The 144,179-nt window shown below is 39.6% G+C and overlaps 2 protein-coding genes and 3 long non-coding RNA genes across 6 annotated transcripts; 1 reads left to right on the plus strand and 4 right to left on the minus strand.

The window, feature by feature from the left end:
- Positions 1–736: 736 nt before the first annotated feature.
- Positions 737–65,002, minus strand: kcnk17 (potassium channel, subfamily K, member 17). Its single transcript, XM_073869145.1, has 5 exons — positions 64,681–65,002; positions 63,665–63,779; positions 63,399–63,565; positions 63,062–63,230; positions 737–1,155 (listed from the first exon to the last, which is right to left on the minus strand). The coding sequence occupies exons 1-5, from the start codon at positions 64,912–64,914 to the stop codon at positions 929–931; spliced, it is 912 nt and encodes a 303-aa protein (XP_073725246.1). The 5' UTR covers positions 64,915–65,002; the 3' UTR covers positions 737–928.
- Positions 65,003–99,050: 34,048 nt separating this feature from the next.
- On the minus strand, positions 99,051–110,275 carry LOC129435180 (uncharacterized). The gene is made up of 4 exons (XM_073869436.1): positions 109,778–110,275; positions 106,542–107,489; positions 104,877–105,036; positions 99,051–100,108 (listed from the first exon to the last, which is right to left on the minus strand). Exons 2-4 carry the CDS (start codon positions 106,686–106,688, stop codon positions 99,894–99,896), a joined length of 522 nt encoding a protein of 173 aa, XP_073725537.1. The 5' UTR covers positions 106,689–107,489; positions 109,778–110,275; the 3' UTR covers positions 99,051–99,893.
- Positions 110,276–128,025: 17,750 nt separating this feature from the next.
- On the plus strand, positions 128,026–130,179 carry LOC129418275 (uncharacterized). 2 transcript variants are annotated; one of them, XR_008636066.2, is made up of 4 exons: positions 128,026–128,623; positions 129,155–129,237; positions 129,335–129,656; positions 129,767–130,179. It is a non-coding gene; the product is annotated as an uncharacterized lncRNA (long non-coding RNA). The 2 variants fall into 2 exon arrangements; XR_012370481.1 differs by having other exon boundaries at positions 128,034–128,623; positions 129,335–130,179.
- On the minus strand, positions 129,824–130,972 carry LOC129418276 (uncharacterized). The gene is made up of 3 exons (XR_008636067.2): positions 130,844–130,972; positions 130,275–130,411; positions 129,824–129,952 (listed from the first exon to the last, which is right to left on the minus strand). It is a non-coding gene; the product is annotated as an uncharacterized lncRNA (long non-coding RNA).
- A 3,759-nt stretch (positions 130,973–134,731) lies between these two features.
- Positions 134,732–136,873, minus strand: LOC129418278 (uncharacterized). The gene is made up of 4 exons (XR_012370482.1): positions 136,440–136,873; positions 136,186–136,343; positions 135,852–135,901; positions 134,732–135,738 (listed from the first exon to the last, which is right to left on the minus strand). It is a non-coding gene; the product is annotated as an uncharacterized lncRNA (long non-coding RNA).
- Between the last annotated feature and the right edge of the window lie 7,306 nt (positions 136,874–144,179).

The raw sequence follows: 144,179 nt of genomic DNA on the forward strand, positions 1-144,179 counted from the left end.
AATAATACACAATAATATATAAAAACTAATATTTTGTTTGTCTAACTGTGTAAAAGTTCTTGCTACTGTGAAATTCCTACACTGACCATAGTTTCTATAAAGGCAAATGTGTTGGACAAACTGAATGGGGGTTTTCACACTGCGCTTAACCCTGGGTTATCTTCATTCTAAACCCCACTTTTAACCCTGGGTTAAGGAGCGTTTCACACCTGTAATTTGAAAGCGGTGTTAGCACCGCTTTTTACCCAGGGTTATGAAACCCTGCTCTGGAGCAGGGTTAGCACCGCATTTGTGGTGTTAACCCTGCATTGTGGTGCCAAACGCATGCAGTGTGAAACGAAGCAGGGTTAGAATGTTATGACCCTAATTAAACACAGCTGAAGTAGCTAATCAAGGCTTGATAATTACAGACAGGTGTGTTGAAACTGGGTTGGAGACTCCTGACCCAGGGTTTAGGAATGCACAGTGTGAAACGTGCAAATAATGAATACCCAGGGTTATCTCTTAACCCCTGGTTAAGTTTGAACAGTGTGAAACATGAAAAAAATAACCCAGGATTCCGTTAACCCTGGGTTTAGAATAACCCAGGGTTAACAATTTCAGGTGTGAAAAGCCCTATTGTGTACCCCAGAAAGTTAAATTTATTGGTTTGTGGTGTGACAACAGTTTAATGTCTGTGAAGTCCAATATCAAGAGGAACAAAAGTTTTTTATAAAACAGTGTTAGACAAACAGGAAATGGTCAAATTATCTTTTATTTAAACATTTTGGATCAAGAAATGTGCTGTTGGCTGACTAAAACATTAAGCTCAATAGTTGACACGGTAATTTTTGTAAAACATTAAACAGAAATTAATTTATTAATGAATTATATATTGTATTATTATAAGTATATATGAGTTTGTACAGTAGATACAGAAACTCAATGCTCATGTTGCTTCTACCGCTGCTTGTTTTTTAGTCTGTTCTGTAATGTCCTCCACTTGTGTTTGTTCATGTTCTTCTTTACTATGCTTGCTTCTAAAATGAGCATTAAAACTCTCGAGTAAATCAATGCCATGATTGATTAGAAGAGCAAGCCAGGCCAAGCCAAAGAATATCCAGGCTGCAATCAGACCACCGTACCACTCTGGATAGTTTATCGCTGGGTTGTAATCTGGCAGGAAAAAACAAACATGCAACGATCATTACTGTGATTAGGTTTCAGAAACATTAATAAATAATAAACTGACTCTCTTTAAATTAATCTGGCCATGCCCCACATGATGTTGAATTAGAATTGGCATGACAGAATAATTATTTTTGGGGTGGTTTCCCAGACAGGGATAATCTTAAACCAGGACTAGACCTTAGTTTAATTAGAAAATATAACTAGTTTTAACTGTCAAAGAAACTGTCAAGGAAACTGCCACTTGATATTATAAATGAAAAATGAAAGAAATTCCCTAATAGTGCCACGTTAGAGAATTGACAGTGAAAGACAAAACTTGAATTGTGATATGAATATGCATTACAAAATTATTACTTTTGACAAATACTTTTCATTCCCTAATAAAATCAATAAAATAAAAACAATTAACACAACCATTATATAGAGCCAGTACCCCACTATTTTTATTTCTTTTGACTACTCATTCCCCGCTACCCTTTTTTTTGTGATTTTCACAAAAGTTTCACAAAATACCTTCCAGGAAAATGTTCTTCTAAAAATACAGTCAGGTCCATAAATATTGGGACAGGGGCAGATTTTGTGTTATTTTAGCTGTTTACCAAAATGTATTCCAGTTACAGTCATATTATGAATATTGGCTTACAGTGCACAGTCTCATCTTTATTTTGAAGGTATTCACATCCAAATTGGCTAAAGGGTTTAGGAATTACAGCCGTTTAAGATGTAGCTCCCCCTTTTTAAAGGGGTCAAAAGTAATGAGACAGTTGACTTAAAAGCTGTTCCCTTTCAGTCGGTCACTACGACGTCACGTTGTGACCGACGAATTGGGAACTCGCTCAGAGAGACCAATCTGCTTTGTTTACTACTAAAATGCCAATGAACTTGGCATTGAGGTATTTGCGTAATGTAATTGGTAAATGGGGCCACCCCGCCAGGTGCGTATATAAGCCGCAGGTGCAAATAGGGAAATTAGCTTTTTCGCTTCGAAAGCCGGCAAGATCTGCTACTGAGAAGCTACTCTCTGCTCTTCTGGGAACGGTTGCTGAAGTTGGTTTGACAAGCAGTATTACTGTCAAAGAAACTGTCAAGGAAACTGCCACTTGATACTGTAAATGAAAAATGAAAGAAATTCCCTAATAGTGCCACGTTAGAGAATTGACAGTGAAAGACAAAACTTGAATTGTGATATGAATATGCATTACAAAATTATTACTTTTGACAAATACTTTTCATTCCCTAATAAAATCAATAAAATAAAAACAATTAACACAACCATTATATAGAGCCAGTACCCCACTATTTTTATTTCTTTTGACTACTCATTCCCCGCTACCCTTTTTTTTTGTGATTTTCACAAAAGTTTCACAAAATACCTTCCAGGAAAATGTTCTTCTAAAAATACAGTCAGGTCCATAAATATTGGGACAGGGGCAGATTTTGTGTTATTTTAGCTGTTTACCAAAATGTATTCCAGTTACAGTCATATTATGAATATTGGCTTACAGTGCACAGTCTCATCTTTATTTTGAAGGTATTCACATCCAAATTGGCTAAAGGATTTAGGAATTACAGCCGTTTAAGATGTAGCTCCCCCTTTTTAAAGGGGTCAAAAGTAATGAGACAGTTGACTTAAAAGCTGTTCCCTTTCAGTCGGTCACTACGACGTCACGTTGTGACCGACGAATTGGGAACTCGCTCAGAGAGACCAATCTGCTTCGTTTACTACTAAAATGCCAATGAACTTGGCATTGAGGTATTTGCGTAATGTAATTGGTAAATGGGGCCACCCCGCCAGGTGCGTATATAAGCCGCAGGTGCAAATAGGGAAATTAGCTTTTTCGCTTCGAAAGCCGGCAAGATCTGCTACTGAGAAGCTACTCTCTGCTCTTCTGGGAACGGTTGCTGAAGTTGGTTTGACAAGCAGTATTACCACAGCGGACGCCGCAGCTCCACTGTTCTTCTTTATTATTTTGAGTTTCAGTGTGTGCGTTGCCTCTCCCTGTGCGCATCACCAGCTGAGCACCTATAGAGTGATTTCCCTGAAAGAGTGATACGTGAGAGCTCTGTGTATTTTTAACCCCCCAGGGTTTTGATGTGTTTTCTCCTTATCATAGCAGAACCAACTTAAAATACTCCATCATTAATAATTATACACTTACGTGTTTGACATCATTTTAAACTGTGAAGGGTCCTCTTTAATTTATGTACATTCACAATAACAAGAGATCTTTGTGTTTTTGTTAAATAAAGAAAATAAACAGGGTGTGCATTCTGACATTTCTGTCTCCGCCAGCTGTGTCTTAAAACACGTTACAAAGATCAGTTGAAACTCTGTGAATACTCGTCACACAAACATGATACACATATCCAAAGAAAGCCTGAAATGTCTACTTTTAAACAAGCTAATTATAATCGAAAACAAATATTGCCTGTTTATATAATTTGCATTGAAGTAAAGAGAGCATGTCGGTTACGTATGTAACCCACATTCCCTGAAGGAAGGGAAGGGAACGGAGACGTCACGTCGTGACCGACGAATTGGGAACTCGCTTAGAGAGACCAATCTACTTCGAGTAACTACTAAAACGCCAATGAACTTGGCATTGTGGTATTTGCATAATACCGGCGCCGCCCCGCAAGGTGCATATATAAGCAGCAGGTGCAAATATGGAAATTAGCTTCTTTTCGCTGAGAAAGCCGGGAGAGTGTGACTGGCCGATAAACAGCAGGGAGCAGCCCTGTGGCGACAGGACGTGACGTCTCCGTTCCCTTGCTTCAGGGAACGTGGGTTACATACGTAACCGAAACGTTCCCTTTCAGTTGGTCACTACGACGTCACATCATGACAGACGAATTGGGAATCCCTACCAAAACGCCACTGAGGGCTGACCTCTTCCAGTGTCTGCATAAAGCCCTCCGGTTCCACTTAAGGAGAAGGAGAATTAGGTTTTAAGGCAGAAGGCCGGGCACTAGATGTTCCTTTAACTCCACAGTAGTGCCATCGACTGGGAAGCGCGCTATCTGAGCGGGAGAGGAATGCTGCGGAAGCCACCGCCCCGTTAAGGGCTAATGGTGGGCAAAAGTCAACCGTAGTTGAGGTGTAAAGACAGCTGTGGCTGTGTAAGCAAAGCAGTGCTCTGCTGAGGGAAACGTGGGCTAGTAGGATTAACCCCACGGAAAAATATTCACAAAGGAACCCGGTGGGACGCAATGTGGATGCCCGAGCCAAACACATAGGTTTGCGAGGATGCAGCTAGTGAGAGGCTGGCATCAGGCTGCCAAGGCAGCGGAGGAAGACAAATCAAACCATTACGCATTTTTGTCTTAATGGCCTTCCATACTGATAGTCAATTTGGAGCACCAGTCAAACTTCAGACTCACAGACTGCAAAGGCTCGAACGGGGGTCCCTGCAGGGCTTTCAGCACCATGGACAGGTCGCAAGGAGGAATAGAGGGAGGGCGCGAAGGATGTAGCCTTCGTGCACCTCTTAGAAATCTAATAATTAAATCATGCTGTCCAACTGATCTGCCGTTTATTAAAGAGTAATGTGCAGATATAGCGGCAACGTCAACTTTAATGGTGGAGGGTGACAGCCTACCATCTAATCTGTGTTGGAGGTATGTAAGCACGATATTAATGGGGCATTCTCGGGGGTCCTCGCGTTGCGAAGAGCACCAATCAACGAAAATTTTCCATTTAAGCGCGTAAGTCCGTCTTGTGGATGGCGCTCGAGCCGCGGCGATGGTGTTAGATACCGCTTGCGATAAATCACCTAAACCTTGTGTGCGCTCAACGACCATACGTGGAGATCCCACAGGTCGGGGCGTGGGTGCCATAATGTGCCCCCTCCTTGAGAAAGAAAGGTCCTTCCTCAGGGGAATCCACCAGGGTTCACTGTCGCGAGGAGCATCAGTTCTGGAAACCAATTCCTGGTCATCCAGTAAGGCTCGACCAGTAGAAGGCTCTCCTCGTCCTGCCTGACCTTGCACAGTGTCTGTGCGATTAAGCTCAATGGTGGAAATGCGTATTTGCGCATCCCCCGCGGCCAGCTGTGTGCAAACGCATCCACGCCGAGGCTGCCCTCGGTTAGTGAATAAAATAGGCGACAATGGGTCTCGTCCGGTGACACAAACAGATCTATCTGCGCACGACCGAACTTCTTCCAAATTAGCTGAACCGTCTGGGGGTGGAGTCGCCATTTGCCAGGGCGCGCAGCTCGGGAAAGCGCATCTGCCGCTGTATTGAGCGAACCCGGGATGTAAATGGCACGAAGGGACCTCAGATGCTTCTGACTTCAAAGGAGGAGATGACGAGGGAGATGCGACAGGTGACGAGAGCGCAAAAACCGCCTTGACGTTTGATAACGCAACAGTCGCAATATTGTCGGTGCCAACTAATACATCCTTCCCTCGCATCTCCGTAGCGGAGTGTACGAGTCCCAGATATACAGCCCATCGCTCGCGGCAGTTGGGGTGCTATGCACACCCCTGAGACTGCAAGCCCGTCCTACGTGACTGCTCACCCCGTGCTGGGGGCATCGTATGTGTAACAGAATGCCAGGAGACCTGTCTCAGGGGCATATCTTGCCCTCAGAAATACTGGGTCTGACCACGGGGTGAAAATGAAACGACACGCAGGTGTAATGGTTACATGGTGTATGCCGGTGCGCCACACTCTCCTTGGGACTCGATCGTAAAGCCACTGCTGAAGCGGTCTTATATGGAGCAGCCCGAGTGGTGTCACAGCTGCGGCTGCTGCCATATATCCCAGGAGCTTCTGAAATTGTTTCAGAGGGACCGCGTTCTTCCCTCGAAATGAACCGAGGCAAGTCAGAATCGACTGGACACGCACTTCTGTTAAACGCGCCAATAAATTGATTGAGTCCAGTTCCATGCCAAGAAAAGAGATCCTCTGCGTGGGGCAGAGTTTGCTCTTTTCCCAGTTGACTCGAAGACCCAGACGGGTGAGATGCCGAAGCGTTAAGTCTCTGTGCTCGCAAAGCGTCCGCCGAGAATGCACTATTATAAGCCAATCATCGAGGTAATCCAATATGCCAACACCGCTCTCTCTCAGGTGCTTTAACACCACTTCCACTACTTTCGTGAATAGAGAGAGAGACAGCCTGAATGGTAGTACTTTGTATTGGTATGCCCGCCCCTCGAACGCAAAGCGAAGAAACGGTCTGTGGCGAGGGAGAATGGACACATGAAAGTACACGTCTTTCAGATCTATTGCTGCAAACCAATCTTGGGGGCGTATTGACTGAAATATCAGTGTCGGCGTTAACATTCTGAAGGATCGTTTTTGGAGAGTCTGGTTCAGAACACGCAAATCCAAGATCGGTCGTAACCCACCGCCCTTCTTTGGAACTATGAAATACGGGCTGTAAAAGCCTGAGCTCATCTCGGCTGGAGGGACTGGCTCGATCGCGTCCTCCGCCAGGAGGACATCAAGTTCTGCATGCAGTACATGTGCATCGGACGCTTTCACCAGACATGGGGACTTGTGACTTGGTGACTTGGACTCGAGTCGACTTGAGTCGCTATTTTTGTGACTTGCGACTTGACTTGACAAAAAATAAAATACTTGAGACCTGACTCGGACTTGGAAGTTAAAGACTCGGGACTTGACTTGACTTGAGACACGATGACTTGAATGACTTGAGTGTTAATCACATTCACATCATGTTTTCAGTTAAAATATATAAACGATTTAAAAAAAATAAAGTTGACCCAGCTGGAGCGCAGGCTGAGAATGGCATTGTCATGACTGAATCACGACACTATCATCAGTCATGCCCTCTCGTACCTTACGCACACCACACCCACTTAGAACAGATATCAACATGTCAGCCGGAGGGGTAGCGAGGATCATCGCTTTTGGCTTCAACAAGATGTCAAAAGACGAACAGTGCGTTGCAAGACATGCAACATTAAAATCACGGTCAGCCACAACCTCCAATTGCGTCCGTCATTTGAAGAGCCATTCTGCCCAGTAAATGCTTGTCAATTTGTTAATATCTGGTTAGTTGGTAGTTAGCTAATGTAATAATAGCTAAAGTAGCCATTAACCATCATCATACCGTGTTGGGGACAAATGTGGGCAAAATATATATATTTTTTTGATCTGAGCGGTACGAGACTTGGCTACTTTTTCTACGTTTGCCACCTGAACACACACACACGCACACACAGAAAAAATACTGGATTCTACAATGTTAAGAGCGGTTCACATATTGCGTCTTTTGCGCCCTCAGGTTCGTTATTTCAAATATAAGCGCGCGAACGGAAGAGATTACAACTTTCTTTGATTCCATGATGTATTTTACTGAAAATTAGTATTTCTTTATATCTTTATATTCTATATATCTTTATTAAGATAAGATTCTGCAGGTAAAATTACAATAATAAGGTGACTTGACTTGGACTTGACTTGACCTACTACAGGACTTGACTTGACATAGCCTGTGACTCGACTTGACTTGACTTGCCCAAGAAATAAATACTTGGGACTTACTTGAGACTTGAAAGTTCAGACTTGAGACTTACTTGAGACTTGCACATGTGTCCCATCTCTGGCTTTCACTGTAGTGAAACGAATGCACGAGAATTTGGGTGTGTGCCGGTTGAATTGAATTTCGTAGCCGAGGCGGATCGTACATAATAACCAATGGGATGGGCTGGTAAGCTGAAGCCAAGCTTCTAGAGACCGTGCGAGGGGAATTAACGGCACTACCGGAGAGCTTGGGATGGAGCAGACGAGCGGAACAGGTGAGACTGACCGATTCCAGGTCGCCCGTCTCAGGACCGCTTGGACCTTTCTTACCTCCATAGGTGGCGGGCTGAGCAGGCAGGGCGGGCTTGTCACAGCGGGTTCCTCTGCGCTGCCTAGAGGACGATAATAGCCGTGACATGCGCCCTCGGCGAGGAGCAGGCTGAGGTGGCGGCGTAGATGGACCAGAAGGGGGCACCTGGCTTCCAACGCAGCATGATGGACTCAGTCTGCTGGAGTCGATTACTGCTGTAAAGCACTCTACCACATCGCCGAAAAGGCCAGTCTGGACATTCAGGAGACGATTCTTATCGACCTCACTCATGTCTGCGAGGCACAGCCTGAGATGGTGTTCCTGGACCAGTAATGTAGACATCGCACAACCAACAGCCTGGCGGTGACCTGGACGCACTGATGGCTGAGTCGTGACCTCCCTCGTGTAGATCTGTCAGAGCCTTAACCTGACATACCTGCAGCAACGCCGTGTAGTGCAGGGGCCGCCTCTTCGCGAACCTGATTTGCAGACGCCGTTCGTGCGGACAACTGCTACCGGTCGGTGAGGAAAGGACAGGCTGTCCCCTTCAGAGTCGGGACATCACCATACCTTTAGCGGCCCGTGAATCGAGAGAGGTGAGGGCTGAGGGCTGAAGGGGTCAACAGATACCGGCGGTCTCGTAGAACACGAGCCAACCATTCTCGATGACCCAGCCAACTCATCATGCGCCTCGGGGAAGGAAGGTGTCACGACTGGGATGCAGGAGTGAGGAAGTTAGAACGCATGTGCAAAGTTCAGATGAATAAATAACATTTATTAACCAACAGAAACAAAACACGAGGAGTAAAACAACGGGCAGGTAGGTAACACAGGAAGACTCAAACAGAGAACAACAGGAACAGACATGAAACAGCGACAATGATCCGGCAATGACTGTGACACAAACACTGGTATAAATACACAAAGACTAATGACACACAGGTGGAATGAATGATGTGATAATTAACAAGTGTCCAGGTGATGACAATATAGAACAGACACAAAACATGACACAGATCACCGTGACATAACCCCTCCCTCTACGAGTGGCTACCAGACACTCACAGAAACACAAAACAAAAACAAAGTCTGGTAGCGAGAGTCCAAGGGAGGGGTGGAGGGCTTGGGGACCCTGGCGAAGCCGGCAGCCGCCGGGATGAGACCAACAGGACGGTTGGCCGGACTGCGCCAGGAGAACCGGAGCGATCGCTCCGAGAACCGAGGCAGACGAATTACCCCCCTCCTGGGAATCGTCGACGTTCAGATGCCCCCGGAAATCAATCTCCCATCCCCTCGCGGAAACAGAGACCCTCGCTCGGTAGCCACCCCGGGGAAATGATCGGGCGTGGTCCGTTCCGGATCCCCCTGCGAGCAGGATGGTGGTCCTCCGAGGGACCGTCGACGACGACTCAACCGTTTGGGGACCGCCTGGGCCGATCCTCCTCCCGCAGGAGCGAGCGATCGCTCACGGTGGTCCCCAAGAGACATCGGGGCCGATGGGGAACGAACCCCGATGTCACTACTCCCCCTCGACGAAACTCCTGGGGGAGCCACCCTCCGTGAACCTGCTGTGTCCAATATGACCGGATCATTATGTCACGACTGGGATGCAGGAGTGAGGAAGTTAGGACGCATGTGCAAAGTTCAGATGAATAAATAACATTTATTAACCAACAGAAACAAAACACGAGGAGTAAAACAACGTGCAGGTAGGTAACACAGGAAGACTCAGAGAACAACAGGAGCAGACGTGGAACAGCGACAATGATCCGGCAATGACTGTGACACAAACACTGGTATAAATACACAAAGACTAATGACACACAGGTGGAATGAATGATGTGATAATTAACAAGTGTCCAGGTGATGACAATATAGAACAGACACAAAACATGACACGGATCACCGTGACAGAAGGTACTAGAGGTGAGTGTTAAGACGCATGAGCAGCTCCGTGTACCAACCGTAAAGGGCAGGACAGATCGGGTGGGGTAGATTTGGTCTACTCCACGCTACTGTCACCCCCACCCGAGGGAGCATGGCCGTCATCTCAGGATCAAACTCGGGGTGTGCAACCCGGCCCAAAGGGGGAAGTGGATCCGAGTCAGCCTCAGAGACAGACGGCCCACCTCCAATGCAGCAACATGTATGGGGGGACCAACATATACCGACAGTCTCGTAGAACACGAGCCAACCGTTCTCCATTGGAACCGCTGCTGCGGGTCAGCACTGAGAGCCAGAGGACATACCTGCTGACCGATTCAGTACTGTGATGCAGAAAAAAAATTTCCAATGGCATCTTTAACCGAGCTCCGCAACCGAAGGGGCGGGGCGCTCCCGAAGGAACGTAACACGTCTCCGCATATCCGTGAGGGCATGCTCTCGCAGTGAAAACATGAACCCTCCACAAACGCCATCTCAGCGTGCTGAATGCCCAACACGAGAGACGGAGATTGTGACCATCTTTGAACCCATACATTTGCCGCATCCAGAACTGCACGAACAAAATGACGTCTTTAGAAAGAAGCACCCCGCCTTGACACGAGAGATTGGCTGTCTTTAAAAAGACACAAATTCCACCAGTGCTGCTCTTTGAAAGGAAAAACACTCTTAGCTGTGCTGAGTTGATGAAGCGCGCAGGGAGAGGCAACGCACACACTCAGACTCAAGTTCAAACTGAGGTGAAGATCCGCAAGCTTCCACTCCAAAGGCTGGAATCTTCAATCAACTACGAGCCAGCAGCGTCTTCCCGAGCAGGTAAGAGAGCTTCTCGATAGCAGTAGATCTGCCAGCTTTCAAAGCGAAAATAGCTAATTTCCATATTTGCACCTACTGCTTATATACGCACCTGGCGGGGCGGCGTCAGCATTATGCAAATACCTCAATGCCAAGTTCATTGGTGTTTTAGTAGTACTCGAAGTAGATTGGTCTCTCTAAGCGAGTTCCCAATGACGAAGCACGCTCACAACGTATGCTGTACTGAACTGAGCTAAAGCCAGCAGCCTCTTTGTCTTCTCTCGACGAAGTGCGTGAAGGCGGGGGTTAATCTGACAAGACACACAGCAATATACAGCACCACGTCAAAAATAAAGGTGTCCACAGCACAAAGACTCACCCACCACTCCAAGTGTACGAAAAAGACGCCCGTCTTCCTTCACTTCGCTTAGTTCAGATCTGGCGATGGAAATATGCGGCCCAGCTAGTGATGTCGTTGTTGTGTCTGCTTCGGTAAGTATTTCCTCGGCTCACCCACCACACTCTGTTAGGGGTAGGGCCGTCCTCCTTCTCCTGGAGGGAGTTAACATAAGCCAGGTTAATACACAAGATACTTTCAGCTAGATCTAGGTACTCACAGCGATGCCGTTTTAATTCCCCTTTTTCACTTCGTCTCAATCCGTCATGTGTTCGTTCTCCTCACAACCTTTAAGGTTCGCGATGACTTCACGATCAACAGTTCCAGCCCAAAAGGTCTACGGATCAACGTTTCAAAAAAACCTCCGGTGCAGTGCTCCTTTAACTCACAGCCCCGTCCTTTTCGCCTCTCCTGGCTGCCGCACTCTTTCCTCTCGCTATAAGCGCTCTTGTGGATCAACGGCACCCTCCGGCTCTTCCAAGGACGGGGCGTGTGGTTCAGTCTGCCCTAGGCAATAAAAAGGAGCTCGTGCCCAAAACAACTCTTCTCCTGTGTGCTGCTACAGCTCCATTTATGTGGCCCGTCCTCATTCCTCCTCTAATCAGAGCTGCTACATAAATTGGCTGCACCTGTGGCTCGTTTCTTCCTGATTTGTGTTGCCAGGGAGACTGGGAAGTGAAAGGTGCTTTTAAAAATTCTGTCCGGGCGGAACCTCTCCTCTCCCTTTTTGGTTCCGCCCTAAGTCACCCTGTGACATACTGTTTTTCCTGGCTGACATCATTATACAGCGGTACCGCTGTTGACATGGTAATGAAGACACGAGCTGTTCAAACCATAATAAGCAAAGCGTAAAGTTTTATCAGATTTAAAGACTTTACTGCATGTTTGGATGATAAACTTTACACACACGTGAGGAATATCTTCATTTATGTCTGGACATTGAGGAAGAGAAGCATTTATCTTTAACGTTACCTAAGAAGAAAGAACAATGGAAGACGCAATGGAGGACGCAATGGAGGAGGATATATTCCTGAAGAAACTGTAAGTCATTTATCTTCATTTATATTTGCTATTATGGCTTGTGCAGTTCAGCCTACACAAGTGACCTCAGCAGACTGCACGCTTGTGATTAAAAACTTTCACATTGTTTACAAACGAGGACGCGTGATCTTCACGTAATGGCGGATCTACATGCTGTGTTAGACACAGTCAAGGCCGCCTTAATGCACGGGCTTACCTGGGCTGAAGCCCAGGGGCCTCCCAAGTTCAAGGGCCTCCCAAGTTTGCGTTCATGACGAGCTGAAAATGTCATATTGGTTTGTAACTTGTTGGGTTTTCTGTCAATCACTCTAAGGCACGTTACATGGCTGCTGATTGGTCCGTTGTAACTTAACATGAATTAAAATGTCAGACGTAACATATTTTTTATTCCGCGTAATGTTATTAAGTGCGCGTTGTCAACTTGACATTCCTGCACGTTAGACTGAGTGTGACAGAGAAACGGGAAATAATCCACCAACAAATGAAAGAGTAATTTCTGAAATTTCATAATAAGCGCCAGTGAGGTGCAGGTCTCTCTCTCTTTCGTGCGTGCGCTCGCTCGTTCGCTCTCTCTGTGCTCGTTCAGCTGTCTGAGTCTCTGGCATGCAGAAGTCTCTCCAAACGTGCACAAGAAACTGTGCCGCTAAATTAAGAAAGGAGTTCCCGCACATAATGCTGTTAGTTGTTATAAAGTTTAAGTTTACTCGCGTTTTTATCAGTGATGCGTGCGCAGCTGGAGCGATGTAGTTTGACGCGACGTCAGCTCACAGTACACACATCTGTTTGTAGAAAGACGAGAAAGAGACGCAACGGTAAAGGTGCAAGTCTAAGTAAAGAGCGACAAAACCATCTCAAATGATCATCCCCTGATAGCACCATTATAATCTCATTATCTAAAGATCTTATATACAGGTATGTTCCCTGTCTGTCTTGTGCATATTCATACTTGGTCGTTTTACATGCTTATGTATGCATAAATACTAAATACAATGCATACTATATCTTCAGTAGCCTACAAAATAAATAACTGATTAAAAAACAAGATTCTGTCTATAAAGACTTATCTTTTGTTATCATTTATGCATTTAACAAGATTCTGTCTATAAAGTCTTATCTTTTGTTATCATTAATGCATTTTCACTTTAAAACTAACTTTATTATATTTTTAAAACTGTGGTGAGCATTTAGTTAGTGAGTGGCAATTTTCTGCAAATTATATTCCAAAAACTATATAAACATAAAGCTTATAAACATATAAACTTTCACACATTTTGGTTTTATTATCACCACAAGTTGCTGTGTATGGTTGTTAAATAAAGTGTCTTGTGTTTATGCTCAAGTGGACTCAGTGATATGTTAATAACAATATTATGGTGTTTTCTGGCTCAAAGAGGAAAAACTCACTGTTGTATGTCTCGAAAGAAACTAATGCATTTTGTGATGTAGATTACCTAGATATTACACTTAAAAAAGAGACTATAAATCGAGGGGAAGGGGGGCCTACAAAACCTCTCAGCCCCGGGGCCTCACATTAGGTTAAGGCAGCCCTGGACACAGTTATTCACTTTTGTTCTCTTCATGGTAACTTTGAGTAAGGCTGCACTGCAAGATATTTTAAGTGTGTTCTGTAATATCATATATTGTTTACAATTCCATCCATTACGCTTTACACGCGACACCGTTTTCATGACGCCGCGTTGTTTAGGCGGAGACGTGAGCTTGCGCACATGGACGCCATATGCGATGTGTTTTTAAAGTTCATACACACTGACAGAAACACGTTATAAACAGAAGCTAGACAATCGATGGGCACCCCAAAAAACAGTCATCTGAAAACAGCTTTTTATAAAACTGATCACTGCAGATGTTTATCTGAGATGTTCTGAATTTAGTCTAAGTGTACATGATAATTTATCTGAATGTAGTGCTATCAGTGAAATTTACCCATCAGTTATGTATGTAAGGATATTTCTGTGGACAATTTATGCTAACAGCTGTTTATAACTCTCTTACAGGTCTGCATCCCTCTCATCAGTACAAAACTATGAAGTGGAAAACATTCACACTTTTTGGACATAAAGTTATATGTGAAATATAACCCGCTCAGCCCGCTACCCGTGGCAAAAGGAGGTTCAAGCGGCCCCGAGTCGGGCGACCCGGAGTTGGAGGGGATCACTCTTCGGGAGACACCGCTCCCTCCCCTGGAAGAGGACCAGGTGGAAAATCCTTGGTTTCATTTTGCTGTTCCGCCGGCTGTCCAGCCGGCAGAGGTGTAAAGTAGCTACTCAAGTAAATGTACTTCGTTACTGTACTTAAGTATTTTTTGGGCTACTTTGTACTTGTACTGAGTATCAAAAATATAAGCAACTTTCCCAGCTAGCAAAAAGTCGTCTATTGGACGTTGAGTAGACGTAAACCTTCAACGTCTAATTTTGGTCCATTGAAGGTTGAAAATGAAAATTGAAAAGACGTCATATTCGTCCATCTTTTCAACGTTCAAATCAGGTCGATCTTCAACGTCTAATTTTGGTCCATATTCATCCATCTTTTCAATGTTGAAAACAGGACCACATTAACATACCAAATAACATTTTATAAAATGAAACAAAGCTTTAAAGGGTTATAAGAACTTTAATAAAACAGCACATTTTAAATAGTGCAAACAGTCAAGTAACCAACAGATTTCACAGTCTGCAATAAACAGGTCGGTCCAGTAACCAACACAGAGTGCAATAAACATATACCAACACAGATTTCAGAGCGCAGTAAACATAGGTCAGTCCAATGCAATGAGCCAGAGGTTTTCGAAGCTGTCCTGGAGGACTACTAGTACTGCACAATTTGCATGTCTCCCTTATTAGACACACCTGGTTTAAATTTTCAGCTCATTAGTAAAGACTGCAAGACTTGAACTGGGTGTGTAAGGTAACTGAATGAGGTGTGTCACAAAAGGGAAACATGCAAAATGTGCAGTACTAGTGGTCCTCCAGGACAGCTTTGAAAATCCCTGCTATGAGCAGTCCAGAGCTTTCTGTAATCTGGCGGTTGGTTGGGCTTCTCTCTGTGATGATGGGTGAAAGATTCGCGTCACATTCACCTGCCTCTTCGCTTCTTCTTCTTTAAGTTTTATGGCGGTTGGCAACTACCTTTAATGGTGCATTACCGCCACCTGGTGGGGTGGGGTAATTATATCATGAATCCTCATTGCACCTCAATCGCAGTTTCAAATTTTTTATAACTTTGACGAAATATGTAAAACTCTTTACATTTACTTAAGATAATTGTAGAAATGAGTGAAGAGTCCATGATAAATCCAAACCAGCCGTATTTATTACATAAACATCTGTAGTGTATATTCAATTTACAGCTTACACAGCCACAGGCAACAAACCGAAACTAAACATTTCAACCCGGCAGGGGAATATAAAACAGCGCCAACAGGACTCATGCGCACTTCCACTAGTACGGTGTCTCTCAGTGTCCATAGAGTACGCAAGCGCAATCATTAACAAGAATGATCTACAATAATAATAAACATGGTTTGGTAATTTGTATTCTCCATTGTTTTAGCATGTATAACAGATTATCTAGCTGTCTTAGATTATGAGTTGAAAACGTGGTCAGTTGAAAACACGTAGTCAAACAGTCCAGCCAAAACTACTTAGTTGAAATCACGTCGTAAACCAGTCCAAGGCGGACCAACTTATTTTCAACCATATTTCAACGTTGAAAGACCGTAATTGTTTGCTGGTAGATTATGAGTTGAAAACATGGTCAGTTGAAAACACGTAGTCAAACAGTCCAGCCAAAACTACTTAGTTGAAATCACGTCGTAAACCAGTCCAAGGCGGACTGACTTATTTTCAACCATATTTCAACGTTGAAAGACCGTAATTGTTTACTGGTAGATTATGAGTTGAAAACATGGTCAGTTGAAAATACGTAGTCAAACAGTCCAGCCAAAACTACTTAGTTGAAATCACTTCGTAAGCCAGTCCAAGGCGGACCGACTTATTTTCAACCATATTTCATCGTTGAAAGACCGTAATTGTTTACTGGGTTTACTCTCTACTCAATTACATTTTTGATTGGGTATTTGTACTCTTTACTCCACTACATTTGAAATGACACTTAACGTTACTCGCTACATTGTTTATTCTTCAAATAAAAACGAGACGAAAGTGTCAGAGGGTGATGATGGATAGAGTCTGTGGTCGCGAGGTTAGAGGCACACACACAACTGAGGAACCTCATGTGGCGCCACGCAGGGCAATCGTATGAAATCAAAGTACTGCGAGAGCGAATCAAATGCATATGAAGAAGTCTGGTCTCGCGGTACTTTGATGTCAAACGCTGAATGGCTTGCGTTGAGCCACCGTAGCGGGACATCTGCGTGCTGCGTATGTCATAAACTGTAGAGAAAAGTTAGCGTCTTATCTGAGAGAAGAGATAAAGCGCAAACATATGGATGCATATCACATTTGCTTCTGTCAAGGGACCCTTTGTTAAACATGTGATGCTGCAATCAAAACAAAAGTGAAGCGCGATTGCAGGAGGGTCATCCCGCAACTCAAAGGCAAGCACAAATGTTTTATATACTCTGATGCTACTTTATCAGCTAACCTGAGGTGGTTGATATAACTTACTATATAAGCCAAAATAAACCAGCAATGTCCTGTACTGATTGCCTAAGATTGATAATAAGTGTACAATTTCACTGTCCTCAAGTATGCTGCAATGTATTTACTGTAAAGAGGGATGCATGACTGAAGAAATGTAGTGCACTTAATGTGAGAGTGCTGTTACGTCTACTACATGTGTTTTCAATTAATCTTTCAAATGAACAACTTCACGTTTTTAATATGCACGTTTCTGTTACTGTATATTAACTGTAACAACCTACTGGACTCTAATACTGGAATTTTTGATATATTTAGATTATAACTTTTTTAGGATTGGCCTATAAGAATATTTGGTAACACTTTACAATAAGGTTGATTAGTTAACATTAGCTAATGTATTAACTAACTTGAACAAACCATGAGCAATACATTTGTTACAGTATTTATTCATCTTTGTTAATGTTACTTAATAAAAATGTAAGCTTTAATTGTTTGTTCATGTTAGTTCAGAGTGCATTAACTAATGTTAACAAGATTTTAATAAAGTGTTAGTAATTGTTGAAGTTAACATTAACAAAGATCAATAAATGCTGTATAAGTGCAGTTCTTTATTAGTTCATGTTAACTCATGTAGCTAACTAATGTTAACTAATGAACCTTATTGTAAAGTGTTACCATATTTATATAACAACAGTTAGGCTATATATTTGTCAGCATGGCACATTCAAGTCCACAATGACACTAGACTTAAATTATATGGGTTTAAATTAAATTTAATGTAGACTAAAATCTCATGGCATTTAGTTGAATAAAATTAGACTAAAACTTAATGAATTCAGATGACAAAATAACTAAAACTAAATTAAATTTTAGTCAAAAGACTATGACTATGTTTAATCTGTGTTTGTTCTGCCAGGTCAAAATTTTGAGGTGTTAGATTTCTTTTCTATATTAGGAAGTAAAACCTCATAAATAAGCTTTCTTGGTTTTCACTGCCCAGATCTACAATGTCTCTTTGTGTTGAGGACTAGTGCATCTTTGAGCCAACATTCAGTACGAGTAAAAATACTTAAGTACTTTTAAATTGGGTTACTTTAATACTTTTACTCAAGTTGTATTTAAATTGGTGACTTGTAACTTGTAGTGGAGTAATTTTTACAGTAAGGAATCTGTACTTTTACTCAAGTATGACTTTCAGCTACTCTTTACACCTCTGCCAGCCGGTACCCACATAACCACACTTAGAGTGCATTCCTCTTCCCTCTCCAGGTCTCCTGAGGATCAAGAGAGCCGTGAGCGGGCACACACCAGCTCACCCTTCCTCTCCTCTATCGCCAGCGGGTGTTTTCCAGAGTCTGCCCACTCCGTCTTGGAGACCAGACAAACATCACACCTTTCAGCGATCTCAGGTTAGTGTCACATCACACGCTGTAACTGTTTGTGCTCCACGGCACACACACCGGCTTGTGCTGAATGCAGTGTTATGAGACTTTTGCCATTTATATGTTTTTAAGCAACTGAAAAAAGCACAAATGTCAGTGGATGTCAAAACATCCCCAGGGCCCTAAAACCCCTTAGACCCCAGAGGGTTAACGCGGAAACCAATATTTCAATGTATTTGCCCCCAGATCGGTTTGCAGCCTTAGAACTGTAAGACGCATACTTTTATGTGTCCATCCTCCCTCGCCACAGGCCGCTTCTCCGCTTTGCGTCCGAGGGGAGGGCATATCAGTACAAAGTAGCACCATTCGAGCTTTCTCTCTCTCCCTGTGTCTCAACGAAGGTGTTAGAGACAGAGTTAAAACCCCCGAGAGAGAGAGCGGTGTTCGCATTCTGCTTATATCTACGTCGGCTTATAATAGCTCATTCTCTGCAGACGCTGCACGAACACAGATACTTTGAGTCTTCGGGTCAAATGGGAAAAGAGCAAACTGTGCCCCGTGCAGAGGATCTCTTTTCTATGTATGGAACAGTACTAAATCGTTTCATCAGCACGTTTAACAAAAGCGCGTGTCCAGCAAATCCTGACTTGCCTGAATACATTTCGGGCAAGAGCGCGGTCCCGCTGTAACAATTTCAGAAGTTCCCGGACTCAACCCATTGGCGCCTGTTTTATTAACTAACCGAGGGCAGCCCAGGCGTGGATATGCTGGCATACAGCTGGCCACAGGGGATGCGCAAATATGCGTTCCTCCACTGAGCGTAATCACACAGACTCTGTGCAAAGTCAGGCAGAATGAGGAGAGCCTTCTACTGGTCGCGCCGTACTGGACAAAGGAGTTGGTTCCCAGAACTGACGCTCCCCCCGACAGCCCCTCCCTGGCGGATTTCCCCGAGGAAGGACACTCCCTCCCGAGGAGGGGGCACGTTGGCACCCGCGCCCGACCCGTGGCATCTACATGTGGTATCTACATCTACATGCAACACGAAGACCCCCGAGAATGGCCATTAATGTCGTGCTTCATACCTTCAACACGGATGGATGGTAGGCTGTCACCCTCCACCATTAAAGTTGACATTGCCGCGATATCTGCTCATCACTCTTTAACACTCTGGGGTCGGCTGCGGCGCGGGCGCCGCAAGGTCTTTATTTTTCATTCACTCCGCAAAGAGACTTAAATAACTCTGCTGATTTTTGACATACAGATATGATTTATACATCATTTTAATCGTTAAAGTGTCTAGTTTTTTTCTGTCCACTCCCAATAAAACTGTAACTTAACGAATACTTTTCACAGAAACAAAAGATAAATGTCTACATAATGCTTGGAATGTCTACTTTTAAATGATGTAAGTGAGATCGAAAACATATATTGTCATTCGGTGTAAACTGTATGAGAAGGAGGACAAGTACCGTTTTTCTCTTGTTACCTGATTATCTTTAATGAGAACAGATCGCCACACCCCCGCGCCATTGAAGTGAACGAGCAGAAACATCCATATGCATAACTCGTGCTTCCTGCAGTCAATGGATACGCAATTCACAATCCAGTCTCTCTATTCCTTGTTGTTTCATCCGAATGCACCAAACACGACATCTATCCTTATTTACTTGCGTATGTGTGTCAGTATCTCCAGACGCGAGTGTTTTCTTTGTTCTTCCGTCAAACATTTCACGCGAGGGGAACACGCATAAACAAACTCAAGAGTCAGGAAACTCGACGCGGTTTTTGGTATTCTTATAAAATACGCGACTGCAAACAGTACAATCCTTACTTAGTTGCGTATGTGTGTCAATATCTCCAGACGTGAGTGTTTCTTTGTTCTTCCATCAAACATTTCACGCGAGGGGAACACGCATAAACAAACACACAAGTCAGAAAACTCGACGCGGTTTTTGGTATTCTTATAAAATACGCGACTGCAAACAGTACAATCCTTATTTAGTTGCGTCTAAGCGCATATCTCCGCACAGCAAGTTTATTAAACACAGAATCACGCGCCTGTGCACACATTCACTGCTTTCATGATCAACACGTGAGGTAATAGCGGCAGCTGTAAACAAACATTGATAAGTTTTTACACGCCTGCCCTTGTTGTGTTTCTACTATAATGATTACAAAAACACAAATAATAGTCCAGACAACGATATGCAGTTTTTATTTTGAGCTGTTTACTACACAAAAGTAAAACTCTCGCTGGCCAACCAAACACTATTCCTGGGTTCATTTTTACGATGGCCAAAACAGTACCTTTACTATGATTACTATGGTTGTTAAAGGTATACTTGTGAAATCAATAGAAGAAAAAAAAATATATATATACATATATATATATATATATATATATATATATATATATATATATATATATATATATATATATATATATATACAGTCTTGTTCAAAATAATAGCAGTACAATGTGACTAACCAGAATAATCAAGGTTTTTAATATATTTTTCATTGCTACGTGGCAAACAAGTTACCAGTAGGTTCAGTAGATTCTCAGAAAACAAACAAGACCCAGCATTCATGATATGCATGCTCTTAAGGCTGTGCAATTGGCCAACCAGCCGAAAGGGGCGTGTTCAAAAAAACAGCAGTGTGGCATTCAATCACTGAGGTCATCAATTTTGTGAAGAAACAGGTGTGAATCAGGATGCCCCTATTTAAGGATGAAGCCAACACTTGTTGAACATGCATTTGAAAGCTGAGAAAATGGGTCGTTCAAGACATTGTTTAGAAGAACAGCGTACTTTGATTAAAAAGTTGATTGGAGAGGGGAAAACCTATAAAGAGGTGCAAAAAATGATAGACTGTTCCGCTAAAATGATCTCCAATGCCTTAAAATGGAGAGCAAAACCAGAGAGACGTGGAAGAAAACGGAAGACAACCATCAAAATGGATAGAAGAATAACCAGAATGGCAAAGGCTCAGCCAATGATCACCTCCAGGATGATCAAAGACAGGCTGGAGTTACCTGTAGGTACTGTGACAGATAGAAGACGTCTGTGTGAAGCTAATCTATTTTCAAGAATCCCCCGCAAAGTCCCTCTGTTAAAAAAAAGGCATGTGCAGAAGAGGTTACAATTTGCCAAAGAACACATCAACTGGCCTAAAGAGAAATGGAGGAACATTTTGTGGACTGATGAGAGTAAAATTGTTCTTTTTGGGTCCAAGGGCCACAGGCAGTTTGTGAGACGACCCCCAAACTCTGAATTCAAGCCACAGTACACAGTGAAGACAGTGAAGCATGGAGGTGCAAGCATCATGATATGGGCATGTTTCTCCTACTATGGTGTTGGGCCTATTTATCGCATACCAGGGATCATGGATCAGTTTGCATATGTTAAAATACTTGAAGAGGTCATGTTGCCCTATGCTGAAGAGGACATGCCCTTGAAATGGTTGTTTCAACAAGACAATGACCCAAAACACACTAGTAAACAGGCAAAGTCTTGGTTCCAAACCAACAAAATTAATGTTATGGAGTGGCCAGCCCAATCTCCAGACCTTAATCCAATTGAGAACTTGTGGGGTGATATCAAAAATGCTGTTTCTGAAGCAAAACCAAGAAATGTCAATGAATTGTGGAATGTTGTTAAAGAATCATGGAGTGGAATAACAGCTGAGAGGTGCCACAAGTTGGTTGACTCCATGCCACACAGATGTCAAGCAGATTTAAAAAACTGTGGTCATACAACTAAATATTAGTTTAGTGATTCACAGGATTGCTAAATCCCAGAAAAAAAAATGTTTGTACAAAATAGTTTTGAGTTTGTACAGTCAAAGGTAGACACTGCTATTTTTTTGAACACACCCCTTTCAACTAATTGCCCAATTGCACAGCCTTAAGAGCGTGCATATCATGAATGCTGGGTCTTGTTTGTTTTCTGAGAATCTACTGAACCTACTGGTAACTTGTTTGCCACGTAGCAATAAAAAATATACTAAAAACCTTGATTATTCTGGTTAGTCACATTGTACTGCTATTATTTTGAACAAGACTGTATATGAAGAGTTTGGTTCCAAAACGCAATAAACGCCATTTTTGAAAAAAATGAGTTACTGCCAAAATCAGTATTATATCATGTCAGTAGTTAAAAGTAAATAATTAATTTTACGCAAAATCCAATACCCGCCGTGATATTCTGTCATCTTTTCTCCCTTTTTTCACAAAATGCGACAAACGACCCAGCTCCTTTTTTACAGAATGCAATAAATCCATTTCTGATATTACAGCGGACCATTCACGCAATGTAAACAAACATGGCGGCGCGCTGAGTACACGGAGTCCTTGTTTTCCTCATCTACTTTGTACTTCGTGATCAACAAACAAAACAAAATAATACTTTAATAGCATTGCCAAACCTGTGATGGTTTTCTGTGACGGGAAAGAAACGTAAGCCATCAACAGCTAATAATTTCCGCGAGAGGCACTCGGTTGATTGTTCTCCCGACAGCATCAAGCTTCTCATGCTAAAACATTGTGTTCTTAATATAACAAAGTAAGTGTTTTGGTTAATGCCATTAATGTTTATTTTTTAATCATTGTATACCACTAGTCAACTAAATAAATATAAAATGGTAAAGATGAATGCACATTTATACATTGATTTAATAGATTTATAGCATTTTGAAATAAAAAACTGTCATGGATTTATTGCATTTTGTTGAAAAAAGAATTAGTTTTTATAATAAATCTTTGAAAATCAAGTTATGGATTTGAATTTTTTATGTTTTTATAACCTAAAGATGCTATGTGAAAGTTTATAACAGAAAATACTGGTTTTCATCTTGTCACTTTCTTGGTATAGAAAACACGTTTTTACCGAAATTTGTCAAAATGGATTTATTGCGTTTTGGAACCAAACTCTTCATATATATATATATATATATATATATATATATATATATATATATACACCAAATATATATATATATATATATATATATATATATATATATATATATATATAATGTTTTGTTATAAATTCCCAAGTAGCCTAAACCTTATCATGGTTTTTCTACAGAGAAAGTTACATTCCTGTTGAACATTCCTACAAGGCTCATTATGTGGCTCATTATGCAACTCTTTTGTTCCTCAGCTGTCAATCACTCATTATTCAGGAGCTATCCCACCTCCACGCATACAGCCTTTCCTAGGAAAAAATGTCTTAGAAATTGTAAATCAATACATTGCTTTTTGTGAATGAGTGGGCCGAATGATTTTCACATCATTTTGAAGAAAAAACTCTAGACTACTAGATCCTGTTTTGAAAAGTCTTGGGAAAACATGTTTAGAATGAGTTTTGTGGACTTGTATCAGTGACTTAAAAATGTAGCTTTTTCAAAAACCACCCATAAACATTTTTGTCTCAAAAATACACACATGTACATACATGTTGATAATAAAATATTGTAGCCCAGTTCGTGCTGAACGCAGTGTTATGAGAATTTAAGCAACTGAAAAAAGCACAAATGTCAATGCATGTCAAAACTTCCCCCGTGTCGTGACTTTGGTTTTTGATACTGCTGTATTTTTGTTTCTCTGTTCATGTTTCTGTGTTGACTGTTTTCACACATGCGCGGCTCTGTCACGGGTGTCATTAGTGTCATTTCTTGCACCTGCGTCTCTCACCTGATATTCATTTGATGCCCAATCGGTTTAGTATTTAATCCCTGTGTGTGTGTTTGCTCCTTGCAAGTTCGTCTGTATATGTTCTCGCCATTACTAGCATTGCTAGTTTCCAGTCTTGTCTTGTGTCGATTTCTTGTTTGGATTTATTCATGTCATTTGTGCTATCTGCTGTCCAGGATTTATCGCTGGGATTCTGTTTATACCCTCGGCTCTCTGGACTGTTTCTCTGCTGCCTGTTACAGACTGTCTTCAACCTCAGTTGGATTTACAGACTGGTCTATTACTTAACTGCAGAAGCTCATCGCGGCAGTGTCGCTGTCCACCGGAGAGGTCCTTCATCACTGGAGCTGTCCAGCTGCTCTCTTCTGTTTCTCTAACGCTCGCTCTCTCTCCCTCGGCCCGCCGCAGGATTTACCCCCTGTCCCAGTGGCTTCCGTGACGCGGCGCTCACGGAAGCGGTCTACGCACCATACCCCGTATCGGGGTCTTCATACTCTCTCCCACCATTCGTCTGTCTGGCCGGAGCCCGAACGTGTGTGGTTCATCGGTCCGGTGCCAGTGTGTGATCTCCACCCCAGCCGTCTGCCTTGGTGTGGCTTTGAGCCCAGACGTGCTTTTGACATTTTCCTCTCATTATCATTTAAATAAAGTCTTCTGTTATCCGCACTGGGATCTTCTGTTTTCATTGTCTGACAGAACGAACTTGCCATCATGGATCCCGCAGATGCAGATTCCGTTCGTTCAGCGATCGCTCAGCAAGGGGCTTGGCTGGGTAGACACACCGATCAGCTCTCTACTACAGCTCGGGAGATGGAGGATTTGTCCGCTCGTTTTAATGAGCTTTCGTCACGTTTTGATCGGACTCATCATTCCCGAGATTCGGAGCCCCATGTCGCCAACCCTCCACCTTACGATGGTGACCCCTCCTCCTGTCGGGCTTTCCTGTCCCAGTGTTCACTGGTATTTGCCCTCCAGCCTCGCCGCTATGCGACTGAGCGCACTCCGATTGCTTATGTTATCACTCTGTTGGTTGGGAGAGCACGCCAGTGGGGCACCGCTGTTTGGGACGCCCAGGATCCTTGCTGCCATTCTTTCGAGGAGTTCCGTGAGGAGATGGTGAAACTTTTTGACCGTTCGGCTCGTGGAGATGTCGCTGCTGCCCGGTTGGTCCGTCTCACGCAGGGAGCCAGCTCCGTCACTGACTATTCCATCCAGTTTAAGACCTTGGCAGCAGCCTGCAGCTGGAACGAGTCGGCACTCCGGGCACGATTTCTTGAGGGTCTCAGCGACAACATTCAGGATGAGATTGCAACTCACGAATTGCCCCACACTCTGGATGGTATCATCGAGTTAGCACTGAGGGTGGAGGCTCGGATGCTGTTTCGTGATCAACGTCGCACTCTGCGTCATCGTGTCCATCAGAGTGAGATCTCTCAGTCCAGTCAGAGCAGTGTTCCTTTAACTACGGAGACTGAGCCCATGCAGTTGGGTAGAATGCGTCTTTCGCAGAGAGAGAGAGAGCGTCGCCTTCAGAAGTCTCTGTGTCTTTATTGTGTCAAGCCAGGACACTTTGCCAAGGACTGTCTGGTAAAAGGGGACCGCCCATCAGTGAACCGGGGAGTTCTGGTGGGCGCCACTTCTAGGAAATCCTCCCCGACTTCATGCACTCAGCTTCCTGTCACCCTGTCGTATGCTGGCCTCGATCATTCTACTACTGTGTTGCTCGACTCGGGCACTGAGGGCAACTTTATTAGTGAGGATTTGGCTCATGAGTGCGGCATTCCTGCTGTCCCTTTAGAGGTTCCACTGGATGTCTGGTCCATTAAGGGTCAGCAGATGGCACAAATCACGCACTGCACTCCTTCTGTAAGTCTTTTTATTTCTGGCAATCATCGTGAGGAGATTGTGTTGTACATCCTTCATGCCTCGCTCTCACCCATTATTTTAGGGCATGCATGGTTGGCACAACACAATCCCCACGTTGATTGGCAACTCAATGTCATTTTAGCTTGGTCTCAGTCTTGTCATGTGTCTTGTCTTGGTTCTGCTGTTTCGGGTTCTGTTTCTTCTCTCCCTCAGGTTTCGGCGGTTGATTTGACCGGGGTTCCGGCGGAATATGCCGATATCGGTCAGGTTTTCAGTAAAGCCCGGGCCACCTCCCTTCCTCCCCACCGGCCATACGACTGTTCTATTGAACTTCTCCCAGACACTTCTCCGCCTAAAGGTAGACTTTATTCTTTGTCTGGTCCGGAGAGAGAGGCTATGGACCGTTATATTAGTGATGCCCTTCGTGCAGGTCTCATTCGTCCCTCCACCTCTCCCGCAGGGGCGGGGTTTTTCTTTGTTAAAAAGAAGGACAGCTCCCTACGTCCCTGTATTGATTATAGGGGTTTGAATGACATTACTGTTAAGAATAGGTACCCTCTTCCTTTAATGTCTTCTGCTTTTGAGCTTTTGCAGGGAGCGCGGTTCTTCACTAAGCTAGATTTGCGCAACGCTTATCATCTATTGCGCATAAGAGAGGGCGATGAGTGGAAGACAGCATTTAATACCCCTACTGGTCACTTTGAGTACTGCGTTCTTCCTTTCGGGCTTTGTAACGCTCCGTCTGTCTTCCAGACTTTGGTTAATGATGTGCTGAGAGACATGATTAACACATTTGTCTTTGTGTACATTGATGATATTCTCATCTTTTCTTCCTCCATGCAGGAACACACTCAGCATGTCCGCCGAGTCTTACGCCGTTTGCTTGAGAACAAGTTATATGTGAAGGCGGAGAAGTGCGAGTTTCATAAGAGGTCAGTTTCGTTTCTGGGTTTTGTGATAGCCGAGGGTGAGATACGTCCCGATCCAGATAAGGTCAGAGCGGTGGCTAAGTGGCCTGTCCCCGACTCTCGTAAGGCATTACTGCGTTTCTTAGGGTTCGCCAATTTTTACCAGCGATTCATTAGAAACTTTGGTCGGATTGCTCAACCCCTTACGGCTCTCACCTCCACTAAGGAGAGGTTTGTCTGGGGAAAGGAGGCTCAGGAAGCCTTTGATAATTTAAAGTACCGGTTTATCACTGCTCCTGTTCTTTCTATTCCAGATCCTACCTCCCAGTTCATTGTTGAGGTGGATGCTTCTGATGTCGGGGTTGGTGCCGTTCTGTCTCAGCGATCTCGTAAGGATGGCAAGGTGCATCCTTGCGCCTTTTTCTCACACCGGCTTAACCCTGCGGAACGGAACTATGACATAGGTAATCGGGAGCTGCTGGCCGTCAGATTGGCTTTGGGTGAGTGGCGTCACTGGTTGGAGGGGACCTCGGAACCCTTTCTGGTCTGGACGGATCATAAAAATTTAGAGTATATCCGTTCAGCCAGAAGGTTAACGTCTCGCCAGGCTCGCTGGGCACTTTTCTTTGACCGGTTTAACTTCGTCCTCTCGTACCGGCCTGGTTCAAAGAACACTAAAAGGTATGGCTTTCTTCCAAGGATCTGTCTCTCCGAGGGCCATCTCGTAAGCTGGCACCTCGATTCCTTGGGCCATACACTATTGAAAAGGTTATTAACCCGGTGACGGTTAAGCTCAGATTGCCTCCTGCTCTCGGTCGAGTTCACCCAGTTTTTCATGTGTCTAAACTGAAGCCTGTTTTCTTTTCTCCCCTTAACCCTGTCCCTTCTGCTCCCACCCCTCCCACCCCGCAGCTTCTGGACGGTGCCCCAGTTTATACTGTTAAATCCCTTTTAGATGTGCATCTCACACATGCGCGGCTCTGTCACGGGTGTCATTAGTGTCATTTCTTGCACCTGCGTCTCTCACCTGATATTCATTTGATGCCCAATCGGTTTAGTATTTAATCCCTGTGTGTGTGTTTGCTCCTTGCAAGTTCGTCTGTATATGTTCTCGCCATTACTAGCATTGCTAGTTTCCAGTCTTGTCTTGTGTCGATTTCTTGTTTGGATTTATTCATGTCATTTGTGCTATCTGCTGTCCAGGATTTATCGCTGGGATTCTGTTTATACCCTCGGCTCTCTGGACTGTTTCTCTGCTGCCTGTTACAGACTGTCTTCAACCTCAGTTGGATTTACAGACTGGTCTATTACTTAACTGCAGAAGCTCATCGCGGCATTGTCGCTGTCCACCGGAGAGGTCCTTCATCACTGGAGCTGTCCAGCTGCTCTCATCTGTTTCTCTAATGCTCTCTCTCTCTCCCTCTGCCCGCCGCAGGATTTACCCCCTGTCCCAGTGGCTTCCGTGACGCGGCGCTCACGGAAGCGGTCTACGCACCATACCTCGTATCGGGGTCTTCATACTCTCTCCCACCGTTCGTCTGTCTGGCCGGAGCCCGAACGTGTGTGGTTCATCGGTTCGGTGCCAGTGTGTGATCTCCACCCCAGCCGTCTGCCTTGGTGTGGCTTTGAGCCCAGATGTGCTTTTGACATTTTCCTCTCATTATCATTTAAATAAAGTCTTCTGTTATCCGCACTGGGATCTTCTGTTTTCATTGTCTGACACCCCGGGCCCTAAAAACCCCTTAGACCCCAGAGGGTTAATAAACGACCGATCAGTCGGCCAGCACGACCTAGTTATTAGGTTTTCAAGAGGAGCTCGAAGGCTGAACCCTTCGCGCCCTCCCTCTATTCCTCCTTGGGACCTGTCCATGGTGCTGAAAGCCCTGCAGGAACCTCCATTTGAGCCTCTGCAGTCGGTGAGTCTGAAGTTTTTATCAATGAAAGCTCTGACCCTTCTCGCACTGGCCTCTGTTAGGGGGTAGGGGACCTACATGCATTCTCCATCGACGATTCGTGCCTTCAGTTTGGTCCTGCGCTCTCGAGTGTAACGCTCAGACCCAGACCAGGCTACGTGCCCAAAGTTCCCACCACTCCTTTCAGAGTTGCCCCCAGAGGAGGCAGACCCAACCATGGCTTTATTATGACCCGTACGCGTGCTGCACCTCTATGTGGATCGCACACAAAGCCTCAGGACCTCAGACCAGCTCTTTGTCTCTTATGGTGGTCAGCAGAGAGGGAAAGCTGTCACTAAGCAGAGGATGTCTCATTGGATTGTAGACACTATTGTCCTTGCTTATAATCTGCAGGGCACCCCATGTCCATTTAAATTGAGAGCTCACTCCACTAGAAGTGTTGCCTCATCTTGGGCACTTGCTCGTGGTTCCTCACTAACAGACATCTGCAGAGCTGCTGGTTGGGTGACACCTAACACGTTCATTAGGTTTTACAGTGTTCGTGTCGAGCCGGTCTCCTCTCATGTTCTCTTCTCATCTGGGAGATCACTCGCATGTCAGCTTGCAGCCTTGCAGCTACACAATAACTGTCAGTATGGAAGGCCATCCAGTCAAAATGCGTAATGGTTTGATTGACTCTCCTCCGCTGCCCTGGCAGCCTGATGTTGCGGAGCATCCACTGTCAGCCTCTTACTAGCTGCATCCTCGCGAACCTATGTGTTTGGCTCGGGCATCCACATTGCGTCCCACCCAGTTCCTTTGTGAGTATTTTTCCGTGGGGTTAATCCTACTAGCCCACGTTTCCCTCAGCAGAGCCCTGCTTTGCTTACACAGCCACGGCTGTCTATTCCTCAACTACGGTTGACTTTTGCCCGCCATTAACCCCTAACGGGGCAGTGGCTTCCGCACCATTCCTATCCCGCTCAGATAGGGCTCTTCCCAGTCGCTGGCACTACTGTGGGGTTAAAGGAACATCTAGTGCCCGGCCTTCTGCCTTAAATCCTATTCTCCATCTCCTTAAGTGGAACCGGAGGACTTTATGCAGACACTGGAAGAGGTCAGCCCCAGTGGCGTTTTGGTAGGGATTCCCAATTCGTCGGTCACGACGTGACGTCGTAGTGACCGACTGGAAGGGAACGTCTCGGTTACGGATGTAACCCTTGTTCCCTGAAGCAAGGGAACTGAGACGTCATGTCCCGTCGCCACAGGGCTGCTCCCTGATGTTTACGGCCGGTCACACTTTCCAGCTTTCTCAGCGAAATGAAGCTAATTTCCCTATTTGCACCTGCGGCTTATATACGCCCTGGCGGGGCGACGCCGGCGGCATTATGCAAATACCTCAATGCCAAGCTCATTGGCGTTTTAGTACTAAACCAAGCAGATTGGTCTCTCTAAGCGAGTTCCCAATTCGTCGGTCACAACGTGACGTCCCCGTTCCCTCCCTTTAGGGAACGAGGGTTACATACATAACCGAGACGTTTTATGGACATGTATTGTCTATTTTTTTATAATTTCCTAACATCTGTCATTCGTGAGGAAATTATTTAACAAATAGTCAATACATGTTATATTAAACAAAACTTTTTGTGAAGGAATTTTGTTAGAGATCAGATTCAGAACGATTATCAAAACATACACGGAGTGTAAAATTAATAACTAATTTTTGCTTCAGTTTTTTTATAAAGCCATCTAGTGGATAATCGCAATATTACAGATAACCACAAAAAAATCAGGAACACGTTTTTTTCATGCAAATGTTTTCTCTTTTTTGACAAGATAACTCATTAATGGCAGGGAAATAGTTAAAAATATTGCCATTAAAACATGACTGTAATATTTACAATTACATGATTTTACAAAATAATGTTTAGCATTTAGAAAACTGGAGCACATTTCTTAAAGTATTTTACTAGTCAAAAAAAATGTCTTTATTCATAAATATGTCCTCATTGGTGTCAAATGACCTCTGCCAATGACTTTTCTTTCTTTATAAGTTTAGAATTTCTTCTTTTTATTTACATTGGGTGGGTAAGTCCAAGGAGGCTTCCATGTCATTCCGCCATATTGAAAAACTATAATAGCAGACAGGACAAAGGACAAAAAAGGACAAAAAGCACTAGCCTACCACAACACGTTTCCACAACACGTTTTCGTTTAGAACACGTGAACTAGCTGAATCGGACAAGGAGATCAGTGAGGACATAACGGCTACCATAGTTGCAACACGCATTTGGAAAAACGAGGCCCTGGAGAGCACTTTTCGCTTAAATGCAAAATACAATTCCTACTTACTTTCCCTTTAAGGAAAGCTTATCCACAAGAGTTTAAAAATTAAAAACTAATCAATTAAATAAATCTAAAGAAATGTATGTAAATATGTACATTTTATGATGAAAATGAAATGTATTATTAAAAATTCATACATTTTCAACGCATTTGAATACATTCAGGGGTGCATTTCCCAAAAGCATTGTTAGCCAAATAACATCCCAACTTCTGTCATTACTAACATAGTTCAACGTTTTGGTATTTCCCGAAACCATAGTTCAAATGAACATTCACAAACTGCATCGCAAACTTGTGTGGTTGGAACTACAGCTCTCCACCTATGGTTAGAAGTATAGTTTCTAGTTAATATGACATGAAGACTTAATCTTGTCTATGTAGACTTAATACACTTAATAGTGCTTTTGAACAAAATAAGCAAGCAACATGCAATGCATTCTATATCCATCATTCTAAATATATACAAATTCCATTTTATCTTTCAGAATGTCCTGTACCATAGGTGCGAAGCCCTATTGTTTTCCTTAGAATTTATTATTAGGACCCGAGCACAGAGGAGCAGACCAGAATGGCCTGCACCGAAGGTTGGAAGCCCTATTGTTTTCTTTAGAATTTATTAGGGCCTAAGCACAGAGGTGCACGCCAGAATGGCCTGCACGGAAAGGTACCGTAGGTGCGAATCCCTATTGTTTTCCTTAGAATTTATTATTATTAGGGCCTGAGCTCCGAGGAGCAGACCAGAATGGCCTGCACCAAAAGGTGCAAAGCCCTGCTGTTTTCCTTAGAATTTATTAGGGCCCAAGCACCGTAGGTGCGAAGCCCTATTGTTTGCCTGAACTTTTAAATACTCCTCCGAGGGGATTCATGTGATTGACACCAAACCTAGTCAACATGATGTCAAGATATTGGAGATGCTAAACTGGAACAGATTTTTGATATCTCGAATTCTGTTTCCATGGCAACACGTCAAACTTTACTTTTGACACAAAAGTCACAGAGTCACAAAGGTTGATTTTTTGACAGTTGCTTTTTAATACTCCTCCTAGGTGTAACAGATGGCTAGGAGTCAGATCAAGGCCATTTGGCATCTGGATCGTAACAGCCCTAAAATTGTGATAATTAGATAACCCTGTCTCCTTTCAGAGACAATCGGCCGAGATCTCTATCACCTATCAGGGTTGTAAAATGGGAGACAATTAAAACAAATGCAGTCATCAAAGGAGGTTCAAAGGAATTCCACCAGAAAAACCCGAGAGCCGATCGAACGACAATCTCCAGAGAGACAGCATGGGTTACAGACTATGTCTCTGCTTTTTAATTGTTCAGAAATCTCGTTTTTTGGCAACTGCAGTTGGTTTGTTTTGATTCAAACCTTCATAACTTAAAAAATACAGCTAAGTAGCACCATAAAACAAAATAATAACATGATAACATAATAATAAACATGTTTTGACAAAAATGTTAAAAAATTGATTTATCTCGTTTTGCACCGAAACTCTTCATGTATATTTATTTTATATCCCTTTACTGCATGATCGTGTATATGTGATGTAACTGTGTGTTAACACTTTAGTTAAGTTTTGTTCACTGTAACATGGTTCATATCTTAGGTATGAAATTATTATTCAATGCGATCTTAAACCCATGTATTGTCTAGTATCAAATTAATCTACTTTTTATTTCCTAATCATTGCTATGTATCATATTACCATAAGCAGCTTCAATTTCATTTAACTCATTCACCGCTAGCCTTTTTGAGAAAAGTTGCCCACCTGCATTTTTGTGATTTTAACAAAATTTTCACAAAATTCCTTGCAGGAAAAATTATTTTCTATAAATATATAAACATACAAATTATATCAAATTAAAGAACACACCCTCTGCTTTCAAACAAACAATAAACAAACAAACAAAATGGGGAAAAACGTTTCATTATATATTTACTTTTTCCACTTAATTTAACCACTGAAATATGGATATTTCTCTTCAAAAATACAACATTTTGAGCAAAAAGCTTAAAAAATTGCATTTTTTTTAAAGGAATTTATGTTAGAGATCAGACTCAGAATGACTATCAAACATAAAGGCATTTAAAATAAATCTTAAAATCGTTTTAACATCCGTTTTTGATAAATTCGTTTTGGCGCCATCTGGTGGATAAAAGCGGTACACTTTCACTTTGAAATTCGTCCAGAAAGGCATTTTTATTAGTTAAATATGAACTCATAAATGACGAGATAACTCGTCAATGGCGGTGAATGAGTTAATATTGATTTGAAAGTAATGGAAACAAACTTTTATCATTATGCAATTACGCAAATGTGATGTCTGAAAGAACAAAGGCTTGTTTCCCACGCGATCAAACACTTCGCACATTGGTCATTCACCTAAAATGGGCTGGGTGTGTGAAAGGTCAAAACGGCCTATCGCCCAATCCATCATTGCTCAGTAGCGCTCAGTTACTCAGGTTGCCCGTCAGCACAGTTTGGAAACTCGCTGAGACTCACCCAGAGGATTTTCACCTGGATTCTCTCTCTCCCTCCCTGCTCGCACCCGCGCCCATCAGAAACTTTGCACCGCATCACAAAGAGCCAAATGCAAGTATACGCTTGTTTTACCCGCTAATGTTTAAGCTTTACCCCTTATTAGATTAAGGCGATCCTTAGAGATTTTCCGATGGTTTGTGCAGATGTTAAGCAATAGTGCTATTGCCATTCTTTTACTCTCTCTCTAGCTATTTTCAATCTTTTCTTTCTCATCTATGTTTTATATTATTGAATGTGTGTATGTTTAGTTAGTCGTTGTGTGTACTTCGTTTTGTAGTTAATAAACCGGTTTTGCCTTTTCACAATTGAATTGTTTCTGTGTTCAATGCTCATGAAATTAAAGTTACTATTTCTGCCTCTGATCCAGCTACAAGCTGTGAGTAGTACTGTATATCAGTGAGAAAGTTAATTTTAAAGGCCATGAAATTAAATTTCTTAGACGTTAATGTACGGTTATGGGTATGTATTCGGTGGACGAACATATTAAATAATTGTTATTAATAATTCTGCTACCCCAGGTATAACCCGATAAATTTGTATAGTTAATTACAGTTAATTATACATAGTATTCCCTTTTGAGCTAAAATCTAAGATTCCCTTGGGACTCCCCGTAGTGTTTTGGTCAGAGGTTCATAGTGTTTTAAATAACTTTATTCCCCTCCTCCCTCTGAATCGCTACATAGGGTATTCCTGCGATTGACACCAAAAGTGGTGAACATGATGTCGAGACATTGTAGATGCTAAATTGTAAAGGGATCTTTGATATCTCAAACGTTGTTCCCATGGCAACACGTCAAACTTTACTTTCATTTTTCAGCATATTTAGGGCCTGAGCACCGAGGAGGTGTGAAGCCCTATTGTTTTTCCTCAAATTTATTAGGGCCCGAGCACAGAGAAGCAGGCCAGAATGCCCTATTGTTTTTGCTTAGTTTAGATTTTTTCCCCTGAAATGAATCACATTTTTCAACCCAGTCTCACCCCATGTCGTCAATATTTGACGACACTTGACCATTCGTCAATATGTGACGCGGAGGGTATACCTTTCGCGTCATTTTTTGACGAACTGGGGACTTTAATATTATTACGTCCGTTGCATTCTCTTCTCCTATTTTTTTACCATTTTTGCGTCGGTTTAGGGTTAGATTTACATAATGACATCCCTACCCAAACCTAACTCTAACCCCAACGCCAGGTGACAACTGTTTCTAACCCCAACGCCAGGTGACAACTGTTTAATTTCGCGTACACTGTTTAATTTTGCTTACACTGTTTAATTTTGCGTAATCTAACCCTAAACCGACGCGAAAATGGTAAGAAAATAGGAGAAGAGAATGCAACGGACGTAATAGTATTGAAGTCCCCAGTTCGTCAAAAAATGACGCGAAAGGTATACCCTCCGCGTCACATATTGACGAATGGTCAAGTGTCGTCAAATATTGACGACATGGGGTGAGACTGTGTTACATTTTTCATGGCCTAAATATGCTGAAAAACTCATGAAAATTTGCACACGCATCAGAAGTAGCAAAAAGTTACATGTGGTATAGGTTGCACAATTAGGCGTGTAGGAATGGCTCAATATATTTAAATATATCAACACCATATTTGGTCAGTTTAATCTTAAGGCTTTTTGTAATGATAAATGGTGACAACCTTGACTTTTCATTAAAGGGTGTGTCTGTGGTGGCCTGGCAAAATATGGCTAAATGAATCACATTTTTGAAGGCCTAAACAAGCTCAAAAATCTATTAAATGTTGCACACACGTCAAATCTGGCATACATTTTAATCTGGATAGGCTTCAGAATTCGGGGTTTAAAAATGGCTCGATAGCGCCACCTACAAAAATTCAAGAGGGCAGCCCTCTGCTACGTTAAACGTACAGGTACGAATTGTGGTAGAATCATAACTCACTTCAAGACCTACAAAAAAGTATCTGGGAGCCAAGCTCTAAATGCCACAGGAAGCCATTTTGAATTTTCTCTGTAATTTGGGTGCAAATTTAGCCATTTCCAGGATTCGTACTTTAACAAACTCGTCCTAGACATTTAATCAGATCATAACCATAATTTGTCAGTCTCATCTAATGGCCTTTGCGGAGATCTTGACTTTTCGTTGGAGGGTGTGTCCGTGGCGGCCTGCCATTTTTCAGAGTTTTGCCAATAAGTTGTTCTAACTTAGGCTTTAAATGTCCAATCTGTCAAAGGATTCACATGGTTGATAAGTGTCCTGGCCTTAACACATCAACATAGCATTATTCTGAGAGAATCATAGCGCCACCTGGTTATACACATGTTATACACTGTGATTTACTGCTCATAGAAATTGTATCAAATCATCATCATATTTGGTCAGACTGATCTTAAAGACTTTGCAATAGTAAATTACAGAGATATTGAATTTTCGTGAAAGGCGTGTCCGTGGCAGCCTGGCACAGTTTGATGTTTCTGTCAGAATCCTGCCGGATCCTGTTGGTATTTAGATCTAGTTTTGCATGGCAGGGTTCTGACAGTCTACATATGTTCTATGTGGGAAATGTGTGGTTGTAGTATTGGTTTATTCTGACCACGCATTTCCTGGGTCTCGTCACTTTTTCCCCGATCCCTTACTTGTGATTATTTTCCAGGTGTTTGTAATTTACTTTCTCCCTATTTAAGAGTCCTTGTGTGTGTTGTTCAGTACTGGTTCGTCTGTTGTTCTTTGTGATTCATGCCAGTCGTTGTCTTCAGTTTGTTCCAGTTACCAGTTCCTGTTTAAGTTAAGTGTAGTGTGTTTTGGTTGATGTTTAGTGTTTTGTTTACTTGTTATGTTAGTGTAGTTCTGAGTTTTAGTGTTTGATCTGTTTGTTTGCCCCCTCGTGGGTTTTTGTGTTCTGATTTTTGTTATCAATAAATTATTATCATTTTCCTATATCCGTGTCTGCATTTGGGTTCATCCTCTGTTCCAAATCCTGACAGTACGAACCCGCACTGAACAACACACACAAGGACCCCCAAACAGGGAGAAAGCAAACCACAAACACCCGGAAAACAATCACAAGCAAGGGATCGGGGAAAAAGCGACGAGACCCAGGAAATGCGTGGTCAGAATAAACCAATACTACAACCACACATTTCCCACATAGAACATATGTACTGTCAGAACCCTGCCATGCAAAACTAGATCTAAATACCAACAGGATCCGCCAGGATTCTGACAGTTTCAGCATGAAAAGCTGTTGTAACTCAGGCATACAATGTCCAATCTATCCCAGACTTCACACGTTTGATAAGGGTCCTGGCCTGAAAACATCAATATAACAATAATCAGTTACTGTCATAGCGCCACCTGCAGTACACAGGAGGTGTGGCACATCAAAATTCCTTTTAATAGCCACCTATATTTACCCACTTAAATTAAATTCCCCTGGTTCACTGCTTTACTAGGTTCATAGGGTGGCGGTACCCATGCTGCAAGGGCACTACTATTGCTGCCTGCAGCTTTAATTAGGGCCTGAACACAGAGGAGCAGGCCAAAATGGCCTGCACTGAAAGGTGCGAAGCGCTATTGTTTTTGCTCGAATTTATCAGTGGTGTCAAAAGTATTCATATTCATTACTCAAGTAGAAGTATAGATACTAGGTTTTAAAAACACTTTTGTAGAAGTTGAAGTATCAACTCAAGCTTTTTACTCAAGTAAAAGTGAAAAAGTACTGGTTTCAAAACTACTTGAAGTATAAAAGTAAAAGTAATGTAAGGAAAAAAATGTCATTACGGAAAAAAGCCTAGGCCGCACCACAGGGGCCTATTGTGCACTGCCCTATCTCCTCCAAAAACGTTTCTAAAGGCCATAATAACTATAGTGTTATATTAAAAATGTTAATGTAAAAAAATTGGGATGCACTAGGGCCAGGGGTAGGCAACATCAGTCCTGGAGTGCCGATTTCCTGCAGATTTTAGCTCCAACCCTTATAAAACCTGGGCTGTCTGTAGTTTCAGGTGACTTTATAGACCTTTATTAGTTTGTTCAGGTCTGCTTGATTAGACCTGGAGCTAAACACTGCAGGACATCAGCACTCCATGTTGCCTACCCCTGCACTAGGCTATCTGTTTCAACCACATACGGTATATGCCCATTAAAAATGAACGCTTTTTAATACAATGCAAACAAATACATTAAAGCAGTGGTTCTCAAACTGGGGTTCGTGAGATGGTGCCAGGGGCCCCAGTTTTATAATATTTTATGAAATACATTACTTTATTATAAATTCTGTGTAACTAAACCTTAGAAAAATAAGGCTACTAAACAAAAGCAATACATTGTATAATTTAATATGTTTTGTTTAATTTAAATTTTAAGTTTTAGAATGTTTGTCATACATTTTCTTTGGGGGGCCGCGAAGGAATCCACTGTACACAAGGGAGGCCGCAAAAAAAAAGGTTTGATAACAACTGCATTAAAGAACCATATATGTGTACTGCTGAGCATTAACATGTGTTCTATAGAGAGGAAGATATGATGACTAGTTGCCTATAAATATTGTAATGGTGCAAAAAGTCAAACTTCAGAGCAGTGCCGCTGGTGGCCAAACTTTTACAGTGGTGCCCTCTTTAGTTAAAAAACAACAAAATCACACACAACTATAGTATGTGTGAGAATAGAAATATGCTATTGTTATCATTTATAATTGTATTTTGACAGCAACACAAACAACAATTATACAAATATGCAATTATATATTATAGCATATATGTCTGCATCTGTACTTGTGTAGCTAATGGACTTTAGTACACTTTACTTTAGTCAGTATAAATCCAAGCAATTTTGGAAGATTACTAAATGTATTTCTTGTAAGTAGAAACAGGTTTAAGGACACAGCTGATGTCTATTAACAAAAGCAAAAGTTTGTATGTATGATTATGTGTTTGATTGATTTAACACTCAAGCATTCAGCTAAGTAGGTTAAGTAGGTTTTGTTAATGCAAATAAAATTTAGGGTAGTTATTAGCATATACAAAACAACAGATGCCTTTAGCATAGATATCTTTGCCATGCTTCAAAACGCAACGCAGCACAATGTCATTTAAGTTGAACAACTGAAGTTACATGATATAAATTGGTATTGTTATACTATTTAAATCACACAGATGGATTGGTGTCAGCAGCCAGCTATACATTTACACAGGCTTGTGAATGTGAACTGACCTGAAAGTGATGCGCGAGTTTTATTTCCTACTTTTCCATTTGAAGACAGAATGCCGCGTTCTGTTACTGTACAAACGGATGGCGGATGATATCAAAGCATCGCGAGAGCAAACTGCTCTGCATGCTTTCTAATCGCTCTCGCGGTTCTTTTATGTTTATCTTTGCAGCGCTATCGAACAAACTTTTGATCATCTGCAGTCCGCTGGGGGGGCGGGGATTGCATACAAACCAATAGGGTGTCGGAATGGTGTATGTTTATACTTCTCATCCAACCACAATCGCATTCATCTGGATGACGCAATTTATCAAGATAGGTTTTTTTAACGATGTCAAGCCGGAGTGTAAAAAAAAGAAAACAAGCCGAAATTAAAAGAAGTAACGAGGCGATTTTTAAAATGTAAGGAGTAGAAAGTACAGATAATTGCGTGAAAATGTAAGGAGTAGAAGTAAAAAGTCGTCTGAAAAATAATTACTCCAGTAAAGTTTAGATACCCCAAATTTCTACTTAAGTAAGGTAACAAAGTATTTGTACCTCGTTACTTGACACCTCTGGAATTTATTATTTTTTATTATTTATTTTTTTAAACACTTTTGGGCATTTTGGGTGCCTTAACATACTCAAAAACTCTTGAAATTTGGCACAGACGTCAGAGTCGTCCATCATTGCAACCGGGCAAAGGCTTGGATTGTTTAAAAAATGCATGTGATAAACTTTGGTGGTGGTGAACATGATGTCGAGGCATTGGACTTGCTAAATTGGAGAGATTTTTGATATCTCGAACGGTGCTGCCATGCAGAGGCGACAAATTTGTGGCGAAATCAGAGAAACAGGAAGTGTCTAATATCTAAGGCAAAAAATCTCTTATTGTGATGACACGCGGGGTGTTTGTGTTTGTCAGAAGATTCCGATCGCATGACAGTTGCATGCAATGATCTTTTAAATACTCCTTCTAAATGAATCATGCGATGGACAGGACATGTGGTAAACATTATGTCGAGATATTGTAGATACTAAATTGCAAAGGGATTTCTGATATCTCACGCTGCTGCCATGGCAATGTGTCAAACTTTACATTCATTTTTGAGGCATATTTAAGCCTTACAGTTGCATGCAGTGAACTTTTAAATACTCCTCCTAGGGAATTAATGCGATTGACACCAGAAGTGGTCAACATGATGCTGACACATTGTAGATGCTAAATTGCAAAGGGATTTGCTGTTCCCATGGCAACGTGTCAAACTTTACTTTTTTCCGGTATTTTTAAAGCTGACAAATTTAATATAATGGCATTGGCTCTGATATGCATCGTAGGACATAGGTCATTTGTTAGACTTGATAATGTTGGTAAACAGTTAATAGTTATGTTTGTCAACTTATTGTTTATTCATTATTACAGGGAATTGCACTTGAAGCTACATGACATTGCAGTGTGTAAACCAGTGGCAAGGAGTCAGGAGTGTTGTCAGAACGGTTTCCTACACACTGTTATTTACATAAAAATGTAAATCTGGATCCTGAAATGGCAGTTAATTTATAGTTGAGAAAATACAAATAAAGTGAGGAATAAATAACTGGATCATTTCTATCATAACATTTACATAACATACTACCTCTTAACTTGTAAAACTTGAGGCAGAATTTAAAACATGTAAATAGTTTTTTGTGGAAGGTCAACATTTGACAACATGCATTGTAAATGTATTCTTTACTTACAGTGAAACATTGGTAATTGTACACTGGTATGAGATTCAGGTGTAAGTATAGTTATTTTGTTTGTCATGCTCCATGTTAAATATTAAATGTGGGTTTGCAAACAACTGATTCCAACCTTGTTTGTTAAATCATGGAAGCTTTTATTAGTATTATTATGCATTGTATTACCAAATATGTAAATAACAGCTACAAGTTTTATAAATGTTTTTGTAATGGAAAATGTGTACATACTTTGTCCTGGGTTAAATGTTAAATAACATTAATAGCATAAAATGTAACTACCTTGCTGTCATTACAAATTTGTCGTTGATTTGTCGTTGTGTTTTCTGACCTGCAATTTGGTTTTTAAATTTGCTTTTGTGGTTTTAATTTGTTGTTTTGATTTTAGATCTGTTGTTTAGTTTTGCACTTCTCGGCCACCGTACTGTGGCTATACTGCACTGAAGCGGCATTTTTAAATATAAATCCAGAATTCAGTGAACTTCAAGAATAAGAAAACGGAAACAAAAATTAGACAGAGACGCAGGATTTACATAACGTTACACAGACCATGTTTAAATTTTGATGTTTCTTGCCAGAAATACCAACTTGTTCACTTTGTCTGGTATTAATAAGCTGTACATTGAAGTGCTGCTGGCTGCTCTCCGCGGTGCTGAAGACCAAGACCCACTTGGACGGAGTACTGGTTTCACAGCACAGATATTTACAGTGGTGGACGAATTACACAAATCATGTACTTGAGTAAAAGTAAAGATACCCAGGGTAAAATATTACTCAAGTAAAAGTAGAAGTACTTGCTTAAAATTTTTACTTGAGTAAAAGTACAAAAGTATCTGCCTCAAAATGTACTTAAGTACAAAAGTACTGTGATTTATTGTGGCCGTATCATTTTTGTCACAAAACTCAAATTAAAATGAATAAACTCTTGGCTCACCAATCTATTAATAGAAGGACATTAATTAATCAGACACTGATGTCTATTAAAATTATCATAAGCCTAAAACCAAAAAAATTCCTTTAGCACCAAATGAAATTACAGGATTTAAGAGCAGCAAGTCTCATTTCAAGATTTATTTGTTAAAAAATTTAACAGTTTAAGTGTAGTAAAAACTTGAATTAAGCACAGGTTCACGTGAGTTTTCTTTTACTATCTGGTTGATGGAGCCTCCTCACTTTCCAGGTTTCTTTTCCTTGATGATGTTACAGCAACATACCTTTTAATGTTGGCTACCATGCTTTCTCTGCAAAAGAAAAGATTCAAAATATCATATGTATATTGTAATACATAAATAAATGTATTAATATATTTTGGAAGCAAAACTTTTGAAAATAACAATCTCAGTTAATAGGGAGCACTCCAATCCACCTGCCTGTTTAAGCATCATACACTGCATGGCTAGTCAAAATGTAATTTATATTTTACAATAGTGTTGATAGTGATTAATTGTCATTTCACAATAACAGAGCACTGAGCTTCAAATACAATTCACAACTTAAGTGAAACAGCTAACTACACAGCTAACTATATGGCTAAAAATAGCTCCAGCCTGCATAGCTAACTTGCCTAAAGTTCATTCATGATACCGTTGTATATATTTTAACTACACAATGAAACAGTTTTCTGCAAGCTACTTTTAAGATTGCTCATTTAAAAATATAAACAGAATTAAAATGGCTTACCTCTACGCATTTCCTTACATTTGAAGGAGTGTTCTTGTAAAAAGAAATAGCACAGTTTCAAGGCAGGCAGAGAAAACACGAGGAACTCGTTCTTTTATTCAAGGACTTAAAAAACTCGCGTAAATAAGGCCATTGTTGTTGTGGTGGGTCAAGTTATTTCCTCCGTTGTTTTTGAATGCAGTTTCATTCTCCAAATGATACAATGGCTGGCTGCTGCACTCGCTTACATAAACTAGCGCAGCAGCCAAAACAAGTTCAAATCGAAGCGCATGCTGTACCCTGATTGGTGGTTTGATACATCACGTGTGCATCTTAGTTTTTTTGTGCAGCTTTAGTTTGTCCAGTTACGTTTTTTTATCCACTGATAAATAAAAAGGAACGACAGATTTTTCAAAATGTAGTAGAGTAAAAATTAAGATGTTTGACTTTAAATTGTAGTAAAGTAAAAGTAAAAGTCTCTTGAGTAAAGTACAGATGCGCGAAAAAACTACTTAAGTAACGAATTACATTTACTTCGTTACTGTCCACCACTGGATATTTACGTGCAAACTATTGGAAAGCACGGATAAGTCATTAGTTGGGTTAGTAAAATAACAAAATTATAGCTTTTAAATAGAATAATAAAGTATTTATGTAAAGATATATTTAAAAAAAAGTGTTTAAAAGTGCACAACTCTTCTCAAGTGGAAGAAAGATATACTTTTTCCCCTTACGTGCAACCTATTAAAAAGAGCAGATGAGTCATTAGTTGGGTTAGTAAAATAACGAAATTATAGCTTTAAGTACAAAATAGTATTTATATAAAGAGATATATTAAAATAAAGTCGGGGTTTCCCAGACAGGGATTAGTTTAAGCCAGGATTAGGCCTTAGTTTAAAATAGGAAATAAAACTAGTTTTAACAAACATGCCTTACTAAAAACATTACTTGTGTGCATTTTGAGGCAAAACAAAGGGCACTGATGTATTTTAAGATATTTCAGTGCAAGTTGTTTTCTGTTTGGACAGATTTTACATTCATTTTAGTCTAGGACTAGTCTAATCCCTGTCTGGGAAACCGCACCCAAAAAGTGCAGAACTCTTCTTAAGTGGAAGTAATAAAGTAATATAATGAATAATAAAGAAAAACTAGATAGTAAAGTTTGAAGATAGATTTAGTATGAAGCAAACATAAGCTAGCCATGGTTTAGCATGATAATTTAACATCAAGCTAGCATGATTTAGCATAAAGCTAGCACAATTTAGCTAACATGATTTAACATGAAGCTAACAAGATGTAACATGAAGTTAGAATGATGTTAGCATGGTTAGCATGAAGCGAGCATGATGTTAACATGATGTTAACATGAATTAGCATGAAGCTAACATGATGCTAACATGAATAAACATGAAGCTAGCATGATGGTAACATGAATTAGCATGAAGCTAGCATGATGCTAACATGAATTAGAATGATGCTAGCATGATGCTAACATGAATTAGCATGAAGCTAGCATGATGCTAACATGAATTAGCATGAAGCTAGCATGATGCTAGTACGAATTAGCATGAAGCTAGCATGATGTTAACATGATGCTAACATGAATTAGCATGAAGCTAGCATGATGCTAACATGAATTAGCATGAAGCTAGCATGATGCTAACATGAATTAGCATGAAGCTAGCATGATGCTAACATGAATTAGCATGAAGCTAGCATGATGCTAACATGAATTAGCATGAAGCTAGCATGATGCTAATATGAATTAGCATGAAGCTAGCATGATGCTAACATGAATAAGCATGAAGCTAGCATGATGGTAACATGAATTAATATGAAGCTAGCATGTTGCTAACATGAATTAGCATGAAGCTAGCATGATGCTAAAATGAATTAGCATGATGCTAACATGAATTAGCATGAAGCTAGCATGATGCTAACATGAATTAGCATAAAGCTAGCATGATGCTAACATGAATTAGCATGAATTAACATGAAGCTAGCATGATGCTAACATGAATTAGCATAAAGTTAGCATGATGCTAACATGAATTAGCATTAAGCTAGCATGATGCTAACATAATTTAGCATGAAGCTAGCATGATGCTAACATGAATTAGCATGATGCTAACATGAATTAGCATGAAGCTAGCATAATGTTAACATGGATTAGCATGAAGCTAGCATGATGCTAACATAATTTAACATAAAGCTAGCATGATGCTAACATGAATTAGCATAAGGCTAGCATGATGCTAACATGAATTAGCATGAAGCTACCACGATGCTAACATAAAGTTACCAAGATTTATTATGAAATTAGCATAAAGTTAGCATGAAGCAAGTATGACTTAGCATGAAGCTAGCATGAAGCTAACATGACCCAAAAACCCAACCCCCATGTCTTTATGATGTTCAGATCCAGAGATATAAGGCTTTGTTTATTATGTTGCTAGGGTGCTCATATTTGGTTGCTAGGGGCGTGGCTTAATACCTCAATAAGAATCGTAAGAGACTGATTGGGTGCCTGAGTTAAATGAGCCAACCCCTATGTCTCTATGACACTCTGGTGCAAAGATATCCATCTTGGATTTTTATAATGGTAGTCTATGGTAGATGTTGCTAGGGTACCCAAAATTGTTGCTAGGGGCGTGGCTTAATAACTCTGGGACAATCCTGAGAGACTGATTGGATGACTGAGTAAAATGAGCCCACCCCCATGTCTCTACGACACTCTAAAGTGAAGATATTCCATCTGGGACGCCTTTATTCCCTTATATGGGCATGTTTCCTGCCCCATTATAAGTCAATGGGAGATTTTGGGGGCCTCTTACACCCCAGGGGTACAGCTTACACCCCATTGTGATGTATGTTCTTACACAGCCTGTCAGACTCCTTAGATGTGGTAAGTCACAAGTTTCTACAAGTTTCTCACTCGCAGCTATGACCCGTCAAAGTTTGTCTCAATGTTAAAGGGGACATTCCAGAAGACGTTTTTAAGATATTAAATAAATCTTTGATGTCCCTAGAGTACATATGTGAAGTTTTAGCTCAAAATACCATATAGGTAATTTATTGTGGCATGTTAAAATAGGCAATTTATGGGGCTGAGCAAAAATGCACCGTTTTTGTGTGTATCCCTTTAAATCCAAACGAGCTGCTCAGGTGGGCGGAGTCTCAAGCGCTGGCACTGCAGACAGAGCATCGAGGGAGATTCTCTCACGAAAGAAGTTAGTGAGCGATGTTAAGCATTATATATTTGAACATGTTTAAAAAGTCAATTATCTGTTTTATGCATACTAAATACATGTTTATCAGTAGATGGGGAACATTGTGGAATAAAAATAAAGACTTAAGGTCTCATGTTGCCCTTGTTTTAAACAGGCATAATGAGTTTCAGCATGTTACAATAAAATACACATCCACAAACACTCAGAAGTTTACTTTTTGACCAAACCACACGAGCACATTTAAATGATCTGTAATAAAACAACACGTTCAATGCTTAAACTTTAGAGAAACAGATCAAATGACATGTTTAAGTTTATTGTGTACACATATTGAACACATTCGCGTTTCTGTCAGTCTCTCATCTATTTTGTAACTCCTCATTCATTTGAAACTTCAGAGAAACATTAAACAACATATTTAATTATTGGGTATGATAGTGAATACGCGTTGTTCACTCACTCTGTCTCGTGCAGTGCATTAATCCTCGTGTTCATTCATATAAACTTCAGAGAAACATAGTAAACAACATAACTTACTTGAAAGCGAACCGTCGCGTTGCTCTCTCTCTCGTTCGTTCGCTCACTCGCTCTCTCTCTCTTGCACTAAGGTAAGGTTAATCCTTTAGAACGTTAATTCAATCTTTAGAAAGATTATAAAAACTACAAGTTATAAGATTGTAGGCTCCTGTTTGTGTTTGATGGAATACAAACGCGTCGTGCTGTCAATCATTCTTTCTCTCTCTGTCTATCGCACTCGAGGTAGCATCATGGTTGGATAGCGCAGTTGAAGGGGCGGTATCATTATAATTGGAGCCCTTACCTACGTCATGGGGGGAGCGAAATCCACATGACCTATTTATTCACATGCTTGCAGAGAGAGCCTTACCAAAACAAAGTTACAGGGTTGCTATTTTTCATGTTTTCTGGGTTGGTAGAAGCACTTGGGACCCGATTATAGCACTTAAACATGGAAAAAGTCTGATTTTCATGGAATGTCCCCTTTAAGTCAATGGGAATTTTGGGGTCTTTGAGCGCCCCGTTTAGGAATTCGGAAGGTCCCATCAGTTAGAAAAGATATAGCAACTCGAGTCAGATCAGACTGAAGGTCTGACCTGAGTTTGGAGTATGTAGAGTTAAAGCTCTAGGAGGAGTTAGAATTGGAAAATTTTGGATCAGAAGAATAATAATAATAACTAGATAGGTACATTTCCTGAAGAAAATGTGAGTGGTGCTTGCCGTGGCAAAATTCTGGGGACCATATATGATTATACTCCAAGCCAAAAGTAAAACGGTCCAACCCCCGTGTCTTTACGATGTTCTGATGCGGAGATATAAGGCTTTGTTTACTCTGTTGCTAGGGTGCTCAAATTTGGTTGCTAGGGGCGTGGCTTGGGAGTGGCCAATGGTGTGCCCAATTGTTACACGCCTAGTCACAAGTAAAATGGTCCAACCCCCGTGTCTCTACGATGTTTTGATGCCGAGATATAACTGTTTGAATTTTATGTTGCTAGGGTAATCAAAAGTGGTTGCTAGGGGCGTGGCTTGGGAGTGGCCAATGGTGTACCCAATTGTTACACGGCAAGTCACAAGTCAAACGGTCCAACCCCCGTGTCTCTATGATGTTCTGATGCGGAGATATAAGGCTTTGTTTACTCTGTTGCTAGGGTCCTGTATTTGGTTGCTAGGGAAAAAATGGCATCCACTAGTGATTACCCTCCGAGTCACGAGTCAAACGGTCCAACCCCCGTGTCTCTACGATGTTCTGATGCGGAGATATAAGGCTTTGTTTACTCTGTTGCTAGGGTACTGTATTTGGTTGCTAGGGAAAAAATTGGCATCCACTGGTGATTACACTCCAAGTCACAAGTCAAACAGTCCAACCCCCGTGTCTCTACGATGTTCTGATGCCAAGATATTACTGTTTGAATTTTATGTTGCTAGGGTGCTCATATTTGGTTGTTAGGGGCGTGGCTTGGGAGTGACCAATGATGTGGCCACTGATTACACTCCGAGTCACAAGTAAAACGGTCCAACCCCCGTGTCTCTACGATGTTCTGATGCTGAGATATAAGACTTTGTTTATTCTGTTGCTAGGGTGCTCATTTTGGTTGCTAGGGGCGGGGCTTAGAAGTGACCAATGATGTGGCCACTGATTACACTCCGAGTCACAAGTAAAACGGTCCAACCCCCGTGTCTCTACGATGTTCTGATGCGGAGATATAAGGCTTTGTTTATTATGTTGCTAGGGTGCTCATTTTGGTTGCTAGGGGCGTGGCTTGGGAGTGACCAATGATGTGGCCACTGATTACACACCGAGTCACAAGTAAAACGGTCCAACCCCCGTGTCTCTACGATGTTCTGATGCTGAGATATAAGGCTTTGTTTATTCTGTTGCTAGGGTGCTCATTTTGGTTGCTAGGGGCGGGGCTTAGAAGTGACCAATGATGTGGCCACTGATTACACCCCGAATCACAAGTAAAACGGTCCAACCCCCGTGTCTCTACGATGTTCTGATGCGGAGATATAAGGCTTTGTTTATTATGTTGCTAGGGTGCTCATTTTGGTTGCTAGGGGCGTGGCTTGGGAGTGACCAATGATGTGGCCACTGATTACACTCTGAGTCACAAGTAAAACGGTCCAACCCCCGTGTCTCTACGATGTTCTGATGCGGAGATATAAGGCTTTGTTTATTATGTTGCTAGGGTGCTCATTTTGGTTGGTAGGGGCGTGGCTTGGTAGTGACCAATGATGTGGCCACTGATTACACTCTGAGTCACAAGAAAAACGGTCCAACCCCCGTGTCTCTACGATGTTCTGATGCCGAGATATAACTGTTTGAATTTTATGTTCCTAGGGTGCTCAAAAGTGGTTGCTAGGGGCGTGGCTTAATAGCTCTGATACTATCCTGAGAGACTGATTGGATGTCTGAGTAAAATGAGCCCACCCCCATGTCTCTATGACACTGTGCTGCAAAGATATCCATCTGGGCATTTTATAATGGCAGTCTATGGGAGATGTTGCTAGGGTGCCCAAAATTGTTGTTAGGGGCGTGGCTTAATAGCTCTGGGATGATCCTGAGAGACTGATTAGATTCCCGAGTAAAATGAGCCCACCCACTTATCTCTACGACACTGTAAAGCAAAGATATCCCATCTGGAACTGTTTTATTCCCTTATATGGGCATGTTTCCTGCCCCATTATAAGTCAATGGGAATTTTCGGGTGCCTCTTACACCCCAGGGGTACAACTTACACCCCATTGTGATCTATGTTCTTACAGAGCCTACCACCCTCTTCAAATGTTGTAACCCACATGTTTCTACAAAATCCTCGAGCGGAGCTATGACCCGCCAAAGTTGGGCGCAATGTTAAGTCAATGGGATTTTTCGGGTGGTTTTTCGCCCCCCTTTCAGAAATCCTGCACCCGATCCCTTATAAAAGTCATAGCACACCTCTCCTCAATAATCCGGTCGATTTGAGCCCTCTTTTGTGGGACTACGTTAAACCGTGCGGGACGAGTTACGCGCCGAAAAAGTGTCCAGAAAAAGAAGAATAATAACTAGATAGGTACATTTCCTGAAGAAAATGTGAAGTGGTGCTTGCCGTGGCAAAATTCGGCTGACAATATATGATTATACACCAAACCACAAGTAAAACGGTTTAACCCCCGTGTCTCTACGATGTTCTGATGCGGAGATATAAGGCCTTGTTTACTCTGTTGCTAGGGTACTGTATTTGGTTGCTATGGAAAAAATTGCCATCCACTAGTCATTACACTCTGACTCCCGAGTAAAACTGTCCAACCCCCGTCTCTCTACGATGTTCTGATGTGGAGATATAAGGCTTTGTTTACTCTGTTGCTAGGGTACTGTATTTGGTTGCTAGGGAAAAAATGGCATCCCATAATGATTACACTCCGAGTCACGAGTCAAACGGTCCAACCCCCGTGTCTCTACGATGTTCTGACGCGGATATATAAGGCTTTGTTTACTCTGTTGCTAGGGTACTGTATTTGGTTGCTAGGGAAAAAATTGGCATCCCATAATGATTACACTCCGAGTCACGAGTCAAACGGTCCAACCCCCGTGTCTCTACGATGTTCTGATGCGGAGATATAAGGCTTTGTTTACTCTGTTGCTAGGGTACTGTATTTGGTTGCTAGGGAAAAAAATGGCAACCCATAATGATTACACTCTGAGTCACGAGTCAAACGTTCCAACCCCCGTGTCTCTACGATGTTCAGATGCGGAGATATAAGGCTTTGTTTACTCTGTTGCTAGGGTACTGTATTTGGTTGCTAGGGAAAAAATTGGCATCCCATAGTGATTACACGCCGAGTCATGAGTCAAACGGTCCAACCCCCGTGTCTCTACGATGTTCTGATGCCGAGATATAAGGCTTTGTTTACTCTGTTGCTAGGGTACTGTATTTGGTTGCTAGGGAAAAAATTGGCATCCCATAGTGATTACACTCTGAGTCACGAGTCAAATGGTCCAACACCCGTGTTTCTACGATGTTCTGATGCGGAGATATAAGGCTTTGTTTACTCTGTTGCTAGGGTACTGTATTTGGTTGCTAAGGAAAAAATTGGCATCCACTAGTGATTACATGCCGAGTCACAAGTAAAACGGTCCAACCCCCGTGTCTCTACGATGTTCTGCTGCGGAGATATAAGGCTTTGTTTACTCTGTTGCTAGGGTACTGTATTTGGTTGCTAGGGAAAAAATTGGTATCCCATAATGATTACACTCTGAGTCACGAGTGAAACGGTCCAACCCCGTGTCTCTACGATGTTCTGATGCAGAGATATAAGGCTTTGTTTACTCTGTTGCTAGGGTACTGTATTTGGTTGCTAGGGAAAAAATTGGCATCCCATAATGATTACACTCCGAGTCACGAGTCAAACGGTCCAACCCCCGTGTCTCTACGATGTTCTGATGCGGAGATATAAGGCTTTGTTTACTCTGTTGCTAGGGTACTGTATTTGGTTGCTAGGGAAAAAATTGGCAACCCATAATGATTACACTCCGAGTCACGAGTCAAACGGTCCAACCCCCGTGTCTCTACGATGTTCAGATGCGGAGATATAAGGCTTTGTTTACTCTGTTGCTAGGGTACTGTATTTGGTTGCTAGGGAAAAAATTGGCATCCCATAATGATTACACTCTGAGTCATGAGTCAAACGGTCCAACCCCCGTGTCTCTACGATGTTCAGATGCCGAGATATAACTGTTTGAATTTTGTGTTGCTAGGGTGCTCAAAAGTGGTTGCTAGGGGCGTGGCTTATACCTATGTAAGTATCCTGAGAGACTGATTGGATGCCTGAGTAAAATGAGTCCACCCCCATGTCTCTATGACACTGTGGTGCAAAGATATCTATCTGGGCATTTTATAATGGCAGTCTATGGGAGATAATAATAATAATAATAATACATAAATCTTATATAGCGCTTTTCAAAGGACGCAAAGACGCTTTACAAAATGAAACAGACAAACAAAAAATGAGAGTACTAATTAAGGTTGTATGCCATATGAAACAGGTGGGCTTTTAACAGTTTTTTGTAGGTGGTCAGTGAGTCCGAGTTTCTGATGTGGATAGGGAGTGAGTTCCAAAGGGTAGGGGCAGCAATGGCGAAGGCTCTGTCCCCCAAAGTTCTGTGTTTTGATTTGATGATGGGTCTGAGAAGGTTTAAATCGGCAGAGCGGAGACTTCGGATAGGTCGGTGATGCTGTAAGAGGTCTTTGAGGTATGGAGGGGCTAAGTTATTGAGGGCTTTGTAGGTGATGAGTAGAACTTTGTAATGAATGCGCTGTTGTACAGGGAGCCAATGAAGCTTTTGGAGGACAGGGGTGATGTGGTCTCTGGAGCAGGTGTGGGTGAGGAGACGGGCAGCAGAGTTTTGAACATATTGCAGCTTGTGTAAAGCGGTGGAAGGGAGACCATATAGGAGGCTATTGCAATAGTCGAGTCTTGATGTAATAAATGCATGGATGAGGGTTTCAGCAGCAGATGTGGAGAGAGTGGGCCGTAGACGAGCAATGTTTCGCAGGTGGAAAAAGGCAGTTTTGGTGATGTGACGGATATGAGGCTTAAATGTGAGTGTGGGGTCAAAAATGAAGCCAAGATTTCCGGTCTGGAGAGAAGTGGTAACTGTATGGCCATCGACAGATATAGTGAAATCTTGGGAGGAGGGAAGGAGTGATTTGGGACCAATGATTATGATTTCTGATTTTTTGCAGTTGAGTTTAAGGAAGTTGGCATTCATCCAGGATTTTATTGCAGACAGGCAGTTTGTGATGGTTGATACTGTGGCAGGCGTGATGGATCTGGTGCTTAGGTATAATTGTATGTCGTCAGCGTAACTGTGGAATTTTAGTCCATAATTATGAATGATGGATCCAAGGGGAAGCATATACAGAATAAACAAAAGGGGACCTAACACAGAGCCTTGAGGGACTCCATGATTGACAGATATAGTGTGAGACATACAGTTATTGATGGATATGAATTGAAATCTGTCGGTGAGGTAGGAGGTGAACCAGGAGAGGGCCGTGCCAGAGATGCCGAGATGTTGTAGGCGTTGTAGTAGAATGGAGTGGTTAATGGTATCGAAGGCGGCAGAGAGGTCGAGTAGAAGGAGAATGGAGAGGGAGCCAGAGTCGGAGGCGAGCAGGAGGTCATTTGTTACTTTGAGTAGTGCAGTTTCAGTAGAGTGATTAGTGCGAAATCCAGACTGAAATGTTTCGTAGAGCTGATTGGAGAGGAGGTGATGCTTTAGTTGATCGGCGACCGTGCGTTCCAAGATTTTAGACAGGAAAGGTAGATTGGAGATGGGGCGGAAGTTGTTGGGGTTTTCAGGATCCAGGCCAGGTTTTTTAAGTATTGGTGTGATAGCTGCAACTTTGAAGGCAGAGGGAACTGTTCCAGAGGTGAGAGAGGAATTTATGATGGCTGTAATGAGTGGACTGAGGCAGGTGAGACAGTGCTTGACCAGTGCGGATGGGATAGGATCCAATAGGCAGGTTGTGAGGTGGATTTTATTGAAGTGTTTAGTGATATCCATTTCTGTGATGACTGATAGGGAGGGGAGAGTGATTTGAAATGGAATAGATGAGTCAGATTGAGGGTCTGTGCTGGGGGAAGTGTTCACAGAGAGTTCTTGGTGGATGCTGTCAATTTTATATTTAAAGAAATCAATGAAGTTATTACATTTGTCTATAGTGAATGAGTGAGTGATATTATCGATGGGTTTGAGTAGTTTGTTAACTGTGGCAAACAGAGTCCGGGGGTTTGAGGATCCAGAGTTAATGATACCGGAATAAAAAGCAGTACGGGCTGATGTAAGGGCTGATCTGTAATGATGGCTATGATCTTTGTAGGCTTGTAGGTGTACAGTGAGTCCAGTTTTCTTATATAGGCGTTCCAGTTGTCTGCGTTCTTTTTTGAGTCTATGAAGTTCTGTGGTGAACCAGGGTGCAGAGCGGGAGAATGTAACTGTTGATGTTTTGACTGGTGCGAGAGTGTTTAAGCTTGAGATGTTGCTAGGGTGCCCAAAATTGTTGCTAGGGGCGTGGCTTAATAGCTCTGGGATGATCCTGAGAGACTGATTGGATGCCCGAGTAAAATGAGCCCACCCACTTATCTCTAGACACTGTAAAGCAAAGATATCCCATCTGGAACTGTTTTATTCCCTTATATGGGCATGTTTCCTGCCCCGTTATAAGTCAATGGGAATTTTCGGGTGCCTCTTACACCCCAGGGGTACAACTTACACCCCATTGTGATCTATGTTCTTACAGAGTCTACCCCCCTCTTCAAATGTTATAACCCACATGTTTCTACAAAATCCTCGAGCGGAGCTATGACCCGTCAAATTTGGGCGCAATGTTAAGTCAATGGGATTTTTCGGGTGGTTTTTCGCCCCCCTTTCGGAAATCCTGCACCCGATCGCTTATAAAAGTCATAGCAGACGTGTCCTCAACAAGCCGGTCGTTTTGAGCCCTGTTTCATTGGTCTACGACAAACCGTGCGGGACGAGTTACGCGCTGAAAAAGTGTCCAGATATAAGAATAAATAAATAAATAATAATAAGTATGAGCAATAGTAATCTGCTATCTAATCTGCTGCCTGTGACTTGTCAAACTAAGATCTCTGTTAGGGAAAAAAATTGTACTATTAAGTTAGCACTTTTAAATATCTGTTCACTTAAAAACAAATCACTTCTAGTCAGCGACTTAATAGCCACAAACAACCGGGATTTTATGTTTCTAAATGAAACTTGGCTAGACGAAAGCTACAGTGCAACAGTCCTTCATGAAACAGCCCCTCCTAACTTGACCTATGTGAGTTTTTGCAGAGCTGCTAGGAGGGGTGGAGGTCTTGCTGCTCTTTTTAAAGATGTCTATCAATGTAAGCAAGTGTCATTTGGGAATTACCCATCTTTTGAACATCTAGGTATTGTGTTGAAAGGTACCCCACGCATTCTACTGATCATTATTTACAGGCCCCCAAAATACTCTCCAGCATTTGTTGAGGACTTTACAGAACTGTTATCAACGATTTCCTCAGAGTTTGACTGTTTTGCTATTGCTGGAGATTTTAACATTCACATAGATAAGCCAGAAAGCATTATGACAAAAGATGTCACAGCTGTTTTAAATACTTTTGATCTGACTCAACATGTACATGGACCCACACACAATCGTGGACACACTCTAGATTTAATTATCAGTAAGGGTGTAAACATTTCATCAGTTGTTATTAAGGATGTAGCACTGTCTGATCATTTCTGTATTTTCTTTGATATATTAATCTCTCCTACTATTGAAACTAGATCTGTGTCTGTCAAAAAGAGATCCTTAAATGAGAACACCAGTGTGCTATTTATGAAGGCTATATCTTTAACATCAAGCATATCTGCAGACTCTGTTGATTTTCTCCTTGATTCCTTTAATTCGAAAGTTAAGAGTGTAATTGATGATATTGCTCCTGTAAAAGTCAGGAAGAAGAATGGCAGGCAAAAATCACCTTGGAGAAACTCAACAGAGGTGCAGAATATGAAGAGACAATGCAGAAAAGCTGAGCGCATGTGGCGGAAGACAAAACTTGTAGTCCATTATAATATCTATAAAGACAACCTTCGTGCTTTCAGTGTGGAACTAGGCAAAGCTAGACAGACTTTCTTTTCAAATATTATAAACAAAAACATAAATAACACACGCACTCTTTTTGCTACTATAGAGAGACTAACAACCCCCCCAAGTCACATTCCAAGTGAAATGCTCTCAGACAGCAAATGTAGTGAGTTTGCTAACTTCTTCTCTGAGAAAATCAATAATATCAGAAAGGTGATCAGCACATCCTTGAGCTGCGCCGGGGTCAGACAAATCAGACCACAACATCAGAAAGTAGTTACGATGTCTGATTTCGAAGCAGTTGATGGTAAAATTTTGGAAGAAACAGTACAGCATCTTAAAACATCAACCTGTGCCCTTGACACACTCCCAACATCTTTTTTCAAAAGTGTCTTTAACTGTTTAGAAGCAGATCTCCTAAAAGTGGTAAATTCATCACTTCACTCTGGGACTTTTCCAAAGTCCCTTAAAACTGCAGTTGTTAAGCCCCTCCTGAAAAAGAGCAACCTAGATAACACTGTATTGAGCAACTACAGACCAATCTCAAATCTTCCTTTCATAGCCAAGATCATTGAAAAAGTTGTTTTCAATCAGCTGAACAAATTCTTAATTTCTAATGGTTACTTTGACATTTTTCAATCTGGTTTCAGACCACACCACAGTACAGAGACAGCGCTCATAAAGATAATAATTGATATTCGCCTCAACACAGACACAGGCAAACTATCAGTGCTGGTGCTACTCGACCTCAGTGCTGCTTTTGACACTGTCGATCACAACATACTTCTTTACAGGCTGGAAAACTGGGTCGGACTTTCTGGGGTGGTCCTGAAATGGTTCAAGTTATACTTAGAAGGGAGAGGTTATTATGTAAGTATAGGTGGCCATAAATCTGAGTGGACATCCATGACATGCGGAGTCCCGCAAGGCTCAATTCTTGCGCCACTCCTGTTCAACCTGTATATGCTCCCACTAAGCCAAATAATGAGAGAGAACAAAATTGCCTATCACAGTTATGCAGACGACACCCAGATCTACTTAGCTCTATCCCCTAATGACTATAGCCCCATTGACTCCCTGTGCAAATGCATTGATGAAGTTAACAGTTGGATGTGCCAAAACTTTCTTCAGTTAAACAAAGAGAAAACTGAAGTCATTGCGTTTGGAAACAAAGATGAAGTTCTCAAGGTGAATGCATACCTTGACGCTAGGGGTCAAACAACTAAAAATCAAGTCAGGAATCTTGGTGTGATTCTGGAGTCTGACCTTAGTTTCAGCAGTCATGTCAAAGCAATAACTAAATCAGCATACTATCATCTCAAAAATATCGCAAGAATCAGATGCTTTGTTTCCAGACAAGACTTAGAGAAACTTGTGCATGCTTTCATCACCAGCAGGGTGGATTATTGTAATGGCCTCCTCACTGGCCTTCCCAAAAAGACCATTAGACAGCTCCAGCTCATTCAGAACGCTGCTGCCAGGATTCTGAGCAGAACCAGAAAATATGAACACATCACACCAGTCCTCAGGTCGCTACACTGGCTACCAGTTACATTTAGGATTGATTTTAAAGTATTATTAATGGTATATAAATCACTCATTGGACTAGGACCTCAATACATTGCTGATATGCTCATTGAATACAAACCTATCAGATCACTCAGATCATTAGGATCACATCAGCTAGAAATACCAAGGGTTCACTCAAAGCAAGGAGAGTCAGCTTTTAGCTATTATGCCAGTCGCAGCTGGAACCAGCTTCCAGAAGAGATCAGATGTGCTCCAACAGTAGCCACATTCAAATCCAGACTCAAAACACATCTGTTTAGCTATGCATTTACTGAATGAGCACTATGCTGCGTCCGAACTGATTGCACTATATTATATATGCACTATTTTAATTATTTTCTATTTCTCTTGTTTTTATTCTTATTTTTAACTGTTTTATACTTTTATTCCTGTTTTATTCTTTTTCACACATTTAAACAGTTTTTATTAAAATCACATTTATTTTCTTTTAATTGATATTTCAAATTCATGTATCTTTGATTTTTGTTTTCTCATTTCTATGTAAAGCACTTTGAATGACCTTTGTGTATGAAATGTGCTATACAAATAAACTTTGCCTTGCCTTGCCTTGCCTTGCCTAATAGTGATGCTTTGCATAAATGCAAGCACCACTAAAAATATAATAAGTATGAGCAATAGTAATAGTGATGCCTTGCATAAATGCAAGCACCACTAATAATAATAAATATGAGCAATAGTAATAGTGATGCCTTGCATAAATGCAAGCACCACTAATAATAAGTTTAAATAGCATTTCAATAAGTTGGCTTTCACAAGCCAACTTAATAATAAGTATGAGCAATAGTAATAGTGATGCCTTGCATAAATGCAAGCACCACTAATAATAATAAGTATGAGCAATAATAATAGTGATGCCTTGCATAAATGCAAGCACCACTAATAAGTATGAGCAATAATAATAGTGATGCCTTGCATAAATGCAAGCACCACTAATAATAATTGTTACAATAGTAATAGTGATGCCTTGCATAAATGCAAGCACCACTAATAATAAGTATGAGCAATAGTAATAGTGATGCTTTGCATAAATGCAAGCACCACTAATAACCGAAAGCAATAATAATAGTGATGCCTTGCATAAATGCAAGCACCACTAATAATAATAATATCCCTGAGGAATAGTAATAGTGATGCCTTGCATAAATGCAAGCACCACTAATAAGTATGCAAGATAATAATAGTGATGCCTTGCATAAATGCAAGCACCACTAATAATAATAAGTATGAGCAATAGTAATAGTGATGCTTTGCATAAATGCAAGCACCACTAATAATAACCGAAAGCAATAATAATAGTGATGCCTTGCCTAAATGCAAGCACCACTAATAAGTTTAAATAGCATTTCAGTAAGTTGGCTTTCACAAGCCAACTTAATTAAAATACATGGTCTGTGTAACGTTATGTAAATCCAGCGTCTCGGTCTGATTGTTGTTTCCATTTTCTTGTTCTTGACGTTTGCTGAATTCTGGGTTTATATTTTAAAGGGATAGTTCACTTTAAAATGAAAATTTTGTCATCATTTACTCATCCTCATGTTGTTCTAAACCTGTATGAATTTCTTTTTTCTGATGAACAGAAAAAAGATATTTTGAGAAATGATGGTAAACACACAGCAGTAAGTGACCATTGACTTCCATAGTAGGAAAAATATTTTGAAGTATTGTGATAAATGACTAGGAAAATATTCTGATAAATGATGGTAAGCACACAGTTGACGGTACCCATTAAATTCCATCATATTTTTCTATTCCTACTATGGAGGTCTATGGTAACCAAATTAGCACATTAAAAGCGACAGACATTAAACCAGGGATAAGATCATATTTCTACTGGTTTTTTTTATTCGTTTTTATTTCTGTGCTTTTCTCAGTTACTGCATTTCTCAGTATTACGTGGCACTCAACCAGGTCATCTACTGTAAACATTTATCTAACATATTAGGTAAGGCATGATGTCATGTAGACAGATTGCTATCTGAAAATTGTCTTCTGGTATGTTCTGTGGTAATTTCTGTATTTATTGTTGTGAATATTATATGATATGATGAATTTTCATTTTAAAGTGAACTATCCCTTTAAACTGCCGCATCAGTGCAGTATAGCCACAGAGCTATTTAACTAATGTGTATGATTGCCCGAGACACTACAATATGCTACTAATAATTTATTAATAAGGGCTGTTTTCTTGTACAAAAGTAAATATTTTAAGTTGAATGTATTTATACATAAATTTTAATAAAAATAATAATTTGGGTGCATGGGCGCCCCAAGGGGTGGGCGATGCCCTTAGTATTTGTCTATTCCGCCTATGCCCAGGGCCGGCCCTGATTGACCTGAACAACTTTTGTAGACAAACCTATTATCTCCGCCTAACAGGAAGTCAGCCATTTTGGATTGTTTCAAAAATGCATGTGATGAACTTTAAAATACTCCTCCTAGGGAATTCATACGATTGACACCAAACACTGAAAAAAATGATTCATTGAATTTAATCAATTTTTTTAAGGTAAGCGGTTGCAATCAATTTATTTAAGCTACATTTAAACAAAAGTTTTATATTTAATTTTATGTTACTAATCTTTTTTGTTTAAATGTAGCTTAAATAAATTGATTGCAACCGCTTACCTTAAAAAAATTGATTAAATTCAATGAATCATTTTTTTTCAGTGAATGTGGTGAACATGATGCCGAGACATTGGAGTTGCTAAATTGCGAAGAAATTTTTGATATCTCAAACGGTGCTGCCATGGCAAGGTGATAAATTTATGGCGAAATCAGAGAAACATGAAGTGTCTAATACCTAAGGTAAAAATTGTCTTATTGTGATGACACACGAGATGTCTGTTCGGCCAAAGATTCCGATCGCATCAATGTGCCTATTGTGAGTCTTGGGCACAGTGGCACCAACAGGCGCCAGGAAGTGTGTCAGTCACAAAAGTGGACAATCACATGCGGTAATCTTTTAAATACTTCTCCTAGGGGATTCATGCGATTGAGACCAGACTTGGCCAACATGATGGCAAGACATTGGAGATGCTAAATTGAAAACAGATTTTTGATATCTCAAAAGCTGTTTCCATGGCAATGCGTCAAAATTTACTTTTGTTTTCTGGCATATTAAAGCCTTATAGTTGCATGCTGTGAACTTTTAAATACTCCTCCTAGGTGATTCATGCTATTGACAGCAAAAGTGGTGAAATTGATGTCAAGAGTCATTGAACTTGCTTAATTGTGAACAGATGTTTGATATCTCAAACGCTGTTACCATGGCATCGAGTCAAAGTTTACTTTTATATCAGGCATATTTAAGGCTCTTGGCATGCTTAGATTAAATAAAAATTTGGCACACACATCACAGTTGTCGGCTGTTAAATGTGGACAAAAAGGTCAGACAAAGGTTAGTTTTGTGGTTCCCTAGCGCACTGTGTCACGCCAATGTTCCAGCCTTTGCCAGGTCCGAATGACGGACGAATCTGAAGTCTGTGTCAAATTCAAGAGTTTTCGAGCATGTTAAGGGACCCAAAGTGCCCAAAATAAATAAAATTATAATCCTATAATGCCCTGCTCCTCGGTGCTTGGGCCCTAATAATAATCCTAAAAAAAACAACAGGGCTGCCACATGACAGTTTAATGTAATGTTAACCCATAAAGCTAGGTAGTTTCTTAAGTTTGATAATTAATCTGTTATGTCATGTTTATGACAGATTTATGACAAGTTCTGTTGTCTTGTTAATGTCAAGTTGTCATGACAAGTTATGATGTATTGGTTCATGTCAAGTTGTCATAACAAAGACATCTCAAACAATGTCATCTTCACATTAAAAATTACATAATTGAGCGAATGACAACTAAATGACAGTTGTCATTCGTTTAATGTGGACATTGATTTTTTAAACGAAAAGGAGTAATGAACATGGCCTGTTAAGCTCTACAAGAACACCACTAAAGGGCATCTATTATTCCTATTTTTACAGGATGTAAAAAGTCTCATGAGTGCCCAGAATGTGTCTGTGAAGTTTCAATTGAAAATAACCCACAGATAATTTATTATAGCATGTCCAAAATGTCCCTATTTTAGTGGGAGCAAAATAGCGCTGTTTCATGTCTACACATTTAAATGCAAATGAGCTACTGTTCCTCACAACCTTAGCAAAAGAGAAAGTGAGTGCATACAGTCTGAGACAGTAGTATCTCACTATTGCGATATGGCGGACAGAGTACATCTCACTGAAGGCGAATACAGTAATGTGACGTCACATACTTTCACACATACACTGTTTACGTCTGCCCAAATAACGTGCCGGTCCGAGTACGGTTTATTTGGGTCAGTTTGAACACAACAGCCACACTCTGGTGTGCACTAAACGGTCGCTCTGAGACCGCTCTAAATAGGTGGTCTTGGAGCTGCTGTCGCCAAACTCTGGTGCGACCCATCTGTGGTGTGAACACTGCTCGACCTTGGGCCGAACCAAATACTGGAAGTTTTTGACATGTTTGAGCCACTGGGCTTCCGTCATGACATGAGCCTGGTGTTATATTGTGCGTTAACAACAAACAAGGCAATCTTGGCCCGTTGCAGAGAATCGCTGTCTTCTGGACATTTGAGCTGATGATTTTATAAATGCATAGATGTCCTCCAAACAGAAAAATAATGATGGCTCTGTAAGAAGGGCTTAATAGAACAGTTGTGCAATTTCACTTTAAAGCAAAGAAACTTTGCAAAGATGTGCATTGTTTATCTCCATATCTTGCTAGCTTCGCTCGTCAGGCTGGTTGTCATGGAAACATAGGGGGTAGTCATGAGATGGTAAGAGCTGTCAGAGACCAATGACATCGCTGACCGTTGTCACATGGTGTACGGTGCAGCGTTTTGAGTAAAGTAAAATGACATATGTGAACACGGACCACACTAACTGAAAAATTATACAATGTAAGTTCGTGCCCTCCAAGGCCGCACAACGGTGCGCACCAACATGTGTGAAAACACCCTAACAACAGAATCAAAACAACACGTCCAGTATGATGGGTGGTTGTGTTCACTTACTGCAAACACACATTTATGTCCAAACATCTTGTAAAAGTGGAAATTGCATAATAGGTGCCTTTAAAGTACCAAAAAGTTGTCCATAAGATCACTTGTGTGCTATATATCTAGTCGTTTGAACTGTACAATACTTTGTGTCACAAACAGTTTGGAATTTAAGCAGTGCTCGAATTGAATCAAGTCTTATGGGGGGTCCCCACCATGACATAGCAGCAAACCCAAAATGACAACACACTACTACCTTTGAACGCAAATCTATGATTTATGTAACATCGATACAAGGAAAAGCAATCCAAAATTTACAGACCTAAACTAGATCAGAATGTACCTTCATAACAAAAATATAATGTCAGCATTATCTTTACTATAAAAATATCTGAGGGGACCCCCCTAAGTGTAATTTTGACTTCTTTTAGGGGGTCCCGGATCCCCCCAGCCCCCCCTCAATTCGAGCACTGAATTTAAGTCAAAGAAAGATTTTTAGTGAATAGTTTATACAAAACTCTGCTACAACTTCAAAAGACATATAGCATATGTTAGGTCCATAAATATTGGAACAGAGGCACATTTTGTGTTATTTTAGCTGTTCACCAAAAATTTTTCCAGTTACAGTCATATAATGAATATTGGCTTAAAGTGAACACTCTAAGCTTTATTTAGAGGATAGGCTATTCACATTCAAATTGGCTGAAGGATTTAAGAATTACAGCTGTTTAATATGTAGCTACCCCTTTTTAAAGGGGCCAAAAGTAATGAGACAGTTGACTTAAAAGCTGTTTTATGGACATCTATTGTCTATTTTTTAAAGGATTTTCTCATAAATGAAGCATGTTAAAGTTCTGAAGTTGATTGAAGTGTGGCATTTGCAATTGGAAGCTGTGGCTGTGAACCCAAATCATGTGGTAAAGGGAGATCTCCATACAAGTGATACAGACCATAGGTTTCAAAAACACCACAAATCCTTTAGAGAGATAGCAGGAACAGGTTGATATTAGTTTAATCTCTCCAAATAAAGCTTTTTGAGAGCTTGTCTGACTTTTTTGAAGTGTAATCTTCCCTTCCTATTCTTGTGGCTTTTGTATCTTGTGGTGAACCCTCTGTAGGCTATTTCTCCTTGTAATATCTTCTCTTTATTGTTTTGATTGACAATGACATTTTTACCTCCTGTAGAGTGTTCTTCATTTTTCTGGACATTGTAAAGGGAGTTTTCTTTATCATGGAGAGGATAGTACGATCATCCACCACTGACATTACCAGTTAACCAGTGTGTTGTTGTTTTTTTAGTCAGGATGCACCAAATTTTTGATCTGACCACTCTTAATGTTCCTGCTCTCTGATGGGTTTGTTGTATTTTTAAATCCTAAATATGGTCTGTATCACTTGCATTGAGATGTCCCCGAACCAAATGATTTGGGTTCACAGCCACAGCTTTTAAATGCAATTGCCATATAAAATTAACTCCAGACCTTTAACATCTGTCGTTGGTGAGGAAATTATTTAACAAATGGACAAAACCTGTCCATAAAACAGCTTTTAAGTCAACTGTCCCATTGCTTTTGACCCCTTTAAACAGGGGGAGCTACATATTAAACGGCTGTAATTCCTAAATCATTCAGCCAATTTGGATGTAAATACCCTCAAAATAAAGCTGAGAGTGTAAGTTATATTCAATATTCATAATATGACTGTAACTGGAATACATTTTGCTAAACAGCTAAAATAACACAAAATGTGCCTCTGTCCCAATATTTATGGGCCTAACTGCACTGTAAACCCCAAAAGTTAACTCAACTCAAACCATTTAAGGAAACCAGTTGCATTAAACCATTTTAAGTTTTAAAACACATACATCTGAGTACTGTGAACTTAAACAAATTGAGTCAAAGTTCACACTACTTAAATATAAGTGCATAATTGCACATGACTCAAGTTCACAGTAATTGTATACTACTGAATACTTTTATATTGTTTTTGTGTCATTTTCATTTTTGGGAAAATTTGGAGATACATTACAAGCTATTGAAAATGTATAATATAGGATGCTGCAAGTATGAATGTTATGTGGTCATTAGTGGTATATTAACTGTCTCTTACCTGCAACATAATCCCCAAATCCAATGGTGCTGAGTGTTATGAAGCAGTAGTAAATAGCTGCAGAATATGACCATCCCTCATATTCTTTAAAGAGTATCATAGGCATCACAAAGTACATGAATGCTGACAACACGAAGCATATACTGTGGATGAATATCCGCACACATTTCTGTGGGAAAGAGCAATGTCATAGTACGTACTGTATGTGTGCACAAAAATGACAAGCATTTTCATTTCTAATTTCAGGGCTTAAAACAAATATTCCATGTTCTTTATTCAACTTTACAACTGACCTTATCTTTCATACTGACTGGTAAAGAATGAGTTAAATTCTTACCGCTCTTTCAAATTTTTTCGCAATAAAGTTGCAAAATTTTTTCTCAATGGCCAACATGTACTTTCCAACTCTGTTTAAGATCACTACGTTGAGGGGAATGCCAAAAAGAGCGAACATCACACAAAATATTTGACCAGCTGCTGTGAGTGGAATTATATTCCCATAGCCTGCAGAAAGAGGAAGACTTTGTGTAATCTTTATCCAGTTTAGTGGATGCCACATGGTGAAACAGATAAACTTAAAATATTTAGCTGTTTATGTCTCACCAATAGTTGTGACCACAGTAGCTGCAAACACAGATGAGCTGGTATATTTCCAAAAACCGTCTGTGATGTTGTTGCTATCTGGACTCAACCCAACAATGGAAGCAGCCTTAATCATCTGGAGACAGTGGTGGCAAGCAAAGTGGACTTAGTTGTGATACATAAGATGTCAAGTTAATAATAGTTAAATATCTATAAATAATTAATACCAAGAGTGTGTTTATGCACATATAATGCATGACTCCAAGCATGATTCTGTCCAGATATTGTAAAAATGAAAATAAATAAATGTAATAATAATATGGTAACAATTTACAAAGAGGTTCTATTTGTTAACATTAGTAAATGCAACAAGATAAGAAGCATTTATCAATCTAAGTTAATGTCAGTTTATACAAAATATTTTTTTTGTATGTTAGTTCATTTTGCATCAATTAATGTTAACAGATAAAAAGTAAATTCAAAACAAACTTATATAGTCTTATATAAGTCTTATATAATAAATTGTAAAAGGTGGTAGCCCCGCCTTTTATGCAAATCTAAATTCAAATGAAATTTCATTTCAAAGAGTATTTCACAATAGGTTTTGCACTGAATCATTTGATTTCTGTCTACAACTTTCCAACACAATATCACATTCACATATAGTATAGGATCTTTTCTTTGTGTTTTAAAACTATTGCTAAGACTATTGTCCAAACAATTGTACACTTTATTGTGTTTTCATTATCCATTTCTGTGGTTTGGTAAGTTTACCTCAAGACCAGTTTAACATGTTTGGATCACTATAGACAAGCACTGATACTATCAATTGCTTCAATAAGTGATAACTGGAATTTTAAATTAGCTCTGCTTCAACATGTTTAATTACCAAAAAGGTACCCAAGTGACCAGTAAAGTACTTAAGGATGTCTTTTTCATGAACATTTCAGTCACCATTTACAGATTTGCATTTTAAGTCATTGTTGTTAAAGAAAAAACAAGCACAGTGGTATAGTTATAGCAAAACCCAGTCATACCTGTGCTAGCTCTCGGAGGCCACTCTGACCCACACAAGGATATTTCACAAGCAGTTTTGTTCTTTCATCCTTCAGAGTCTCAATCTGTTTCAACACATACCAACCTTCCAGTTTCCAAAAAACTAGCCCTCCAAGAAGGACATATGATAAATAAATAACTCCAAGAAACAAAATAGAAGGAAACCGAGCTTTACTGAGAAACTGGCATAATTTCTCCGAACATATAGGCAGCATGGTGCCTTTGGTTGCCTGGCTCGTCTGCCTGTCCCTCGAGCTGCAAGATGGTGCTACTGGGTGTGGATTTACCCTGTGTATGTGGCAGGCAAATCAACCCATTGTGTAATGTACGCCGGTATCGGACCTTATGACCGGGTATGCAAATGCTCATTGAAGGGGAGCAGAAGACAATGAGAAGTGACAGTACACTCAGTACTCTTTCTATTTTTATTTTAGCATGTGGTTTGCTATTTCATAGAAACATTTTCTATGAGGGCCACAGAGTTTCTTCACCCAAATAAATAAATTTTGTTTTAGTTCTCCATCTTGGTTTTTATGATCAATTATCATTCCACATATTTTTTACATTTGAAGTTCAAAGTGACTAGGCACACATGCAGAACTTAAAAAAAGACATCTACATCTCCAATATGCCTTACCACAAATTCATCATAGTAATACATTTACTTTAGCCCTAATTGCAAACCCAAGAACACACACACACACACACACACACACACACACACACACACACACACACACACGAGATGTTGAATTTACAAACCTCAGTATTTGCTATTTTCAAATCTCTGAACCACATCATCTAAGTCAGTTATGTAGGTAATACTAAATAGAGAAATCGATATAGTTTGAGTTCTAGTCATTTGAATGTGTATTTGAATATGGTTTGTGGTAAAAAAAAAACATTTACTTACAGGATTAGTGTAGGATATGCAAGCTATTTTGTTTTATTGCACCCAGAACCTTTTTATCCATCCACTGTCCACACACTGGAAACCCTAGATTCCTGTGCAGGAAATACACAGCAATACCAGTACTTAGTGGTTGGCTTACAGCAGCTCTTTTTCCTCACTCACACAGTGGCAGCTGATGAATAGTGGCAGCTGATGAATATTATCTTCTGCGTGGCTGAAGTAACCCCAAATCTCACAGTTATGGGGTATTATCTGGAACTCAAAGGTCAATCGTAGGGAAAGACACGTCTCTTTTAAAGCTTTTTATTTTCCAACGCTCAAAGTTAACTCTGTAAGACCCAAATATAGAAAAAAAACTTTGAAAAAATGTTTTACCTTTTATATGTTGTTGTAAGAGTCATCTAGTGCAGAAATAAATGGGGTTTGACATTTTTACATTTTAGTAAGTTTTTATGGAAATGTAATATTACAACATTGGGCCTTTGGGGTAGCAGAATTGCTGTGATTTCACCCACTGTCTGAACAAATGTAAAGAACATCTAAGAGTTTATTTGCAGGGTGTACTGCTTATGTAGCCCAATAACAGTAACCTATATACATAATCACACAATAAATAATAACCAGACAAACCATATATTTTACTAAAAAATATGCTCAGATTGTATTGTAAGGGTTTTTGTCTTTTGTACAGTTTTTGTTTTGTTATTAGGACTTTTATTTTGACACCCTGTTCTGTTCTGACTTTTATTTTGAAATCATATCATGCCATGCTTCACTTCCCACTTCCTGTATATTTGTATTTAACAGGTCTAATCTGTTCACTCCCCGCTGCCTGCATACTTCCCGTTAACCTGTATTGTGTTTCCGGTTTAATAGTTTAATAGTTTTAAGTTTAATAACTAGCAGTTCCCAATTAACTATATCATAGTTCCGTTCCACCGAAGACAGTTTTTTGGAGAAGAAGGCACATGGAGTCTGGGAGGATTCCCCTGCCGCTGGGAGAGTATGGCTCTGACTCCTGAAGAAGAGGCTTCTACCTCTACGAAGAATGGGAGATCTGGATTGGGATGAACGGAGCGGTCTGGAAGGCTTCCTTGAGGTGAGTAAAAGCAGCAACGGCCTCTGATGTTAAGGACTGGGATTTAGGGGCACCCTTTAAAGAAGAGGTGAGGGGACCACTGATAAGGCTGAAGTTGTTTATAAACCTATGGTAAAAATCGGTGAACCCTAAGAACCACTGAAGATTCTTTACAGAGGTATGTAGGGGCCAATTACAGATCGTATTCACCTTCCTCTGGTCCATCAAAACTCCTTGCTGATTTATGATGTAACATAGGAACTGTACAGCTGTCGTATGGAATTCGCACTTCTCCAACTTCAGGTATAATTGATGCTCTCTTAACTTTTCTAGGACTTTGATGACATGGCAATGATGTTCAGAGAGAGAGGAGCAATAAATGAGGATATAATCTATGTAGACAATGATGAATCTGTTAAGATACTCACAAACACCTCATTCATGTAGCCTTGGAAGACGGCAGACGAGTTCGAAAGTCCGAAGGGCATGACCTGGTATTTGTAGTGGCCTGAGGGGGTTACGAAGGCCGTCTTCCCTTCGTCGCCTCTACAAATTCGGATGAGGTTATAGGCACTATGCAAATCCAGCTTGGAGAAGATGCAGGCTCCACGCAGTTGTTCCAGTACAGCTGGGACCAGAGGAAGAGGGTAACTAAATTTAACAGTTTGTGGGAGATGAGATGTCTGTAGTCGAGGCAATGTCTCAGGCCACCATCCTTCTTGGCCACAAAGAAGAACCTGAAAGCGGCAGGGGAGGTTGATGGACGGATGAATTGTTATTGTAATGCTTCCTCCACATACTCATGGCCTTCTGTTCTGGGATGGACAGAGGGTAGATGTGACCCTTGGGTAGAGAGGCTCCAGGTACCAGGTCAATAGCACAGTCCCATGGCCGATGAGGTCATTTAGTAGTTTAGTTGCCAACTGCTTGTTAAACACATCCTGGAATGCCCTGTACTCCATGAGTATCTCCACATGATGTTGAGTAGGGGAAACTCGACAGTAGTGGAGCAAATAGGAAGTTCAGATCTGGACTTGGGAGATGATGAAGAACAGAGAAAGGGTGACTTATGAATGGGCGTTAAACAGGATAGAAAACAACTCTCACCCCAGCTAATAATTTCACCAGTTCCCCAGTTGATGTTGGGTTGGGGTTTGGACATCCACGGGCGTCCCAGGATGAGTTCAGCAGTGGATTCCTCCAGCACCATAAAGGAGATTTCTTCAGAGTGTAAACATCCGACACGAAGAGTTAATGAAGGGGTGTAATGACGAATGCAGCCACAGCCCAGCGGTTTTCCCTGGATGGTGTGCACACTAACATCCTGCTGGTAGCCACGTCTCCGAATGTTTAGTTTTTGCAGGAGTTGCGGGGATATTAAGTTCCTCACTGATCCAGAGTTGATGAAGGGCTATGCTGGGACACAAACACAGGAGGTTAGCATGTGTACAGTTGTTCGACTTAAGGTATCTGTAATAGGAAGGATATGAACTGAGCTTACTGCTGGGCGAGGCGGTCGAACTGGACAGTCGCGATGACGTGCTTCCCACCACTACAGTAGAGGCAGAGTCTCTGGTGGATACATAAAGGTGTAAAGTACTTCAGTAAATGTACTACGTTACTGTACTTAAGTATGGACTACTTTGTACTTGTACTGAGTATCAAAAATATTCCTTTTTTGATTAAGTATTTGTACACTTTACTCCACTACATTTAAACTGAGGATAACAACAAGAATTGCGATTATTACACTCTGGTCATGTGACATGCGAGCACCGTCTACAGAGAAAGCAGCAACTCTGTACACTGTAGGTTAACCTGTTGTAAAATTGCTCGACAGAACTGGACACTGCAGAAAATTTCGTGCCAAATCAAAGAGGAACCGTAATTTTACATCAATTGTGTGGGACTATTTTGTCTTTTAAAATGATGTTGCGTGACGTCAGGTATTGCGCTAAACCTGTCTTGCTAGCACTGCTACCTTACGGGGCAACACTTACAAAAATACCACAAAGCCATGTATGATAGTGGAATGTTATAAAAGCCAATCTCTACGAACAAGCCTTGTGTTGGTCATACTATATAATTATTTATTACTTGTCTTTGTTGATTAATACAGAAGATGAACAGCTAAAAAACAATTGCATTTTAAATCGTAATTGCAATGTTAATAAAAACAATCGCAATTAGATTATTTCCCTAAATTGTTCAGCCCTGCTTGTGATGCTACAATCAAAACAAACGCGAAGCGCGATTGCAGGAGGGTCATCCCTCAACTCAAGGGCAAGCACAAATGTTTTATATACTGATGCTACTTTATCAGCTAACCTGAGCTGGTACATAACTTGATATAACTTACTATATAAGCCAAAACAAACCAGAGATGTCCTGTACTGATTGCCTAAGTAACCTAAATACATCATAAGATTGATAATGAGTGTACAATTTCATTGTCCTCACATTTAATTAAGTATGTTGTAATGTATTTACTGTAAAGAGGGATGCATGACTGAAGAAATGTAGTGCACTTAATGTGAGATAGGGGTGTTACGTACTACATGTGTTTCAATTAATCTTTCAAATGAACAACTTCACGTTTTTAATATGCATTATCATATTTCTGTTACTGTATATTAACTGTAACAACCTACTGGATTCTAATACTGGAATTTTTTAAATATTAAGATTATAACTTTTTTAGGATAGGCCTATATAAGAATATTTATATCACAACAGTTTGTCAACATGGCACATTCAAGTACACAATGACACTAGACTAAAATTAAATGGGTTTAAATTTAATTTAATGTAGATTTCATCAAATAAAATCTCATGGCATTTAGTTGATGTAACGATGATGTAACGGGGGCTGCTTACATAAAGCAAGGGAGAGTAGAATCCATATGCAAAATAGGTTTATTATAAAGTAAATTCCAAAAGGGCAGGCAAACAAATCCAATTGGCAATCCAATAGCGTAATCCAAAATACAGGCAAGAGGTCAAGGCAGGCAGCAAACAATCAGAATCCAAATTAACAGGCAACAAGTCAGAACAGGAACAGATAATCAGTACAGGATAACAGGATAAATGCTCTGTAATGCAGCAGAGAATATACATACATACAATACTTCGCGGGGAGTGATCAGATAGGAAGTGGCTTTATACAAAACAAACAGGAAGTTAATAATGAAGTGTGACATGGCAGGATATCAAAATAAAAGTACAAAACACAAAACAAAACCCTTACAGTTGACTAAAACTAGACTAACACTGAATCAATTCAGATGACTAAAATGACAAAAACTAATTAAAATTTTAGTCAAAAGACTATGGATTTGTTTAATCTGTGTTTGTTCTGCCATGTCGAAATATTGAGGTATTGAGGTGTTTGATTTCTTTTCTATATTAGGAAGTAAAACCTAATAAATAAACATTCTTGTTTTTCACTGACCTACAATATCTCTTTGTGTTGAGGACTAGTGCATCTTTGAGCCAACATTCATGTCAAGTAAAATACTTAAGTACTTTTAAATTGGGTTACTTTAAGACTTTTCGATTTAGTCGTATTTAAATTGGTGACTTGTTGTAATGACTAGGGATGAGCGAGAACAGCATTATCTGTATCTGTATCTGTCAACCATATGAATTATCTGTATTTGTATCTGTACTCGGAGTGGATGTGGCCTAACCCGGAAGTAGGCGGGGTTTGACTTGAAATGGGCGGGGCTTTAACCAGTATTTTATTTTAAGCATGCAATTAATATATGGGTTGATCAGAAATTGTTATATTTATTGCGGATTAGAAAAATATTTACAGGATAGCATCCGGATTGAGCTTCAGATCAATGGTTTTGATCACGATAGCAAACGAACTATATTACAGAACAAGTTTTGCAACAATGAAATCAAAACAATGCAGTGCTGCAGTATGCAATTATGAAGTAAAATGTAATGAACAACATAACTTTCTTTTTTAACTTTTATTTTTTATGATCAGTGTTATTTTATTTTTATTTATTTATTGGTTCTTTTTAATTTTTTTTATTTCCACACCAGGTAAGTGTGTGTGTGTGTGTGTGTGTGTGTGGCTTAATAATTAATTTGTAATATTTATAACACTAGCTTAATACCTTTATTTTTTATGAAATACAGCAAAAACATGTCAGACACTCAGTGTCTGGTTACTGGTTAGAGACAGCTGAAGGTTTAAAAAAGAAAAAAATTCTCCGACAGGCAGAGACGCAATGCGAGTCGCATTTACGTCTGAACGAACCCACATTTACCAAAACTCTGCTGGTTAGTAAGTACGTATTTTTAACGTTACAACCAGTGTTGGGGTTAGTTACTCAAAAAAGTAATATATTACTTATTACATATTACTCTCAAAAATAGTAATGCCTTACTTTACTTTATTACTCCCTGGAGCAAGTAACTAGTTATATTACTAGTTATATTACTAGTTAAATTTTTTTTCTGGGCAAGAATGTTTATTTGGGCAAGCCACGGCCAAGAAAACATCCAAACACAAAACTCCCAAATCAATAAAAAGTTACAATTTTATTAGATTAAATTTGATAACAATTTACTCATTCAAAATACAGGGATGACAACAGGTTGCAATTATTTTTAGATGGACACCTTTAAATGGACAGCTGATAAAATAATGACGGTTCACAATAAATTATTTCCTGATTAAGACTTCCAAGAGTTCTGTATTCTTAGCAGGGGGATACCATGATGTTAGTGCACATTATTTACCCACCCACTATACACAGCAATGCACAGCAAATTCATCCAACACCCAAACATATAAATATATCAATTTAACACCGCAAAGTAATAAATACACAATCAATTCAATAAATATCATTAAAATCACTCAAGCTAAAGACACAGCCTTCGTCAATTACGGTAAAATTGATATACAAAATTGATGGGATAAACAACCTGCACGCAACCCCTGTTTACATACAAACAAACAATGAAATGAGCGCCGGGAGACCGTGGCATAACCTCACATTCATCAAGGTCTCCACGGCGAGAAAACCCACCGTAAATACACCACATTTTAATACAACATAAAAATTACTGCTGGCTTCCTTACCCGCTACCGGACGTGGGGCACAGCGTTCGGAGAAACATTAAAAAGTGTGCACTTCACCGTCAAGTTATTTTCCTTCCGTTGAACATAATAAAATAATGACTGAATCTCCTCCCGTCGAAACTAGCGAACCTTCCTCTGAAAAAGCTTGCCGTTGTTGACGCTTCCATTTTCCCGATCTGTCTTTGAGTGTGCCGCTCTGCTGCCGGCTGCTGGGTGTCGACCAATCGGTGATGGTAAATGATACCTCATGCCAAACTTAGACCAATCACTGTTCCATTCACACCCTCCTCCACTTCCCTTTTGTTCTCTGTGTTGTGTGCCTTTGTGTGATGAAGGTGCTACTGGCGAATGTAACGCAAGTAACTAGCTCGGGAAAACTGTAATAATATTACCATTTTCAGACGGGTAATGCGTTACACTACTAGTTACTGAAAAACGCGTTACACCCAACACTGGTTACAACCCAAAGTAAAAAGCTGAAGAAACCCTAAACCAGGGGTCTCAAACTCAAACTGGCTTGGGGCCATTTCTGAGACTGACATTTCATCGCGGGCCGCAGAGCTATTTTAACGTTCAAAAAAGTACAATATTTCTGTGAATGTCATGTTTAATTTCTATTATTTAATGTATAATAATACTTGAAAATATATAAGCAGTGGTTTTATCTTTTTAATATACATTGTTTTATAAAAGTAGCCTAAGTAAATATTTTCTTAACCTTATCTTAACTAAGACTTATTATAACCTTGCACTAAACTAACAAATTTCATCCCTGTATACATTTATAAACTATTATAAAAAATACCACTAGGGTGACGCGACCCATGACACGGAGCGCAACTTCCACTCCCGAGCACTTTGGAAAGTAATGCTTTGACTCGTTTTAACGCGTTGTTAGGCGCGACATGTGAACGAACACACGAACGTTTAAATCAAAAATCAAACGAATATAAAACAAAGTGAATAAAAATCTTTCTGCGGGCCGGATTATGTTATATTTATGAAAGGTGACGCGGGCTGCAGAGAGAGAGAGGGAGTTTGAGACCACTGCCCTAAACGTTAATGGAAAAGAACTGCGAACCCAAGTGACTGAGGGAGAGAGACAGAGAGCTGTTCTGTGTGTGAGTGAGCAGAGCGGGACACAGCAACACAATACATCTGTATGTGTGTAGGGGAGGGGCGCTTTTACTACTAGCCTATCACAGAACGCTGACACAATCAGCTACCCAATGATGATTTTCATTTAATCCGAGCACAGATATTAACTCGTATTACTTGTATATTACTCATACTCAGCAGAAGTGTTTTATCCTTACCGGATACTCGTTTCAGCCGAGTATCCGGCTCATCTCTAATATATATATATATATATGTGACCCGTCACGGAAACCAGGGACACAAGTCGGCAGCACAAGTTTCGAGAAAATGAGAAACAACGTTTTTTTTTTCAAAATTTTTGATTTTCGTTTTATTGCAGAATCTGTTAGTTGAGATCACATAGAAGCCTCTCCATGTTTGAGATAGCAGTTTTTGTATATTTAAAAGCGTACATTTTGCGGTTAAAATAGGCTTGTTTTTCCGGAGATTCTAGCGTGCAGCGGGGGGCGTCTGTGTATATTTACATACTGTAAGCTTGTGTTTTCGCCTCCGCCCCCAAAGGGAACAGCGTGACTACTAAATAAGGATAGTTCGCCCAAAAGTGAAAATAATGCAATAAATGACTTACCCTTATGTCGTTCTAAACTCGGAAGACCTCCGTTCATCTTCGGAACACAGTTTAAGATGTTTTATCGTTAGATTTAGTCCGAGAGCTTTCTATCTCCTTCATTGAAAATCTATGTATGGTTTCCATGTTCAGAAAGGTAATAAAAACATCATCAAGGTAGTCCATGTGACATCAGTGGGTCAGTTAGATTGTGTTGAAGCATCGGAAATACAGTTTGGTCAAAAATAGCAGAATTACGACTTTATTCGTGTCTTCTCTTCCGGCTCGAGCGTAAAGTCACGTGACTGTAGTGACGCGGCTGCCCTGTCCCTCAGACATGTTTGCTAAGTTTTTTTTTTCTTTCAAACTTATAGCGTGCATCTCCCCAGACTGTAAAGCTCTGGCGCACAAAACAAAAGAAAAATAAAAGAAGCTGGGGCGGAACAAATAACAGTCAGCCGCGTCACTGACTTTATGCGGCGCCGCAGTCGGATGACGTCAATGTACCGCGAGAGCTTTTCAAGAAATCTTATAGAGTAATTTAATTTCGACTCGCTGCGCTGTCAGTTCTTGCAGCGCAGCATGAGTCCAAACACACAAAAGTTACGCAGAGATCGTTGTAGTCTTTATATAATTGGCTACATGCTTTGTCTATCAATATTTTCCATGAAGTTATTGGCTGATGGAGGAACGAGCGAGCGATTGGTTACATCCCTAAAGGACTTCACGTTTTCGATGGCGCCTCCCTCCCTATTTTAAATACAAACTTTGAAGGCGGGTTCATGTGTTTAACGGAGTGTAATCTCATATACCCTTACATGTTACGTTGTAAATAGTCTTCAGATTGCAACCCTATATCACGCAAATACGTGACTATTTCACGTATGGACCAACGTGAAAATGTCACGTTTTGCCGGGTCATGCGAAATCTGATGTAAACAATCTATATTTCACGGATTATACGCATTTGTGGACAAAATGGTCATTGGATAATCTGAAACAGACTGGATTCGACTTGTGATCCCCACAAAGGTAAAAAGAGTCATGTTTATTTTTGCATGTTGTTATTTGGTTATAAAATACTACATATCATGCTATAACATCTGTATCTCAAAACGGCTTTACAGGGGGTATGGCTTAGCTAAATGAGATGTAAATGAGCCCTATTGTCTCCCTCAGTTGGAAAGAAGAGTCCCTTTCGTCTCGATTTTCTCGGTTTAAGTATTTCTGAGTTCCTATATTCAAATGGCCACAACTTCTCCAAATCTTATCAGATTTCCACGTGTTACACATTGTTGGAAAGCTTAGAAACTGCACTTTCAGAATCTGTGAATAACTCAAAATGCCCCAGATCCGACTTGTGTCCCTACTTTCCGTGACTGGTCACATATATATACATCTCCCAAGGGTTTTTCCCTCCTAGGACTTTTTTTACTTCCCCGGCTAAAAAGTACGGGTTTTTTTCTCCTAGGGGGTTTTCAACCCGGGGAGGCAGCCTTCTTGGGCTTAACTTCTATATGTTACATCAGTAATACATTCCCAGATGATAGCAGTCAGTTCTGGGCTGATTCTGGCTTTTTTCCGCCAGTGTCGGCTGAAAGCCGGACAGATTTTTAGTGTATGCGCCAGAACTGGCCCAGATGAGGAAATAGTATACCAGTAGTAAACACTATTTATAGCTGTTGGACCGAGTGTAAGCATACTCAGCTGAAGTACGGGTCTACTAAAGTAGTGTCTCAGTGTAATCGGGCCGAATCTGGCATTGTGTAGTCGGACCGACTACATTGCATTGTGCCTGGACCAATTACGGTTTGATATGATACTGCCAAGATGTGTATGATGTAGGGGTGACCCCGAATAGTCGAAGATTTGATGCATCGATAGGAGAAGCCTGATTCGACTACCAATCTCACAGTCGAATCGTCGCAGATGTGTTATGAAATGAGGATCATTCAATTTGGCCGCATATGGGTGCACACATTATATGATTTCACATATAACAGCTTTCTCCCAATATATTAATAAATATGATAATGCTGCAAATAATATGTGAAGAAGTAGCTTTCAATAAATATTTTTAAAATGCATTAATAAATCCAATGTGATGGGGCTACACGTCCATAAGAGGTTTCTATGTTAATAAACTGGTTCATTTCTGAGAAGCCGATGCGCAGATGACGGAAATAAATGTACTCTTTGTTTCTACATTTAAAAGACAAAGCTGGCAATTCCGGCTATACTTTCGTTCTTTTAATAATTTCTTTATTTTATTTTATTTATAAATCACTAACTATTTGGCTTGTGTTTCGTTTCCGTGCACTTGAGGCACTTTGCACATTTGTTCTGCACTTTGTTACTTCTGACCTTATTTTATTAAAAATTGTTATTTATTATAAACATAAATTCTGATCTAATTTAAGTCTGTACATTTTGGATTGCTGTTCGTTGTATCGATGCTGCACTATTGCGTGTTCGCCATGCTTGCGCATGCAATTTAGCTGAACGTCTCATATTTAGGAGTTCATCAAACTAAACATTAACCTCTTAAACCCTGAGGACCCTGTCCCGGGTACAAAATTTTGTATTTTGACTCAATATAAAATATTCTTTTGATCTTTAATGGTCCGTCATGGACCCCAGTACCACATATGAGATACTGTTTGAAAGCTTAGAGTCTCTACTTTCTGCAGATATTCATCACTTTGAGAAATCTTTTAGTGTAAGAAAGTTATTTACACTTAATTTACACTATCACCCCCCCCCCATCATTTTTTATATAATTTAATATTCACATATTTCATATTTTTCAAATATCCCAAACATGGGCAAGTCTTATATCAAATGAAAGCGTTCATTCTCAGGAATAAGGCTACAGCGTTAATTTTGTTCTTTTATCAACACATATCCAACAATAGTTGAATGAATAATAAGGTAAAAAATCGTCTTTTGTAAACGTATGTGAAACTTGAGCGTGAACTGCCTCAGATAGCACAGATAGCCACAAATGATACACCATCTTTTCTCTTAGGTCCTACTCTAAAAAATGAGTCCATTCACAGCATTTTCTTTGGTTGTGTGCATAATTAATCCCTTGCTATTTATTATATGTGCAAAACAAAAAAATAATATTTATATAAAAAATGTATTTTCGCATCCTTCAGTAAAATAAGAATATCTTTTGAATGCGACATGCTAAAGAGATCATTCTTTTTTTTGGGTGTTTACTGTCTGCTGTTGCTAACAACCAGAACTGTCTGCAGTCTGCTAGAGCACCCAGAACCAGAGTTATACACTATCAAAGACAGTGTTTACAACATAAAAAAGACAATTTGGTGTTTTATCATATGAAAAACAACATAAATAACAATATTTGTCACAAACACCAGCTTTTTTTGTAACTTCAAAGGGTTTTCTTTAAAATGATATAAAGAAATTGCATTTATTCCACTGTATGTGGTTATGGGAGCACTTCAAATATTTTTAGGTGGAAATTAAATACAAAAAGGGTATTATTCCTCCTATCAGTTGGAGTAAAATAACTTTTGCATAGATTAAAAACAAAGTGGTTATCTTGTCAAAAGTTAAACTACAAAACAGGTAAGCCGTTTCTTTAAATTTCGGTTATGAAACGGAAAATATCTGCACAGAACCTAATTTATGCCTGACACGACTGTCTTTCTTGTGATTTATTATTATGGTCGGTGTTCACTTTCAAATGATAGAAAAGAGATTCCTCAAATAAATAATATAAGAATCATCAGGTGTTTCTGTATCTAAAGTGAATACAGAGATGATCAAAGTCAAAGTAAGCACGCAGGTATTTCTGTGCTAAATAATAACGCGTAGTGTCTATAAAATTGTTAATTTCAGTGCTTTTCTTTTTATAATTAATGTTTAATTAATTATATATAAAGCTTAGTTTTTATCATTTACAGTAACAATCACAAATTATATGTCATTTCTCACAATAAAAACACTGAATTGTAGCCGGGGTTTCCAAGGCAGGATCACCTTTGTTATTTTTTTAGGTTTAGTTATCAAAATGTTTTTGTGTGTGATGTTCTGTACACTCTTAGAAAGGATGTGTTAATTTTTTACACATCATTGTGCGGTAAGCTTTTAACACATTATGTGCAATTGTAACACATTATGTGTCATTTTGTTTTGATTTTGTGTTACATTATAACACATGTTGTGTTAAAAGTAACACAAAATGTGTTGTTTCAATAATAACAGAGAGATGGGTGAATTCTGGGACAACGCATTTAGTGTGTTGTCCCAGAATTAACACTAATGTGTTGTTTTTAACACATTCCTTCTAAGAGTGTAGATCGTGGCTTTAAAATGTTTTGAGGACTAATTAAACAAATGTTGCCTTACATTTTACCTTAAAAAATATATATATTGTTACATTTCCCCCTTTTTGTCTAGGGGTCAGGAGGGGAAAATGACAAAAAAAAGGTTTTTGTAAAAGGAAATCAGGAAAAAATTGACACACTTCCAACCACTGTCCCAGAGTGAAAACAACTACCTCACATAGGCTTAAGCAGAAAGCAAAGTTTATTTAAGAGTTTCTTTCAAATGAGCTTTTCTGCTAATTAGCATTCAAAAGAGAGGGAGAGAGACCTAAAAACAAACAAAAAGAATTCTGGCTAAAGTTTAGGGGAACCTAAACTTACCTGGGAGAAGATAATACAAAATAAAACAACATAACCTTCCCTTACTCCCTATCTAAGCATAAACAGGAGAAAAGCATATAAAATAAACTAGGAACTCTCTCATACAGCTTTTTAAACAGAGTAAAAAAAGTAATGCTTTAAAGTTCACAATACCTTCTAATTACCAAACACATGTAGAAGGTTATCACCAGATATAGTTCAGGATCACAATCCAATTTTCTATAGAATTGTTGAATTTTGCTTACTAAAGCAAAATAGACAACCACCAAACAAAATTCAGTCTGAGGCAGGGAGAACTGGGCGCGTCTCCAGCATTCGGCAAGTGTTTTTTAATCCCTTGGTCGACACACCCAAACGAGCTGCAGCTGATGGTGATTTGGCCTGAGGGCAGGTAGAGTGAGAAACAACAGACTGAGAGAAAAACAAAAACACAGAACACAGGCCCAGGACACACAATATATGTTAAAATAAATGTGTTACAATTAACAAAATAAAAATTACTTAACCTGGGCCGTAACACCCCCACCATCAAGTTTGCAACATCCGGTTTGCAAAATAAACAACTCCCTACATCCGTAGTTCAATTAGGTAGAATAATACAAATCAGCTATTCTTCGGTCTCAGTAGCCCTAGAGAGTGCATCAGCGATTACGTTGTCTCTACCACGAATGTGTTGGATGTTAATATTATACTCTTGGGCAATCAGAGCCCAGCGCATCAAACGCTGGTTGGAATTAGCCATGCGAGAAAGAAAGACCAGAGGGTTATGGTCAGTAAAAACATCAATTGGCATAACACTACTTCCCAAATAGACTTCAAAATGTTGGAGTGCTAAAAGCAATGCAAGGGTTTCTTTTTCGATCGTGCTGTAGCGTTGTTGGCACTTTGAGAACTTTTTTAAAAAATAGCAAATGGGGTGGTCAATACCATGACAGTCTTCTTGTAACAAGACTGCCCCAGCTCCGGTATCACTAGCATCAACCTTTAACTTAAACGGCAGGTCAAAATTAGGGGCAGACAGTACTGGTGCATGACAAAGCAGATCTTTGGCGGCCTTAAATGCATGCTCACATGCTGAGGTCCACTTAAAGCTCTTGGAGGTACTTAAGAGGTCAGTAAGTGGTGATACAACAGTTGAAAAATTACAGCAAAACCCACGATAATATCCACTCATGCCTAAAAATCGGCGCAACTCACGTTTATTTCGTGGTGTGGGGAACTCAAGTATAGCAAAAATTTTAGCCTCCACTGGCTTGACACAACCCTGGCCAACTTGTTTCCCTAAATATGTCACCACCGCTTTGCCAATCTCACATTTGGCAAGGTTCACAGTTAAGGAGGCATTAGCTAGGCGACTAAACACTGCTTCCAAAGTTTTTACATGGTCTTCCCAGGTTTTTGAGTAGATGACAATATCATCGATGTAAGCATCACAATTTGGTACCCCTGACAAGACGAGCTGCATGAGACGTTGGAAAGTAGCGGGGGCATTTCTCATGCCGAAGGCTAAAACCTCATATTGCATAAAATGTTCAGGAGTGACAAATGCTGAGATTTCACAAGCACGTGGGGTAAGGGGCACCTGCCAATATCCCTTTAGGAGATCTATTTTGGTCACATACTTGGCAGAGCCTACTCTATCGACACAGTCCTCTAAACGAGGCAGTGGAAAGGAGTCAGGTTTTGTTAAAGAGTTAACTTTACGATAGTCTGTGCAAAAGCGATATGAGCCATCAGATTTGGGCACCAATACACAGGGTGAGCTCCAAGGGCTTTGGCTGGGCACTGCTATTCCATGCTGCAACATGTATTCAACTTCAACTCTAATTATGTCACGTTTCCTGGGATTTACCCTATAAGGATGTTGCTTGACTGGAGAAGAATCACCAATATCAATATCATGTTTCAGCACTGTTGTTCTGCCAGGTACATCAGAAAAAAGTGAGGGGTAGTCATGCATCAAGCTAATAATCTGCTCACTCTGTTCTTTCAACAAGTGTGCAAGAAAGCCCTGTAGATCACTTAATATGGCAGAATTCTGTAACCGTTTAGCAGAGAGTTGTGCATTCTTTTCAACTAGCTCATCATCTAGCATAGCACTAGCAGCACACACAATAGGTGGAGCAGATGAAACAGAGGAGAGAGCAGGTTCACCACCTTCACGCTTAATAAACTGCTTAAGCATATTAATGTGGCAAATGCGGGTCTTGCGGCGCCGATCAGGGGTGTGAATGACATAATCAGTGTCACTGAGCTTTTCCTTGACTGCATATGGCCCCGAAAACTTAGCTCTGAGGACAGAACCAGGGTCAGGCAGAAAAACAAGAACCGAATCACCAGGTTGAAAGCTTCGTTCTACACATTTCTTATCATAGTGGGACTTCATTTTTGACTGAGCCACAACCAAATGCTCTCTAGCAAGTTCTCTGGCTTTATGCAGGCGTTCACGGACCAAGCTGACATAGTCAAGAACGGTAACGGGGGGAGAATCCTTAGCTAACAACTGCTCACTCAGTAACTTTAGGGGTCCACGCACAGTGTGGCCAAAAACAAGGTCGGCTGGACTAAATCCAAGACTCTCCTGTTCCGCCTCTCGAACAGCAAACATAAGGAATGGTAGACCTTCTGCCCAGTCTCTTCCACTAGCAACACAGTAGGACCGCAACATTGATTTAAGGGTCTGGTGAAATCTTTCAAGTGCACCCTGCGACTCAGGATGGTATGCACTTGAAAGTTGGTGTTTAACTCCTAGCTCTGCAAGGGTTTGTTTGAAAACCTTGGACGTAAAGTTTGAACCTTGGTCAGTTTGTACGACACGGGGCAAACCAAAGGTTGTACAAAACTTTATCAGCTCCCTAATTATCACCTGGGCTTTAATGGAACGAAAGGGAATCGCTTCAGGGAAACGGGTTGCTGTACACATGATAGTAAGGATATATTCATACCCTGACTTGGACTTGGGTAGCGGACCTACACAATCAACAAGAATACGTTCAAAGGGTTCTTTCATGACTGGTATGGGCTTGAGAGGGGCAACGGGTATCTTTTTGTTGGGTTTCCCTGCTAGTTGACAAACAGGGCATGACCTACAGAAGTTAGACACATCAGACTTCAGGCCAGGCCAATAAAAGTAACGGGAGACTCTCCAAAAGGTCTTTGTTACACCCAAATGTCCAGAGAGCACATGCTCATGGGCGAGTTTTAACACTTGGTCCCTGTACCCAATTGGCAATACAATTTGAAGTAATCCCTGCGACTCTACAGGAGCTTTACCTTTCCACTTACGCATGAGTACAGCATTTTCCCAAAAATAGGCTACTTTTGCACGGTGTATTTTATCAAGAGGTATAACTGCTTCAATACATCTGGCTAGGGAAGGGTCAGATTTCTGGGCAGTACCTAATTGTTCCCTCCCAACTTTTAAAGGAATCTCCTCAACAGCTAAGGTCTGGTTGTCAGGACAATTCTCTAGTATAACTGACACTTCAGTTTCCTCCCCAGACTTGTCACGTGACAAAAAAGATTCAGAGAGGTCCACAACATCTCTGAACTTAGATGACTGTGCACGCGTCACTGCACATGCGGGAAAAGGTATAGAATGACTTGTAAGGTTAGGCTGTTCACTATCAATAGGGTTCTGCACTACAATTGGTCGAGGAAAGACATTACCTCCTGCAAGGTCGTTTCCGAGAATAATTCCCACCGCCTCGACAGGTAATTGAGACCGTACACCGAGTTTTACAGCGCCAGTTACAAGGTCTGATTTCAGGTAGACATTATGAAGGGGGACATTTATACACTGCATTCCAATTCCACGTACAAGTACATCTGTACCCGAATAGGTTTTGGTAGTTAGGGGCAACAATTCCTCCAAAATAAATGACTGCGCTGACCCAGTATCCCTCAAAATTGTAACAGGTACGTACTCGGAGCTAGCTGAAAGAGATACTAAGCCAGTCAGAAGAAAAGGCTTATACGACAAAACTGCGGTGGGGCCTACATCAAGGGCGGAACGTACAAGTGCAGCACCTTTAGGTTTGGACGGAGAGCTCTTCTGCTTCCATGCCTTACAGTCCGAAATTAAATGACTGGGGTCAAGGCAATAAAAGCAGACCCTTTTATCACTTAAGGTAGGTTTACGACGCGCATTTATTGGAGTCTCATCTTTACCATTACGGGAGAGAACACGGGATGCAGCCTTAACGTGGCTTTCGCTAGGAAATCCTGTTACGTTCCGACGCACCGCAGGAAACACATTCCGATGCGTTAGTACAAATTCGTCGGCCAATACAGCAGCATCAGAAAGTGAACTGACTTTCTGCTCATTTAGATGTACAACAATGTTCTCCGGTATGCAACTCTTAAAATCTTCCAGCAGGATCAACTCCTGAAGTTGTTCAAAAGTTGTAATCCTGCTGGAGAGACACCATTTCTCAAAAAGCATCCTTTTCTCTCTTGTAAACTCTACATAGGTCTGTTTGGCTGTTTTTAGGTATGACCGAAACCTCTGCCGGTAGGCCTCTGGCACCAGGCACGTGCACACATAGACATCAAAGGGGGCTTGAGCACCTGCCCTTTTAATTCCTGGAGAGAAAGTGCCCTTTTTTTCTCGGGTGCTTTTTTTTAAAATAATATGATCTTTATTCATATAACAACTGATGTCTGTCTGTTTCTTGTGTTTTTAACTTATTACTTATTTATTTTAATATGAATTCATTCAGAGAACATTTCAATGAGATTTAAACTCACAACAAGAAAAATAGCGCTTTTTGTGGTACACAAACGGTTAACAAATGAGTCCCGCCTCCAAAACTCACATCGCTAATATGACTGGCTTTATCTTTCTTAAGTCCCGCCTCTCTAACCTACTTCGCTATATGATTGGTTGGTCGTTACTCGTGTATTGTAGGCTGCATTCGTGCTTGTAAGAAGCGCCAAAGCTCTGACAGTCCGAATGAGACGCGATATGCAGGCAGGTTACCGGTAAGTGACTGAGGAAGAAAGCATTCTTATATTAACAGTTTTATGCACAAAAATGGGACACGTTGTTACACATAACGATTCAGGGACATTGTTTTCCACGACAATCCCATATAAGCCTGAAGAGTTGCAAACTTGTAACCGTATAGTGTATGTAACGTTAGTTTAAACAGACTGCTCATAAAATAAGAAAGCACAAACAATAATATAATTGCTAACTACAGTAGTAAGCTTTTTTAGTTTGCGTTTTTTGTAATGGCTGTTAAATAAGTATAATGTGTTATACTGGAGTGCTGGAGTAGATTGGGAACAAATATGATGGTTCAGTATTTTACTTGTCCAGTCAGACTGACATCACAAAAAAGTAAAATATAAAATACAAATAAAATAGGCCTAATCTATATTTGTTGTTTCTGACATGTGTAACCCTAATAAATATGAAACCTAAGATTAAAGGTGCCATAGGAGGTGTTGCCATAATATGTTAAATTGTTCTTTGATAATTCCATAGAAGGTATGTGGCTTTATTAAGTGCAAAAATTATCCAGAAACGTTTTTACATGTCCATTGACAACCCTAGAATTTGTCATTTGAATGAAATGGTCTATTTTTGCCCTATTTGAAAGGGTCATGAATAATAATGTTGAGCTCTGCTCTGATTGGCTCTGCTCTGAGGCTCATGCCAGAAGCTCACATTAGTAAACAGACCTTATGGGGCAGTTTCCCGGACAGAGATTAGACTAGTCCTAGACTAAAATAAATGAAAGAGCTGTCCAAACTGAAAACAGCTTGCACTTACATATCTTAAAATACATCAGTGCCCTTTTTTTTACTTCAAAATGCACACAGGTAACGTTTTTAGTAAGGCATGTTTGTTAAAACTAGTTATATTTCCTAATTAAACTAAGGCCTAGTCCTGGCTTAAGCTAATCCCTGTCCAGGAAACCACCCCTAAATCTTGAGCCCTTATCAGACGAAAATAGATTTTGAGTAACAACTAAATGTTAACTAATAGAACTTCAGCTAAACGTTAGCATATAGCATTTATTGGCATTTAGCGCTAACTCAAAGTCACAACTTTGTTTTTAGCATTTAAACAAATTTGTAAATTAATGTGTAATTTAATGTTGGGGCGTACACCTCGACTTACATCAAGAGTCTGTCCCCCTGAAATTTAGAAATCTAAATTGGTGAATTTAGAAGAAATCTACAGATGCAAACAAATGGAGGATACACTCTAAAAATTTAGTAAATCTGAGTAACTGCATCTGGTACATTAATAAATAAAACTGAGTAGAAAACAGTTAACATGAAACATTCAAAATTATTTTTAAGTTGCTGTATTTTGTTAATCATTTTTGCAGTGAATTATTTTCAGTAAAGTTAACAAAATAGCAGCAACAGTCCTCTTCAGTTTAGAGTGCATATTTATGTTGATTTTAAAGTGTTGTGTATTCTGATAACACCAAAATAATTAAAATGATGTAGTGCCTTGTGCAAAATAAAAAAAAGTTATTAGTAAAACAAGCCCCTCTGCTTGATGCAGTTATTTAGGTTATTCTAAATTTTTACTTGAAACAAGTAGCATGTGAAAATGTTTTCAAAACATGCACAGTGTTGTGTAATGGTTTCCTTTGCTGCTCTATAAACCTAGCATACTAAGGAGACCATGGTTTCTGTGTGAAAGAAAATGAAACAATTGCATGAGTTTGAGGAAGATAAAATGAATTAACTTTTTAAATTTTTTTTTTAAAAAGGAAGTCAGAGTTGCGTTAATATATATACTTTTTTGTTAAAAAAAGAAAAAAATACATAATTATGAGAAGTGCCCTTTATTTCACTTGAGCCCCTGCCCCTCAAAATGTCTGTGCACGTCCCTGTCTGGCACTAATTCATATGCCCTCAACACAGCAGTTTTAACAACTTCATAATCAAGAGATTGGTCTATTGGTAGGGCAGAGCAAACTTCCTGCGCTTTACCTGTAAGGCTGCACTCAGGGATGGGCAGTATTTCAAATACATGTATTTAAAATACGTATTTAAAATACAAAATAGTATTTTGTATTTTGTATTTTAAAGCCTTTGGAAAAAATGAAATGTAATTTGTATTTAAATACATTTAAGATGAGTATTTTTGTATTTTTAAAATACTCAAAATACTTTGAGCCAGTCAACCAGTCAGGGTGCTGTTTTCATGCATCAACTAGTTCAGACCAGACACCAGAGTTCAGGTAAGCAAATATATCTGTGCAGCTTTTAGTGGGCAATAATTCAAATGTTGGAGTGGGAAAAAAAGCAGGGGAGATTGAGTTATTGGGTGTCATGTGATTTGTGTTATTATAACTGTCGCGAAAGGAAATTCAGATTCACACTTGCACGTTGGCGGCATGCAGTTTAATGCACGACTGAGAGAGTGTGAAACGCTGACAAATAGGCCTACACTTTTGACTTAAAGGAAAACCACTATTTTTCAATATTTTACTATGTTCTTACCTCAACTTAGACGAATGAATACATAACTATCTATTTTCAATGCATGGAGGAAGAGCACTTCGTTTGCAGCATTTCGACCTCAGCGCGCAGTAACATCTTCACAGGAGTAATGATGTTGCTGCGCCAGAGTTTAGAGTGCTGCAAACTAAGTGCTCTTCCGCCTTACAATATAGTTCTCATTTTTTATCCACTTAAAAATCACTACGTTTTATTTTCTGTCACCATACTTACGCGTGTAACTACTCGCGTAACAGTCTTTAAATAGGGAAAACATGGAAGTGTTTGGTGGCTTCTAAATTCTTCCCTGTTTGGAGGAATAAATGGGACTAGGCTAAATGCTAACACATTCATGACACGCTGTGCAAAGATGAAGTGCACGTATTGAAAAAAGATAGGTATGTATTCATTCATCTAAGTTGAGGTAAGAACATAGTAAAATATTGAAAAACTGTGGTGTTTTCCTTTAAAGGCCCTTTCACATGTGACGCGGCAAGTGGTGGAATCAGCACACAGTTGCTGATTTCTTTTTAGCTTTGTGCAGTTGAAGCCTTGTTTACACTTTTGCAATTCGCATGGCTCTACTCTACGGCGTGAACCTGCGGGCTCCTCAGTAAACCTACAAGACTTTTATGCTTGATGTGCTCTCCGTTGTATAATTCTGTGAAATGACAGAGGGCGACTCGTGAGTAATTGTTCTCAAAACCATCAAAAAGCAGCGATGAGAGAAAGTAGTTTGCCGAATAATTTATCAAACACTCGTCTCGTGAGAAGTTTGTAAATACGTGGATTTCTTCACATAAAAACTGATTAGGGTGTGGGTCATTTTGACGATACATGAAAAATATTTTATGTTTTTATAAAACATCACTTTACTTGAATGGGTGTTCATAAGGCTGACATGACACCTTCATAACCATGACATGACACATGTCATGAATATGAAGGAGATTTTATTGACGTTTATGACTACTGTCATTAAGTGTCATTTGTTCAATTATGTCATTTTTATTGCAAAGATGACATTGTTTGAGATGTCTTTGTTATGACAACTTGACATTAACCAAGACAACATAACTGATCACTTTTTACCAGTGATACAAATTGAATTTGTCATTAAAATGTCATTAAGTGTTAATACTCTGTAAAATAGTTTAATAACAGCATCATGAATATTTTTCTTGACCTCAACTACAGTGGTACAAATATAATTTGTCATTAAGTGTTAATACTCTGTTAAATGGTTTTATAACAGCATCATGAATATTCTTCAGTTCATAATGTTTATTTGACCGAGTATTAATAATATTTGACAAAGTATTAACACTTAATGACATTTAAATCACAGTTTAATGTAATGTTAACCCACAAAGCTAGGTAGTTTCTTAAGTTTGATAATTATTGTTTATGATTTATAGCAAGTTGTATTGGTTTATGTCAAGTTGTCATAACAAAGATATCTCAAACAATGAGGTATGTAAAATAAAACGAAAGTTTCTAAGCAGTTGCACACATCTAAATGCTTTTTGGCATTCAGAAATAGACCCAGATAGATTTCAATAGGGATACTTGCACTGAATCACCAATTTCACATGTATTTTGTGTATTTTTAAAATACAAAATACTGTATTTGTATTTAAATACATTTTTCCACACAGTATTTTGTATTTGTATTTAAATACATTTTTCAACACAGTATTTTGTATTTGTATTTGAAATACATTTCCATGTATTTATGCCCATCTCTGGCTGCACTGCAAAAACAGTGCCCACAAGTCCTTAGGCCACCTTAGCTTTAATGCTATTCGTTCAAAAGTGACGAAATAGGAATCAACCTCTGCCTCCCTAAATGGTGGTACCAGTTTAAGATATTTACACACATCGAAGTCTACGTCGGGAACAGTATCACTAGGATTTTGAGGTGTAGAAGGAGAAGGCATAGGGGAAACAGGGGTACGTCTACCTTTTAAATCTAGGGTATGCAACTCAAGCTGACGTAATTCAACATCTCTTGCTGCTTCAGCCTGTACCAGGCGAAGCTTAACTAACATTGCCTGACGTTCCTCTTGCTTTATTAGGAGATCTAACTCCTTTAATTTAAACTGCAGCATAGCGTCACCAGGAACAGGGGGTGTGCCTGGAAGATCTGGAACTGGAGCATCAGGCTGCTCTTCCTCATCAGGCTGCTCTTCCTCATCAGCAGGAAGAGGTACCTGTAAAATACCAGCTTCAACTAGTTTTTCCAACAAAGATTTCTTAATGACTTTTTTAGTTGCTGATCTAGGAACTTCAATATTATAAAAGTTTGCTATCAATAATAAGTCAGCCTTTCTACAACGTTTAAAAGCTGTCAAGGTAGGAGATAGAGTGAAAGCAACTAAATCAAACTCCATTTTTCACCTACCACACAGTTCTTCTCTTACCTCACCCTCAAAAAAAAACAGCCAAACAGCAAAAGAGAAAAGTACCTACATCAAATCGTACAAAAAAAAGGAACAGACGAGCTCCCACTTGTTACATTTTCCCCCTTTTTGTCTAGGGGTCAGGAGGGGAAAATGACAAAAAAAAGGTTTTTGTAAAAGGAAATCAGGAAAAAATTGACACACTTCCAACCACTGTCCCAGAGTGAAAACAACTACCTCACATAGGCTTAAGCAGAAAGCAAAGTTTATTTAAGAGTTTCTTTCAAATGAGCTTTTCTGCTAATTAGCATTCAAAAGAGAGGGAGAGAGACCTAAAAACAACAAACAAAAAGAATTCGGGCTAAAGTTTAGGGGAACCTAAACTTACCTGGGAGAAGATAATACAAAATAAAACAACATACCCTTCCCTTTCTCCCTATCTAAGCATAAACAGGAGAAAAGCATATAAAATAAACTAGGAACTCTCTCATACAGCTTTTTAAAAAGAGTAAAAAAGTAATGCTTTAAAGTTCACAATACCTTCTAATTACCAAACACATGTAGAAGGTTAACACCAGATATAGTTCAGGATCACAATCCAATTTTCTATAGAATTGTTGAATTTTGCTCACTAAAGCAAAATAGACAACCACCAAACAAAATTCAGTCTGAGGCAGGGAGAAGTGTGCGACTCTCCAGCATTCAGCAAGTGCTTTTCAATCCCTTGGTCGACACACCCAAACGAGCTGCAGCTGATGGTGATTTGGCCTGAGAGCAGGTAGAGTGAGAAACAACAGACTGAGAGAAAAACAAAAACACAGAACACAGGCCCAGGACACACAATATATGTTAAAATAAATGTGTTACAATTAACAAAATAAAAATTACTTAACCTGGGCCGTAACAATATATAACCAGAGGCGATTCTAGGGACTATGGGGGCCCCAAGCAGAAAATTCCCTGTGTGCAAGAAGTCTGCAAAGCTTCTATACAATGTCCTTTGCTTAACCCACTATTCTACAGTGCAACAGTTACTGCGAAAGATACATATATACAAGTGTAATCATCATCATACCTAACATTATTAACATGTTTGGATGCATAAATAGCATAACGTGTTTGGAAACAATATTGACAGCAGAGAAATATTTTCTACATTATACAATGATAGCAATGATTCATAACTTATTTTTACAAGGATATTTTTACAAGAATATTTTAAGAAACCAGTCATTTTATGAAGCTATACTAAATATTCTTAGTCATAGTTACTGCTAACTGTTATGTACGTTAGTGTCCTAGAGTTAAATATTAGTAAACTTAATATTAATTTCATATATCTGAAAATACAGAACAGTATAACACATAAGTTACATCTGTTGATTTTCTCAGCAACAATGCAATTCTATAGACTTGACAAGAGGTTTTCCTTAGATTTGTTTGATAATGTTTGAGACCTGACAGGGTGAGGATCAGTGATGCCGGTAACGCGTTACTTAGTAACGCGTTACTCTAATTTTACCACTTTTTTAAGTAACGAGTAATCTAACGCGTTAATATTTCCAAACCAGTAATCAGATTAAAGTTACTTATCCAAGTCACTGTGCGTTACTATTTTTGAAATTTTCCTTAGTAAAATATATATTTTCTTGTATATTTCTTCTTGCGTCTCGGGAAGTGAAGTCAGGTGTGCGACAAGTCACGTTTTCAGCACGAGGACAATTCAGGTCACGTGTAAGCGACACAAACGTAAACAACGTACAATGGAGAGAGAAGAGAGATGCAGCTACAAAAACACTACGTCAAAAAAAAAAAAAAAAAAAAAACAGACAGACGGCGCAGACAGTGAAACTAAGAGCAAGTCCCACCCGGTGATGCGAAGCAGTGAGCAGGAGTTCATCCACTACCCAAACAACAAAAGCTGGACTTCAGTGCAAAACCAGTAAGTGTGGGAGAGTTGAAGAACGAAAGTAACAAAGCGATTTTCTCAGAGCCCTGATAACATCTGCATCTCACTATGACAGCATATTAGCACATAACCTCTGAAAGAGTTGACAAATATCGCGTTATTTACTCACCGATTTCCACGTGTAGATCCAGAACTGTGTTTTCAACCATGATAAGTACATTCCAAAAGCGGTCTTTTTTTCTTACAACGCGTTGTGTTTCTCGTTTCATGTGTTTACAATACTGATAAATCTACAAGGTATATAACATCCTAAAGACTTCTCAGTTTTTCAAAATAAAAGTAAGTCGAGTTTATAGAGTAAGTAGATCCTGTCGGGTCAAAAGTAACACTTGTTAGTTTTGTCCCGCTGCTACTGTGTATAATATGGTAAAAAAATTGATATTATTCTAATTTGATTTAATTTTATTTTCATAGTGTTCAAACTATTGAATTTTTTTTTTAGTCTCAGCAATTTAAGTTTGTACTGTTGGTTGCTTTTGAAACATTTGATAAAACTGAAATTTAAAATAAAAATGTAATTTAATAATTTTTTACAAAGATAAATGACAAAATAAGTTTGCAGTTACATATTAAAGAGGTCATAGTAATATATATTTAATAAAAACAAGTGTAACACAAAAATCTATCATGTTTTGTTGTGTTACTTTTGACCCACCTGTGTGTTACTTTCGTCCCTGCTGTCAAGGTCAAAAGTAACAATTCACTACTCTTGTTTAAAGTGAAATTATACAGAAGTCGTTTTACATTTGTTCAAAATTCCAGCTGGTTTTGATAGACCACACTTGTGAGTTATTGACCACAGCAAAAATATATCTCCCTCTAAAACATTAACTTTTAAAATTAAGTTTTTCTGAAAATGGCCCCTGCTCACCCCTATTTATGTTAAGTGAAGTCAAGAAAGACTCATATATATATATATATATATATTAGTTTTTTAAAACACAACAGTTCAACTTAAAATGTCAGGAGATACATTGTTGACGTTACTGTTAAAAATGCACTTCCAATAAAGTGAGTGTTGGCAAAACCGGTTGTCATTTTTAATGTTGAGGCAGTGGGGGTGTTGGCAGCTACTGGAATGTAACTAACAAAGTAACTTGTAATCTAACTTAGTTACTTTTAAAATCAAGTAATCTGTAAAGTAACTTAGTTACTTTTTAAAGGAGTAATCAGTAATCAGATTACTTTTTCAAAGTAACTGTGGCATCACTGGTGAGGATGTAGTTAAGTGTGCTTGCAAAAGCACACTTATTGTTCTTCTTAAGTTTTATTATTCTTATTATTATTCCCGGGTAGATTTTTTGTGTCAGCTCTAGCGACCAGACCGTTTGACGCAGAGACACCGTTCAAACTTTAAAATGTTCGGGCAGTACCGGTGTAAGTTGCTTGAGAGGATGAAGTCACAGATCCATGTCGTTCGGCCGCCATATTGGAAAGAACACAAAACCTTAAAAAAGTTTCACAGGTCACAAATTTTGTCCAAACTTCATGAAATTCCACGTACGCGATCCTTGGACCGAGCCTCACAAAAGTTACTAGAAGGATTTTTGATTTTCGGAAGCGTTTGCGCGCCACAGCCCAAACTAAATGTGCGTCAACGCCGCCAAAACAGGAAGTAGTTCAAATCTCAATATGTCTGTAACATTTATTAACCAAAAATTTTATATGAACTCTTTACTCCAATGTGAAGATGCCCAAGATAAAAAAACATTGCAGTAACATGTCTATATTATGTTATTTTCACTTTAAAATGTCCAATTAAAACCTGTGTAAAAAATAAAAAATGTCATTAGCCTTTACCAGTAGAGGGCAGCCTTTACGTTCAAACGTGTTTTTTAGACAGAATGTAAAGATAGCGGCAGCCATCTTTAGAAGCTAAGCTAACAGGCTATTGCTCCGTGGAAAAGTTTGAATAACAATGGCGGGATGTAGTTTTAAGGTTTAAATGGCAAAATGGAATAGAGAAGAGCTGTTGAGAGAATCGAGTGTTCCTTTAAGAGCCACAATACAGCGAAGAGCTGAGAAAGACGGAGAGCAGAGAAGCCCGGAGAAGAGGCCACAGCCTGAGACTCTGCTGCATAGAGCCCGTGGGGCACGCAGCACCATCGGCTGGCACCCAAGCTTTGTATCGTATATGGACAGCGTAATCCTGGATACATATTTTTAAAATCCTAAAACTTCATCTTATTCACTATACAGTATGCGGTTTCGGACGCAAAACTGCAAATGGATTTTATATTCTGAATGCTTGAATCAACGCGAGCTCTCTGGAGAACGTGCATTTTCACATACAGGTAGGAATTATATGATTCAGACATATTTTAATCCCTTTCTTTTATTTCAGTGATATATGGCACGACAAGTTTAATTCCCTTTTTCATCAATGTAATACATTGTAAACGTATTAGTTTCGCTCGCGTCAGTATCGCGTCCTCGCTCGCGTGATCGTTTGGCGTCGGCTCTATGACAGCTGCATGATTTAAATGATTGTGAATTGACGCGAAAAAGTGTCACTTTACCTTAAATCATGCATGTGACGCCAAGTGTATTTAAACAGTCATGACTTTCAGAAATGTATGACACATTTAAAAACACAGCTTTTGCCAGAAGACTGCGTATATGCCATTTACATGATCTTCAGGTAAGAAGATACATATATCTAAATCGTATGCTTAGCTACTGTTGAACGGGAACACGATTGATTGCATTATGCTGTCAATCACTGAGGGAAATATTTTCTTTTATCATTAATTTCACAGTCTGGGTCGACAGAGGCGCGGGCGCCGCAAAATCTTTATTTTTCAATCACTCCGCAAAGAGACTTAGATAACTCTGCTGATTTTGGACTTACATATATGATTTATACATCATTTAAAACTTTAAAGTGTCTAGTATTTTTTCTGTCCACTCCCATTAAAAACAGAATGTTGTGCTTTTCGCAAAATTAAGAAAATAAACATAATGCGGGTTTGCTCTCTCTCTTAGTGACGTCCTTTCAGAAACACGTCAGAAAAATGAGCTGTAACTTAACGAATTGTTTTCATAGAAACATAAGATAAATGTCTACATAATGCTTGGAATGTCTGCTTTTAAATGGTGTAAGTGAAATCGAAAACAAATATTGTACTTCGTTGTTAACTGTATTAAAAGAGGGAGATGTACCGTCTCTCATGTTACTGCATTATTTATAAAGAGCCACGCCCCGCTCCATTGAAGAGAAGAACAGAGATCATCCATATTCATTAGTCAACGCCACAACGAATGTTTTCTCTGTGCTTGCTCATACAGCAAAGGCTCAAATATTATGCGAGTCATCGTTCTCACAAAAGAATGCAATTTAAACGAGTAAGTTAATCGGCCATCGCTCACAGCCCAGCATCTGTCCTGCACCACTGTATGCATATCGCGCTGACAAACATACACGTGATTTTACTGCTCTGATGAAATCTAAAAGTATAATTTCTCTTATTAGAAGCTAGCCTAATGTTTGCCAGTTATTAAGATGGCGGTTGTAGTTTAAATAAAGGGTTGTGAAATAATAAGCTTTGACAAAAAACTGCATAAAACAATTTTATGTTCCATATTATAAACTTTTGGTTATGTGTACTTAAGTGAGTAGATATGGCTCTTATTTACACCTTTAAATGTAGAATAAGAATAGAACTCGGGTATCTTACAATACACTTATGTTGTTATGCAGTTTTAAAATACAAAATACAAACATGTCTGGATGTAGATAAAGCCTACTTGGTCATATTACAATGCACAAGTTTTGTTGTATGCAGTTTGAAAATACATGTTTGTAGAAAAAGTATATTGTACAATGCACTTATTTTGTTGTTATGCAGTTTCAAAATACAACATGAGTATGTTTAAATGTATATGTCGTCATCATCACTGATATATCTCTGGCCCTCATGACAAACTAATTGAATAGCCCTGTCGTAGACGCTCAACACACAATCATATTCATAAATAGTAAAGAAATGAAACGATATTAGGCTATCAGTGCTGCTGTCGCTCTTTCCTATCGCTTATTTTAAAAATGAGTTTATGATCAATAAAATGCAGCTTATATCTGCTGCTTTTGGTGACGTGAACTCTGGCCTACATTAAAGGTGCAGTGTGTAATTTTTAGAAGGATCTCTTGACAGAAATGCAAAATAATATACAAAACTATATTATCAGGGGTGTATAAAGACCTTTCATATGGCTCTTATATGGCCGTTATGTTTTTATTACTTTAGAATGAGATGTTTTTATCTACATACACAGAGGGTCCCCTTACATGGAAGTCGGCATTTTGTGCCACCATGTTTCTACAGTCTTAATGGACAAAATCATGACATGTTTGTCCTGTGGTGGCTACCGTAGCTTCTCTATGCATTTCAAAAGCGAGGGGTGAGCTGTGAACTGAGCTTTTGGTTGCAATTTGGAACCTCACCACTAGATGCCGCTAAAATTTACACACTGCACCTTTAAGTCTCATGTTTTTAAGATTATCTTAAGTACTAAAGGATTTTTGGTATATTATGTACAAAATTAGTGTGTGAAAATATGGCACTTCAAAGGGATTGTTCACTCAAAAATTAAAATTATTTAAATTACAATTCTAAAAAAAATGTAATAAGAAAACACTGAGGGCTTGACATTAACTTTTTGAGGAACTTGTCCTTCGGACAAGTAAATTTGTGTTTCACTTGTCCATGCACAAAAGTCACTTGTCCGGGTAAAGTTTTATAATATAATGTATTTTTTGTGTTTTGATAATCAGTGGACACTTGTCCTACAAAAAATCCACTTGTCCCGGACAAGCGGACAAGTCTTAATGTCGAACCCTGAACATGTGCAGCACAGCCGTTATAGTTGGTTCTAGGCTAGCTAGCTATCCCTGTATTTACATAAAATGGTCTGTGCTAAGCCCCGGATGTCCTTAAAGTGCGTTTTGCAGGTAAAATTTTTCAACGAATTTGTGCAATTTGCTTGTTGATAATAAACATTTAAACTGTTATCCATTGTATTTTATGTTGTTGGGTATCACAAAACCCAAAAAAAGTATGAAAAAGTACAGCAATTTGCAATGATTCTCCTTTCCCTCACAACGCACTGTATGACGTCACGCTGGGGAGAGAATTGACCAAAGCCGCCTTGAGAGCATTGAGAATGACTACAGAAAGACGAGTAAAGTACAGTTCTGATAGCGCAGATAATAGATAAATACATAGATAGATAGATAGATAGATAGATAGATAGATAGATAGATAGATAGATAGATAGATAGATAGATAGATAGACAGACAGACAGATAGACAGACAGATGGATAGGCTAGTATAGAGAGATAGGCAGACAGCCAGATAGCATAACGTTAGCATATCTTCGTGTAGAAAGTAAACAAACAATTAACATACTCGTGCATGCTGGCTTGAGGGGGTCCATGATCCTGCCTGAAATGGGTGTAACTTTATGCGATCTTCAGCACAAACGGTTTTGGCAGCATGTCTCTAATCCTGGAAGGTGAGTGAAGCACGTCACGTCTGTTCGCGGGGACCAGCGACCCAAACGAACTCACTTTCTTACAGCCAGTAGCGGAATGGCAATCGAGAGTCGGGACTTTCCCGGGCCAATCTGATAATAGTTATACATTTCGAGTTATATTAGCAACACCGTCTGGCGGCGTGATGTGCGCCGGTTCCCGCAGCCCGCTGGTCAAACTGTGCAGGCAGCATATAAAAGTGCTCAACCTGTTCCGCAGGTCCAAACATGTACAGGATTTATAAAAATACGGTGATCAATGAGCGGTTCCTCCTCAAATGGCATAGCCTGTCGTGATGTAAAAAGCCGCCGAACGCCTGTTTATTACAGTATGTATGCGGTTGGATCCGAGTATGCTGCAGCTGCTGACTGCTGCTGCATAAAATGATCGTGTGATTCGTTATAATCGCATAAACAATATAACAAAGCATCCTTTTATTTCACAAAACAATATATTTGATATATTATTTGATAGACTAGTAAGTGTGGATTAAGGATGTTTAAAAATCTCTAGCCTGGTGGTCAGGACATGAATGGATCAAATCAGCAGATCTGCGAAGTTTTATTTATCTCCACATATATCATAAATAATAATTAGCAAGGTAACTTTGCAGTATAACACATTATATATTTCCTACGATGTATATATGATTTCCAAATTATATACGTAAGTATTAAATAGCAATAAATGTCTCATCTATCTCTATGGCTCTGGCTGAGTCTTTCTCCACTTCTCCCCAACGTGACGTCATCGCAGAATTGCGTTAAAAAAACCGTTAATACCAAAAACGTAAAAAAGTGGTCTTTAAGACCATTTTTGAGACATTTTAAAAATTATACACATATCTTGAGTGATTTATGTACCCATTAATCGACAGTGGTGGTTAACCTGCAACATACACTTTAAATGCTGGAAGCACCCCTGGTTACAAGCCTGTATACATTTCTGTGTGTGTGTGTGTGTGTGTGTGTGTGTGTGTGTGTGTGTGTGTGTGTGTGTGTGTGTGTGTGTGTGTGTGTGTGTCAGGAATGCTTTCACGTATTGAAACCAAACTTTGTACATGAACTTGGGACTCCAATGCGAGGATGCACAAGATAAAAAACATTCTAAAATGTAACATTTCACAAATCACGTTAGTGACCGCACCAGAGCAAGCACACTTTTGCGGTTCCTCCGGAAGTGCATTTTCTAGTTTGTCTTACCCCCCTTAATCTCATCATCTCTCCGTTCTTCTTCCCTTTCCCTGCTTTGCACAAAACATTTCTGATGTACATCTTCAGAAGCCAATAATGATCGAGTCAAAATAAGACAAGCATTGTTATTTAGAAACTTCCTTTAGTCTTGTCATGTTTTCATAAGCTAACTCACTCGCGTGGTGTCTTTTGATTGCGGTTGTGTGCGAATGAACGCGAAGACGCGCGCGGACATGAATACGTGCGTGCACGCGTGATTGCGACTGCTTTGTCGGTTTTACAAGCGTAAAATTGGGTAACTACATTGTATATAGATCCGTTTTTGCCGCGATTGTCTTTGTAAAGGATTCCAATAGTTAACTGCTAAAAATTAAAATTAAGATTTAAACTGGAGCACAAAAAATTTACAAGTAGGCAAGTGCCTGACTGGAGCTCGACCGGACACATTAAACAACATGTGCATACAGAAAGCTGCTCACTTTAGCACCTTTTTGTGCTTAAATTGTTTTAAATCACTTGAGTGTTAGCATTTGCAAGCCTTTGAAACACGTGCAAATTATAAACCTTTCCTATTTAAATTTGCGTATTAATCTGGGAATCACATGCGAGCCGAACCATGGGTCGTGATCCGTACGGATCAACTGCGACAGCACTACTGAACGATACACCGTCACCCATTCGCTACGTTCATTTTCGAAACTGGCAAGTTATCGACCTGGGTTGGATTTTGACTGGGCTAAGCCATGTCAATCAACATTCCATCCAATCGGAATTTTGATATGCAGTCATGTTGAGTATCTATTTTTATCTACTGGGTGTAGCTGGCCATCCGAGAAACAAACTTGGGGGCCCTCTAGTGGCTCGGGGCTCCAAGCAGTTGCCTGCCTTGCCTGTTGACAAGGTGCGCCTCTGTATATAACATCGTCAGTTTTGTCTTCGTTCATCACTTGAAAGACAGTTTTGGTCACTTTATCAGAAAGTTGTTTATGTGTGCTGCTTGTGAAAGAAAATAAAAGTTACCAATTTGTACCTGGTCTGGCCCCCTCCCAACCCATGCACACAAACATAGATGATTCGACTATCAGTCGACTATGGAAAGATTTGAATATGTAAATCCTTAGTCGAGGACACCCCTAGTATGATGTCAGAAATTCAGTATGTGGCCCGATGCCAGTGGAACTGAAACATGCCAGTTGTAACGCTGTTTGGCGGCAATTTAAAAATGTTTATGCTTCAGACGGACAGTATACAGTACACGGCCCAATTCCGTGATGTGGCAATCAGCCCTCTAGCTGTTGAACGGCAACATCACAACTGCTGTTATGATTTGAATCAAGCACAGCACAAAGCTGAGCTCCCGTTCGACACAGACACCATCATCAATAACTGGTAAGTCACTGATTTAGTTTTTATATGTTAAAAATGCATGATAACAATAAAAAAGAATTGTTTGCTACATATTCAAAACCGTGAATTTTCCTACACATTTAGCCAGCTATCACGTTAGCTTAAATATTGTTGTTAGTAAGCTGAATCCATTTAGAAAGATGTAAATAACCAGTCGTCGTCCTCGTGCAGGTTAACAGGTTTTTAATAATCAAGTAGAGAATTCAGACACACGTTCGTATCTTCATAAAAAGGAGCAGTACACACAACCTTATTTGAGCTAGAGTAGTTAAGAAGTTATGGAGCACCCTGCTGAAAAATCCAGCATCAAATCAGCATGGGAATTATGCTGGTCTTTGCTGGTGGTCACCAGCATAACAGCACCAAAACACAACATATGCTGTGGCTTGCTGGTATGACCAGCATGGGATGCTAGTGCTAATGCTGGTTTAGTGATGGTGCTGGTTTGAGGCTGTTTTAGCTGGTATTCACTAGCAAACCAGCACCAAAGCACAACATATGCTGGTCTTGCTGGTATGCTGTTTTTTTTCAGCAGGGCCCATATTTTCAGATTCACGAATTTACGCACCCTTTGATGTGTAAGTGTTAGAGACATGTGAACGATGTGCAAATGTACAAAACCCTACACTGTAAAAAATTAGCTGTAATTATGCAGCTGGTTGCCAGTAACTTACTGTAGAAGTTAAAGATTGAAAATGTTTCATGTTCATTTAACTTTGAACAAACTGTTGCCAGTAAATAACATAAATGTAAAATCTACAGTAAGTTACTGGCAGCTAGTTGCCAGTAATACCCAGTAATACGGTAATTTCTACAGTATTTTTTTACAGTGTAAGTAAACAATGACGCCAGTTATCTTCTTCAACTTAAATCTCTTTTCTTGGACTACAACAAACACACAACAGTTTACTTCTATCCCAGTCAGCAAATTTCCCTTGGCCCAGATTTGGGCCAGATAAACAGCTGAGCTGTGGCCCAGATTAGTTTGTGTTTGCCGGCCCAGATACGGCCCACATGTCCTTTGCCAAAACTAAACCAAAGCAGTGCCATAAGTCCACCAAGCATGAGCCAAATGTATTTTTATGTGGCCCAAATATGGCATACCTCTTCTTTAGCAGAACTGAACCAAAGTAGTGCCATAACTCCACCAAACATGAGCCAAATAATACATTTTAATGTGGCCCATATGTGAGCCTTATATGCAATTTTAGAATGGTTGAGTTCTGTTAAAATCTAACGGGCCATATGTGCCCCACATGCAGCTGACAGTATGTAAAGTCTTATTAACTCAAAGGTAAATGAAACAGTCAACAACAAATGTACTGAAAACAATTTATTTTCAACAAGTGTTTAAATAATTTCAGCTTTAAGAATAAACATTTCAGTATACATTTGAATAAATAATTACAGCTACTCAGTTGTACTTAATAATTTAAGTTAAATTTAGTTGAAACATTAAGAATAAATAATAATAATATAAGTAACATTCAAAGAGTCAAAAACTATTTAATTTTTAACCCAAAATTCATGTTTTAAAGCATGTATTAATGTTATGTTCAACTCTGAGAGTAATAAAAATCACAGAAAAAAATTCAGAGTAACTTGTACAAAAAACTTTAAACCCAAAATTCATGTTTTAAAGCATGTATTAATGTTATTTTCAACTTTGAGAGTAATAAAAATCACAGAAAAAAATTCAGAGTAACTTGTACAAAAAACTTTAAAGACAAATTGATAAAGTTAATGAAACTTGAAAGGTAAGTTGAGAAGTGTGTTGATGTGCAGGGACGTCTCTAATGAGGGTCGGCAATGTGTTGTTGGGCCGCCCTCACGTTTCTTTAATCGCTCCCTCCTACCCCCCTCTCTGTCTCCAGCGAGGGGCAACCATTTAATGATGTTGAATTCAATGTCTTTATCTGAGGCTTTTCCAGTAAGGGGATTCTGCCTGACTGCACCTGCAATAAAGATGAATTTAAATATAAATGCTAGCAGAAATACAACCTGGAAGTTAGAGCTGGAGAAAAATGGGAAAAAATTAAATATAAATTATTTACTTTAATATTTTAATTGCATTATTAACCACCTCTGATTGACCACTGTATGAATTTTTTCCAGTATATTTTTAAAAGCAATTGCAAATTGTAATTTTTAATATGTGGGCCATTATTAATGTTTCTCTGAAGTTTCAAATGAATACGAGGAGTCACAAGACAGAGAGTGAGAGACTGACAGAAACGCGAATGTGTACAATCATACACAATAAACTTAACCCTCTAGGCGCCACGGTCGACTTTTGTCGACAAGATGCGTCACTGAATGTAACTGCCGATTTTGTCACATAGGGTGTCAAATTTCGTTCATCCCCCCCCTCCACTAGATGGCAGACATGTCATACTTTATACCCGACTCAGAAAAACATCATGCTTCTATACAAACTATTAGAGCAAGAGCGCATTGAAGTGCGCAACAGCAAAGCTAGTGTGCAAGTGAGTCATTTTATCAGAGCGATAACCTCAGCGAGTTTTTTCAATACATAATCATATAATGGCATCAAAAAAGCTTACCTGCAATGAAGTATTGGGTCTTATATTCGCTGACAATGATTATGAAGGGGAATATCTGCCTTCAGAAGATGCTGGTGATTCATTTAGTGACGATTCAGACGCGCCCCTGCTTTGCAATCGTGCGGCTGGACAAAGTGAAAGTGTAGCTAAGTTATACACCAAGCACATGATGAATCCTTTGCCCAATGTCAGTGGTGGGAATGTTACACGGGGTCGGAGAATTCATCGGGTTAGCGGGCGTGTTACAGGTGTGGGGAATGAGGCTGGAGGTAATATGCGCGTCCAGTCTTTTTACCGTGCAAGCAATGTAGAGCGAGCTGCGTCTTCCCGACGGGCCCTGGCAGTCTGTCGGGCGAGCGGACGACTTCCAGTGCTCCGTCCCGTGCACACAATCACGGCGACAGTAAAGGCAATAGTCCAAGCTGTGCAAATTCTCTCCACTCGGGGCGCATGCGAGGAAGATCTGGTTAGTGATGGGTCGTTCGCGAACGAGCGGCTCCAAGAGCTGATTCTTTGTAGCGAACGAGCAGAGCCGAATCTTCAGACGCATGCAGGGGAGCCGGCTCTTCTAAGGGAGCCGAGCCAGAAGAGCCGAATCTATGAAAAGAGCCGGACTGCCATCACTAAAATGTAGAGCCAGTGCTTGAGCCGAAAGAGCCGAATCAAAGAGCCGTAGCAGGAGCAGAGGCGGAGTTACATTACACGGGGCAGAGGAGCCATTATGCATAACGTTAGTCTATCGGCGCGCAGATCAGTTTGTTTACTACCTACTATTTACCTGAGCATTCAGTATTGTGCAATATAGCATACAGAAGGTGAGGGACATTTTGGGGGGAAAGAAGTGCTGCATTTTATCATTCAAACATGTGACTTTTCATGAAAATTCAAGATGGCTGCCACATATGACGTAATAATATGCAAATTTAATGATTAAATTTAATTAATTTTTATTTCCCTCCATAAAGTGTTTCATCCTTAATATTTCTCTAATTTACAGAAAGTCTCTATCTCTTATCACGTTTAAGATATAGCCTTTTGAAAGTAACATGTCAAAATTAAATGTTTTAGGAAAAAACCTCTGGCGCCTAAAGGGTTAAACATCTCATTTGATCTGTTTCTCTAAAGTTTAAGTATTAAACGTGTTGTTTTATTACAGATCATTTAAATGTGCTCATGTGGTTTGGTCAAAAGTAAACTTTTGAGTGTTTGTGGAAGTGTATTTTATTGTAACATGCTGAAAATCATTGTGCCTGTTTAAAACACTGGCAGCATGACACCTAAAAGTCTTTATTTTTATTAAAACAGATGATTGACTTTTTAAACTTGTTCAAATATGCTTAACATCGCTTACTAACTTCTTTTGTGAGAGAATCTCCCTCTTGATGCTATACGGACTACCGGCACATCCAGGAACTTGACTGTAAATTTCGGCACCGCCCCTTTTTGGGGGAAAAAAATAAACCAGACTTCCCATTGACTTCCATACAAAATAGCGTAATTAAGCAACGTTTGTACACAGCCGGCAGGCATAAATAACTTATGAAATCACTCAGATTAAACATGTTGAGTAATTATCTGTCCACCCTGCCTGCCATAGAGCGCGGAAGATACATTAAAGAAATAGTCTACTCATTTTCAATATTAAAATATGTTATTACCTTAACTAAGAATTGTTGATACATCCCTCTATCATCTGTGTGCGTGCACGTAAGCGCTGGAGCGCGCTGCGACACTTCGATAGCATTTAGCTTAGCCCCATTCATTCAATGGTACCATGTAGAGATAAAGTTAGAAGTGACCAAACACATCAACGTTTTTCCTATTTAAGACGAGTAGTTATACGAGCAAGTTTGGTGGTACAAAATAAAACGTAGCGCTTTTCTAAGCGGATTTAAAAGAGGAACTATATTTTATGGCGTAATAGCACTTTTGGGAGTACTTCGACTCGCCTGAAAAGTCCGCTCCCCTTCTCCCTCTCATAATGGTAGAGGGAGGGTCTTACTGCGCCGAGTCAAAGTACTCCCAAAAGTGCTATTACGCCATAAAATGTAGTTCTTTTAAATCCGCTTAGAAAAGCGCTACGTTTTATTTTGTACCACCGAACTTGCTCGTGTGGCTACTCGTCTTGGGTGGGAAAAACGTTGATGTGTTTGGTCGCTTCTAACTAAGCTAAATGCTATCGAAGTGTCGCAGCCGCTCCAGCGCTTACGTGCACGCACACAGATGACAGAGGGATGCATCAACTTTTCTTAGTTAAGGTAATAACATATTTTAATATTGAAAATGAGTGGACTATTCCTTTAACACATTTAATTTGGTCTATATGAAAACATGTCCCTTTCATTCTCACTGCGTCAAATTTGTGTAACAACGCTATCCAGTGATTGCTGTAAAAATCGCTAAGCCAGTTAGTTGTATGACTCGACGGAAAAGTGAACTCAGTACTCTAAATATAAAGGCATAATATATAAATATAAAGTAACTTTCAAATACAAAGTAAATCATTCACCGTCTTCCCTGTTGACTGGATGAGGTATGAGTAAATGTCCGGGTAAGACACCTCTGGCCAATAGGGAGCGTTGTTACACAAATTTGACACTGTGAGAATGAAAGGGACATGTTTTTATATTGACCAAATTAAATGTGTTAATGTATCTTTCGCGCTCTATGGCAAACAGGGTGGACAGATAATTACTCAACATGTTTAATCTGAGTGATTTCTTAAGTTATTTACGCCTGTCGGGTGTGTACGAACGTTGCTTAATTCCGCTATTTTGTATGGAAGTGAATAGGAGATCTAGTTTGTTTCCCCCAAAAGTGGGCGTGAACCTGTTCAGAGACATTCTATGATGTTGCGCCGGTTGTGCGTATGTCTTGTCTACAGCGCTTGAGACTCTGCCTACCTGAGCAGCTCATTTGGATTTAAAGGGATACACACAAAAACGGTGCATTTTTGCTCAGACCCATAAAGTGCCTATTTTAACATGCCACAATACTGCCCTACCAAACCAAAGTGCAGTAACTACGCATTTGGTCAAAATTGAGTCAAGGGTTGAAATGGGCTTTGTGAGATCTGTTGTGTCTTGTGACAAAGTCTCCTGGTTAAATTTTGTCCCATTGCAGAGAAACGTGTGTGCCAAAATTGCAGTAGCATGTTTGATCTGCTGGTGTAAAAAACTTTAAAGGCATTTTTCTCAATCTCAGTGTTTGCGTAGTTACTGCACCTATCCTATTATCCTAAAGGGCAGAATAAATTATCTATATGGTATTTTGAGCTAAAACTTCACATATGTACTCTGGGGACATTAAAGATTTATTTTAATATCTTAAAAACGTCTTGTGGAATGTCCCCTGTAACATTAAAACACAAGAGTCAAGGGCCCAGCTAAAGCGAACACTGATCACGATAATGGGGATTTGTTGACATTTCAATATTTTTTTCACTATTAATGGAGGGTGCAAACCTAAAGTATTGATTCAATGGGGTATTTACATTGACAAATCAATGATTTTTAACATTGTTTCAATGGTTACATGCTATCTGGGTAAACCACTCAGCCTTTTTGTAGAAAACAACATATGCTTCGCTTTGTTGACAAGACATTTATAAACGATTGTTATTACGGATGGTTAGTGCATGTTGCGTTCCCAAATGCAAATTATATGCGGCTTAAACTCAAACTTTCAGAGACGCATTAACTGTCATGCAGCGCAACTACAAAAATATTTAGTCGAGGGCAGCCCTACGTGGATATAATAAGATTATGCTTGAACAAGAAATGTTCAGCCATCTTCAAGAGTTTCACTTTTACATTCATTATTTGTATTGTTCATTACATTCATGCATTTAGCAGATACTTTCATACAAAGCTACTTACATTGCATTTCAAGGTACACATTTTTACATTATCAGTTCTTGCTTTTCCTGGGAATCGAACCCATTACCTTGGCGTTGCAAGCACCAACGCTCTACTGTTTGAGCTACAGCAAAGCTAGAACTGATAATGTAAAAAATTAGGTGACGGAGTGAATGAATTTGTGACAAACGACGAATTTGTGTCTATTACTATTACTAAGATAACAGAAATTACGATACGAAAATTTGTGTATTGTGCAAAGTGCTATACAAATAAAAATGACTTCTAAAAAAGGTTCTTACCAATGACAACTTCCTTTACGACCAGGCATTGGACACCAATCTTCCCATTAACTCCTCTCCAATTCATACCACGTGCCAATGCAGTTGTAAAAGTGGCTTTCAGCACTCTCCACACGGTGTCTTTCAGGTCAAAGCCACCAACCAGACCCAGATAGGTAGTCTTAGAGGAAAAAAAACATTGTGTAAGTGGTTGAAATATGCATTTAAAAAGACCACCCACAATGAAAATGCTGTCATATTCAAAAAATAAATATAAACTACCACATATTCCATCTGAAAACATTTTCTAGGTTTGTAATATGGAAATTCTTGTCATTGCTTAACCCACACCGCACATTAGGGCTGGGCAGTATGAGAATATATACCATCTATATATTTATATATTACAGGAATGGCTGTGTACCTGGTAATTATCACATGTGGGGAGTGAAGACCAATTGTCCCAACAAAGATAGGAATACCAGTATTTTTGTGACCTTGTAGGGACATTTTGATGTCCCCATGAGGAAACAAGCTTATAAATCAAACAGAATGATGTTTCTTGAAAATGTGAAGTAGGAGAAAGTTTTCTGTGATGGTTGGGGTTAGGGTTTTGTTTGGGGAAGCGAATAAAATATAATGTTTGTACAGTATAAAAACCATTACGTTGTTTAGATTAGAAATGCAAATTGTTAAGTATATTGGTAAAAGAAGCAGACATTGAATTTTGCCAATACAGTTCACTGTGTAGCCTGCTGCCTGATTCCATATTTATTGTATGTCAGTATCAGTATTTGCTTTCTACCATGCACAAATAAAAATGTAACTATATAATTGTAAAAATGAGCACTCAAACACACCAAACCAACAACAATGACTAAAACACATACAAAAACTGATTTTGCATGGGCAATTTGCCCTACTAGTATAATATTAGCAATATTAGCACATTTTTCAATATAACTTTGATTATATTCGTCTTAAAGAAAAACTATCCCTTTAAGCACAATAAGTTAAGAAAAATAACCAATTCAGTTATCTTTCTTTTGACCAAATGACTATCGTGTGTAGGATTCATGTTAACAGTTGGTTGTGTCTCAAGTGAACATAAACAGTTGGGTGTAAACTAGATGTTTATTAGTATGATCAGTATAATTAGCAGCCTAATATACTTATTGCTCTCTGTGCCATTAAAGCTAATTAAAGAAAAGAGAAAATAACTTACTACTCTTGACTGAATAACTATTACACTGTATTCACGCTAAGCGTCAGCGTCGATGCTTCATCGGGGGGGTGGCGTGTCTGAAGCTTGGTGTGGACAATTGCCATAGTGACAACAGCCAATCACATTACTTTCAGCTTGGACTGCAACACGCTAGGATATTTGCATGAAGGTGATCTGATTGGCTGACGCCTTCATTGGCGCTTGAAAAGTTTCAACTTCTGCCACAAGCAATGCCAGTCAAGCAACACAACGAAACCCAAAATTCAGTTCGGCAACGCATGACATTAGCCATTCAAAGTAAATGGCGGAAAAAAACATTAGCCCCATCTGAATCAATGCATCATTTTAGCTTTAATAAGAACAGACTTATATTTAGTTCATACAATGAAGACCATGAAGTATTTTATATGTACATTTTTTTTTTACTGTTTCAAACTACTAGGCTATATTTTATTTCTTACCAATTCTGATTTAGAATCAGGGTTCATCTTCAGCTCAGCCTCCAGGCACTGGAGAGACTCTACATCTTTGACAGGAAGACGATCTCTGAACTTGGCCCCATCATGGACATCAGGCCTTGTGTGATGTGTTGACTGTAGAATTCTCATAATTCTGTTTTGCTGGTCTAGAAGCAGGCTTGTAGAATGGGGATCGGTCACTTGCTGGTGGCTGACTAGCTGGCTTGTAGAAGGGGGATTGGTCACTTGTTGGTGGCTTACTTGCTGGCTGGTAAAGAGGTGATAGGTCACATGCTGATGACTGACTTGCTGGCTGGTAGAGAGGCGGTTGGTGATTTGGCAGTGGCTGACTGGCTAGCTGTTGGAGAGGTGGTTGGTTCCATGCTGGTGGCTGACTCGCTGGTTGGTAGAAAGGAAATTGATCATTTGCTGGTGGCTGACTAGCTGGCTGGTAGAAAGGGGATTGGTCACTTGCTGGTGGCTGACTAGCTGTCTGGTAGAAAGGGGATTGGTCACTTGCTGGTGGCTGACTAGCTGTCTGGTAGAAAGGGGATTGGTCACTTGCTGGTGGCTGACTAGATGTCTGGCAGACAGGAGGCTGCTGTCTTGCTGAAGAGGGGCTTTGAGTTGACTGAATAAATGTTTGAAATGCTGGTGGCTTAATACGGGGCGGTGGTTCCAGGCCTTTCAAATTTTGCCCTTCGTTATCATCATCATCACTGTCACTCAAAAGTTTAAAGTTTTGAAGTCTAAAGCTCTTCCTTTCATAGAAAAAATGAAATTGACACACATTTTTAAAACATATTAATAACAATAAAATAAAACAAAACACAAGAGAAATATGTGCTTACATAATTCGTCTAGGTTTTTTAGCCCCACTCTCTCTATCAGATTGAATGTCAGAGAAGAGTTCTGCTTCAGGGAGCTTTTTCCTGGCATCATCATAGTTGTCTAAAACACATGCAAGACTAAATGACAATCACATAGTCTAAATAGTCACACAAACATTCTTTACTGGTAAACTACCAGTAAATTAATGCTAACATTAAAATAATGTTGTCAACTTGGACAGATGAAACTAAAGCACTTCTCATCCAGGATGAAAAAAGCGGTGTTTAAAGGGATAGTTCACCCACAAATTAAAAATTTGCCATTAATTACTGACTGTTATGACATTCGAAACTTGTAAGACCTTTGTTCATCTTTCATCACAAATGAAGATATTTTTAATAAAAATCTGAGAGGTTTCTGGCCACCTGTGGACTGCTATGTTAGAGTTCTCAACGGGTCGGGCCGGCCCGACAAACCTGACGGGACCCGCGAATTCGGGTTTGGGTCAAAAATATAAGCAACTGAATCGGGTCGGGTCGGACCTCGGGCTTAATCTTTTAAGCTGCATATGGATAGTTCAAAAACTTCTCGGATTTCATCAAAAACATCCTGATTTCTGTTTCAAAAAGTAACAAATGTCTTACGGGTTCAGAAAGACATTAGGGAATCAATTTCATACTTTTAATTTTTGGGTGAACTATCACTTTAAAAGACATTTCAAACGATTGACATCAGAGGCTACTAGTACTGTGTGAATGATATCTTACTGGTAAAAAGAAAAATGCCATTGCGTGTTTGAACAGCACCTTTCTGTATTTAGTGGTAAAGTTGTACTTGTAATTTTACAGTAATTTACCGGCCTTAAGGGACATAAACAGAATAAACATAAGCATAATTTGTAATAAATGTATACATTTTATAACATTGTATAAAAACAGAAAAGTTTATAGAATCCACAGATATTATAAACACTACAAAATATTTTTCTTTTACAATTTATTTTGTTGATAAAGCTCAAAACTTATAGACCTTTTGCGTGTTTGTAAACAGAGATGACGTTTTTTGTGGGCGGAGCCCAACTGGTGGCAGATAGTGACAGCTCCGCAATAGGGATGTGAAGTGTTTTAGCGCTAAACTGTGATTTTTTATGGATCCAGTGTTCTGTAGAAGTCTGTTTCCCCTATATTTCTCTTAAGTGTAATGGTTCTTATAATGTTTTCACCAAGTTACTTAACAAATAAAAGTTTAAATGGCTTGGCTACTGATATGTGTGCATGTTCGTAATGTATATGTGAAGAGTTTCGTTGCAAAACGAGATAAATCCATTTTTTAACATTTTTGTGAAAACATGTTTATTATTATGTTATCATGTTATTATTTTGTTTTATGGTGCTACTTAGCTGTATTTTTTAAGTTATGAAGGTTTAAATCAAAACAAACCAACTGCAGTTGCATTGAAATAAATTGGAATGCACAACCAAAAAACAAGATTTCTGAACAATTAAAAAAACGGTGGTTATCTCGTTTTGCAACGAAACTCTTCATGTATTGTTCTTTATTGGTAAATCAATTATTTGTACAGTATGAATCGCTGAAGTACTTAGTATTGCTCTTATGTCATGTATTCTGTATAATATCATTTATTAAATATTTCATCATTTCCTGTTTTCAATTTCTTCCTTATATTTTTAGCCTACGTGTTTGTTCTAAAACTATTATGTTTACATACAAATTAATTCGTATAGGCCTGTTTATATATTATTAACACTTTACATCGTGTGTGTGTGCTATGTTTATATATTTATTAGTAAACACCATAATTTAGAACAAACAGGAAGAAGACATAGGCTAAGATAGAAGGTACAAAGAAGTAATAGAAAATGAAAAAATATGAAAACTTTAATAAATGGAAATATTATTGATATTATGAACTCATTCAAATCTTTAATCTTTCTAAATAAATTATAAACATAACATGATGAAAACGCTACAAGAGACACATAGAGGGAACAGAGTTCGGCAGAACACCGGATATCTTCTCTAATTATTTTCTATTTTAATTATTAAAACATTTCCAAATGATTTTATCACTCCAGTCTGTCCGGTTGAGGGCTTTTATTGCAACCATAAACACCTACGTTTATCTTCAAATGGTGTCTTCGACGACGGTATACTATAAAAATGAAGGTCATCTATTTTGGCATTCATATTGTGACATTCAACAGCACAACAAGACATTTTCTAGTGAGTTATATTGTTAGTTTCACTAGTGTCTCATTCATTTCCACTGTTTTTTCTGCCACCACATTGCGCGCGTGACGTAACTGTGACGTTGACTCGCAAAAGGTCTATAGTGACAAATATAATGTACCACATATATTTATTGGGGTCAAACATTAAAGAAGTACCTGTTGTGTAGAGAAGTTTTACTTTAAAAATTTTCCACTCTTTCTTGGGTTTCATTGCAAGTTTCACAGCCTTTGTGAGGCTCTCCCCTCTTAGGTGTGGCCAGACACATTGGTCACCATCTACCCAACTGCTGGGCACCACTTCCACCTCATTTGTTTCCAAAAAAGACACAATATGGAACATGCCTATTATTGAAAAAATAAAGAAAAAGAACATGAGTGTCAAAACTGAAAATATTGTTCACATACTAAAACACGTTCATTTGAGTTTAACAGAGGTACACGTTTGGTACTTAATAAAATATAACTTTGTTTGATTTTGATTCTATTAAACTTGCAATCGTGCCTATATTCTAGAAAATAATTATTCACCTTTATTTAACTAGGGAAGTCATTGGTTCTGTCATCATCATTTACTCACCCTCAATTGTTTCAAACCTGTATGAACTTCTTTCTTCTGCTGAACACAGAAATAAGATATTTTGAAGAATGTCAGTCACTAAACAGTTGATAGACCTCATTTACTTCCATAGAAGAGAAAAAAGAAACATACTATAGAAGTCAATAAGGTCCATCAACTGTTTAGCGACTGACATTCTCAAAAATATCTTGTTCTGTGTTCAGTAGAAGGAAGAAGTTTATACAGGTTTGGAACAACTTGAGAGTAATTCATAACAGAATTTTCTTTTTTAGGGGAACTAATCTTTAAAGAACACATTCCTATTTTCAAAACCGCCTGTCAGGAGAGTTAAAAATTCCTGAAAGATATAAAAACATATTGCTTGCTTGACTGATAATGCTTAAATTTATCAAATAAAATTTCAAAAACTCCTATGGGGCATTTTTTGCTCCATTATATAATATTGAAATTTGGATGTCATTCCATGAGACTATGTCATGCAAAAACATGTACATACAAAAAAAATGTTTGCAATGTCAGCTAAAACAACTATTACTATATTATTATTGACAATACATATCGCACACTCCTACCTAACAGTAAGACCTTGTAAGTTGAACTTAATTTTAGCTCTTTAAAATGTTCTCCCAACTTCATAGCACCTTATCTTGCAATTACAACAGGTTTTATCAACTAGCGAGTCAGACATTATGAATTAAAAATAAGTAACAACAATTAGATATATACTTACCAACTGAGACTTTTGTAATGCCACACATCCCATATTTAATGTTCTGTTTCATGAACTTGTGCAGAATGTAGTAATGGTAAAACAACAAAATTTTCTCTAAGAGGTAACCTAACATACTTCTCAATACTGCCATCAAACTCTGAGATGTGCACATCTTCAGAGAGTTCCCTCACAACAAAAATTCCCAAATCACTTGAATTCATTGGATAGTCAAAGAAAGAGCTTCTATGTTTATACTCTTTGTACACAATAAACACGTTTCCTTCGCTCAAAATGATGTTCACAACAGTGGCAATTCTATTCTGTATTTTCACACAATTGTCTCCTTCAGTTATTTTAATGACTAAACCACCAAGGAAAGCCTCTTGAAACTGGTTAACTGCTTTTGAAAATATCAAAGGTACAGGGCCATTGTTGTGTTCACGTCTAAGGGTCCTATGGATGGTCTCATCACGTGCATTGCTCTGAGCATTTATTTCAGATAGCCTGCGAATGACTTGGGCTAAAGGATTGCTAGGTCTTCTGACAAGCTTTTTAAGAGTGCCCAAGAAGTTTTCAAATGGAAAAGCGGAAAATTCTTCTAAATTGCCATGCTGCTTTACATCCTCACAGAGGTGCACTAATCCATGCACATTGTAACAAAGAAATTCCTGACCATATAACACGCCAAAATGTTCAACAAAAGACACTAGACATGTATGAGCAAAGTCATTTAACAGAAAGCAAAATTTCCGACTGAGAAGAATATGAACAGAAACTGACAAAAGCATAAAATGGTTGTACACTGGTGGGGCCAGGACATTACAAAGGACCACTGGACCAGTGTATAGCAAGAACTGCCTGAGTTCTGTAGCTTTCCATCTCAGTCTGTGTGTTAGTGGTCTTGGTTTACGTGCAAAATCAGAAGGTATGTAAAATCTCAAGCCTACAAGCGAATCTGAAATTACTTGACTTAGTTGGGAAGATAAACGAACACGGAGTGGCCCTGAACTCAGCCAAAGATCCAAAAGTCTACGCATCATCCCAAGACAAACCAGATGCATGTAGTCATGAGGAAAACCTCCAACCATGTCAATGTTTGTTTCTATTAGAGGAGACTTGCCAACATGATGGTCTTCATCTATCATCTGCCGGAAAGAAAGATCTGTCCTAAGTGGGGCATTAATTTCAGGAAAGGTCATTCGGTGTTTGAGATACAGGCCAGTTTGAGTACATTTACCACAGGCAGAGTGGCCAGTGTGACTCTTGATGGCTTTGATAAAAGCCCTAGCAGGTGCATCACATACAACAGAACTAACTTTCAAAAAGAACCATTTGCCTTTAATCCCAAACCCACAGCTCAGTGTTTTCAATTCACTTACAAGATCTTTCAAATATTCGTTCAAAGATTTAGGTTTAGAGCTACCACAGAACAGTCCGATTACGAAGGGCCTCTTTACTTTACAGTCTTGAAGAATACCAAGTATTGGCCAAAACTGGACAGAGTTGCTATTAAACAGTGGAATGCCATCAAAGTTTAACTGCAGTCTAAAAATATGTTGGTCCGGAACTTTGGACCACATGCTTTCAAATGCTGTCTTTAGTGAATTTAGTATACAGAAGTAATGGAAATCTCCACCAGCTATCATTTGAGTCTGGTAAGAGGTTTTTGTTCTAAGCAGAGTTCTACCATCTTTAGGAAGGAAAGGGAGATGCACCCTAAGTATGGTCAAAAGGGCAGACAAAGCAATCAGAGAGATTCCAAAATTTACAGCCCAGCCTGCCAGCGAAGCAACCAAATCATCACTCACTAAATTCCCATCATCAGATTGGTTATCATCAGAATCCACCTCTAAAGATGACTCTGCACATGGCTCTTCAGAATCTGACACATGCCTGGTAAATAAATGATCTGAGTGTAATTCCTCCTCACTATCTTGAACGCAACCAAGGGAGTCAAATAAGTCATTTACTCTTTTAACAGCCCTCCTTCTAAGGTTATTTGGTTTACATTTACTTGCAATGTCCATGATGATAATTTGATGGGAAAAGTCTCACCAAATAAATCTGTAAGAAAAAATCAAAAGAAAATCTGTTGTAAAAAGGAAGCATGTTAAAAGCAGGAAGGCTACATAGTGATTTCAGCATAATTTCAGATATTAATAAAATTGCTGAATTTTTCTTAAAATTATATAAATTGTAAGCACATCATACAACATATACAGTGAAGAGACAGGTTTAGTTCACTTGTGGGAACAGAAAATTATGAAAAATTTGAAGCACTGTTTATTTGATTTGTATCTTTCTTATTGTAGTAATTGTCATATTGCTTTTTATTTGCATCTTTGCTTATTTTAATAACAAAGATAAAATAAACTATAAACTATATTGTGCTCATGTTTTTATTTAAAACCACCATTAAATTACTCAAATTATTAAATAAGAATTCGGTCATAGCACCCACAGGTTATGACAGGTTGGGGTTCGTATTTGTGAAAGGTTAGAGAATGTTAACATAATTGATCATGTGATTTTTGCAAACATATCTGCACAATCACATTGCCATGTAATTATTTATTTTAAATGAAGAGCAGATAATGGCCAAAAAGCAAGGCATGAACAAGCAGTGAAGTGAAGTTTATTTTTTAATTAATTTAAAATTGATAACACTTACAATAACGTTTAATTTGTTAACAAAATGTAATGTATTAACTAGCCACTAGTGATAGCCTACATGTCTTACTGTATTTGGTAATCTTTGATAACATTAGATAATAGAAATACTGCAGATCATTGTTTGTTCATGTTAGTTCACAGAACAATTTAAGATTTGAATGCAACTTATTAGTAAATGTTGAAATGAACATTAACACATCAATATGTAGTAGAACTGCAGTTCACTATAAGGTCATGTTAACAAGGTGTTTCCCGGTGTTGTATCGAAAGTCATAATTCTGGTATCGTGACAACACTCTTAATAGCCTAACGTTAAAACTTCATTTTATAAAGGGAAAAGGCTTGGTCGAATATCATTTCAGATTTAAATAAAAAGATACATGCAATAATCCACATATTAATGTAACGTAATTCTTAGTAATTATTATTACTATGATTAGTTTAATGATTGTGTAAGTTACACACTTTAGGTTCTTTGACTAACATTAACACCGACGTCAGACTGCGTCGCCTGAATTCAGAATGATATTAAACATGACATAGCGTACTGTTGATTTATAGCCAAAAACATCGGAATTTAAAACGGCAAACCAGCGGACCAGTAACGTAGGCTACATAAAATTATATTGTTAAACTAGGGAAAATGCTAATTGGACCCCTGCGGTTTATTTATAGCCGAAAACATCGGACTTTAAAACGGCAAACCAGCGGACCCCTACAGTATAACGTATTAAACTGTACTGTTAAACCGAGGAAATTTGACCCCTTCCTTAATTAAACGAATAACTAAACGCTTAATAACATGCAATATTGACACATAATGCTGCATATTTCAATTATATGACTTTAAAGTGCCAAATAACTTACCTGAACGTTCACAGTCGTGAGAAAAGCAGAAGTGCTGCCGCTGCCCGTGCCTCAGTCAAATTCGCGCCGTAGTCTCACTCCACCAATAGGAGGGAAGATGCATTGCAACCTGAGGTGTGGAACGACGGATGTCTGCCGCACTTGATTTCAGGATTCCTGTGTTTTCCACGTATAACCCAAATATTTACCACAACTCGATGTTTCTCACTGTGTGCCATAGCTCCACCACATATGGTTCTCATGTGTTTCTTGTTATCTAGGCCAGATACCTCAAAATGAGTTGTAAACCAAAAGAGCATTTCCCACTGATTTTAAAGTTATGGCAAAACATATATGGCCACAATTTGGCCCATATCTGTTCAGCCATGCCTCATCTAGGCCATATGTGCCAGATAATACCCACATGTGGCCCAAACGTATATGCTATCTGGGATGGATTGCACACAACTCGCCTGAAAAGTCCGCTCCCCTTCTCCCTCTCATAATGGGAGAGGGAGGGTGTTACTGCGCCGAGTCGAAGTACTCCCAAAAGTGCTATTAAGCCATAAAATGTAGCTCCTCTTTTAAATCCGCTTAGAAAAGCACTACGTTTTATTTTGTACCACCAAACTTGCTCGTATAACTACTCATCTTAAATAGGGAAAACGTTGATGTGTTTGGTCACTTCTAACTTTATCTCTAAATGGTACCATTGAATGAATGGGGCTAAGCTAAATGCTATCGAAGCGTCGCAGCGCGCTCCAGCGCTTACGTGCACGCACACAGATGATAGAGGGATGTATCAACAATTCTTAGTTAAGGTAATAACATATTTTAATATTGAAAATGAGTAGACTATTCCTTTAATTATTTGTTAATAAAAATTTGACATTTCTTTTTAATATGCTCATTAAATGTTAAAGATTTCACAATGACAATATGGATTATTTATTTTAAAGATGCAGTTCGGAGAAGGTCCCTAACAGTTGTGGAGGGGACAATGAAGAGGTGGCTCGATCAAGAGGGTGGGTGCAAGAGACAACTTTAGCAAAAGAAAAGCAGTTAGTGTTAGCGCCTGTGTTTGCAAAGGAGAATGTTTTGTTCTGTAAAAAGAGTGGTGGTGTTTTGGTTAAATGTGTTTAACTTGTTCTAATTACTTGGTCTGTGTGTGAGAGGTGTGTGTGCGTGTGGGTTGGTATATGTGGTTTATGGGGAATAGTGTATAATGACATGTTTAATATGCTATAAACATGCTTTACAGGGACACAATACTAAGTGGTACTTTTTCATAGATTAAAGACTTCCAACAGATTTTTGTTATGGTTGGGCTTAGGGACTGGGGTAATAGAATATACAGTTTGTACAGTATAAAATGCATTGTGTCAATGGAATTGTCCCGGTAAACCACATATGCCAATGTGTGTGTGTGTGTGAGAGAGAATTTTTTTCTTTAAATGTTAATTAATTTGTTTTACATGTTGTCTCGCTGTAATTGTTTGAGGGGATGGTTCACCCCAAAATTGCAATTTAATCATAAATCACTTCCCCTCTGTCTTTCTAAACCAACAAGTGCTTAGATTGTCTTTAGAACACGTTTTTATATATATTTTTGCAAGGCAAGGCAAGGCAAGGCAAAGTTTATTTGTATAGCACATTTCATACACAAAGGTCATTCAAAGTGCTTTACATAGAAATGAGAAAACAAAAATCAAAGATACATGAATTTAAAATATCAATTAAAAGAAAATAAATGTGATTTTAATAAAAACTGTTTAAATGTGTGAAAAAGAATAAAACAGGAATAAAAGTAAAAAACAGTTAAAAATAAGAATAAAAACAAGAGAAATAGAAAATAATTAAAATAGTGCATATGTAATATAGTGCAATCAGTTCGGACGGAGCATAGTGCTCATTCAGTAAATGCATAACTAAACAGATGTGTTTTGAGTCTGGATTTGAATGTGGCTACTGTTGGAGCACATCTGATCTCTTCTGGAAGCTGGTTCCAGCTGCGACTGGCATAATAGCTAAAAGCTGACTCTCCTTGCTTTGAGTGAACCCTTGGTATTTCTAGCTGATGTGATCCTAATGATCTGAGTGATCTGATGGGTTTATATTCAATGAGCATATCAGTAATGTATTGAGGTCCTAGTCCACTGAGTGATTTATATACCATTAATAATACTTTAAAATCAATCCTAAATGTAACTGGTAGCCAGTGTAGCGACCTAAGGACTGGTGTGATATGTTCATATTTTCTGGTTCTGCTCAGAATCCTGGCAGCAGCGTTCTGAATGAGCTGGAGCTGTCTAATGGTCTTTTTGGGAAGGCCAGTGAGGAGGCCATTACAATAATCCACCCTGCTGGTGATGAAAGCATGCACAAGTTTCTCTAAGTCTTGTCTGGAAACAAAGCATCTAATTCTTGCGATATTTTTGAGATGATAGTATGCTGATTTAGTTATTGCTTTGACGTGACTGCTGAAACTAAGGTCAGACTCCAGAATCACACCAAGATTCCTGACTTGATTTTTAGTTGTTTGACCCCTAGCGTCAAGGTATGCATTCACCTTGAGAACTTCATCTTTGTTTCCAAACGCAATGACTTCAGTTTTCTCTTTGTTTAACTGAAGAAAGTTTTGGCACATCCAACTGTTAACTTCATCAATGCATTTGCACAGGGAGTCGATGGGGCTGTAGTCGTTAGGGGATAGAGCTAAGTAGATCTGAGTGTCGTCTGCATAACTGTGATAGGCAATTTTGTTCTCTCTCATTATTTGGCTTAGTGGGAGCATATACAGGTTGAACAGGAGTGGCCCAAGAATTGAGCCTTGCGGGACTCCGCATGTCATGGATGTCCACTCAGATTTATGGCCACCTATACTTACATAATAACCTCTCCCTTCTAAGTATGACTTGAACCATTTCAGGACCAACCCAGAAAGCCCAACCCAGTTTTCCAGCCTGTCAAGAAGTATGTTGTGATCGCCAGTGTCAAAAGCAGCACTGAGGTCGAGTAGCACCAGCACTGATAGTTTGCCTGTGTCTGTGTTGAGGCGAATATCATTTATTATCTTTATGAGCGCTGTCTCTGTACTGTGGTGTGGTCTGAAACCAGATTGAAAAATGTCAAAGTAACCATTAGAAATTAAGAATTTGTTCAGCTGATTGAAAACAACTTTTTCAATGATCTTGCCTATGAAAGGAAGATTTGAGATTGGTCTGTAGTTGCTCAATACAGTGTTATCTAGGTTGCTCTTTTTTAGGAGGGGCTTAACAACTGCAGTTTTAAGGGACTTTGGAAAAGTCCCAGAGTGAAGTGATGAATTTACCACTTTTAGGAGATCTGCTTCTAAACAGTTAAAGACACTTTTGAAAAAAGATGTTGGAAGTGTGTCAAGGGCACAGGTTGATGTTTTAAGATGCTGTACTGTTTCTTCCAAAATTTTACCATCAACTGCTTCGAAATCAGACATCGTAACTACTTTCTGATGTTGTGGTCTGATTTGTCTGACCCCGGCGCAGCTCAAGGATGTGCTGATCACCTTTCTGATATTATTGATTTTCTCAGAGAAGAAGTTAGCAAACTCACTACATTTGCTGTCTGAGAGCATTTCACTTGGAATGTGACTTGGGGGGTTGTTAGTCTCTCTATAGTAGCAAAAAGAGTGCGTGTGTTATTTATGTTTTTGTTTATAATATTTGAAAAGAAAGTCTGTCTAGCTTTGCCTAGTTCCACACTGAAAGCACGAAGGCTGTCTTTATAGATATTATAATGGACTACAAGTTTTGTCTTCCGCCACATGCGCTCAGCTTTTCTGCATTGTCTCTTCATATTCTGCACCTCTGTTGAGTTTCTCCAAGGTGATTTTTGCCTGCCATTCTTCTTCCTGACTTTTACAGGAGCAATATCATCGATTACACTCTTAACTTTCGAAATTAAAGGAATCAAGGAGAAAATCAACAGAGTCTGCAGATATGCTTGGTGTTAAAGATATAGCCTTCATAAATAGCACACTGGTGTTCTCATTTAAGGATCTCTTTTTGACAGACACAGATCTAGTTTCAATAGTAGGAGAGATTAATATATCAAAGAAAATACAGAAATGATCAGACAGTGCTACATCCTTAATAACAACTGATGAAATGTTTACACCCTTACTGATAATTAAATCTAGAGTGTGTCCACGATTGTGTGTGGGTCCATGTACATGTTGAGTCAGATCAAAAGTATTTAAAACAGCTGTGACATCTTTTGTCATAATGCTTTCTGGCTTATCTATGTGAATGTTAAAATCTCCAGCAATAGCAAAACAGTCAAACTCTGAGGAAATCATTGATAACAGTTCTGTAAAGTCCTCAACAAATGCTGGAGAGTATTTTGGGGGCCTGTAAATAATGATCAGTAGAATGTGTGGGGTACCTTTCAACACAATACCTAGATGTTCAAAAGACGGGTAATTCCCAAATGACACTTGCTTACATTGATAGACATCTTTAAAAAGAGCAGCAAGACCTCCACCCCTCCTAGCAGTTCTGCAGAAACTCAAATAGGTAAAGTTAGGAGGGGCTGTTTCATTAAGGACTGTTGCACTGTAGCTTTCTTCTAGCCATGTTTCATTTAGAAACATAAAATCCAGGTTGTTTGTGGCTATTAAGTCGCTGACTCGAAGTGATTTGTTTTTAAGTGAACAGATATTTAAAAGTGCTAACTTAATAGTACAATTTTTTTCCCTAACAGAGATCTTAGTTTGACAAGTCACAGGCAGCAGATTAGATTGATTTGCCACACAATTTGATCTAGCCTTACACTTTCTATCATGTACTAAAACAGAAATAGAGAAAGATATAGGCACACTGAGTTCCTGCTTTTGTAAACATTTGATAAAAGTATTAGTATTTTCATAGCAGGAACCCGACACACATCACTGAGAGCCATTATCAGTTGTTTTTGGTTCACCTACAGCAGATGGAGGAGGGTGTGTGCCTTGGCGTTGTGTCAGAGACCGAAGAGCTCTCACAGGACGAGGAGGGGGAACTGGGCCCACTGGCTTTGGTGGTTTTGGGGCTTGCTGTTTTCTGGTTGAAATCTGTGGGCTTGCAGCAATAGAGTGGGATAGTTTAGTTCCAGCATAAACCAGTTCCTCCATTTTTCCGGAGAAGGTCAAAAGCGGGGATGCTGGAGAGAGGAATGACATATCTAGTGAGGAGTCCTGTTGTTCTGATGTGACCGGAGGCTGTGATATGTTGTCCTGGTTTCCCTGGCTGTTTTCCAGAAAGTCGTCCTTGGGTGCTGAATCTTGGAGCCGTTCTAACCTGACACAGTCTGACTGTAGTAAGCTCTGTGGGCATGACTCAGCTGAGATTGTGTCCATGAGCAGTGGTTGTTGTGGCTGAGTGGTGTTATCTCTGTCCTTGTGGGATATGTCAACATCATGTCCATTCAGGTGCTGGAAAGAAGTCCTGTGGTCATTCATACTCTGTCCAGGTGTGTGTGTGCCATTCAGGTTGAGTGGATTGGCACACACTGCTGAAGGATGATGAAGGGAGAAATAGATATTGTCCTTTAGAACTCTTGCACCCAGCCTGTTTGGGTGGATGCCATCCTGTTTAAATAGTTGTCTCTGACTCCAGAAAAGATTGAAGTTGTTGATAAAGTTCAATCCTTTTATGTTGCAGGTTTTTTGCAGCCATGTATTAAGTCCAAGCAAACGTGAAAACCTATTTGTTCCTCTTGCTGGAAGTGGTCCACTGATGAACGGCTGAGCTTTTACTGTTCTGAGTGTTTCAAAAAGTTTGTTGAAATCCCTCTTAAGGAGTTCAGATTGCTCTTTGTGAATATCATTCTTCCCCACATGAATGACAACTCGATTTACAGTCTTATGTTTCATCAGAATGTTCTTAAGTTCCCTGTTTACATCAGAAACGGTTGCTTGTGGAAGGCAGCACGTAGTTGAGTCTCTGTTGCTATAGTTTCTGATTATTGAGTCACCCAATATCAGAGTTCTGGGCTCGGATGCGCTCTGCGCTGAGTCCCGCTGTCTGCTCGATCTTGAGCGGCAGTTAGCATCAGTGTTAGCTGCTGGCTGATTTGATCGGTGTTTAGTCACATTTATCACATTTGGGGATTCCTCACTCATATTCATTAATACTTCAAATCTGTTCTCAAGATGTATAGGTGGTGGTAGAAAGTCAGTGTTTGCAATCCTTGTCCTAGCTGTATCTGGCGTAGAGGAAGCTATTGCGGCAAAATGTGATGCTCGTGACAGTCTCATTTCTCGAGTGATTTTGGGTCTTGCTCCCTGTTTGTACCATTGATTAGTGTGTTGATCATTAGATTCATTGGACTCACCGGCTGTTTGCTGAGGGCGTCCATGATGACGAAGCTCTGTTGTGTGTTCCGTCTGGTTTGGTAGTCCTGTAAGTAACTTTGTTTCAAGAACAGCAATCCTTTGTAAAAGTCTGTGGCAGTTTGTGCAGCAAGTAGATTGTTGATGAGGCATTCCTTTTTCTTATCCTTTTCAATGAAGGCAGCTGTGTTTTTCCTTCTGGAATGTAAGCTGATGGCGGTGGGAGGCTAGACGGATGAAAAATTCCACTTTTTTGTAATCCTCCAGTCCCGAAAGTTTGTAAATTGACGTTGATGCCAAGCTTTGTTGTTTGAGCACTATGCTGATTTGCTGAAGTAAAAATTATAAGATAAAATATAAAAGCGATAGAGCAAAGCGCAGAGCAGTAAGCAAAAGCGTCCGAACAGTAGCAGAACAGGAAGTGTCATTTTGATGAAAACTAGGAGGCTTCTGTCCGTCCCATTGATTTCAGTTAGTTTACAATCTGTTTCACAGAAAAGAATGAAAGACATTGCCAAACAGTTCAGTGTTCCATCAGTATTTCAATGAAAAATTTTTTCAACAGTTTGTTCTTCTCCTTGGTCGTTCAAAGCCTGTTAACGACCAGACTACGGCGCATCCTGCTGACGTCACCTGCTGCTGACGTCACCTGCTGACGTAGTTGCCAGTGTACAGACAGAATAGGCTGCCAAGTAATTTGTACATTTATTTGGGCTGTTTAAGTATTGTTACAATGTTTGCATTATGCTTTAAAAAAAGAGTGTAGAAAAAAAAAACATTGGTAACCTCATCAGCAAGTGACGTGAGCTGCAGGTGATGTCAGCAGCATCGCCGTAGTCTGGTCTTGAATACACTTTCAACAACTAAGGAGGAGAACAAATTGAAATCGTTCGTTTTATTTTCTTTGTGCACAAAGTGTTCTTGTCACTTCATAATATTATTATTAAACTACTAAAGAAACATGGACCTTTCTGGCGATGTCTTTATTTTTTTCTGGGAAACGGATTGTGAGACTTACGTCAATGGGACAGACAAAAGCCTCCCGGTTTTCAAAAAAAATTCTAAAAATGTATTCTGAGGACAATCAGAGCACTTGGTGGTTGTTGGACTTTAAGGCGTCCAAAGCATGTTCATAATTTGAGAAAGACACAAATATCTAAATTGAATATTTATTGATCAGAAATGAAAAAGTTTACAGCATGCTGGGTCGTCTCAAGTCCTAACAGCAGGATACGACGAACAGCCAGCTCAAGAAATAACATGAGTATATATCGTCGTTCTCTCTTCAGATTCCTCCTCCCCCTGAACAGGCTGACCTCCTTATCTGACTCCATCACCACATACTGCTGTAGCCTGTTGGGGTTGCATACCACACACACATATGCAGAACATCTGGTGCTCTAGCACGCCCTATTCTTATTTGGTCATATCTTGTTGTTAAACACACTTCTATTCTAGTGATAAGTATAAAGGCATAAACACAATTATTTCCCCTTCAACACATTATTATTCATAAAAACAATTAAACTCATTAATCTAAACACTTCCAAATGTAATAATCTCAAAGTAAATGGTTGTTAGTAAATGCATACATGTTATCTGTGTGTTTTCCCTCAGGGCTTCTTCCTATCAACATCTGCTGGTTTTCTACCCCCCACCGAAACCACAGCCCCCCAGCTCCCACACACACACATCAGCCACCCCCTCCTTGATAACTTTCCACACACAGACAGCTCTCATCAACTTCTCAACACAGAAATCATTTTTGTAATAATACACATGAATTAAAATTATAAACAGCACGATTAGTAAAACAATTCCCTCTCTTGACCTCTGAAAGAGGTCACACATTTTCTTCTTCCTCCTCATCCAGGTTCTGTAGGCCTAATAGAGGCATACTATATGGTGGTGGATTGTTCTCTTTCTTCTCTATGGCAGACACTATCAGCCTGTTACACAGGGATCTGAGGCAGGGAATGCAACAACATCCACAGGTGACCAGTATGGCCACGAATACACCAATGGACACTACTATAGAGGTCACTATTGCTTTCAATTTTCAGATTATCTCCATTTTTATGCTAAATATTATGGTGATTAAAAATGCAGTTATAACCCCTAGGGCCCACAGAACCTTCCAATTACCATACAATTTCATCTCTGCGGAAAAGTACACTTATGCCTATTGGCTAAATAAAAAAAAAACAATCGTAAATTCAGAAAGGAAAAAGAAAATTGAAATGTAAAATGAATACTGTAAAATTGTATAAGAAACTTAGAAATTAAAATCAAAAGGAAATATTGAAATGTAAGATTATATAAGAAACTTTAGAAATTAAAAGGTCAATATGGTATGTAACTACCCAGGTTATAATAAATAAACAGTATTTGTGATGTTTAGGTCCCTGAACACTTCTGTCAGGATTTCCACCACCTTATGGAAATCCAATTTATCTAGACCACACCCCAGCCGGGGCGTAGATACACTTGTTATTCCTTTTTTCTCACACCAATCTTTCATGCACCTGAGGCTTTTGGTAAAAGTCTCATATGTTGGTAAATCAGTACAGTTTTGTTTGGTTATTAAATGAAAAATCAGTCTGCCGTCGTCCTCATGAGTAACTGCACATTCACCTGTGTGTTTGTTTTGACTTACAACTTTTTTTATTCCGTACCTTGCCTTAAATTGTATGGCTATACCTGCTCCGTAGGCACAGTCTGCACTTATGCAGTGTGCTAAGGGTTCTGTTGCTGGGCTGGAAAAAAATGTCACCTTTTTTGTGTACAATCTTACAACCTGGTTGTTGATTCTGTTGATGATGCAGTGTTGGTGTTGGTGTATCTGGTTCTGTCTGTTCACCACCCTCCCTCTCTTCCACACCTTTTTCTGTTAGAGATCTATAAGGAGAAGCACATGGAACACAAGAGGAGAGATGGAACCAGGTGTCGCCTTTGCCCTGTAGCTGAACAATGTGACGTTCTTGCCATCACTCTCAATGGTCTGGACCATCTGGGTTCATTCCACTTCCTTCTGAACACCTTCACCCTTACCCAAGCAGCATCGGTAGGAGCTGGGTCGTTGTCCCAGTCCCGTTGCTTGGTAGCCTGGCAGGAAAAATGTTTGATCAAAGCAGTTAGTTTGTCAAAATAAGCAGCATCAGTTAATGGCAGGATTGGGTCCTGGACCAAGCCATTCCTTGGGCCTGGAAACTGGCGGCCTGTAAACAATTCAAAGGGTGTGAAACCAGAAATCCTGTTAACAGAAGAACGGATAGACATTAATGCAATTGGTAATGATTCTTTTTATCTGTGCCCGTCTTGGGATCATCAGAGCCTGTAACAGGTCTCTGACTTCGCTAGCATTTGTTATAGGCCGGCCTGTCGTTGTTACAAATCCATATCTCTGCCACACTGGCAGTCCCACATGTACTGCCCCAATCACATATACAGAGTCACTATAAATAATCACCCTCTCTTCACCAGCGTAGTACAAGGCTTTGATAACAGCTATCATTTCAGCTCTCTGTGCTGACGGCTTACCCACCAATTTACCACTCACTCTAGTCACAAAATCACCCTCAACCTGTTCAACCACAGCAAACCCTGCCTTTAATGTACCATCAGACGCCCTGAAACAACAACCGTCTGTGAACAATGTCATTGCTGGTGGGGGAGTTGGCAGCGGTACTGCAAAGAGACCGTCTCTAATTTTGTTTGCTTTCTCAGTCAATGGTATGCAATCATGAGGCTCCCCCTCAGTGATTAAGTCAGCCATGTTAACACCTTCATGCACATATGTAATGTTGGGGCTAGCCAAAATCTTGGCCAGCTTTCTTTGCCTTTGGTGAGAAAGTGAAAGCAGTTGAACTTACAAATGACATTACAGAGTGAGTAGTGGGAATGGTGAACGGGTGGCCCATTACAATATGAGATGTTTTTTTATCAATTTTGCTAACCCTGCTGCGTAGCGAGCGCATGCTTGCTTTCAGTTCCGCCCACTATATGTCAACAAGCTCTTTTTATTTTCCCCCCACTAACATCCACTGATTTCCTACCTCTGTAGAGTGTAATGAGCAGTTTATACCTTTTCCATTCGGAAATACAACTATGACACCATCCTGTGAACATCTTGCACCCAATTTAATTAGTAGAACCCTACCAAGTAAAGAAATTGGTGCGTTGGAGGAATACAGAAATGTGTGCGAAATAGATTGGTTTGCAACCTTAGTTGGTAAATGTTTGGTTAATGGCCACTTTTCAATTTCACCAGAGAAACCCATCACACCCACCGTTTTATTACTCAGATCTTTGTGCTGTATAGTGCCTTTAGTTACGGTGGAATATGTAGCTCCAGTGTCCACTAGAGCTTTAAGTGGTGTGTCATTCACCACTATTTCCATGAGAGGCTCAGCCATTCCTCTCATGGTGGTTTCCTGTGTGCCTCGTCATTCCTCCGCACCACTCCCTTGGCCCCATGTTGGGTGCATAGGCGCCATTAAATTTGGTTGTGGTAGGTTGTGCTGTATCGGTGACCCCCTGCCATAGCCACCGGCTCCACGCCCGGCCCCACCTCCTCGGGGACCCCATCTCCCCGCAGGTGATCCGTTAAGTGGGCTAGCACCAGAACTTTGAGGCTGTGGCCAAATGTTAGGACAATTTCGTCCCCAGTGTCCTTCCTGTCCACACACATAACATGTATTCCTACCAAAGCCTCCAAAACCTCCCCGTTTTGGTCTACTACTCCTTCTTGGCCCTCTCCTTCTCTGTTGGTTATATCCCTCCCACGGGTTTCCTGTATAGGGTGGGCCTTTATATGGATCTATGGGCTGATTGGGATATTGGGCGTTATCCGGGACACTAGTTGTCATAGCTACTGGTGTTGGTTGGGCCTGCTGGGGCATTTGTTTCTTTTTTGTGTTGGCCTGTTTGACCTGTTCTAGCTGCAGTTTCAAAAGCTCATTCTTAATCTTATCTACCTCTGCAAGCTCTTTTTGTTTGATTTGTTTATGGCCCTGTCTGTGTGATACACGAGATCTCTTTCCCATGTTGTTCTCATTTACATTTCTCTGTAATCTTAATAGGGTTGTGATTATCTCTCCCTGTGTCATAATTGTTTGTTCTAATCTTTTCATTTTTCTTTTCAGGGCCTGTATTTCATCAAATTCAACATCTAGTTCACCGCTGTTCACTGTTAACACCTGCTGCTGCTTTGAGATCGAAACATACTTTTCCTCATAAGGAGGAGGTGTGTGCAGTGAGGGGTATAGTGACTTCACTTGAGGAGGAGCCATGGGTGGGGGTAATGGCTCAGTGCTTCCTTGTTCTACTTCCTTTTGCTTGCTCACAGCACAACTGTCAACTTCCCCTTTTTCTTTCTCTAATTGTCTCCACTGTAGCTGCAACCAACGCAATTCTCATCCACATTCCCAACTCCTTTTCTAACTCTTTTACACTTGGTCCCTCTCCAAACCACTTTGTACCTTCCTCCTTAACCGTCTTGATTTTGTGCACAATTCTGTGTTCCATAGCAAAAACAATCGGCGCTAAAGGAACCCTTTTCTTTTCTTCTGGTTCCCAACAATTCTCATCTCTCAATATTTTCCAGCCCAATTCAACCTCTTTTTGTCTTTTCTTTACATCTTTTGGGTCTATCTGAGCCATCATTAGTTTAATTAACTTCTGCCATTGCACATATACTGGTGGACAACCATATTCATCACATTCTTTCTGAAATTCAGCCATTTTAATTTTTACACACAACACCAAATTTACAGCAATACAACACAACACAGGAAAATTCCCAATACACTTATTCACAGAACCTCAAATCAGTAAGGTAAAGAAATTATTCAACAAAACACAGGCTTATTCACAGAAATTCAAACCAGTAAAGAAATATTAAAATCAGAATTTACGGAACTTTCATCCGAGGGACTTTAACCCACTTGGTTCTTTATAATGTCTAATACATTAAGGGACTCCAACCCAATTTTATCTTTACGGGACTTTAACCCAAAATAATAAATTTACGGGACTCTAACCCGACGGACTTTAACCCAAAAATAAATTTACGGGACTCTAACCCGAGGGACTTTAACCCAAAATAATAAATTTACGGGACTCTAACCCGAGGGCCTCTAACCCAAACATATTACTTTATAATGTCTAGTACATTAAGGGCCTCTAACCCAATTTTACATTTACGGGACTTTAACCCGAGGGCCTCTAACCCAAACTTATATCTCTTATTCTTTTAAGTTTTTCAATCTGATCTTTTTCATTCAATTATTAAACTTCAGTTTGGATCTCCCCATCAACACAATTAATTTGAATTAATTTGGTATTTCCAATAGCAGAATTTGATAAAACAGTTTCTGCTTACCTTATTTAGATGAGCGCGCTCTTGTGTTGAAAGGAGTCCTCCCTTACTCGATCTTTAATAATTCAGAACTGTCTTAACCGTCTTTCCCTCCAAAAACGTCGTGGTCACCAATTGTTGGACTTTAAGGCGTCCAAAGCATGTTCATAATTTGAGAAAGACACAAATATCTAAATTGAATATTTATTGATCAGAAATGAAAAAGTTTACAGCATGCTGGGTCGTCTCAAGTCCTAACAGCAGGATACGACGAACAGCCAGCTCAAGAAATAACATGAGTATATATCGTCGTTCTCTCTTCAGATTCCTCCTCCCCCTGAACAGGCTGGCCTCCTTATCTGACTCCATCACCACATACCACTGTAGCCTGTGGGGGTTGCATACCACACACACATATGCAGAACATCTGGTGCTCTAGCACACTCTATTCTTATTTGGTCATATCTTGTTGTTAAACACACTTCTATTCTAGTGATAAGTATAAAGGCATAAACACAATTATTTCCCCTTCAACACATTATTATTCATAAAAACAATTAAACTCATTAATCTAAACACTTCCAAATGTAATAATCTCAAAGTAAATGGTTGTTAGTAAATGCAAACATGTGGTAACACTTTATTATAATGTTCATGATTTAACATTAGTTAATGTATTAACTAACATGAACAAACCATGAGCAATACACTTGTTACAGCATTCATTCATCTCTGTTAATGTTAGTTAATAGAAATAAAGCTGTTCATTGTTTGTTCATGTTAGTTCACGGTGCATTAACTAACGTTAACCAAATTTTAATAAAGTATTAGTAATTGTTGAAACATTAATAAAGATTAATAAATGCTGCACAAGTGCAGTTCATCATTAGTTCATGTCAACTAATGTAGTTAAAGAGCACCCATTATGAGATACACGTTTTTAAACATCCTTTTGTGTGTAAGTGTGTATTAGTACATGCTAACGATATTCAAAAAGTACATACCTCAAAGAAAACGATGACGCGAGTTATCGTCTCTAACGTTCGAGGACTACAAAAAACACTCGGATTGTAGGCAACAGTTTACTTCCTGGGATTAGTGACGTAGAGAAGACCAACATTATCATAGTTCAGCCCTCTCTGCTTCGCTTGGGTACGCCCTCAAAGACGGGGGTGGAGAGCGCTGAGTCAGAAGAGAGCTAAAATGGCGGAGGTTGGGAGTCCCTGCTTTGACCCTGTTTGCAAACTCTTGTTTCATCATTTAAGCGATTAAATCTCTCGAGTAGACGCTGTCTCTTTAGATGCAAGGGCAAAATAGCACTTTATGGACTTACACAGAGGACATCATGTTTAATACGGTTCCGGAAAAATCCAGTCAGAAGTTGTTCACGGAGTTTTCACAATAACTGCTTCTTATGAACCGAAGCTGGATTTGCGCGACGTTTCCTCTTGAAAGTTGGATTACCGTGCACTTCTGGATCACAGGCTGTAAGTATTCATTTTATTATTTGCCTTTACTGTAAGTTACGTTACCGGTAACCGGAGCTTAACATTATGTGCTTGTAGAGCTCAGATATAGATCTATATGTAACTTAGAGCTAAGCTTGCAAGCTAATTGTTTTGTGTTGTAATGATGTATTTCATAAACATATTTCGTACCATATTTACACACGTGTATGTTGAATTATGCAGACTATCGTTTTTATCGATGTTTATTTAGACATGTTTACAAACTTGCTAAGCTGTTCCAGCTAAACTGTTACCGGTAAAGTTTGTTCTCATGATAAAACTCAAGAAACTCAAAGTACAGATGATTTGCTTAACGTTATATGTATTTTACTGTTGTTTTTACTTGAAGCTTTCTTAGATTTTGAAACGAAGTAAACACGTAATGTGTGTTGCTAATATTGGGCCATGTAATACATTAACGTTTTAATGAACAGTCTAACGATTTATAATCGTTGTACTCTATTGTCTTTTTGACTGAATACATGTTTGTTTTATTTGTGTATATCCTAGATTCGCAGCTGGACACATCCTTCTACACTGTATGCAAACATGCAACATCATTACACACAGTACAAGGCATATGAGGAGCAAAGGTGTGTAACACATATGATGTATTTAGCTAGTGAAACCACTACCAGTCTTAAATGTATAACTGATGATGACAAAGTTTTTTTCTCTGCATAATCATAGGAACCCAGGCAGTAGCATCGTTTCACAATGTTTCAATCACCATCATCAGTTGATGCCTTTGCCGTCCGTAGCCTGAGATTTCAAATTTGCAGCAAAAAATTTGACTTTCCCATTTATTGGAATGCTGTGCATGTATTTAAGTATTTTAGTAACTGTGTTAAAATAAAGTACGGTAGTGTTTACTTTTAAAATAAATGTATTGCTTATTTATATTTTTACAGGTTATACCTTACAGCCGTCCATTACAATGTCACCAAGCCGTAACAAAAGCAGGAGAGGTAAAGTACAAGGCTATGTTCCCAAAACACACAAGTGACATACTGTAAGCAGTAATGTTTTATTTCAAATACATTCATAATTAAAAACTTAATGTATGAAGCAGGGAAATAAATGATCAAAACAAAAGATTTTTTGACTGCAATATTTGTACAGTTATGTGGATGATGTGATCAGGCTTGTGTTTGATGAGGTATTTGAAGATAAGCTGAAGGAAACCCCGATTCCAATGGACCTGGCATCACAGTTTGAGAGACCTTCAAAGGAGGATGTGATTGCATGCCATCTTCAGTGCAGGGGTCGTCGGAAGCCAACATTCCGATCAGGAAGCTCCAAGCATATCTGGAGAACAACATACGACAGGATGATAACCCTAAAGTGTCGTCTTAAATAGCACCAGCTGACAAAGCTTTGATATGCCATTTATCTGAATAGATAGCTGTAAGAAGTGAATTGAACAATTTTTGAGAGAAGAGCACAATATGGTTACTAAAGTATGTTTATTTGTATATTGTTTAACATTTAAATATATATTTGTAATAAATAAAAAAACTTTTGACTGACTACTATATTTTCTTTAAAGTTACATCTTTTGTTTTTTTGGGTACTTTGTTACTATAATAATACTTTAGTGTTATTGGTTTAAAAATGTAATAAAACTTACTCTAGTCCTGAACCTCAAAGGCTTATAGTCGGTACAATAAATGTTCTGTGTGTAGGGATTTAGACAATTTGTGCAAAACCTGGATGATGAATCACGCAGGTAAGAGGCCCTGGAACCTGTTGCATTCTCCTTAAAACCTAATAAGTAAAAACATAGCACTTATAAGTAAGCTCTTTCATAATAAAGTTTACCATAGTAAAATAATGTAGAACTAACATTCATTGCAATGAATACTTTTTTTGTGCTACATTTGGTGTTTCCATATAGTTTGCACAATAAAATAGTATGTAAGAAGTCTTATAAAACAGTTTACTATAGTAAAATAATGTAGAAATTACCAAGTGAAATCGTTTAATAATCATTTCAACAAATACTTTCTATGTGCTACATTTGGTGTTTCCATATAGTTTGCACAGTAATATAGTATGTAAGCAGTCTTATAATACATTTTACTATAGTAAAATAATGTAGAAATTACCAAGTGAAATCGTTTTATAATCATTTCAACAAATACTTTCTATGTGCTACATTTGGTGTTTCCATATAGTTATGTAGTACGTTATAATTACCTTTTGGATGTCTTTGCAACACATTTTCGTCTTCGTTTAGCATTCTGGCAGAGCTAAGGACACCTAAAAAAGTTAAATCCAATCGCATTCATTGACGGAGATCATTTATATCGTAACGGCCTACTGAACTCTCTGGATCGAGCTCGAAGTGGTAAGGCAGTACAGACACCATCGTTTATAGAGAAATATAACGCTTGTTTACGTTGCCTCTGAGGCTGTGACTCTCAGTCAGAACCGTGTGTCAACCCACGCGTAGTCAGGGGCGTAACCTTTCAAACACACGACGAACCCAGCTGACCAATAACAGTTGAGTAGTCATCTGACCAATCCGATTACACTAGACATTTTGGGAGGCAGAGACAGGAACTAAACCGAGCGTTTTTCAGACAGTGGGAAATCGGTGAGGTATGTAAGCAATTTATAAGACTCACAGTGCATTAGTTCAAGTTTTAATAACATGTATGTACTATGGGATATTGCAATAACGTGCTAACGTGCCAATTTATTAGCATAATTGGTGCTCTTTAACTAATGTTAATTAATGAACATTATAATAAAGTGTTACCAAACATGTTATCTGTGTGTTTTCCCTCAGGGCCTCTTCCTATCAACATCTGCTGGTTTTCTACCCCCCACCGAAACCACAGCCCCCCAGCTCCCCCACACACACATCAGCCACCCCCTCCTTGATAACTTTCCACACACAGACAGCTCTCATCAACTTCTCAACACAGAAATCATTTTTGTAATAATACACATGAATTAAAATTATAAACAGCACGATTAGTAAAACAAAATCAAATCCCACATGGTTTAGAACGACACAGGGGTAAGTGATTTATGAGAAAATTACCATTTTAAGGGTGAACTATCCCTTTAAAATTGTTTATAAAGTGGGCTATGTGCTTGTAAAATGTGTTGTGTAAGAGATATATATCTGTTTGTATTTGTTGGATTTTTGTAAAGTGTACTGAATTTGTTAAGAATTAATATGTTCAAAATTACAATGTATTTGGTTAATTGTTGGTACATGTTAACATGTTCATATTTATGTATTTGTTAACTGTTAATTCACATGAATGTGATGTGTGTATTTTTTTAATAAAAAGCTCTTAATCTTCTTAAATGGGTGTATTTTTCTTGAAAAATAAAAAATATACCATATTTACCAGTTTCTGGGCCACATCTGGCCCAGGGACCATGCAGATGTTGTCGGCCTCATAAAACAAAGGGTCTGGGCCAGACCTGGGCCAAATAAGCAATTTAAGTCACTTTACAGTGTGCTAGCCAGACCTGGGCCAAATAAGCAATTTAAGTCACTTTACAGTGTGCTAGCCAGACCTGGGCCAAATAAACAATTTAGGTCACTTTACAGTGTGCTGGCCAAATCTGGGCCAAGTCAGTATGTAAGATCTATTTTACTGGGTGTGGGCCACAATTGGCCCAGATTTAATAGTTTGATCCAATTTTTAGTGTGTGGACCAGTTTTGGGCCGGGGACCCAGCCAGAACTGGGCCAGAACTCAAGCAAATATGTGGCCCAGTGGTGGGCCAGGCAGATTTTGCTATCTGGGTTCCTTTATAATGTTGATTTATAGCCGCAGCAAATTTAGCTGCTTGTGCTATTGTGTATTATGTTGTGCTATCTGTTGATTATTATGTAAAGCTGCTTTGATACAATTACCAAATCGTGAAATGCGCTATATAAATAAAATTGAATTGAATTGTTTTGGTGCTGGTATGCTGGTGACCACCAGCTAAAGCAGCATCAAACCAGCATAGACCAGCATAATTTCCATGCTGGTTTGATGCTGTTTTTTAGCAGAGACAGCTGCTAAATAGGATGCAAAGCTTTGTTCCATATTCCGAAGCAGGAGGTGGCAGTAATGCACATACGATGGTTGCCAGCCGGCGTTAATACCCAAGCAGAGAAAAGGCAACTCTGGGAAAGTGAGGTAAAATAAGGGATTGTTGGCTTATTTCACACGTACACTAATGTTTTTAGAAAGTTGTTCCTCTGCTTCGTGAGAAAAAAACCCAACAATTCCACGTCAACTCGAACACGCGAAACCCCGGTGTGAAACACTGTCAAGAGCATGTTTCTGTAAAACAATACATGTCAGCCAATGATAGCTCGTTGTTATGTATAGCTTCAACCGGTTGTTGCATCAGGTAACATTTACATTTACAGTTTGTCATTTAGCAGACGCTTTTGTCCAAAGCGACTTACAAGTGAGGTAAACAATAAAAGCAATTATAGCAACACAAGAACAGCAATACATAAGTGCACTGAAAATAGTCTCATCAAGTCCAACACAATTTTTTTTCCTAAAGAAATGTAGAGATAAAGAGAAAGGTAAATAGAAAAAGAGATATAGAGAAAGGTAAATAGAGAAATAAGTAAGTCCGTTATGAGGAAGTGAGGTAATGACGGAAGAGATGGGTTTTTAAGCCGAGTCTTAGGCCCAATCTACGGTGGCCCTGAGGTGCAATTTTATTTACAAGATTTAAAACAAATTTACAAGTTTTTTAACAAATTTACAAGTTTTTTTTAACAAATTTAAAAAAAATTTAATAAATGTACAAGTTTTTCAACAAATTTACAATGAGTGAACACATTTACAAGTTTAACAAATTTACAAGTGTTTAAACAAATTTACAATGAGTAAATAAATGTACAAGTTTTTTAAACAAATTTACAATGAGCAAACAAAATTACAAGTTTTTTTTTAACATATTTACAATAAGTAAACAAATGTACAAGTTTTTTTTAACAAATTTACAAAAGTGTTTAAACAAATTTACAATGAGCGAACAAAATTACATGTTGTAAAACAAATTTACGTTTATTACGGAAAGGGTAGGTACAATACGCTGACGTCACGCATCCGAGACTCCGGTCACGTGGGAAGAAACCCGGAAGTATCGCCGTGAATCACATGAGAGTTGCAAATGCGATGTTGTGTATTAGGCTGTACATCATATTAACGTAAAGAGAGTGATAATATATATCCTTTCATCTATTACCGAGTGACTCAAAGGGATATTGGACCTTATTTTCAGGTAAGTGAAATAGCTTTAGTTAGCTAACGCTAGCTTTCCAAGTTGCACACGTTTCGGATGGCAGTTATCAAAATAATTCACTGACTTTCTCATTAGATTACAGACAACACGAGAGGGTGCTCCAAACTTTTTAATCAGGACTGCATTGTTTGTTCGCTTCCGGGGTTACATAGACTGAAACGGGGAAGCGTGACGAGTTTGTTTACATGGTGCTGTAAACTCCAACTACAGGAGGACACTTCAGAGGAATCAACATGGTGTGATTTTTTTTGTCAAAACCAGAACTGACTTCCGAATCCACCTGGAACGCATTTACTTTGATGGAGACAAATGGAAGTCAGTAAAAATTAAGTTGGACTTATTTTTTTTAACTAATGGCTGCCCAACAGCTTATAAAGCCAGGAACAACACACACACACACACTTCTAACAAACATGTTACGCACACATTAGAGACGTGTTAAGTAAATAACTGTACATTATTAGAACAACTATTTTACATTAAAGAAACTGCATTTCACTCATTGTTCAAAATATAGTTTTATTTATAAATGAAGTATGAAAAAAAAAATATATGTACATTTTTAGAACCAATCATATTTACATTAAAAGCCAATGGGTACTAATACACTTTTTTACACAGGGCCATGTAGTTTAATTTTTTTTTCCCTTAATAATAAAAGCCTTCATTTAAACTGCATGATGTGTTGTGTTATTTTCTTTGACTAATATTTAAATTTGTTTGATGATCTGAAACATAAAAGTGTGACAAATATCCAATAACATGAGAAATCTGGATGGGGCTAACACTTTTTCACACCACTGTTTATAAATTTGTTCCAATGTATATTTTCTATCTACTGTACAAATTGTAATAGTAAAGCAAAGTAAAAACATTTAAATGAAAAAAGTCTGTTTTTGGGATTAAAGGAATTTTTCACCCAATATATAGATGCATTTGCTTTTTCATTGGAACAGATTTGGAGAAATTCAGCATTACATTGCTTACAATTGGATCCTCTGCAGTGAATGGGTGCCGTGAGAATGAGAGTCCAAACTTTACACCTCTTGTGAAGTGAAAAGATGTTTGGACATTAGCCCATGTTATGCATATTCGACTGACTGTTGCCTTGGACAGATTAAAAGTCCTGTTTTTCCTGTGTTTTTAAACTATGATTGTGTTTATGGTGTGCAATATAGCGTGTGTTCATGTTTTGTGTGTAAAAAAACACAGTATTTTTCACACAATTACTTATCTCTATAGCACTGTTTTCACTGTTCTAAAATCGGGCTGATTTCTTCCTTGTTCTATGAAGTCCCTCCTTCAGAAATATATATCGAGTTTTGATTGTGTTTAGTGTGTTGTGATTTAACAGCAACTTAGCTTAGCAGAGCCATTTGAGCTTTGCTTGCGACTGACGTATTCCTGTGGGTGAGAGTTAGTAAAAAAAACTCTTCTTTGGATGTCATTCAATCGGGAAGTAGAGGGCTGTAGTCCAAACCGTCCGTTTGCTGTATGCTTTAAAAGGGAAATTCTATTAAAGAAAATATATCGCTTGGCATTGAATTTTGAGCTTTATAATTTACAGGTATTATTTATGCTCTAACAGCAACATTACACACTAACTAAAGTTTAAAAAATGGGATCAGGAAAAACGGGACCTTTAAACCTTACAGCTAAATCTGCGGAAAGAAGCCCCTGCCTCATACAGCAGAGAAACAAGAAAAACTGATCCAGGACACAAATGTTGCGAGCATGATGTTGTGCTCTTCCATAATAGGAGATGTTTCCAGGTAATCATGGTCTTGCAATGCCCCCAAACCACTGTTAGATCTGTGTATTGAGAAAGAGGAGAAAATTGCATGTAAAAAAAAAGATCAAGGAGGTCATAAGATTTATTTACATGTTTTAATTTTCATCAATGAATTGCTTAATTTTTTTCTCACTCTTCTCTTGTGTTCTGATCAGGAAACAAATGGTGGTCCTCCTCTTCTTCCTTTAGTGTTTCAACATCACAGACACACGCGAAATTAACATAATCATGATTTCAGTCTTGGCTATCTATCTATCTATCTATCTGACATAAATGTCAGTTTGCTTAGGCAACATTCGAGTATTTGTAATATGATAAAACATTACAGTACTATCACATTTAGAGAGGATTAAATGAAAATATAATTCATAGTATAAATTTTGGTAATTTTAACAAATCGTCTCATTACATAAAATCTTAATCTTTTAAAGATTATTCAGATTATATCATCGAACAAGTTAACGCACCCTTGATTCCTCTGAAGTGTCCTCCTGGGTTGAAGTTTACAGCACCATGTAAACAAACTCGTCACGCTTCCCCGTTTCAGTCTATGTAACCCCGGGAGCGAACAAACAATGCAGTCCTGATTAAAAAGTTTGGAGCACCCTCTCGTGTTGTTTGTAATCTAATGAGAAAGTCAGTGAATTATTTTGATAACTGCCATCCGAAACGTGTGCAACTTGGAAAGCTAGCGTTAGCTAACTAAAGCTATTTCACTTACCTGAAAATAAGGTCCAATATCCCTTTGAGTCACTCGGTAATAGATGAAAGGATATATATTATCACTCTCTTTACGTTAATATGATGTACAGCCTAATACACAACATCGCATTTGCAACTCTCATGTGATTCACGGCGATACTTCCGGGTTTCTTCCCACGTGACCGGAGTCCCGGATGCGTGACGTCAGCGTATTGTACCTACCCTTTCCGTAATAAACGTAAATTTGTTTTACAACATGTAATTTTGTTCGCTCATTGTAAATTTGTTGAAAAACTTGTACATTTATTTAAAAACTTGTAAATTTGTTAAAAAAAAAAACTTGTAAATTTGTTAAAAAAAACTTGTAAATTTGTTAAAAAACTTGTAAATTTGTTAAAAAAACTTGTAAATTTGTTTTAAATCTTGTAAATAAAATTGCACCACAGGGCCACCGTACCAATCCCATTTCTCTGTCTTTACCCCTTCCCCTTACCTAGGGATGGGAATTGATAAGAATTTAACGATTCCGATTCCATTATCGATGTTGCTTATCAATCCGATTCCTTATCGAGTCTCATTGGGTGAGGGAATAAGCACATATTTGTATGTTTGTATTAACTCGCTTTAATATCTGTTCAGAACAGAGTATACACAAATTATTAATAGCAACCTCAGAACAAACTTAGGTGAGCTACTTCTTAAAGTCCAGGGACCTATAGCCTAGGGCAGTGTTTCTCAACCAGTAAAACAGAACTAGACTGACATAAAACATGCAACTTTTGGTCATGCATGCATTTGTTATTTTCTTTTGAAAATACACGATGCTGGACAAAATACAGCAAATTAACCTACTAAAATGCAGAGGCATCTACTGTGGCAAACGGATGCAAACCCTTTACCACAAACTTAGTCACTGCTCGGTAGGGGTGGACACTACTTGAGTATTTTAGTTTCATTTTCCAAGCATCTGTGCTTCATCAGAGTGTTGTCTTGGGAATTTTTTTACTTTACTTTACTAAAAAATGTAAACTACATTCTAAAGCTTAGAATCATACTGTGTATTTCTTTTATATTGCATATTAAAATTGATTTAATACATAATTACATAAAAATGGTGTACTTTTACTTTTCTTGAGTAAAAGTACAAAAGTACTTTTTACTTAAAGGCGGAGTCCACGATGTTTGAAAAACGGTTTGGAGAAGGAGACGGGCCGACTACCAAAACACACTTATAGCCAATCAAATCAAATCAAATGCCGGGTTGCGTATGTGTGGGGCGGGTCTATCAACAGAAGGTCCAGATTCTATTGGGGTAGGGGCGTGTTTGTTTAGGTGATTTCAAATATCAACATTGGCTTACAAACATCGTGGACTCCGCCTTTAAGTAAAAGTAAAAAACATTACTAGATGTTTAATGTACTTAAATATTAAATATAAACCAAAAACTTGAAATTGTGAAATGTAGTGGAGTTAAAATTATGATAATATGCTTTGGAATGTATGTTTTCAAAAAAATTAAAAACACTGATAAAATACAAATACTTGAAAATGTACTTTTAAGTAGAAATACTTAAGTAGTGTCCACCTCTACTGCTCGGTGAAATTTGTTTATCCTCGCCTCAGTCATTTTATTCCTCCCTGCCTCTGTAAAAGGGGTAGCTAGAGGTGCAAGAGAGATACTTTCTGCACCCTCTGAGCCAGTGTGAGAGCCAGCCAAACTCTGGCTGTCATCAATTTGATGGACAATGACAACGGAGATTATCCGTATAGTAAAAGTTTACATAATGAAATGGTGCTCACATTAACATTAACACATAACCTTCGGCATTAATAACAGATGGCGTCCCGTTAGCTCTGCTGGTGCTTGACTCGCTGGTGTTGTTGTGTAATAGTGCATCAAACACGCGCCTGCAACCTCCTGCAACGCGACCGTAGTCGTATGTTCGCGTGAAATATAAGTTATTGATTCAACTGTTTCAGTGTTTCACGAAGCCTCGCTCTGCCCACCACTAAATATAACCAAACTTTGGATTGTTCTGCCTCAATGCAGTGTTTGCTGTGTTCTAAACCAAAACAACACAGCGTGTGTGTGTGACGTCATGACACATTTGCAACGAGCGGAACCGATAAGCGGAATCGTTAAGCAGGCATGCTAACGGTTCAAAGGAATCGATTCACTTCTCGATTCTCGATTCCCATCCCTACCCTTACCCCTACCCCTTAGTTTTGCACGTTCATGTGAGGGTAAGGGCCAATTGGGATAGCCCTTACTCCGGCAACGACCCCCGCCTTCCAAGTCTGGTGCTGCTAAGGGCGCAGCCACCAGACTTGCGAAGGATGATCTCCGTATAACGGTGCTGGGTCGGTCTGCTGGTTCGTCCAGCAGCTCCCAGCGCCCTGATCCGTTGCCAGCGGATTGGTACTTCGGGGGTGCCAGGGCTTCTCAGTCCTCGCCCCCGGTGCCCTTCTTCCCCGAGGTGCATGAAGAGCTGACGCGGTCGTGGAAAACCCCGTTTTCTGCCCGGAACCGGCCGTTTCAGCCTTCACCCCTTACCTCTCTCGAGGGTGGAGATGCCAGGGGGTATACTGGTATCCCGTCAGTGGAGCGGCCGGTCGCGATGCAGTTGTGTCCGGCCGGTGTCGCTTCCTCCTTCGGCGCTGACCGGTGCTGCTTACAAAGCCTGTGGGGAGGCAGCCTCTGCCCTGCATGCCATGGCATTGCTGCAGGTTCACCAGGCTAAGGCTCTGAGGGATCTGCACCCGGGAAGTCACGACTTGGCGCAGTTCTCCGAACTGCCGTCAGGCGTGCGATGTCTACCCTGGTAGTCTACCCTGGTAGACCAGGAACGCCATCTCTGGCTGTGTCTGGCGGACATGAAGGATGCTGATAAGACCCGGCTCCTGAATGCTCCGGTTCCCCAGACCGGCCTGTTCGGCGAGACGGTCGAGGAGTTTGCCCAGCAATTCTCCGCGGCCAAGAAGCAGACTGAGGCCATTGCTCAGATCATGCCGCGTTGGAAGCGTCCTGCGCCTGCCCCGTCCACGTCGGTGACTCAGCCTGCTCCTCCTATTGGCGAAGGACGCGATCGAGCCGGTCCCTCCAGCCGAGATGAGGTCGGGGTTTTACAGCCCTTACTTTATTGTACCCAAGAAAAGCGGCGGCTTGCGACCAATCCTGGACCTGCGTTCGCTGAATCGTGAACTTCACAGAATGCCGTTCAAAATGCTGACGCCCAAGCGCATATTTCCATGCATTCGTCCAAACGATTGGTTAGCATCCATCGACCTGAAGGACACGTACTTCCACATATCGATTCTCCCCCGGCACAGGCCGTTTCTCCACTTTGCGTTCGAGGGGCGAGCATACCAGTACAAAGTCCTCCCATTCGGGCTCTCTCTGTCGCCCCGTGTATTCACCAAAGTAGTGGAGGGGGCTTTAAAACCCCTGAGAGAGAAAGGTGTGTGCATTCTCGCGTATCTAGACTAGGGTTTAATATTTTCCCGAAAATTAGATCAAATCAAATCCCGGGAAAAGACGACCCATTTCCCGGGAATCCCGGGAAATAGCTGTTTTTTGCACAAGTAATGTATCAATATCATTCAAATATGCGTTCCCAACATGTTTTATATTATTTGTATCATTATTAGGGCAAGAAACACAGTTTATGTCCATATCAACAACGTTTTTTGCAATGATCAATTCTGCTGCGGATCAAGTGAGCTGCGTGCGTGACAGCCTGCCGTAGCGAAATGCCAGGTGGATTGTCTGTGACTTCTGAAAATCTTTAAAATTATAAAACTATAATTTAGAATAACTGAGGAATAATCACTCGAAGTTAAGCAACAATTTCTTTATTAGGGCAGGTATATTTCTCTTTTAAATAAATATAGGCTACAAGTTTTGACTACCCTAAATAAAGCAAACGACCCACAGAAAAATGCAACTGTGCACGGCAATAATTAAAGAAAGGGCCATGCCTATGTAGACTAAAACTGAATTTAAATAATAATTTAAAAAACTACAACAAAAGCATTAACACAAACAGTAACACTGCCGCAATAGGGCAATTTCGCGCAAAACTGTCACTTACAAGTTAAGCAACAATTTCTTTATTACGGCAGGTATATTTTTCTTTTAAACATAAAACAATTTTAACTGAATAAAAGCAAACGACCCACAGAAAAATGCAACCGTGCACGGCAATAATTAAAGACAGGGCCATGTAGACTAAAACTGAATTGAAATGATAATTTAAAAACTAAAACAAAAGCATAAACACAAACAGTAACACTGTTGCAATATGGCAATTTCGCGCAAAACTGTCACTCACAAGTTAAGCAACTATTTCTTTATTAGGGCAGATATGAAGAGTTTCGTTGCAAAACGAGATAAATCCATTTTTAACATTTTTGTCAAAACATGTTTAATATTATGTTATCATGTTATTATTTTGTTTTATGGTGCTACTTAGCCGTATTTGTTAAGTTATGAAGGTTTAAATCAAAACAAACCAACTGCAGTTGAATTGAAATAAATTGGAATGCACAACCAAAAAACGTGATTTCTGAACAATTAAAAAAACGGTGGTTATCTCGTTTTGCAACGAAACTCTTCATATATTTTTCTTTTAAACATAAATTTAAACTAAATAAAAGCAAACGACCCACAGGAATGTGCAACTGTGCACGGCAATATTAAAGACAGGGCCAGGCCTATGTAGACTAAAACTGAATTTAAATAATAATTTAAAAAAACTAAAACAAAAGCATAAACACAAACAGTAACACTGCCGCAATAGGGCAATTTCGCACAAAACTGTCACTTACAAGTTAAGCAACAATTTATTTATTAGGGCAGGTATATTTTTCTTTTAAACATAAACCAATTTTAACTGAATAAAAGCAAACGACCCTCAGAAATGTGTAAATGTGCACGGAAAGATTAAAGACAGAGCCATGCCTACGGTAAAACAGAATTAAAATAATAATTTAAAAACTAAAACAAACGCATAAACAGTAAAACTGCCGCAATAGGGCAACTACAAGCGAAAGTGTCACTCACATTATCAGCATTGCATTTCAAACCATTTTTATTTCTCACCTTGCCCTTCATTTATTTATTTTTTTTTGGAAATGTGCTTTTAAAAAGCAGAGAGCGTCGATGGACTCAGGCGGTTTCGTATTTTTGTAACAAATTGGCCGCAAATAGAGAACGCTCTCTCCGCCTCCACAGATATAGCCTGAATAGTGCTAAGAGCATTAAACAGCTGTTGCAGGTGGGTTGGTCTCCTTTTGGTGGCTTCGAAGAGGGAAAACTCTTTGTTTAGAATGCTCATGAAGTCACCGTCTTTCATTTCCTCTGAGGCTGGCTTAGTGGTCATTGAAAAAGCCAGCTGCAAATCTAATCTAGCGCACGTTTGTATAAAAAATATATATATATAAATTTCCCGTTTCCCGTCATAACTTTTCCCGGGAATCGGGAAATAGTCTTGATAAGATTTCCCGGGAATCCCGTTTCTCGGGATTAAACCCTAATCTAGACGATTGGCTAATAATAGCTCAAACACGTCAGACGCTGTGCGATCACAGAGATTTAACTTTAAAACACCTCGCCCTTTTGGGTCTTCGAGTCAACTGGGAAAAGAGCAAGCTTTGCCCCGTGCAGAGAATCTCTTTTCTCGGGATGGAACTGGACTCAATCGATTTGACAGCTCGTCTAACAGAAGCGCATGGACAGTCGATTCTGACTTGCCTGAATACATTCAAGAGCAAGAGCGCGGTCCCGCTGAAACAATTTCAGAAGCTCCTGGGGCATATGGCAGCAGCTTCGGCTGTGACACCGGCTGCTTCATATGCGACCGCTTCAGCATTGGCTTCACGATCAAGTCCCGAGGAGAGCGTGGTTGCGCAGCATTCACCGTGTTATCATTACACCTGCGTGTCGTCGCACTTTCACTCCGTGGTCAGACCGTGCGTTTCTCCGAGCCGGTGTGCCTCTGAGACAGGTCTCCAGGCATGCGATAGTATGCACAGATGATTTGGACACGGGGTGGGGGGCCACGTATGATGGGCTTGCGGCTTCGGGGGTCTGGACGGCACCCCAGCTGCATTGGCACATAAATTGCCGAGAAATGTGGGCTGTATATCTTGCGCTCGTCCGTTTCAGCAACGAGTTACGGGGCAAAGACGTATTAGTTTGCACAGACAACACTGCGACCGTGGCGTACATCAATCGTCAAGGCGGTTTACGCTCACGTCACCTGTCGCATCTTGCCCGTCACCTCCTCACTTGGAGTCAGAAGAATTTGAGGTCTCTTCGTGCCATTTACATTCCGGGCACGCTCAATGTAGAGGCGGATGCGCTCTCTCGGGCTGCACGTCCCGGCGAATGGCGGCTCCACCCCATAGCGGTTCAGCAGATTTGGAGATGTTTCGGCAAAGCGCAGATAGATCTGTTTGCTTCCCCAGAGACGACCCATTGTCGCCTGTTCTATTCACTAGCCGACGACTCGCTCGGCGTGGATGCATTGGCACACAGCTGGCAGCGAAACGTGCGCAAATACGCGTTCCCTCCAATGAGCCTCATTGCGCAAACCCTATGCAAAATCCGGGAGGACGAGGAGAGCGTGCTGTTGGTGGCACCGTATTGGACAATCAGGAGTTGGTTTCCAGAACTCTCTCTCCTCGCGACAGCCCCTTCTTGGAAGATTCCCCTGAGGAAGGACCTTCTTTCTCAACAAGAGGGCACATTATGGCACGGAAGATGTGAGTGATTTACCGCAAGAGGTATCTAACACTATTGCTGCTGCGCGAGCGCCATCTACGAGACAGGCTTACGTGCTTAAATGGAACCTGTTTGTCAACTGGTGTTCTTCCCAACGTGAGAACCCCCGAGAATGGCCGATTAGTGTTGTACTTTTGTATCTCCAGCGTTTTTTGGAGAATAGGCTGTCACCATCTACTATTAAGGTCGATATCGCTGCGATATCAGCTCACCATTCACCCGTAAACGGTAGGACAGTGGGTCAGCATGACCTGGTCATTAAATTTTTCAGAGGCGCTCGAAGGCTGAATCCTTCGCGTCCTCCCTCTATTCCTCCTTGGGACCTGTCCTTGGTGCTGAAATCACTCCAGGAAGCCCCAGTTGAGCCTCTGCATAGTGTGATTGTTAAATTTCTTACTATGAAGATGTTAACTCTCCTTGCTTTGGCTTCTGTTAAGAGGATAGGGGATATTCATGCATTTTCGATCGATGATTCGTGCCTTCAGTTCGGGCCAGCTGCATCCAGCGTAACACTGAGACCCCGGCCCGGCTTCGTGCCCAAATTTCCCACCACTCCTTTCAGAGATCAGGTGGTAAACCTGCAAGCGCTGCCTTTGGAGGAGGCAGACCCAGCCATGGCTTTGTTGTGCCCTGTTCGTGCACTACGTGTGTATATAGACAGGACGCAAAGCTTTAGGACCTCAGATCAGCTCTTTGTTTGTTACGGTGGTCAGCAGAAAGGAAAAGCTGTCACCAAGCAGAGAATGTCCCATTGGATTGTGGATAGTATAGCCCTTGCATATCAAAAGCAAGACGTGCCTTGTCCATTTAATTTACGTGCTCATTCTACATGCAGTGTGGCATCATCTTGGGCATAGGCTCGCGGTTCCTCGCTAACGGATATTTGTAGAGCTGCAGGCTGGGCGACACCTAATACGTTCACAAGATTCTATAGTGTTTGTGTCGAGCCGGTATCCACTCTGGTTCTTTCTGTTA

Source organism: Misgurnus anguillicaudatus, chromosome 7 (assembly GCF_027580225.2).
Source record: "Misgurnus anguillicaudatus chromosome 7, ASM2758022v2, whole genome shotgun sequence".
Classification (NCBI taxonomy): domain Eukaryota; kingdom Metazoa; phylum Chordata; class Actinopteri; order Cypriniformes; family Cobitidae; genus Misgurnus; species Misgurnus anguillicaudatus.

What these genes read in the sequence shown, in the direction of transcription:
- kcnk17 (XM_073869145.1), bottom strand. Translation starts at nt 64,914, where the DNA reads ATGCTGCCTATATGTTCGGAGAAATTATGCCAGTTTCTCAGTAAAGCT. An exon ending in GCCTCCGAGAGCTAGCACAG is followed by an intron (nt 63,780 to 64,680) that starts GTATGACTGGGT and finishes CACTGTCTCCAG; the next exon opens with ATGATTAAGGCTGCTTCCAT. An exon ending in ATTTGGGGATTATGTTGCAG is followed by an intron (nt 1,156 to 63,061) that starts GTAAGAGACAGT and finishes TTTTCCTGCCAG; the next exon opens with ATTACAACCCAGCGATAAAC.
- LOC129435180 (XM_073869436.1), bottom strand. Translation starts at nt 106,688, where the DNA reads ATGAGAATTCTACAGTCAACACATCACACAAGGCCTGATGTCCATGAT. An exon ending in CTGATTCTAAATCAGAATTG is followed by an intron (nt 105,037 to 106,541) that starts GTAAGAAATAAA and finishes TTTTCCTCTAAG; the next exon opens with ACTACCTATCTGGGTCTGGT. An exon ending in CGTAAAGGAAGTTGTCATTG is followed by an intron (nt 100,109 to 104,876) that starts GTAAGAACCTTT and finishes TCTTTATTGCAG; the next exon opens with GTGCAGTCAGGCAGAATCCC.